Source organism: Vulpes vulpes, chromosome 1 (assembly GCF_048418805.1).
Source record: "Vulpes vulpes isolate BD-2025 chromosome 1, VulVul3, whole genome shotgun sequence".
In the NCBI taxonomy this organism is placed as follows: Eukaryota; Metazoa; Chordata; class Mammalia; order Carnivora; family Canidae; genus Vulpes; species Vulpes vulpes.
Window position 1 is genome coordinate 48,587,256 of NC_132780.1, and position 144,179 is coordinate 48,731,434.

Consider the following 144,179-nt stretch of genomic DNA (forward strand, 5'->3'; position numbering starts at 1 on the left):
GGGCACCAGGTGCCAAAGAGCTCCTCGGTCCCTGCCTGCCCTGTTCTCTAACGATATCTGCCCCTGATCCGGAGGGGTTCAGGGTATGCAGTCAAGGATGAATAGCTGTGTCTTTTCTCTTTTATTTTGACTTTTGAAGGGCAAGGGGCCAGCTTGATCTTTCTGCAACTAGGTGAGCTGAAGTGGCTGCAGGCAAACAACTGGCATTTGTCAGCAAGCTGCATCAGCAAGCTGCAGAAGAGAGGGCCCAAGCTGAGGAGGCTAGCTCAGCAGTGCACGGTGCCAAGCCCCCTCCAGCAACGCCTTGAAAACTCGAGGGTAACCAGTGCCACCCCAGGGCACCCGATGAGCCTGTAGAAACCTCTCACACTTTGGCTGACTGTGGCTGTAGACTAGCATTTGGAGAGAGTGTCTTGTTTCTAGGCAGGCCAGACCGCTGAATACAAAAGTGATTCTTTTGATATTGATAACTAATGTGACTCATGATTCCCCCCATAGAAATTGTGCAAACCCTTAATTATCAGGGCACTTTCTCAGAGGCATATTAGAACATACACTGAATTGAGTTATCTTCACCTTTGCCAACACTTTTGTAACACTGTGCGGTTAAGCTGCCCCTCAGAAGTTTTGGCTTTTGTTTGTAAACCATCAGTTCAAGCTGCACGAAGGTTTCCAGGGATTAAAAAGACAAACAGCCCAGAAAAAATTACATAGAGTAGGATTCCTAAAGTAGGTTTCTTCCCCCCTTCTAGTGAATGGGTCACAAGATTGCAATTCTAAACAATCTCACAATTAATTCTTGAGCTATGCAGTCCAATTAGAACAAATGCTTTCTTTCTGGTTTAATTAGAGATGAGTGGGCGCCTGTGAGTTTATTTGTATAAAGTAAGTGCTCATTGAACAAGGTTTGGATCAGGCTCAGCTTGTTAGAAATGCCCTGAAAAGGCTGCTTTCTCCCACTGTCTCTAGCCCCTTTAGCCCCTTCAAAGCTGAGAATGAACCTCTTAGATGTGGAGAATATAAAGAGTATCTTTTGTGGCAACCTGGTGAACTTGAAAGAGGCAATGTGTTGGCTGGAATTGTTGGGAAAGAAGCCGGCTCTTTCAGCTCTGCACACCTAGCATCTTCTTGACCTTGCCCCCACCCCCACCATACACAGGTGGGGAATCTGACTGCATGTCTGATAAAGGCTGCCCTGTTGTAGCAAGAACAGGCTTTTGTGTGACATGTGCTCTTGAATGGCTCACTACTCAAGAGTGTGAGCCATGGGCCAGCAGCAGCCCCCTAGGTCCCTGCCCCCAGACTTGTGAGGATCTGCATTTTAACAAAATCCTCAGGTGATTTGTGTCCGCATTACAATTTGAGGAGCACAATGGACTAAAGGCAGCAAATGATGAAGATTTTATTTTAAAAGACATAGGACCCTTGGGAGCCCCCCAGAATGCCACTTCCATTGAAGAGAACCAGCCCCAGGCCCTCTCTCTATGGGGGGATGCCACTATGACTCCCTCCTACCACCGCCACCACACTCTCCACTAAAGACTCAAATATGTCTCCTCCTGCCATCCTCTAGCGAGGTCACCTGGCTGAAGGGCCCCAGGGGCCCCTCCCCGGATCTGTGCCTTAGCCTCTTACCCACCTCTTTAGTTCTGCTGGTCTCTGGCTACAGGGGGAGAGAGGATTCCTGCCCTTGAGGGGCTTCTGCTCTCCTGGATGGATTCTAGAGGGAGAGGATGAGTGGGAACAGTCATGGGACCCCCAATCCTGAGATGAGATACATTGATCACTAGATCCAATGTTGGAAAGGCTACACAGCCCAGAAGGAGGGAGCTCCCGTCTCCATGGGGAAGGGTCCATTATGTAGTGTCACAACATGTGCTGAGAAGCAACTTCCAAGACTGTCACGAGTTAAGAAGAACTTGCCAAACATGTAAATGTCACCTTGCTTTAGTTTTCTGCTCAGAAAACATTTGTCCATTTTTATTCTCATTTATTTCACCTGAAGTAAAATTTGGGTATAATAAGATGGCAGCATGAGGAAAGTCACCAACAAGGCTTCAGACCTCTCTCCTCCCTCCTATTGTTCAGCACTGGCACTTTTCTCAAAGAACCTGGGCTGAGGAGATAATGATAGGCTCTTGCTTTGCCTCCTGGTGCCTGGAACAGGGTTGAGCAGGTTGTAAACTGCAACCTGTCTTTCCATCTGTCTTTCCATCCTCAACATAGACTCATGTCACTGTTAATGAGGGGATATTGAAGGAGCCCAGACTGGCAGGTGAGTCATCACCAATGAGTCTCATAGCTAGCTCCTCCTCCTCATTGAATGGAGTGGGATGATGGAAGATGTGAGGGAGGCAGGATCAGCCGGGGTGTGAGTGGATCTAGAAAGGCCAAGAGTGAGGAGTTAGGATCAGGTAACCATGTAGTCTGGTTTTGGGAGCTGGGATCATGTAACCATGTAGTTTGCTGGAAACCTTGAACATGATACTGAAAAGTTCAACTGGAGTTTTAAAATGATTTTGCTAATTAAAAAAAATCACATAAGCAAAATACGTTCAATGTTTAAGAAAATAAAGTTTGAAATGATCAACCATTGCTTGTCACTCTACCACTTTTAAACACCTTGGTATATTTATCCTTCCATATTTTATGCAGATAGAGATATAAACATATAGAGAGATTTATAGATTTAAATGTAATATAAAATGGAATCACACTACACATACAAATGATCTTCTTCAATATCATTTTCAATGACTGTATGGTTTTATATCAGGACCTACATTACAGTTTTTTGAAGCTAATTTGCTACAAAGTATTATTGATCATTTGGGTTATTTCCTTATCTATCTATCTATTCATGTGCCTACCTATCTATATCTATCAGCTTTTTATGTTTTACCATCTTAGACAATATTAAACTACATTTTTATAGCTAAATCTTTATACATATCCTTAATAACTCCCTCAGAATAAACACCTAAATATATCGTGGCTTGGTTAAAGGGAATCTGTATTTCATGAATTTTGAATCTTCTTGCCAAATTGTCTTCCGTGAAGCTTATACCAATTTTTACTCTCTTGTGAGAAATACCTTTCTTGGTCTAGCTAATGGTTTTGGGGGAAAAATCCCTTTGGGTGTTCAGACCAATGATCAAAGTTAACTTCTACCACAATTCTCCCAGAACTGTTCTTGGACTCTCCTTCAGTGGTGGATAAGGTAACATAGGAATATCCAAGACCCTGGATTCCAGATAATGGCATTTGGAAGCTTTGTTTTCATTGCCAGTCTTCCTAACTACTAGGGAGGCCCAATTAGCAATGGAAACCTGGGGCGTTGGAGGGGATCTGGGATGGGTCTTCAGTTGTGTGATGTCTGGGTACCAACTGGGGGCCCGGCAAAGTTAGAAGAAATGGCTGCAGGTTCCAGAATGGCCCGATAGGCCACTGCAGCAGGTGCCAGAACGAAGGTTGCCCATGTCCCCCAAGAGCTTGATGGTACTGCTGAGCGAGCCACAGCCACAGGAAGCAAGGAAAAGCACAAAAGTATGATAGATTCAGAAAGGAAATCAAGAGGGAAAGACCAGCCTGATTGAGCAGCTGAAACACTATGGCTCCAGAGTGGAAGAAATGAACACAAGTGTAACTTAAAAGAAAAAAAAAAAAGGATTCAAGGAGACGCATTTACAGAGCCCCCCAAAAGAAATTTTTAGCAAAAATATACATTTTGCAGAATAAGACATTTAATGGAAGAATTGATAAAGGGAATAGTCATTGCTAATCACTAAGTTAAAGATCTCATTAAGGAAACATGCAGGGAGAAAGGAGAATGAATGAAATTATGAGATTTAGAGAATTAAGACATTATATGCAGTGTTAAGGAATTTCAATAGGAAAAAGAATAGATGGAAAAGTCATAAATAAATAGAAGGAAGCATTTTGAATTGAAGCAAGCTTCAATTTTGAAGTTGAAAGGATTCGGTAAATGTCATGCAATGTTAGTAATACTATTAATAATAATAATAGTAATACAGACCAGACCAGCACTGGTCAACAGAGCTTCCTGCAATGATGGAAGTGCTCTGTGCTATGCGACATGGTGGCTGCTAGCCCCACAGAGCTCTGGAGCATGTGAAATGTACATGGTATGGCCAAGGAACTGACTTTCAAATCTTACTTATTTTTATTTAACTAACACTTTCACTTAAATAGTCATATATTAGTGACTCTCCTTTGGACAGCTCAGATCTAGACATTTCCTGGTGAAAGTTCTGAAACACAAGCCCAGTATAAAAGCTATAAACTTCTAGACAAATACAAAAGTTTGCCTTCAAAGTCTAGTGAATCAGATTTGTATCTGACTTCTCATCTGCAACACCAGAAGTTAAAATAGAAGCATATCTTCAAACTATTTATAGAAAAATATATGATTAAAAAAATCTCCTATTCTTCCAGGATAACATTCTTTATAAGGAGAAACAAACTTGACATTTGTAGATTTGTAACTCTTCAGAAGTACTCGAGAAATTTACTCTGTAACATGCAAATAAAAGCAGAGCAAATGTTTACATGCACAAAAGATAACATGTCCCAGAAACTTTGGTGTGTGATGTGTAACAGAAAGGATGAGGATGTCACTGGAAACAGATTTATTTATTTATTTATTTATTTATTTATTTATTTATTTATTTATTTATTTTTAAAGATTTTATGTATTTATTCACAAAAGACACAGAGAGAGAGGCAGAGACAGGCAGAGGGAGAAGCAGGCTCCACGCAGGGAGCCCGACGTGGACTCGATCCTGGGACTCCAGGATCACACCCTGGGCCAAAGGCAGTCTCTAAACTGCTGAGCCACCCAGGGATCCCTGGAAGCTGATTTAAATGTTAAATAGTTTTGTCAAAAATGAGAAATTAGGAAAATCTAGAGACCAGGAAAAATCAATAATAATCCAGTAGAATAACCGCAAAACGCTGTTATGTTTACACACAGAGAATGTATCATCTTCTTTTGTAATTCATAGAATAAGAACAAAACTAAATTTTGTCTTTGGTTAGAATAAAACCCTAACACATTTCAAATAATCCTTTGAAATCCTTTGACCATAATCCTTTACCTTCAAATCCTCGAACCTAGAAAAACATTAATGAAAAAATGACACCCAAAAGTTTGATATGTTGAAATTTTAGAAACATTTATCTAAAAAAACTTCTCAAACGAAAGAGTAAATATAGATCGGAATTACAAATTATACAGAAATGTTAAAATGAAAAATTCAGGGGATGAAGCCAAACCTGTGCAGGGAGGAAAATTTATAACACATCATTTTTATTATATTCAAGTAAATAAACTTTTAAAAGATGAAACAGACAAAACCATAGGATGGCCTGGAAAATTGACAGGAAACAAAAGATACAACATTAAAAGTGGAGTATGAAGTGTAAGAATAGATACAAAAAAGAAAAACGCTTCAAGTGGGTACTTTATGCAACTCTACAGTAATATGTTTAAAACATACTGGAAATTGGTGATTTTTAAAATGAAATATAATTAGCCCAATGATGGTAGAAAAAGAAACATACCAAAAATTTACCCAGGTCTGTTGATATTCACAGCTAACAGCCCTTTTATATTCAAAAAATACTTCCTATGCTATCAAAATTTTCTGGTATATAGAAAATTATGGAAACATCCTAATTCATTTCAAATCTAGTATATTCTTAATATCAAAGATTATAGAACAATAAACAAATGAATAGGTGCTTTATATAAGTAGCAAGTAAAATCCTGCAGTATATTGAAAGAATGCTTGTTATAGCATAACCCAGGAAGGTTTGTAATTGAAGGAATGATTCACCATCAGGAAAGCTAAAAACAGGGACCCCCGGGTGGCTCAGCAGTTGGGCACCTGCCTTCGGCCCAGGGCGTGATCCTGGAGACCCGGAATCGAGTACCACACCGGGCTCCCTGCATGGAGCCTGCTTCTCCCTCTGCCTGTGTCTCTGCCTCTCTCTCTCTGTCTCTCATGAATAAATAAATAAAATCTTAAAAAAAAAGGAAGGCTAAAAACATAATTCTTAATTCAGTCATAGAAGAAAGATGAAAAAATATCAATAGATTCTAAAGGGGTATATTATAAAATTTGGACAATAGATAAAAATTCAAACTCCACTTGGGGGTGCCTGGGTGTCTCAGTCAGTTGGGCGTCCAACTCTTGGTTTCAGCTCAGGTCCTGGAGTCCTGGGGTCCAGCCCCCAGGTATTTGTTTTCAGAAAAAAATATATTCCTAGAAAACTTGAAAGATTATTTAAAAAATATAGAATTCATAAGAGATTTTGATAAAAGTATATGTAGGTGTGTATATATGAAATATATACAATATACATAAATATATATCATATAAGTTTTATATTTATTATATTTTGTATTATTATAAATATTTATATATTTCTATCTGTATAAAAATCAGTAGCCCTTTTCTTGGATATAGCAATAAAGGATTGGGGGAAATTCCATTTAAAATAGATACAAAAAACAAACAAACAAACAAACAAACAAAAAACCCAAAAATAAAATAAAATAGAAAAACCATTAAAAAAAAAAGGAATGAACTTAATCAGAACAAAGAACACTATCAAACCTTATTGAAGGACTTAAGGTAGAAACATAACATTTTCTGGAGGAAGGTCTTAACATCTGAAGTGTCAGCTGTCATGAAATCAGTGGCTACACGAAGGCACTCTCCTCGCTTCCTGGAGAACATTAGGAAATTGAAAGTACAAATGCATAAAAATTTCTAATAAAAATTTGAAAAAGGACAATACTCAAGGGCGACAGAGAGAATTTGCCTAGTCACATGTGGAAACCTACTATAAAATTTCCAGAATCAGAATCACATGGCATTGAAATTAGGGCAGGGACATGCTAAGTGAGCTCTCAGCCCCCTGAGAAGAGGTGGCTCTGGAAGAAAGACCTCAACGACACGAGAAAGACACATGCATGGAGAACTGTTCCAGTTGGTGTCTGTGGCTATCGGTAGGGATTGGACAATTCTCTCTGCAAAGTGAAAATGTAATTTTATAATTTAAAATAATAATGGCAAAAAAGTAAACATAATCCAATCCTGGGTCATCTGATGGCCACCCACAACTAAGGATCGTCACAAAATCTGTGTCATGCTTGCATTTACAATTAATTACATGCCTTTATGGTTGTACTGGTGGTTAAGGAGACCTGATTTAATAATCCTGTGTGAATAAGAACAGACGTAGATTTAAAACCCTGATGATGTGCTCATGTTGAGTGCCAAACACCAGTGTGGCTCAGTGGCAACACAAGTTAACATCCGTAGGAACAACAAGGAAGCCTTAGGTCTCCATATAACAAAGTTCTTGGCACACCTACCTCGAGAGGACCCCCGTGCCCTGAGTACCCTGTTTGCTTCCGACCAGCAGCTTTGTTATGACAGCACACTGTGTTTGTGTAAACCTTTTTGGTCTGGTAATTGCACTTGTATTTATTTTGCAAAGCAGATTTAGCTTGATAGAGTACAGCTATAAGAATAAGGAGGTGATATCTAGGAAGGTATCTGCCTATTTTAATGAAAAATAACTATAACATTGATAAGAGTAGGACAAAGAATCAGTGGAAAGATCAGACGAATGAAGAGGGAGGTCAGAAAGAAAGATATTTGTAAATTAAGCATGAGATTACATAGCAGTTTATTCCAGTGAGACAAGAAGGATGGACAAATAACAGATATGGACAAAATGAACAACCCATACAAATGAAAACAAAGATAGATCTCCATTTTACCCTATTTATAACATTGCATTTTCACCAGTTCCCCCCCTTTGGCACTCTCGACATTTGGGGTTGGCTAATGCTCTCCTTGGGGGGCCTTCCTGGGCTCTGTAGGGTGCTCTGCAGCATCTGTGCCCTCCATCCACCAGATGCCTGCATGCTACTCCCCACGGTTGTGACAAACACGGAAGTGTCCAGGCATTATGAGAGGGTTGGGGGAAGAAATCGTCCCCCTGACATGTTACCAAAGACCTAAATGTAGGAAAATCTTCATCAGCATCATCAGAAGTACCCCAGCCACATTCATAAGAGAATGTCTATGACTCTGAGTTTGGGGATAAATACAGTTAAATAAGGTCTGTGTAGCCACAGGGTTCCATGGATTCTACTGTGGCTTCCCTGCAAGGGAGTGGTTTAAAAGGCTCAGGCGGATCTCACTGACAGGCAAGTCCTCCACACATTCTGAAGTAGCAAAAGAGGTTTGCTAATATTTTTTTTAAGGGAAAACAACGGGCACGTGGGTGGCTCAGTTGGTTAAGATTCTGCCTTTGGGTGGGTCGCCATCCCGGGGTCCTGGGATCCAGCCTGGCATCGGGTTCCTTGCTCAGTGGGGAGTTGGCTTCTCCTTCTCTCTCTGCCCCTCCTCTCACTCTCTTTCTCTCTCGAATAAATAAAATCTTTAAAAAAAAAGGAAGGACAAAATGCCTTATATATGTGAATGGGTGAATGTGTCTAAATATAAATTATTTTGCTTGTTTGCCTAAGTGTTGAGAACGTTGAGGGGGTTGGGGAACACAAACCAAACCACTAGTCCTGGTCACCTTGAGGGAGCAGAGGCATCACCGTGAGGGAGGGTTTGGATGGGCCAGAGAGACTCTCAGCTTTATTTTTCTTACTAGTCCACTGTAATAAGCACATGATGATCCTATAATCCAAAAAGTAAAGCCTGTAGAGTTCAAAGGCCTAACTATCAAGTGAGGGGAGAGTGTACTTTATGGCTCTGTGTGCTAAGGGATAGAACACAGTGATGATTATCTCTTTGGGAGGTAGTATGCCGTGGGGTGGTTGAGCATGTTTATGGTTGGGCCAAGATAGTGGGCGAAAAGTGGCTGCCAAAAATATCTGTCTGTGTCCAAGTCCCTGAAACCAACAGATGTTACCTTACTTGGAATAAAAGGTCTGTGCTGATGTCATCTAGTTAAGGATATTGGGAAGGCCTCACGATTCCCCAGGTGGGCCCTAAACCCAGTGACAAATGTCCTATAAGAAAAAGGCTGAGAGGGATTTGAGACACACAGAGAAGATCCTGTGAAGAGGGAGGCAGAGGCTGGTATGATGAAGGCCACAGCCACCAGCTAAGCTGGAAGAAGCAGGAAGCAGATTCTGCCCCAGAGTCTCTGCTGGGAGCACTGCCCGGCCCACACCTTGACTACAGAGTTCCGGCTTCCAGAGCGGTGAGAGAATTCGGTTTCTCTTGTTCAAGCCATCCGGTCTGCGGCAACTTGTTACAGCAGCCACAGGAAACCAGTATAAGGAGGATAATGTATGTTTTCTGGGATGGTTGAGGGAAGCTTCATTGGAAGTGGTGTTGTTGTCTTGCACTTTAAAGGGAAGTAGAAGAGGGAGGAAGGCCCCCCGAGGCAGATGGACAGCATGAGCAAAGGCCCGGTGGCCGATCTGGGCTGGGCTAGGTGAGCACAGCTGGGATGTGGGGTGTATTTAACCGAGGGGGTGAGGTGGGAGGTGAAACATCGTGTTTTCTCCTGCTCTTTTTACCTGAAGAACTGAGTTCACAGACAATCGAGGACCATTTTCTAACAGGATTGGGCCAATCCATGTCAGAGACAGAGCTCTAGTAAAATCCACCCTCAGGATGGAAGTCCCGAGCGGGGAAGTCGGCAGCCCTGCAAAGTCCCAAGAGAAAGAGAACGCGAGACGTGACTCCGGTGTTCAAGACGTGGCAGCTTGCTGGATCTCGAGGGCCCCATTCCCAGCCAGTTCGCTCACATTCCTAGCAGACGGCTGGCTTTGGCATCCGTAGAATCCCTGCCAGAATGGGAAGCCCCCAAGCTAGGTGCAAAGCAAAATATTTCCATCATTTGACATGATAAAGCGTGTGGCTCTTGAGTAAGAAGCGCTGGCCCACCCCCGGCGTGCTCTGTCTCATCCCATCCACTGCAGCCCCCGGGAGCTGGCCCCGCAGAGGGGGCCTTGAGCTGGCCTGCAAGGGGACAGAAGCCGTGCCCTTTCTTCGTGTCCCATAGCGGCCTCGACTTTTCCCCCAGCCTGGCTCCTGCCGCTGCCGAGTGCGGTTTTTGTTGCAGGTGGTGGTGCTTCTCCTTGGCGCCCTTAAAAATACCCAGGAAAGCTTCTGGTGGTGCATACTGAGACTAGAAAGGAATGAGCTAACATGCCAGAACGCTTGCAGATGTATGGTTGAGAACATTTGTTTCACAGGACTGACCTATAAATAGACGTGGATAAGCAGGAAGGCAACAGTTTGCATGGGTGGCCTTGTCTTCGTGGCGGAGATAGTTCCCAGAAGCACGCACCACTCAGGCTGGCTCCGGATCCGGCGAGGCTGCCAAGTCATCACTGTGACGTGGCTCACAGCTGCCCTTGTGCCAGGCCCTTGCCCTCACTGTTCAAAATCCATCTGCAGTCATCTCTGGAAGCTTCCATGAGAGGCTGGGGACTGTCGTCTATGGGTGGCACACCATATACGTGAGATCCCCTCCTCTGTGACAAGTAGAGGGTGTGTGTGTGTGCATGAGTATCTGCCCATGTCTATGAGTGTGTGAGTGCGCGTGTGTATGTGTGTTTGCATGTTAGAGCGTATGTGTGTGTATGAGTGTGGTTTTGTGCACATGCGTGTGTGTCCCAGCCCATGGGAGCCCTGAAAGGCAGGAGCCTGGCCACATCCCAAGTGAGCACATCCCTCGCTAGTCCCCCAAACAGGGAGGAAGGGCCTCTTGTTCTTGGGAAAGATCAGAAGCTTGGGGGAGGGGGCAGGAGGGACGCAGAGGGGGCTGCAGGCTGGGGTGTGTGTGGTGGCGCCGGGGACACAGTGGGACAAGCGGTGTCTGGGGAGCAGGGGGAGAAGTAGTTGAGGAAGGAGCAGGGGCAGTGTCCCGTGTCCCGCTGGTCGCCTGGAGAGCCACCCAAGGTAGGGAGAGTGAGCGAGTGGGAGAAGGGGAGGCACAAAGCCACAGTGACTATCCCGCCCAGCCACCCACAAACTGGCGAGAAGAAACAAAATTAGGAGGAAAACACTTCTCTGTGACACACTGGCTTACTGACAGTCTGAAGGCCTTTATCTGGAAGCTGGTTACAATAAAGCTTTCATGTGGTTGGGAAGAAACCAGGGGCCCCGTGTGCTGTGCTCCCCAAACATTTGTTTTGCAGCCCAATCTAGAAATAAATGAAGGCACTGTGTGGGGTCGCTGGTGTCCATCATCTCCGTCAAGGCTCACAATCCTTAGGCCCCTTCTCTAAAGGGGAGGACTGGGGCTCAGAAAGGAGGGCTAACTTGTTCAAGATCAGAGTAGGATCCCAGACTCAGGACTCTGGGGACATGCCTGGTTCTGCTCCGTTTGGGGGTGGGGCGCCTGCAGTTATTGTTGGTGGCAAAGGGGGCTTCCCTCCTCTCAGAGCAAGAATGCAGAGCACTTGTCTGGGACCTACCGTGGCCCCTAAAATACACGGTCTCGTTTGTTCTTCACAATCACGGGCCAGAGCAAATGGAGGAAACTCCTCCAAGGGCACAGAGCAAGGTCACGCCGGGGCCAGGATTCAAGCACCAGCCTACCTGATCCCAGGCCATGCTCTGCGCTCCACGGCTTCCCTAATGGAAAGAGGGCCCCGCCAACTGCCTGCCCCTGCGTCCCGGTTGCAGCTGGCTCTGCCCAGCAGAGGAGGTGCGTTGCACCCATGTGACAATGCCCGTTACTCATTACTCACGGGCCTGCCAGGCCTCCCAGTGATTAAGCCCTTAGAATTTCCCTCGGCTCTGGGTGACATCATTGCATAATTAAGGTGACAGCGATGCCCAACTGCATGCACCAAACAAAGGTCCCTTGTTTTAATTTATCATCCGAGCTCTCCCCGTGAAAGACTGAGCTCCTACTTGGTAATTAAGGAAGACGGTTTAACCTGCCTGAATGAGAGCAGAGCTTGGGGCAGAGCGGCAAAGTGGCAGAAGGGGAGATCCTATGTCAGCTCTTAATTTAACATGGTAATGAGGGCGCCAGTAAAAGAAGAGAAAGGGGATGCTTACCCTGGAAAGACGAGATGCCAACACAATCTGAAGCCTTCCTTTTATATGATTTTCCTGCCAAGTAGCTAAAGAGATTTTTTTTTTTTTTTGGTCTCCTTTTACGTCTCATCTGACCCTTGGATGGAGCTGCTACTGAAGTGCCCACAGGTCCTGAGGTTGATCACTGTCTACCCCGAGCATCGTGCTAATGCAGACAGCTTCTGCAGCCCAAAGCACAAAGGTTCAACACCCCGCCTGTGCCAATTACTGCTCTTGTGACCTGGGACCTTGTGTGTGTGTGGTGAGAACATTGAGCGAGTACCTCAGTTGCTGTATTCCATAAAAAAGGACAAGAATGTCACTAGTACCAATTTTTTTAAGGCTGCTGGGAGGATTCAAGTAAGTTACTATGTGTTGTGCTGAGAACCCTGCTTACTGCATCAGCACTGAATGAGTGTGTGTAATTATTACCTCAACAACTTTCTTGATTATCTTTGTACAACGGTGTAGTGTCTTGCACAGAGCAGGTGTTCAAAAAATGTCCCTTCTGTCTGATTAAATTTCAATGTACTCACTACACACACACAAGGGAAAGAATAAGAAAAAGAAAGAAATGGTAATTATGTGATGGGCTGGAGAGGTTAGAGAACGCTGTGGTGGTAAACGATTTGCCACCTATGAATGTATCAAATCAACCTGTTGTAGGCTTAAACCTAGATGGTGTTAATGTGTCAATGACATCTCCATAGAGCTGGAAACAAAATATGAAATGTCCCTTCATCATATTTTCTCTCTCCTCCTCTTTCCTTTGTCCTTGCCTCTCCACAGACTTATCTCTCTGGTCATGCACAAGGTAAAAAAAATAAAATGTAGTAAAGATCCCTTGGCATGTGATTGCTCTGAGCTGGAAGGCAGTATGGCAGTGGTTAAAATGTTTCTGTGTTTCCTCCTTCCTTCCACACCCTCAGTATTTATATTTATCTTTCCCATAACACTTAAAATTCTTATGAATTTCAGCTATTCATTTGTCAATATTTCAGTTTATGTGAGCTCTTCTGAAGTCCTTTGAAAGCCATTTTACCATTTGCCAAAATTCTAGCGATTTTAGAAAACTGACTAATTTCTCCAGTGGTACATTAATGTTTATTTCTTTACAGATTTCAATTATGTATATTCATACACTGTCTGGGAATTCATGTGAGATGATATTGTTTTAATAGCTTTCAGAGAAATCTGTCAAATTATATTTGCCTGATTTTTAATTCTCTTCAGAGAAGAAATTAAAGAATTGTTAAAGAATATAATAGGCTCTGTGCTGCTTAACAACGAATTTACTCCTCGGAAAAGTATATTTTAAAAATCACATGTAAAAAAAAAAATCCCATGTAAAGTTAACACCCTATTCATCATGAATATAATACAAATCTGAGGAAGGATCTGACCCTGCATAGCAATTAAAAATGTTAAAATTTGGCTACTGTAAAAACAGCAAATTTTTGAAGAGACCTTTGGGGCGAGGAGAATCCAAATAGGGAATAAGGCAGTATTTAAAAAGATAAGCAAAAACTACAAAGAAAAAGAAGGATCTCCTCAAAGCAAAGGCTGACTCACTCATGAATGCATTCAGCAGTGTATATTCGTATTTATCATTCTGTTCAAGAGTACATTTATAAAATTATGGACAAATTCAGAAAGTCCAGCAAATTGGGCATTTGGTGACATGATCTTTAAAGAATTCACATTATCTCCTTATTCTTTTATGAAAGAATTCTCCACTTGCCTTTCTGTTTATTGAGAGGAGTTTGAGCGGGAACAGAGTGCATGACCAATTGCTAAGAGAAATGTGAAGGGGCCTCCTTGGTAAATTAAAAGGACAGCAGGCCAGGGGTCTCTTCCTAGTAAACACCTATGGGAAGTGTAAGATATGTGCAGAAGAGTGTCCTAGTCATGGATATACAGCAGAAACTAACTTGCACCCAAACCAGGACACAACACATTGCCAGCCTTCCAGGAAAGCTTCTTGTTCCCCCTCTTGGGCACCAGGCTATCTCCTCAAATTAACCATTGTCCTGGCTTTCATCACCACCGATCGGCTCTGCCTTTACATGCCTGTTTTGCACTTGATGTAAATAGAACCACATCTACGCAGTCTCTAGCGTTGGCTTCTTTGGCTCAGCATAAGGTTTGCATAATCTCCTGACGCTGGGTGTAGAGCTCTATTGTTCCTGTTGTGTAGTATGTCTCAGGAACATCTTGCACCTCATCCACTCGATTGTTGATGAATGTTTGGATTGTTTTCAATTTGGGGCTGTTACAAAAAGCCTAGCTATGTACATCCTAGTACCCATGTTTGGGTGAGAATATGTACACATTTGTTTAGAAGACTTGGAAGATTTCTGCAAAATTTTAACTGATTAACTTAAAAAAAAAGATTTTATTTATTTATTGGAGAGAGAGGGAGAGAGCATGAGGGAGGGGAGGGACAGAAGGAGAAACAATCTCCAGATTGTGCGGGGCTCCATCCCAGGGCCCAGGGATCATGATCAAAGCCAAGGCAGATGTTTAACCGACTGAGCCACCTTGAACCCCTAACTGATTAATTTTTTCATTTGACTTTACGTCAACTTGTTGGCTACACTTGGGAGTAGATTTTCTGGGTTCAATGTAGGCAACTGTTCAGCTTTATTCCAGGTCACAAGCTAGTTTTCCAGAGTGATTGTATCCATTTCCACTCCCATGAGCACATTAAGAGTCCCGGCTCTGCTATATCCTTGCCAAATGTAGATATTATCACATATCCAGAATTTTTTTCATATGCTTATTTACCATTTTTTGACATTCTCTCGTGTGATGGGTCCATTCAATTCTTTAGCACATTTTAAAAATTACAAAAAAAATAAAATAAATAAAAATAAATAAAAATTATATAGTCTGTCTTTCCCTATGGATTGTAGGAATGGGTTATGTATTCTGGATACAAATGTTTTGGTAGTATATGTATTATGAGCATATTCTCCCTCCCTGTGGCTTGCCTTTTACCTATCTTCATGGTATTTTTTGATGAATAGGTGTTCTTAAGTTAATGTAAACCAATGTGTCTATCTTTTCCTTGACAGAAGGTACTTCTTGTGTCCCTGGGCTAGAAGACTTTCTTCAATGTTTCTCCCAATACCAACATTATGGGACTCAGTGACTGTCCGTGGGCTCTTCCCCATGTTCCTTGGGCTCAGGCTCATCTGGTTATGCTCCTTCTGCTGCACGAGCAAGGAGACACACTCAGGCTGCACACTCATAGGTTTACGTGCCGGGACATGGGGGCACCAAAGAAAGGCAACCAACGGATGCAGCCATCTTGCAGCCTGGCGTCGGGGAGCTTGGAACTCTGTCTGGCCATTCTCTCTCTGTTCCTGTGGCTCACAATGGTGTCCCTTCTCTGTATCTTCTTCCTCTCCTTGCCTCCTGGCTGCTTCTTGCTGCCTTCACTCTGTGAATCTCTGGTTTAGAAGACAGCACAGGAATAGGATAACGAAGGCATAGTGAGGCCAAAAGAATAGTTTGTTACCCATGGAACCCAAAGGGAAGGGGCAGGCCATGCAGCAAGCGGGCCACATGGGGATGGCATCGGGTGGTCAGGGGGTCAAGGGAGGAGCAAGAACTGTGGGCAAGAGCCTTTCTTGTGCTTTCCATGAAAAGGGAAGGGTAAACTAGGATTGGCTGGTTTGGATAATCTCAGCAGGCTCTGGGCAGACGGGCTGTCCCTAGCTGTCTGGTGCCAAGCCCTGGGGTGACAAGGCAGGTGGATAGTAGCCCATGGTAAGTTGTATTTGAAAAGTGCTTGGGGCAAATTGTTCTCTAGCTCTAGACCTGGCTAACTTGGGAAGGGCAGGCCCTCCAGGGTAAGCTAAGCCCTGGATGTCAAAGCATCAAAATACAGAACCTAAAAGGCATTGTATCCTGTGGTCTCTTGACTGTCTCCCCTCCTGAGAACTGTTGGTCCCCTAACATAACTTATATTCATGACACTTCCCACAGGGGGCTGACTTGTCCAGTGAAGCCTGTTTGCTTCTGAGCAGAGTTTCTGGACAGCCCCCTAAGCCTCCGGCTGACTGGCCAGTAAGGATGGGCACCTCAGCAGGATCTGCCAGTCGAGGGGCCAAGGGGTGCCTGCATGCAGTCAGCTGTCCTTGGAGGGAGGGGATATCCTCTCTCTGGATCTACCTGCCCACAAACTTCCCGAGCCTTCAGGTGTGCTCCATCTGCCTCACTCCTTCCTCGTTTCCCTTCTAAGCTCCTCCCCAACCCACTTATGGGTTTCCTCCCCAAATTTCCAGAATGTTTTTTTTCTTTTTTTCTATTCTTCTCTCATAGAACATTTCCCTTTCTGCCGTTTGATACACGTTGTTTGTGTATCTGCGTTTATCTCCTTTAAAACCATACAATAACCCAGGACTAACTCAGTCTGGCCTCCCTCCCTTCCTCTCTGCACTCCTAGCATCTAGAACCATGAGGGGCACATTAGTGGGCAGTGAGTGCGTATTGAATGACCTTAACAATGAATACTTATTGAATATTTTCTGTTGGGTCCCCAGAGAAGGAGGCCTTAAAACAAGGATCCAAAAACAACTCATTTACTTTGGCACCAAGCCCCAGAAGCCGTGGTGCAGTGGATGGGAAGAGAGCACAGCTGCTGGCAGAGTGGGCTCGTGAGCAGTTGACCCCCAAGGGCAAGTGGGCCTCAACGCTGCTCTCTACCCTGTGTAGAACACAGCTGGGCAGGGGTCCAAATGGGTTATTTGTCCACAAGCCACTGGGTGTGGGCTGTCCCCGGGCCCGGTTCACCCTCTGACGCATAGAGTATGTTCATGTAACCAGGGAAGACCCTCCACAGGCTCCAACACTGGGAAACCAGGCCCCTGACCTGTGAACAACAATGGGCTATGGGTGAGGCGACCCAGGCATCCCCTACCCTTAAGTTGCAAAACAAATGTTGAATAGCCACAGGTCTTAAAATCCAGGTGTCTACACCTACTGGCCAAGAAACAGAGAAGCAGAAAAGACATTTCCTCAGGGGTTGGCCAGCTGACTCCTGGGGGAGGTGGTTGCTGTTCCCATGGTCCTCTCACATTTTCCCACCCTAGGCAGGGCCCTCACAGCTGGGAACAGCTGGGCTGCATGCTGGGCTAAGCTGTTGGGAAAACTGTGGCATGGTCCTGGGTGGTGCAGATTGGGGGCCTTCTAGCTCTCACGATTTTACATGAGCCCTCCCTGACCCCACGCAGCAGTATAACTCTGGGGCTGCTGCCTTCATGTTTCTCCCCATCACTCAAAGGAAGGCCACGTCTCTTCTTTGCGGACCAAGGTGAGGTCCATTTCCTCCCTGGGAAACATCTGTGCATCCTGTCTCCAGGCAAGGTCAGCCTTTTCTTATTTTCCCCTGAGTTCTGTCACAGGGAGGTAGGGGCTTCAAGAAGCCTCCATCCACAGCGCCCTTTGAAGTGGAGTAAATTTAACCGAAGTGAATAGGAATCAAGATAACCTGGAACCCTCACCCCATCCCCCAACTCAATTTAGGAAACCCACATTAGAGAAGCAGATGAAGATGGGTGGCAAGTGGAAACTGTGACTTAGAACTCTCTGGAGTTTGGCATGAAAGCAATTGTCATCACTCTGCTCATGAGCATCTCAGCAAAGTTCCATGTTTCAGACATTCTTGAATTTGCCAATTTAGATTTTATATTTTTGGACACTCTCCTGGAATAATCTGTCGATTAACATATGCCAGATTCCCCTTTTATTTTCTGTTAGCAAAACCCTACAAAAATGTTTCCCAAACCCATCCGTTCCCCTGAGTTCTCTGGTAATCACAAGCAGGCCTCCCCATGTGTCAGCTGACTGCGGTGTTCCGGAACATTCCACCAGCACCACAAGTTTGAGTACTCCCCGAAGGCAGTGCTTCATCATGCTCTGGCTTTGGTCCTAGGCTGGGAGGGCCAGGTACAACTGTCGAGTTGACACGGGTATTTTTTTTTCTTTAAAGAGCAAATTGATTCTGAATAATATTTTAAGTCTGTCACAGGGTTATAAGAAAGAAGGAAGAGAAGAAAAAGCAAAAAAGGTATTGCAGATTGGAAACTGGAATGACATGGAAAGGATACTGGCCTGGGGACTCATCCCAAAATGTTAATAAATAACATTGTGACCTTGGACAAGTCCTTGAACATTGTTGACTTCAATTTCTTCTCATCTACAAAACTAGACCACACTCCAGCTCTGAAATTCTTAAGAATGCATGCATTTTCAAAATACACACAGATGGATACCCTCATACACTTTGCATAAGCAAGACAGTGCCTTATGTAATAAACAGGTACTTGTTAGTAGACTGGAAACCAAGTAGTATATATGAGGCAACCAAACGGGGAAGGCATGAGTCTGGTCAATGAAAAATTTCATAATTTTATATTTTTATAAAATGTGTTAGGAAGTGTATTAGCAAAAGCTTGAAGCTGAAAATGTTGCTCCTGTGAATTAATATTTAAATATTTTTCTCTCCATTCTTTCAGTTGTCAGAATCACTTCAATTTATATGAACCTCTTGTGTGATAGTATCACTAATTCGTACCTCAACCCTTTGGAGTGGCATTCTTACATTCCTTCTACTGATGAGGAAATTGAGCTGTAGAGAAGTGAAAGACCTTGCCTAAGGCCACGCAGCTGGTAGGTAGCAGTGCTGGGACCTGAAACCAGCACCTGTCTCTGTCCATTCATCACCAGCACCAACCCGGTGATGCTGAGTGAGATGTTCTGAAAACAACACTTTTATATTCGGATTCACTTGGCTTCTCTCCCAGGTACCTGACACCGTGAAAAGGGCTTTTGGAAACACCAAGGCATGATCAAGAAGCTGTCTTTGTTTTCAGGAGGATTCTAGGAGGACAGGCTTATATGGGTTATGGGTGAGCTCAGCACAGCATCCACAAAAAGGAGTGGTTGGAGTGTGGGGACACCTGTTAGAGAAAGTGGGAGGCAGATTGTCTGAACACCTATGACTGCATCTTCCCCAAAGGGGTCGTTTTCTCAGGGGTCTTTCACACCAAGTTTTGAGCATCATCAAATCTCAAAAACTGGTACCTTGATTTGCCTTCTACCTTTTGCATGTGGTTTTCCAAGATTCCAGGAATGGGTTTCACAATATCACCAGATGAGGAAAGAGTTTCCCACTGAAATCAAATGTTCATGGTTTCTTCTGAGCTAGAACCAGAATGAAACAATTCCAAAATGACTGTCAGACACCAATTCCATTCTCAGCCCCTCCTGTGGCAAGGAAAGAATGGTGCACTCTGCCAAGTCTCAAATCCATCCCACACGGCCAGCCTAAAACTGGGTCCCAATTCAGTAATTTTCTTGTTTTAATTTGTTTATTTGTGATGGGGACTTACTGCTCCTAGGAGGGTCCCATTAAAAAAAAAATCTCAGAAGACATCAAAAAGTTCTGACAAAACAACATCTTGATGATTTAAGTGTAAATATGTCAGAGACATATGGTTTCCATTATTCTGAAATAACACATGGGTTTAAAAAATCAAGGGGAAAAGTGTTTTTGGTAAAAGACATTGAGAACTTGGCTAAGTATTTTTAAAGACCATCCTGAAGCCTGAAGGTGGAAGCAACCTTAGGGGGACAAATCCAAGCAGCTCCTCCCTTCCTTATTTGTTTCTTTCCTTGACCGGAGTGACATCTATGTTGTCACCAGAGCACTGATGTATCTGCCACCACACGAAATCCATCTGGAGAGTTGCACTTTGGTGGACAAGTCTAGGTCCTGAATGTATGCTTACTGTTTATTAGCAATGCTAGTTTTAGGCAGGTTAATGCAGCCAGAAAATGCAAAAATAATATATCTCATATGATTATTATGAGCATTTGGGCTAGTATATGTCAACTGCCTGGCACATAGTAGATGCTTAGCATGAGGAAGCTTTAAAAATGGTCATCATTCACTTAAAAAGTGGTGATGGAAGGATGGATAAGATATTTCAGGATGAAAATTGGTTCCAGAGTAGGAGAAACCCATGGGATCAAAAGAGATCCTCTACCTACTTCCCCAACCACAGAAACAACTGGTGGGAGGGTAGGGCAACTGAACCGAATGCTACTAAATACAGGGAAGCAGGAAGAAGTCCCAAACTGGAGGTCAGAATAAAATCAGCCTGTGTTGACTAACTCACCAAGGTGCTTGTTCCTGAAGACGTGCTTTTAAATGGCTTTTAAACTTAAGGAGACGTTTGGGTGCCTGGGTGGCTCAGTCAGTTAGGCATCCAACTCTTGATTTCAGTTCAGGTCATGATCCTGAGGGTCCTGAGATTGAGCCCCGCACTGAGCCCCAAAATGAGCCCTACACATAGCAGGGAGTTTGCTTGAGCATCTCTCTTATCTCCCTCTGTCCTTCCGCCTGTGCTGTCTCTCTTTCTAAAATAAATAAATCTTTAAAAAATACATTTAAGGATGTTCATTTTAATCTGACAGTAGTTGGATTAATTTTTCAATTAACTGAATTTTTTTAAAAAATTATTTATTTATTTATTTATTCATGAGGGACACAGAGAGAGAGAGAGGCAGAGACATAGGCAGAGGGAGAAGCAGGCTCCCTGTGGGGAGCCCAATGCAGGACTCATCCAAGGATCTTGGGATCACAACCTGAGCCGAAAGCAGACACTCAACCACTGAGCCACCCAGGCATCCCTAATTAATTGAAATTCTAAAGCTTTATTGAATTGTAACTGACTTACAAAAAATCACATGTATTTAAAGTGTGAGTTGGTAAGGTTTATATAACTGCGGAACCATCACCCAAACCAACAAAGTCAACATATCCAACACTCCTAAAGGTTTTCTTGTTTCCCTTTGTAATTCGCTCTACCTCTCTTCTTCAACCCCCAGGCCCAGGCAACCAGGGGAGGGCTTTCTGTCACCATAGATACATTTGCATTTGCTTGAATTTTCTATGAATGGAATTATAAAACACTTATGCTTTTGTGTCTGGCTTCCTTTACTCAGCATTACAGTTTGAGATTTATTTTGTTATCACGTGTATCAATAGCTAATTTCTTTTTAATGGTGAATAATATTCCATTATACAGAAGCCTGGCAATTGGTATACCCATTTGCTATTGGTGGCCATTGGGATTGTTTCTAGTTTTTTGTTTGTTGGTTGGTTTTCACTATTATACAAACAAAGCTGGAATAAACATTTGTATAAACTTTTGTACCTTCCATTCACATGGTAAGTACCTGGGAATGGAATAGATGGATATTAACATTTTAGGAAACTGCCAACCTATTTCCTAAGTGGTTGTATCATTTTGCATTTCCAGGTGCAGCATATTAGTGTTCCAGTTGCTACCCAACCTTTTTAGTTTTAGACATTTTAATAGGTATATTGTGGTTTCTTGTTGTGATTTTCATATGCATTTCCCTAGCAACTAATGGTGTTGGCTATCTTTTTTGTGTGTTTACTTACAATCCTTGTGTCTTCTTTGGAGAAATGTGTGCTCAAACCTTGTATTCATTTTTAAAAACTTGGGTTTTTGTTTTCTTATTATTTTCAATGTTCTTTTTATATTGTAGGTATAATTCCTTTATCAGATGTATTATTTGCAAATATTTCCTTCAAGTCTGTAACTTATCTCTTTATTCTCTTCATCATGTCTCTCAAAGATCTGAAGCTCTTTGTTTTGATGAAACTCATTGTATCAGTTTTTTCTTTTTAAAATTGATTGCACTTTTGGTATTGTATCTGATCTCTAGCCTAATCCAAAGTCACAAAGATTTTTCTCCTATGTTTCCCTCTAGAAATTTTATAGTTTTTATTTTTCCATTTAGGTCTATGATCTCTTTTGAGTTAATTTTTGTATATGGTGGGGATTGGGATGAAGGTTAATTTAATTAGTTTATTTCTGCACATGGCTATCTAATTGTACTGCATCATTTGTTAAAAAGATTATCCTTTCTCAACTGAATTGCTTTGTACCTGTATCATGGATGTATGGTCTATTTCTGGACATTTTATTCTAATATATTTGTCTTTTTGACACCAATACCAATAGTCCCAATTACTAGATTTATAATAAGCCTTGAAGACAGGTGTGTTATTACTCCAACTTTGTTCTTACTTTTCAAAATTGTTCTGGTGTTTTGAGATTCTTGCAACTCCATATGAATTTTTGACTCAGTCTGCCACTTTCTATAAAGAGCTTGCTAAGGTATTGGTTGAGATTTCTCTGAATCTATAGACCAATTGAGAGAACTGACATTTTAAAAGTATTCAGTCTTCTGACCCAGGAGCAAAATAGATCTCTCCATTTATTTAGATCTTCTTTAATGTCTCTCAACAATATTTTATGGTTTTCAGTCTAAATGTCTTTCATATCTTTTGTCAGATTTATCTCTTAATATTTCATGTTTTGTGCTATGAATGGTATTTTTTAAAACTTCAATTTTGGATTGTTTATGTTAGTATTTAGAAATGATTTTTATGCATTGGTCTTATATCTTATAATCTTGGTGAACTCACTTATTAATTTTAATAGTATTTTAGTAGATTCCATAAAATTATCTATGCAGATGTTTATGTCATCTGTGCATAAAGACAGTTGTATTGATGTCTTTTTTTCATTTTCTGGTCTTGTTGCACCGGCTAGAACCTCTAGGATAATGTTGAATAAAAGTGGTGAAAGTGGATATCTTTGCCTTGTTCCTGGCCTTGGGGGAAAGCATACGATCTTTCACCATTAAATGTGGTGTTAACTTTGGGTTTTAAGGATGTCTTTTGTCAGATTAAGGATGTTCCTTTATATTTCTAGTTTTTTTGAGAGTTTTTAAGAGTTTGTTGTAGGATTTTGTAGAATATATTTTCTGCATTAATTGAGGTGATTGTATGATTATATTGATTAATTTTCTAGTGTTAAACCAATCTTGTGTTTCTGTCATGATGTATTACCTTTTAATACATTTAATTGGATTCAGTTTGCCAAAACTTAAGAATGTTTGCATCTGTACTCATGAGGGATATTAATCTCTAGTTTTCATTCCTCCTAACATCTTTGTTTGGTTTTGATGTCATAATGCTCACCTCATAGAATGAGTTGCTAAGTAGGCTTTCCTCTTTAATCCTCTGGGATAATTTGTCATGAATTGGTATTCTTTCTTAAACGTTTACTGGAATTTGCTAATATAATCATCTGGGCCTAGAATTTTATTTGTTGGAAGGCTTTTATTTACATATTCAGTTTCCTTGAAAGATACACTATATGGTTCTCAGGATATCCATTTAATCTTGAATGAACTTTGGTAATTGTATCTTAAAATGAATTTGTCCATTTCATACAGTTCCTAAATTTATTAGCATAAAAATGTTCATAATAGTTTATTATTATCATTTTAGTGTCTTCAGAATTTGTCATGAGGCCACCTCCCTCATTTTTGATATCAGCAATTTGTGTCTTTTCTCACTTTTTTCCTGATCAGGCTAGTTAGAACTTTAACAGTTTATTGATATTCTCAAAAATCAGTATTTGCTTTCATTGATTTTTCTTAATTGTTTTTCTGCTTTCTATTTCATTGATTTCTACTTTCAGTATTTCCTTTCTTCTACTTATTTTAGGTTTAATTTGTTCTTCTTTTTCTAGAGACATAAGGAGAAAATTCAAATTATTTATTTGAGAACTTTCTCCTTTTCTAATAAATTCATTTTAGTGCTATTCGTTTCCCTCTATGTACTGCTTTATCTGATTCCCACAAATTTGATACGTTGCATTTTCATTTTTATTCAGTTCAAAATATTTTCTAACTTTCCTTTTACTTTTATCTTTGACCCATGAGTTATTTATAAGTTTGGGTTAAAATGTGAAGTTTAATGTAAGGAGAAGAAAGGCAGGAAAGGGAATATTATTTATTGGGTCCCTGTTGAAATTAAAACACACTGCTAAGTGCTTTTACGACATTGACTCAACCACTTCAAAAACCTCATTTCTAAGATGTGAAACACTGGTGCTAAAGATTTGTATTAATGAGCTCAGGTTATAACAAGTGTCAGATCTGGAATCAGACCCCATGTCTACTAGGCTCTCAAACTCACACATTTTATCTTCTTCCCCACATTTGGGGTGAAAGATGCCAAACCAGAAGTTTGAGAGAGCAGGCAAATCAAGCATTCTTACCTGGTAATTTTTCCATGGAGTGAATCTTGACACTGATTCCTAAGTAGAGCACTGACACTCTGCCCTTTTTATGGATTCACAAAGCATGAAGCCAAAGCAGATAGAAATCCTAATTAATTTAGAGTTCTTTTAAATCACTGTAGTGGAATACAGCATCAAAAACAAAATCCCCAACCCCATCCACTGTCTCGTATAGAACTGGTCGTGAAGAGTGAACCACATCTGAGCTACATTTTGTGTGATGGGGGGGATAGTGGGGACGTAAAATGGAAGTTGGAAGACAGTTTCTTTTATTTAAGGCTCTGCTATTTCTGCTGTCTGTGTACTGAGGAGCTGATTGAGTCTTTCCAGCCCCCCTCTGTTTTGATGTCCCTGGTTGAAATATTCCTGGTCACATGGAAATGTTATTCCAATATGGGGTAGGGTGAAAATGCTATATTGAATTAAATCTAGTGGAACAGAGGTGTGGAGGAGTTTATCAGGATAAGAGAACAAATCGGTATCTCAGTTGTCCCTCTGGAGAAAACATAATGGCTTCAGTGAGAAAACCAGGGGTAAAGAAACTGTCATTAAACAATATATACCAAAGAATCTGGCAAAGATCCTGAAAATACCAGGAACTTTCCGCATTGTGCTTTTTTCACCTGACTTGGAGAATTTCTGAGCTGACGATGTGTCAGTGGCCCTCATACCAGCACGCTGTGACCCTCTTTGTATGCTGTGGTGTTTGCCCTTGGACATTCAGTTCTGATTAAGAAGGGGAGACAGGAGGCTGCACACTGCCAGCTTGGTCCTATAAATATTTGTACAGTGTTTATGACAGATGTTTTCCTGTTATGAAGGAATCTGACCTTCATTAAAAATCTAGAACTTTTTTAATGTGATGCCAAGACATCAGAAACAACAGCAAGGATTGCCGGTGATTTTCATATATTTGAAGATGCGAATTCTTACTTGAATAAACCAGTAATTATCACAACTCTGACTATTTGTTGGGGAAGTGGTCAGAGGGTAGGAAACAGTCACAGATTCTCATTTCTCCTTTCTTGCTCTACTCACCACCCTATTCCAGTATTTTGCAAGATGGGCAATTTAATACTCTCACTTCATAAGATAACAATGTGGCTTTTCCTTATGTCCCACGAATGGTTCCTCCTGATGTTTGGAATACTAGTTAAACCACATACACATGACCTGAAATATCAAGCTTATGCTATTTGTCATATTCACTTTTCATCATTAAGATAGTATAAATGTGGGCAGCCCCGGTGGCTCAGCGGTTTGGAGCTACCTTCAGCCCAGGATGTGATCCTGGAGACCCGGATCGAATCCCACGTCGGGCTCCCTGCATGGAGCCTGCTTCTCCCTCTGCCTGTGTCTCTGCCTCTCTCTCTCCTGCTCTGTATCTCTCATGATTAAATAAAATAAAATCTTAAAAAAAAAAAATCTGTGCTTTGAAAAAAAAAAAAAGAAATCTGTGCTTTTGGCTTCCCTTCCTTTGTACAATGACTGTGCTCCCCAGAAGTCAGTACTCTTTTTGAAATCCTGCCTGGCTGCCCAGTCCTTTTCTCAAGGGATTGTGAATATCCCTGTTGTGTGTTTGGATGTGACAGTTTTAATCTCAGGGAGTGATACTGTCTTCTCACTTCCAATTTCTTGGAAAAGGAAGTTCATTAAAACCCTTAATGTTTGCAAAGAAACCAACATAATCAATTTATAGAGATATAATGTTCTCTTTGACTACACATATCTGCATATCACTTCTTCAATAAAATTAGCCATTCACTAATATTCCAAGTTAATGTAAGTTCTGAAGAGTCCTACAAGTGATGGGCATGTGTCCAAAGGACACCTAGAGATACTCACACATCTACTCAAAGGGGGCATGTACTATGTTTGTTGCAGAAGTTTTATTTTTATTCATTTTTTCATTACAGAAGTTTTAAAACAACTTAAATACCCCCCCCCATGGATAAAGTAATCATCATAAATTTGGACAATGAAACACAAGACTGAAAAATAAGTTAAATAGCTCTCGTGTATCAATATAGATATTTGTAGAAAATTAATAGAGAGCAAGAAAAGTAAGTCACAGAAAGGTATTACGGTATGAGACCATTTCTGAGTTTTTAAAGTTCTCAGAAAAATACCATAACTAGTTTATGGAAACATACATTGTGGTTAAAGAGGAAGCAAGACCAACTTGTATCAAAAGTATATCCAACAATTTCTCAGGATTGTAGCATCTTCTGGGGAACAGGGGAAGGGAACAGGTTTGGGACAGGCTTGGAAAAAAGAAAGGAATTTAACTCTATCTACAAAGTTTCATTTCTTAAAAATTCTGGTGAAATCAAGAACTAATAGTTCTATAAAGCTGGGTGGCAAACATAGAGGTTGTTGTCCCATCAGGTTCTTCATTGTCTCTATTTTTAAAATACTCCAAATCAAAACGTTTAAAAACTTAAATAAATTTATATTCCCTGGTATTGAAGGTGCTCCAAGAGATCTGGTTAAAGAAAGAACCAACCACAGAGAAATATGTATTATTTCTTACAATTTATAAAAAACTATGAATACAGAAATGTATATTTGTATTAAAAGTATACAGAACTATAAATAAGAGAATAGGTCTGAATGAGGAATCACCAAGTTGTTATTGGTACTTGTCTACTATGAGCGGTGTGGGCAACAGGAACCTTTTTCTTCCCCCTCTATATATTTGTCTTATTCTGTAAAACATGGGAAGCATATATTCAGGTATTCAGAATTTAAAAATGAAAATGCAAGCCCATGTTCCTTCTATGGAAACAAGAACTGCAACAGTGACATGTACCTATTCCGTGGCCCCTAGCCGCAGCCTCTCTGGAGAGTTCCAGGAATTCCACCCAAACCCAGTTCTCTCCAGATCATGGAAACCTGGATTTCTCACTCTCAAGACTCCCACGTGAAGGCCAAGGTGACAGTCCTACCGGCCATTCCAATAGGTAGGGCAAGGAAGGAACAGACCATGAACCAAACCAGGTACAAAACAACTGGAGCACAGGAGAACAGTGGAGGAGACACTAGTTTAGGGTCACTTAGTGTCCTGGAGGCCACCTGAAGTCACTAGGTCCATGACTGGGTGCAACATCCTGAAAGAATTTCAGATTCTTGCAAAGCCCAGGAGGTTGCAAGACAATAAATATTCTTATAACCTGGGCTGCCCTCTGACTTCCCTTCCCTTCATAATTTCGAAATCCCTAGGGTTGTTTATGTCACTCACCTACCTGCTAAGATCCCAACCTCAAGTCCCCAGGTTTCTGGCCCCACTCAGAGGGCTGCCAGAAGACAGCAGGCAGCAGGGCTGCAGGTTGTATTGTCTCCCCGACGGAGTGAGTAAGGACCTCAGCCTTGCTCGTACAGACTCCGGGTCACTCATGTCACGGTGCTTGGCCACTCTCTGGAGAGGTGATTTCCAACTTTCTGCAACACTCTTTAAATCCTAGCCCTTAACAGATGACCTTTCTCTTCATTGAGAAAAGAAAACTCCAGCCAAGCACCCTGCATTTTCCCAACAGTTTCAAATCCACCTGCACTGTGTCTGCAGGACTGTCTCCCACTGTCATCTCCCCACATACGTCCTGCCTCATCCTACCCACCTCCCCAAGGGCCCTACACTCCCAGCTGTCCCTCACCTGCACTTTTGACATTTCCCTCACTGTTCCCTGTAGCATCCACACACTCAAATCTCTCCTCTTTGGCAAGGAGGTCCTCCTTCACCCTCACTCACCTCCATCTGGAACTTTCTTTGCCTTCACAGCCAGACTTTTGGAGGCACACAGAGTTCTCTGCCCACATTAATTGGTGCTGCTTTTCTTATAGCTACCTCAGAACCAAGCGCACTTGACAAAACTGACTTAATTTCCCACAGAAGACTAATAGCTTTGTGTCGTACAGAGAAAGCCTGTTCCAGCTGTGGAATGATCAAGTTGTGGGGATAAAAGGCACAACACAGGGAATATAGTCAATGGCACTGTAATAGTGCTGTGTGGTGACAGATGGGAGCTACACTTGTGAGCATCGCATATGGAATAGAATTGTCGAGTCACCATGTTGTACACCTGAAACTAATGTGACAGTCTGTGTCAACTACTTCAATTAAAAAAAAAAAAAAAAAAAAAAAGGAAGCCAGAATTCCATCTTCAAACATGACATTGACCTTTCTTCTGAAATAAAAACCTTGGCATTATGGTTCGTAAGAATGCTATTTTTCATCTAAGTCCATACCAACTGATCCTCAGATGTAAACCCTGATGGAAGGCCTCTCTGAGGTGACAACTGCATCGTGTCTGCCATAGCATTGTAGCCCTCCTCTGAATGTGCCCTACCTCTAACTGAAAAGTCTAGCTCCCCTGTCAGATTGTGAGAGGGACCATCTCTTTATTGCATTGTCTCTTTATGCTTTAGCAATGGGTCAGGACCTTCAGGTGGTGGGGTTTCACTCCAAATTGCCCCATGAGTAGGGCTTGTAATCAGACAGACCTGGATTTGGACCCCACCTCCATTTCTGACTACTTGTGTAATGTGAACAAGGAAATAATTCATCCCTTTCAGCTTTCTCTGTAAATTGAAGAATAATTCCTACATTAGAGGTTGGCATAAGTGTGTTTGGTCCACAGTAAATGCCTCAAGGCCAATAGCTATGATTAGCCACTATGCCTATTATGACTAGGAGGTACACAGGAGGGTTAGGGCCAATATATGACCTTGTGCTACTCCCTTAGTTTTTCTGTGGGGGACAAATGACTGTTTCTTAAAAGGTTTCAGTTGAGATATCCCATAAATGTCCCTCAGATGGAGATCCTGTCATACATCAACTTAATCTTTGTTATCTGATCATGTACTGAAGCTTTAGCATGACCAATCTCTCTACCCTCCAACTGCAAACAATTTTTCTTTTTTTTTGAAGAGAAAAAAGGATCCTGGTCAACAGTTGTATGGTCATGTAACAAGAGACCGTAATTCAGCTCCAGTGGGAGGCAGGGGGAGAGTGGCTTGGGATATGGGGGCTTAAAGGATCCCAGGATGAACAGAAATACCATCTGTAGAACAAATTTTCTGTCCACCCACTGATTTTCTTACCTTTCTTTTTCTTTTCTTTTCTTTTTTTTATTGTGGGAGAAAATAAAAAGAATAAAAGAAAAAAGAGAAAAAAGAAAGTTAGGCTTTCTTTGAAGGTCCCCAGAAGCAAATCCCCTAATTTTTAGGTTGGGGTAGTATCACATTCCACCCCTCCATGGGCCAGTGGTACTCCGGAGACAACCACCACTCACACAGGAAGGGTGGGCAGGATTGGGTGAGGGTCTGTGCAAACAAAACAGTGATTCAGCTGCTGTAGCCTGGCCCATGCCTCTCAGATGGCAGACATGCCAGGAAGTAGCTCTCAGATTCTTCAATTTTACAGATTAGGAAAATTTTAAGAAAGGAAAAAAAAATACAAGAACTATGGAAGCTGGGAAAACCTTGGACTTTTATTACAGTTTAGAACAATTAACTAACACTTGTCACCACTGTTTAACAAAAAAAAAGGAGCTCTTAAGCACCAAAAATGAAGAAAAGCTATACTCTTGGATAAAAGAAAAGTTCTTTTCAGAAAATGGAAATTGTAGTTTCAACCTTACAGTTCCCTTTCTCCCTTCTCTCCCCACCCATCCATCCGTCCATCCAACCACCATCTAGGTAGTATCTAGTTATTGTATAGAGTCTTCCTAAATATTTATCTGTGGAATATTATGCTAGCTTCCTCATTTCTTTGTGGATCTTTCATTATGAACTAGTGTCAGTCCCCACAGCAGGATTTTAGAACCATGCCTTGGAAGTGATCTATTACAAGCTTTAGTTTCAAGATGAATATTTTGAAACACAGAAATTAAGTGGTGAGTCTCTTATGGTCATGCAGCTCATATCAGATCAGAGCTGGGGCCAGTCCTCAATCCCTAGTCTTACAACCAAGTCCTACTGCCTGTCTCATCACTAAGTTGTCAGCAAAGGGACAGTCAGTGTGTGGGTATGGATTGCAGTGGGGCTCTAGTCAGGGTAGCTGTTTCAGGCACTCTTCTATGTTACATCCCCAATCCTGTCTTCATTGGTCTCATTCCTCTTCCTCCCCCGACCTCCCCTGACTTTGGCTTTGCTGGTGAAGGGTGCTGCCACATTTCCAGGGCCCAGTCCGTGATGTGGCAGGCACACATTCCTTGCTGCTCCCTGTCCCCCATCTCTCAGAGATGTTATGTTTTCTCAGTTCTACCTTTGCATTATCTCTTAGATCTTGTTATTTTTCCCTGGCTCCACACATCTTATTCAATTTTTGACATTTCTCTTCCTGGACCAACCACCATTGACAGTTTACTCATTGGTCATCCTAACTCCAGATGCTCTTTTCCTATCCCTTAAAACAGAACATCAAAAATAATAGCAACAAGAAAAAAATAATAGCAGCACAGAAAACTAATGACTTCCCACTGCTTCCACTAACAGAATCACTCCCGCCCTCCCCCTTGAACACCATGTCTGTTACTGGCCATTCCAGGCAATGTGCTTCTGAGTGTTTGGTCATGCCATTCCTTCTGCCTTGGATGCCTTTCCTCTCATTCTGTGCTTTAAAATCTCCCATTGTACCTTAATGCCCACTGCAAATGCTACTCCTCATGCCATTTCATTTCCTTCCTCTCTAGCAGAATTAATTTATCTCTCCCTTATGTCCCTGTAGCATTTAGCACATTACCATCATTGAGTGATATCATGACAAGCTGTGTACTCCTTCCTTATAATAAATTGTGAGCTCATGGAGGGTGATTTGGGGCCCTCGGCATCACTGCATCTCTCTCCCAGCACCTTGTTCTGTGTTGGCTCCAAATGGGCACTTTGACTACAATTTGTTGAAAGAATGAATGAAAGGCCTAGCAGTATCTTTTTTAAGGAAGTACAAAAGCAGGACTGGGAAGATCAACGGGGTAGATTCAATGTCTGGGTATTTAAGAATTGAGGAGGAACAGATTTGAAATGAGAAATTTGGTTGGGCATGTGGAGAAATGCTCCCAGGCTGCTGATTTTCTTCTGGCAGATAACATACAAAAATTCAGCCTCCTGCTAATGAAGCAGCTTCTTGTCCAATGGGCCCAAATATTCAACTAGATTTATTAGAGGTTGAAAGACTCTGAGATAACCAATCTTAATCCTATACCAGTCTGTGTTTTTCTAAAATGAAAATTAATAACCAACAACAAACTAGATTTTGGTATTAAAAGCCTCTTGTTTTTCTTTTCAAACAAATGTGAATGAATAACAAAGAGTAAGACATTTTGATGCCATCTAAGAGAGGTCACCATGTGCATGGGCAGAGAGAGCAAGAGGACTCTGCACAGTTTGGGGAGGCAGGGTGGGAGAGTCAGTCCACTTCTGGAAATTACTATCTTGGTAATCTGATCAGTTACATCACAAACAGCTTTTTAGTATAATGCTCTTAAGGATCAAACTCAAACACACCAGTGGAAAGTGGTAGAAGACCATGACTCCAGTCTGAGCTCTTGTACCTAGTATCTCAGTACGGTCAGATCACTTAAATTCCATTGGCTTCACTGTCCTCTGTAAAAAGGAAATAATAACAGCACATCCTTTACAGGATTATTTTGATAACATAATGAGATAACATATATTGCATCACTAGCCAGTGCCTGCAACTTAGTGGGCACTCAATAAATTTTATGTTAATCCCCATTCAGAATGGGTAAGACAACTTGGGTATAAGTCACAGGGAAACTTCCAAAGGTCATAACTGACCTTGAGTTGAATTAAACAGTTCCATAGGAAAAAAAGATATGCAACTCTCCAGGCCTGGCTGGTAAAATCCTCCTTCCTAAGGTGGCATTCTCTGCTAGACGTATTTTCCTCGTCTTCCTGCCAGCTAGCAAGGATCCAGTGAAAGATTCAGTGGCTGTAGGGGATGGAGAAGCCATGAAGTGCGGAGATCCTGGGTCCCTAAGTCACTGCATGGAAGGCTGCCTGCCGAACTGTAATGAGAGCCAGAAACAAACTTCGATCACGTAAAGCTGCGGAGATGTGGGGTGGTTTGTTAAAGCAGGTAGACGTCCCTGACCAAGGCAGCCCTGAAAATAGTTCTGCACTTATCAGACTTAACAGGGCATTTATTTCCTGTATTGTTGTTTGTGTTCCAAAAAGGCAAGAAACTGGAGAGGGATGAGAGAAAATTAGTAAACATATTGGGAAAAAACGTCTTGTACCTATAGAGGTTCAATTGTGAAAAAGAGTGCTGAGGGCATTTTTTTAAATAATAAATTTATTTTTTATTGGTGTTCAATTTGCCAACATACAGAATAACACCCAGTGCTCATCCCGTCAAGTGCCCCCCTCAGTGCCCATCACCCAGTCACCCCCACCCCCTCCCTACTCCCCTTCCACCACCCCCAGTTCATTTCCCAGAGTTAGGAGTCTTCCATGTTCTGTCTCCCTTTCTGATATTTCCTACCCATTTCTTCTCCCTTTCACTATTATTTATATTCCCCAAATGAATGAGACCATATAATGTTTGTCCTTCTCTGACTGACTTATTTCACTCAGCATAGTACCCTCCAGTTCCATCCACGTTGAAGCAAATGGTGGGTATTTGTCGTTTCTAATGGCTGAGGAATATTCCATTGTATACATAAACCACATCTTCTTTATCCATTCATCTTTCGATGGGCACCAAGGCTCCTTCCACCATTGGGCTATTGTGGACATTGCTGCTAGAAACATCGGGGTGCAGGTGTCCCAGTGTTTCATTGCATCTGTATCTTTGGGGTAAATCCCCAACAGTGCAATTGCTGGGTCGTAGGGCAGGTCTATTTTTAACTCTTTGAGGAACCTCCACACAGTTTTCCAGAGTGGCTGCACCAGTTCACATTCCCAACAGTGCAGGAGGGTTCCCCTCTCCAACATTTGTGGTTCCCTGCCTTGTTAATTTTCCCCATTCTCACTGGTGTGAGGTGGTATCTCATTGTGGTTTGGATTTGTATTTCCCTGATGGCAAGTGATGCAGAGCATTTTCTCATGTGCATGTTGGCCATGTCCATGTCTTCCTCTGTGAGATTTCTGTTCATGTCTTTTGCCCATTTCATGATTGGACTGTTTGTTTCTTTGCTGTTGAGTTTAATATGTTCTTTTTTTTTTTTTTATGATAGTCACAGAGAGAGAGAGAGAGAGGCAGAGACACAGGCAGAGGGAGAAGCAGGCTCCATGCACCGGGAGCCCGATGTGGGATTCGATCCCGGGTCTCCAGGATCGCCCCTGGGCCAAAGGCACGCGCCGAACCGCTGCACCACCCAGGGATCCCTAATATGTTCTTTATAGATCTTGGAAACTAGCCCTTTATCTGATATGTCATTTGCAAATATCTTCTCCCATTCTGTAGGTTGTCTTTTAGTTTTGTTGACTGTATCCTTTGCTGTGCAAAAGCTTCTTATCTTGATGAAGTCCCAATAGTTCATTTTTGCTTCTGTTTCTTTTGCCTTCGTGGATGTATCTTGCAAGAAGTTACTGTGGCCGAGTTCAAAAAGGGTGTTGCCTGTGTTCTCCTCTAGGATTTTGATGGAATCTTGTCTCACATTTAGATCTTTCATCCATTTTGAGTTTATCTTTGTGTCTGGTGCAAGAGAGTGGTCCAGTTTCATTCTTCTGCATGTGGATGTCCAATTTTCCCAGGGCATTTTTATTATACAAGCCACTTCCCATTCTGGTCTGTGTGGACCTGCATCTGGCCACCTATTCTGAATCTATGCTGGTGGTTCTCAAACCTGGATTGGCATCACCATCATCTGGAAGCTTCTAGAAGTGTGTGATGCCCAAGCTCCACTCTCAGACCAATTCAGCTATATTCACTGATGGTTCTCATACACATTTGAGAAGCATTGATTTATGCAAACCAGGAGCACAACTTTTTATGAGTTCGATGTTCAGAGTCATAATATCAAATAGACATTTGCTTGGAGAATCAAACACTAGAAATTGCTTGGCTGTAGTTGATAGTTGAGGGTTTCAGTTTGGATGTCAGATGAACCTGGTTTGAAACCAGACTTGCTTTATTGCTGACTCACTGATGACCTTGAAGAAGTTGTTTTATTGCTTTTTACCCTCTATCTGCTCAGCCATAAAAAAAAAAAAAAAAAGGGACTCTGCAGAGTTGAAAAGGAAAAAAGAAAACTGGCTAAAGAGTATCCAGCTGGAGATAAAGTAGATACTCAACAAATGGTAGTTATTATGCTCATTGTTTGTAAACAAAGAATGCCAACTTTATAAGCATCCCATTAAAACTGCTGAAGAAAGATATCCTGAAGAGATTCTGGATAACAAGCAATGGTAAATTGTAATTAACTGAACAGTGTTCATTGTGATTATTTTAGGATATATAAAGTACTGTTGACATTATCTTTACTGTGTGTATTATCTTTATTGCTTTAATTTAATGCATATAAAATATTTATAAGGATCACCAATGACTGGTCTGCAAACCCTAATTTTCCACATGCTCTTGACTTCTTCAATCTGAAAGTTCCTTTCAAGTACATTGCTTTCTAGTTGAGAAGCAAATATTGCATTTTTCTTTTCTTTCTTTCTTTCCTTCTTTCTGTTGTTTTTTCAGAGAGAGAAAGAGTAAGAGAGCAAAAGAGTGTGCAGAAGGAGGGGGAGAGAGAGAGAGAAGGGGAGAGAAGTTTAAGCAGGCTTCATGCTGGGTGTGGAGCCTGACATGGGGCTCAATCTCAGGATCCTGATCATGACCTGAGCTGAAATCAAAAGTCCAACGATTAACTGACTGAGCCACCCAGGTGCCCCTGCACTTTCTGTTCATAAAGGAATGGTTAAGATAAGAGTTAATCAAATCAGTCAGCTCTTATTAAGCAGGTCTTTGAAATATTTGGTAATAGATGATGATGAGGATCCTGAAAAGGACGGAGACACTGACCCTGTGCTCCAGGAGCTAACAAGCTCTGAGTACTGGTCCTGCTGTTAATGTTCTGGTGGTTCCTTTATTTTATGTTTTTACAAAATGGCAGCCAATGATGTAAGTCAGTATGTGATCAGGGCCAAGGAGAGGAACAGAATATAGTTGTGACAGATGCCAGAGTAAGAGGTATTCATTTTGGCTTTGATAATCAAGGAGACTCCTGAAGGAAAGAGGCCAGGGTTCATATAGATGCAGCTTAGTTCTGGGGCTTAGGGAGATTCCACGCTGCAAAAGGAGTCTGTGAAGGAATAGCCCATGCATGTCTAGAGGAGAGCAATCAGACCAGTTTATCGGCCGTCAACAGAGGATTAGCATGGAGGACACAGTAGGAAGTGAGGCTGGTCAGGCCACAGGGGCCAGTTTGTCGGGGTCCCCAAACCCTAGAACTTCTCTTTTGCTACACACCACATCTTCACAGTCCATGTAAGGCCCTGTCTTGCTTTATTTCTTCCTTTGTCTCCCATTCCATACTCCCATCCTGCTGCTCCACTCCCACCACATGCAGTCACTCTAAACTAATTAAGATGTGGGCGCCTGGGGTGGCTCAGCAGTTGAGCGTCTGCCTTCGGCTCAGGGCATGATCCCAGGGTCCTGGGATCAAGTCCCACATTGGGCTCCCTGTGGAGAGTCTACTTCTCCGTCTGCCTGTGTCTCTGCCTCTCTCTGTGTGTCTCTCATGAATAAATACATACAATCTTTTTTTAAAAAGTAATTAAGATGTATTCTTAAAAATTTATATGTGTTTTTCAAACAAGACTTGTGATTATGAGGAAAGTATATTAATTTCTGAACATGGTATAATATTATACATCTCATTCTGATTCATAGGTTTTTTTCATTCAGCGCTATTATCTTTAAGATCCATCCATACTGCTGCATGCACATTATTGCTTCCAAATGCTAGATGGTGTCCTATACTGTGGACCCACCACATTTTACCATCCACTCTCTTCGTGATGGATGCCTGGCTTGGCTCCACTTTCCCATCACAGCCTTCTATATCTGAAGAAGTTCAGTGTAGAATGAAATCCATGTAGAATGAGATGAAATGCAGGGATCTTGGCCTTTCAAAGGGTCAGCAGCTGGCAAGTTCCTTTTATAGCACTTCTTTCAAAGATGGGGTATTTTGTCATAATGTGGACTTGCCATTCTAGAAGTCCGTGGTGTTTCCACCAGAACAATCAACATGGTAATGTGACTCTCCCTTGGTCCCAGAACATGGCATCTTTGAAAGCAGATGTTGTAAATTATGCCACCACATAATGAAGACCGGGGGGAAAACTCTGAATCTTTATTTTTTTAAGTTCCTATGGGGCGTGATACCATGTGAAGCTTGTCCTAAAGGCTGAGTGCAAATCTCTAGGAAGGCTCAATTCCTACCAGCAAGGCTTTAGCCACAAGACAGAAAAGGTGCAGAAACCAAGAACCATGTGAAAGTGAAGTGGAGAACTTGCCAAATAGGAAGGAACCACTTGCTAGATGAGAGCTCTTTGGTACAAATTTGCCAAAGAGGAGAACGATTGAAGGGGCTAATGAAGAACATCAAAATGTAATTATTGAAAGAAAATCATTTCTTATGCAAGCCTTTACTTTTGAATCCATGTTGGTCCCAGGTTCAGAGGTACATGTTCAACAAGGTCTCTGTGTCCTAAGAGAGTATAGGGGAGAGTTGATCAATGGAATCCAGTATTATCTCAATTCCACCTTCCCACTCTTGTCATCATATAGTCCTGTTTTGTAATATTTACATCACAGTCTCACGAAAGTCTCATTTACACTAATGTGTAAATGTCTAGCAAAATGCCAATACCTTGGCATAGTTTATATTAGGAACAGGGATCAAAGCCTGAACTGAATCTGAGGTAGTACTGGACTTGATTTTGTATGAGTATTTATTATATGCAAACTTTGAGCTAGAGTTTAGAGAGAGGATGCTAAAATGGATAAATTGAGCTCCCATTTCTTAGGTTTTCACAAAGTATAAAGGGTGGTGGTGGTAGAAAAGTACAGATTACTCCAGCAAGATGGAACATGTAAGGCCAGAACCAAATGTTGTGAATGATTGGTGGGACAAATTAATTCTAATTGGGAGGCTGGGAAGGGTAATCTGAGCACCTTAAAGGAAACTCAGGGTTTAAATAGGCATAATTTAAGCATGTGTACAGGGTTAAAACAATTCCAGGCAAAGGGCATAATTTGAAAAATATTTAGTAAAAAGAAAGGGGCTAGTATGTGTGAAATGGGAAAGAGGAATAATCCAAATTACCACAAAAAGGATATGAAATCCTGCAGAGAAACTGTGGCACAAAGGGTAGGTGGGGAATCATGCAGTTGAGGGCCATGAATATCAAGTCAAAGCTTTGTTCTGTGTGCTCCAGGGAGTCACAAAGAGTATTTGAGCTGGGAGAGGGGGATTCTGTCTAGAAGAATTTCAAGTCTAAGAGTCAGTAAGTCAGGAGGATTTTTTAAGGCTTTAAACATTATATTAGGTACCTGCTCTGCTAAATACATTCTAGGATATACAAAGAGTGGAGTAAATATAAGGATGTCATGGGGAGGGATATGTCAATTGCAGAGCACTAGGTAAGGGTATTTCATGAATTTAGACAGGAGAAGGTGGTTGGTTAGTTAGATGAGGGGCCAACATGTCTATATGGGAGAAGGTTACTCTTTCTTACTCTCTGGATCCCTACTCATTCCCCATAGAGTCCAAATATGTATTCTCAGAAGTCTATTTCTCTTCTCCTAAGAGAATAATTGAAGACAAGATGCAAGCGAATGGGGAGGTAGGGAGTGGGGAGGAGCCAAATGGTTGTATCTGGAATGTGTTGGTTATGCCAGGGCATTAGACAGTTCTTCCTCCTGCTCAAGTAGAGCTAGGGGGTCAGTGTTCACTAGTGTCCAGCTGTCAGGTAGCTGAGTGGTCTCTAAATCTGGCTGCCTATTGAAATACCCACTAGCTTTTGGAACTGCCAGAAGCCAAGCCACATCCCAGACCAGTGACATCTGAAAGCTCCTCAGGTAACTCTAGTGAGAGTAGTCAGTGTATTCCTTGACCAATAGCACTAACGTCACCTGGAAACATATTAAAAATGGAAATGATGAGCCCCACTCTAGCCCTAGTGAATCAGAAGCTCTGGACAGTAGGGGCAGCAGTCTGTTCTTTTGCAAGCCTTTCTCTAGGATTATCATGGCCTCTGTCTTTGGTTTTTCAAGGTTGGATTACATCTTTCCAAAATGGTGGAGCTTAGAGCTGCTCCATAGGCCATGATTCCCACCTTCATTCCTATCTTAGTTATTCTGGTCTAGGAGCATGTTATGGATTGAATTGTTTCCTTGTCAAAAGATATGTTGAAACTCTACCCCCTCCTACCTGTAAATGTGACCTCATTTGGAAATAGAATCTTTGTAGATATACTCAAGTCAGATGAGGTCATTATGGTGTGCCCTAACCCACCATGACTGGTATCCCTGCAAGAAGGCGACATGTGGACACAGAAGCAGATACACACAGAGGGCAGATGATGCCGAGGCATGTGGCATGAAGGTGGCTGTATGAGAAGAGATTAGAGTTATGCTACCACAGGCCACGGAGCCCAGGCCTAGAAGAGGCAAGGAAGGATCCTCCTCTGGAGGCTCCTGGAGGGAACATAGTCCTGCTTATACTCTGAGTTCAGACTCCTGGACTCCAGAACTGTGAGATAACTAATTCTTGTTTCCTTAAGCCATCCAGTTTGTGGCACGTTGCTATGGCAGTCTTAGGAAACCAATAAAGAGCACCTGTTAGCTATTTTTTGAAAAAGTCTTCTCTTAGAACTAAGTTGGAAATGTAACACATAGGTGGAAATACAACACACATACATTGAATTATGTTTTCCTCCTAAGAGCATCCAAACAGCAAAATTGACCTCTAGAAACTGCTGTAGCTAACACCAATCTTTGAATATAGGAAAGCACTGTCATGACATAATTTGAAGGGTACCAGAGGCTCCTAGGCCCTCACAATTTTCTTTTTCCATGTCCTATCATGAGAGATTCAACCCTTTCAGTGAAGCATAGTCTAAGCCCTCAATTCCCTTTTAAAAGGCAAAAGATTTATGAGAGGAGCCACTCACTGAAGAATTCATATCTTGTTTTTTGATGGGGGAAGGAGGTAGAGAAAGAACCCCTGAAAATAAAAAGAGAGGCCAGGAACTTGAGAGGGCACCTGGAAGTAAAACTCTACCTTATTCTACCTTCTTGTTCTGGGCTGGTCTTGAAGATTTTACTAAGGACATCAGCTGTGTTTTAAGAATCTAACTGCTGTAGAAGTTCAAGAAATTTCGATTGCATATTTGGCGCAGTAAAGAAAGCAAGCGGTCACTGTAGACCATCACAAGACTATTAACCTTGCCTTGTTGGTGTGCTTCTTTCTTTTCTGTGTGTGTGAAAAGTAATTATTTCTTTCCCAGTCCCAAAAGAGACCTGACCAAATACTGCTTCATTGCTAACGAGCTTGTGTTTAAAGCTTAGAAAGGAATCCTAAGAGCTCTTGAAGGTGGAGGAGTGCAGACATTTGCTGTGGAGTTGGCTTAGGATTATATTTGTTGAGATTCGTTTAAGGGTCAAGATAAATTTGTGTGAAGATGAAAGCAACCCAGTTGGCAGAGATGAGAAGATGCTTGTTTCTCAAAGGGATTTCAAGGCTGTTGACCAAAAAACTGGGAGTTTCTGACAGCAGTCCTCAAGTCAAGTGTTTGCAAATATTTACTGAGTCCAGGTTTTACTCAGAAAATATTTCTAATCAGGAAATACAACTAGACATCACCCAAGTTTAGTTTTAGAAATAAATTCCATGCAGTTGGGTTCACATCTCAACTCTTGTCTTGTTCCACTAGAGTAAAAAAGAAAAAAGAAACACTATGAAGTTATATCTACTTTTTGAATTAGGACCTTTTGTACAAACATCTCACGATCAGGTCATCAGGCTCTACAGAGTTAAGTTATTCATACAAATGAATCAGGGTGTAGGGTCATAGCAGAGATAAGGAAGGGATGTTTCAGAAAAAAAAAAAAAAACCCTCAAGATACAGTCCAGCATTAAAAAGGAGAAAAAAAATACAGCATGAAATTGAAGGAGAACCTGACTATGATCCCATTTCCCCATCTGAGCCCAGAAGATAAAAACTGTAATAAATTCATTCATCTACACCCACTTTAAATATCGGAGCGGATCAGCAGTCTCAGTGATGTACAGCCAGACTTTGAAGTCTGCCTTAGCTCCCTGGAATTCGACCAGCCACTTTCCAGACCGTGTAATGTACTGCAGATCTTTCCACATTATGCATTCCAGATGGCCACAGTAATTCTTTGTGCGTTTTCTCCTTTCTTATTTGGGTTACTGGGGTAATTTGGGAAGAAAGCGAGCATGCTGCAAAGTGAAAACTGACATGCAGTCACTGCCCTGCACTGCGCAGATGATGATGGACAGTGAAGAAACACAAGGAGTTAAAAATATCTGCAGTGGGGGGCAGGGGTGCAGATCAAGGATGGGGGCAGACTTCACAAACTGCTGTTTTTACTGCCTGGGAAGCGAGGGTTCCTGGCTATTGCAGCTCTGGTTACTGCTTCAGGACCCTTTGCGGGAGTCGGGAACCATTCCTCCCTTAGCTCACTGTGCTGTTGACCTTGACGTAGGTGTCCACGTGTTGTACGCACCCACCAGGCTTGTCTAGGCCAGATGGCGCTGTTCATTGGTACCCCCGGGGAGTGGGCTCCATGTACCAATCAGGACAGGTGCTCAGCCAACTTGGAAGAGTAACTTCTAGGAGGATGCTGGGCCGGTTTTATTGAATTCAGCCCTTGCTCGCTGCAAAGAAGCTGCCAAGGGGCTGTTGACCCTTGGGTTTGTGGTGACTGGATGACTCTCCTGGTCCCCACACAAAGTCAACACGTGCAGCTAATAGGCAAAAAGCGCTCGGTCACCAGACGGGCTGCTGTGGCCCCTCGCCTGGGCCAGCTCGCCCCGGGCTGATTTATGTGGCATCCCACGACTGGGACTGAGTGTGTGCCTCTGGGTTGTTTTATTGTTTCTATTCAGACTGTGAGAGGAATCTGTGAATGAGGTAAAATAATTGCATGGAAACTTTCCAGCAAAGGAGACAGTTTTTAAAAGAAAAAATAATAATTTCTAAGGCCTCATCTCAATACCTCTGCTTCAGAGGCTTGCATGTCTGTAACCGCCGCTGACCTTCTACAGGAGTCCTCCTTGGTGGATCACTACAAATGCTCTCAGATTTTGCTCTACATCTGAATCGTCTGTAAATCTTTTTTTTTTTTTTTTTAATTTATGATAGTCATACAGAGAGAGAGACAGAGAGGCAGAGACACAGGCAGAGGGAGAAGCAGGCTCCATGCACCGGGAGCCTGATGTGGGATTCGATCCCGGGTCTCCAGGATCGCGCCCTGGGCCAAAGGCAGGCGCCAAACCGCTGTGCCACCCAGGGATCCCCTCATCTGTAAATCTTAATAAAATATGGGTGCCAGAGCCACCTGCCCGGATCTTCTAATTACATAGATCTCCCCAACATCCGGGCAAATCTACAGGAGGCAAAAATCTACAGCCTCTTATGATGGCAATTTCTCATGCCCTCCCTACAATTTTCCATCGTGTCCATGAACACATAGTTCTGGAAACCTGGCCAGCGTTCCGGTTTCAGCGAAGGGAGTGATTTCCCCTCCAAATCATCTGCAAGCAATGAGTCTCATCTGGTGAAGAAAGATGGATTTTATTTTCTGAGACACCAAACAAACTATGGCAAGCATCTTGCTGTTTTTCCAAGCGGTTCTCATTTTCTGCCCTCGTGGTAAGGCCTGTGCACACAGGGCAGTTTTGTTTGCGATGAGGCAGGAAGCTGAGGAGTGTCTCCTCCCGGGGGAACAGCAGCTTACGTTTCACGGACGCAGGAGGTTCCAGATTTGGAGGAGGCGACTGGAATTCTGGACTTGGAGCCAAACTCCCAAATATTCTAGGGCAGCACAACAGAAACAGCATATGTATTTGTGTCTGTGTTTTCTTGTTCAGGGAAAGACATGGGCAGATAATCTCACAGAAATATCTACTTTTTCTGGAACACTCAGGAAAATCAGACCTTTGTTTATTTGTGCAGACGGCCATGTGATTTAGATGCACACCCTGTCAGGGATATGCTTTGCCATGTAAAACACAGGCTCATATGAGTATTTTTCCTCTTTTTTTTCTGATTGTAACAGTATTAAATTTTTTAAAAACTCTTGGAAAAGACCAGAAAAAGGATGGCAAGAAAAGCAAAACTCCCAAAGCCATAGCTTTCAGAGAAAATGAATGTTAGTATTTTACAGTATTGCCTTCCAAGTTTTATATCTTCAGAGTATGAGTAGCAGAAATGGAAATCATGATTAGAATATTGTTGATAATCAGCTTTTCACATGATAATTGCTCCCTATTGTTAAACATTATTCAAGCACAAGGTTCTCAGTTTTTCATTTTGGGGCTACACTAGAAAGATTGATTTTTATTTTATTTTTTATTTATTTATTTATTTATTTTTAAAATAAATTTATTTTTTATTGGTGTTCAATTTACCAACATACAGAATAACACCCAGTGCTCATCCCGTCAAGTGTCCCCCTCAGTGCCCGGTACCCATTCACCCCAACCCCCCGCCCCCCTCCCCTTCCACCACCCCTAGTTCGTTTCCCAGAGTTAGGAGTCTTTATGTTCTGTCTACCTTTCTGATACTTCTCACACATTTCTTCTCCCTTCCCTTCTATTCCCTTTCACTATTATTTATATTCCCCAAATGAATGAGACCATATAATGTTTGTCCTTCTCCAACTGACTTACTTCACTCAGCATAGTACCCTCCAGTTCCATCCACGTTGAAGCAAATGGTGGGTATTTGTCGTTTCTAATGGCTGAGTAATATTCCATTGTATACATAGACCACATCTTCTTTATCCATTCATCTTTCGATGGACACCGAGGCTCCTTCCACCATTGGGCTATTGTGGACATTGCTGCTAGAAACATCGGGGTGCAGGTGTCCCAGTGTTTCATTGCATCTGTATCTTTGGGGTAAATCCCCAACAGTGCAATTGCTGGGTCGTAGGTCAGGTCTATTTTCAACTCTTTGAGGAACCTCCACACAGTTTTCCAGAGTGGCTGCACCAGTTCACATTCCCACCAACAGTGTAAGAGGGTTCCCATTTCTCCGCATCCTCTCCAACATTTGTGGTTTCCTGCCTTGTTAATTTTCCCCATTCTCACTGGTGTGAGGTGGTATCTCATTGTGGTTTGGATTTGTATTTCCCTGATGGCAAGTGATGCAGAGCATTTTCTCATGTGCTTGTTGGCCATGTCTATGTCTTCCTCTGTGAGATTTCTGTTCATGTCTTTTGCCCATTGCATGATTGGATTGTTTGTTTCTTTGGTGTTGCATTTAATAAGTTCTTTATAGATCTTGGAAACTAGCCCTTTATCTGATACGTCATTTGCAAATATCTTCTCCCATTCTGTAGGTTGTCTTTTAGTTTTGTTGACTGTATCCTTTGCTGTGCAAAAGCTTCTTATCTTGATGAAGTCCCAATAGTTCATTTTTGCTTCTGTTTCTTTTGCCTTCGTGGATGTATCTTGCAAGAAGTTACTGTGGCCGAGTTCAAAAAGGGTGTTGCCTGTGTTCTCCTCTAGGATTTTGATGGAATCTTGTCTCACATTTAGATCTTTCATCCATTTTGAGTTTATCTTTGTGTATGGTAAAAGAGAGTGGTCTAGTTTCATTCTTTTCACATCATAATTGCTCCCTATTGTTAAATATTATTCAAGCACAGGGTTCTCAGTTTTTCATTTTGGGGCTACACTAGAAAGATTGATTTTTAAAAACTATTCTGCTTTCTGACATTTAGATTGTTTCTTTTGAAAAAGTTTATATATTGCTGCAATGAATTCTTTTATTTTTAAAGACATTTTATTTATTTATTTATTTATTTATTTATTTATTTATTTATTTAAGAGAGAGAACGCACGTGCGCTCGAGAGCCAGCATGAGTAGGGGGAGGAGCAGAGGGAAAGGGAGAAGCAGACTCCCCAGGGAGTAGTGGGCCCAACTCTGAGCTCCACCCCAGGACCCTGGGAGATACCTGAGCTGAAGGCAGCCACTTAACCAACTGAGCCACACAGTTGCCCCAAATTCCTTTAAATAAAAATTTCTATTTGACATAGTTGATTAATGCATCAATAGTCTTGATGCATACTATAGAAATCCAAGAAATGTTTGGATTTCTGGATACTGCCAACATAGCCCTGGGCATTCTGACTCTGTCAATGACCAAATCCAGTTAGACCTCAATGAGGACAAGCGTTTGGAGCAAAAAGACTGTGTTTTGTAGTGGAAAACCACAAAACCCTACAAATTCCCCTAGGAAGGTTGAGAAGTCCCTACTCCATGCCAGCCTTTCTAACTCTGATTGCTTTTCTAGAGTTGCTATAATGGAAGGAACTGTGAATCCTAGGATTTAAGGAGTAGGTTTATAGCTCTCATCATCGTTATCTATATTCCCCTTTGGGGGAATAACAGAGCAAGAAAGGCCCCATGTGAGTTAACATGGGGACAGTAGGAGAGCATTTGCCCACTGGCTTCTTCTTGCACATTCACAGCTTACAGTATAGGAAATAAGTCTGAAGGGGGGAGGTGACAATTTACTGTTTTCTCAGCCTTTGTGGTCTGAACCTACCGCTTGTAGCTTCAGTCTATTCCCTGGTCAGCTTTAGTCAGCGGCCACTCTCCTGCTTCTCCATCGTAACACAGTCTCTGGGCTTCAGCTAGACAGATTTGCTGGCGGGGGTTCTCGCCCACTGCCTGCTTCCTCCCTCCACCTGTGTTCCCCGCCAAGGCCATGCTCCATCCCCTCCTATCCTCCGCTAGGTGACTTCTGCCTGCCTCTGGGGCCTCCCCTTAAACAAGGTTAAAACCAACTAAGCACAGACAACTGGGGAATTTCCCAACATATAGTATAACATCCAGTGCTCATCCCATCCAGTGTCCTCCTCAGTGCCCGTCACCCAGTTACCTCAACCCCCCACCCTCCTCCCCTTCCCCAACCCTTTGTTTGTTTCCCAGAGTTAGGAGTCTCCCATGGTTTGTCTCCCTCTCTAATTTTTCCCACTCAGTTCCCCTCCTTTCACTAATAATCCCTTTCACTAATTCTTATATTCCCTGTATGCGTGAGACCATATGATGATTGTCCTTCTCCAACTGGTTTACTTCACTCAGCATAATACCCTCCAGTTCTATCCAAGTTGAAGCAAATGGTGGGTCTTCGTACTTTCTGATGGCTGAGGAATATTCCATTGTATTTATGTATATACCACATCTTCTGTATCCCTTCAGACTTAGATACTTCTTGAGGACAGATTGTCCTTGTGTTCTGGGAAAATCACTGGGTGGAGGTACTTCGTTGATGTGTGTTGAGCCAGAGTCTGCAGTCTACAAACGCTACAAAGATGTTCTGAGGTACTAACATTGCTTTGTGAGAAGGACAAAGGTATTTCTATGAAGGAGGTAGAGATAATATTTGTATATTAGTTTTATTTTTGGATTGCTTTTGGAGAGGTATCCCGATGAGCAAGACATCCATGTCCTGTCTTGACCTTGAAGCTGGGTCCAGCACTCTGGGTCAGAGAAGAGACTAGAAACTGAAGAACTATTTTCATGGGATGCTTTGTGAGGCTGTAGGCAAAGTCAGCATTCTTTGGAATCCAAAGGGACAACACTCAGCACTTCTATGATACCCCAGAGATCGGGGGACTTCAGTTAGCTGTAACAAGTTCTGACTGGGTTTTACAGCTAGGTAGGGAAACAATGGTCCTTTTGGTATTTCTTGGACAGGAAGCAATACTCCCGAACTTTTCTATTAATGCCAGTGAAGTTTGAGCTATTTTCTTAGGTGTCTAGGTAAATAATCTTACCACTTGAAATACATGATATTTTTCATTTTCTTTTCTTATAGCTATAGTTCAAATGTCTAGGTCATGCGTTTCTACGATAGAAGAAAGCACATTATAGCCAAATTGGGTGGAATGATGAAAATGCTGTAGGGCTTCTGAGAAGCTGTAGGAACACAGGTGTGAGAGTGCAGGGGAGGGGTGGGGGACAGAGTAAATAGCTAACACACCACCATATCACCTCAAGGGTGAAAGAATGATGTCCTAAACTGTGATCATGGATATGGATATGAAAACAAAAAAAATATGTGTACACACACACACACACACAAACACATACATATGTATGTATTTTAGATGCCACATTGAGTGGTTTTGGTGATGTGGTAGGTCAACAAAAATGACTCTCTGGCTCACAGCCTGAAGCTTGGTGGTCTAATTAATTGTTAACAGGAAATAATTTTTAATAGACAATGAAATTGTTCATTTATCTGTAAAGAGGTTGATGGGAAGTATTTTAATTAAAGTAACCAGTTTACGAACACATTTCGAGAGAAATTTGCTGTTAGTTCCATTTTTACTATTCCTTTGTGGTCTGAGACCTAATCCAGCTGTACCCCAAACTCTGTTAATGAGAATGCGCATGATGCTTTTCCAGCCTCCAGAGACACTTTATGGGCATGTGATCTCATCTGGGTCTTACAACAACCCTACAATGCGTGTCATAATAGAAAATAGTGTCTACGGGGCATTTTACAACTCCAAAAACACTGCCCGATGCATCTTTTTAAGGTCATGTACACATACATTGTGGGTGACCTTCCATTCAGCCCAACACTAGCACCACTTGGCTTCTCTGGGCACAGCATGCTGTATTATGCTATCATGACTTTGCAAATCTGTTTCCCACTGGTGAAATGCCCTTCCCTGTCTTGTTCTGCTACTGGGCCCCTGTAACATTCAGGAAGGGCTTCCTTCTGGTCCCCAGGGAGCAGTGGAGGCAGGTTAAGGTGGGTGGGGGTACAGGGAGAAAACACAGGCAAGGTGGTCCTTGGAAGGAATGGGTGCGGCTGGGCTGGTGACCACTATAAAACTGGTGGAGTCACCTCCCAGGCTGCTTAAGATGGCATACATTCAGGCCTGCAGCCACCTCCACCAATCACAGAAGTGCCAGTGGCATCTCAACAATTCAAAATCTCCATACACCCAGGTGGCTCAGTGATTGAGTATCTGCCTTTGGCTCAGGGCATGATCCCGGGGTCCAGGGATCAAGTCCCTCATCAGGCTCCTCCCAGGGAGCCTGCTTCTCCCTCTGCCTGTGTCTCTGCCTCTCTCTCTGTGTCTCTCATGAATGAATAAAAAAAATCTTTAAAAAAAAAATTCAAAAATCTCTATCACCTTGAGCTTTGAAGCTCCTTCTTTACTTCTGTTTCTAGACACTCATCCCATGACCCTGCCCATCCCCCTCTCCACAGTCCCATTGTTTTTTTTCCCCCAAATCTACTTCTTCTGGGAAAAGAAAGGGGGAAAAAGAATGTTTGTTTGTTGTTTGTTTTATAAAGGAGAACCAAACAAGGGAGCAGAGTAGCTTAGAGGCCCAGTTGCCTCCTGTTTAGCTATCACCTCCACCTGGAAGCTTCCTCCTGTCCCAGCCTGGGTTAAGATGTCCCCACTGACCCATGCTCTCTCACATATTTTGGTACATGGAGTAAACAGCTCTCTCTTGGTGACAAGGGACAGAGTCCCAATTCAAATAAGCTTAAGTAAAATGAAATAAAAGCAGAAGGGAAATCCACTGAATTAAATATTCAAACCACAGGAGGGGCAGTGTGAGGCTGGCCCAGGACTCCATGCTGCCAGGAGCCTGAGCCTCTGCCTCGTCTTTGCTCCTCTTGGAGAACTGGCACTGTCCCTTCCTGCCGCAGTGATTTGGACAGCCCGGATGGCGAGCAGAGAGGAGGGACAGTCTTCCCTACCAACTTGGGTTTTCCCAGCTGGACTAGGAGACCTATTCCCAGAAGGTCACTCAGTAAGAGGGGATACCATAAATGCATCCCCAAGGCCAATGGGCTGGAGCCCTTCTGGAAGGTGCAGTGCGGGGCACAGACATCGCTAACGGAGGAGACTGACTTGAACCATCCCCCCTAGTCTTGTCTCCAGGAGCATTCAGTCCTCTGAGCTGTATCTATTGTTTCTTATCTGTCCCTTACTCAGCCACAGCTCCTTAGGGATGAGGACAGTATCTGGTTCCCATTGTGTGTCTGTGCTTGAGCCTGGGGCCTGGAATTCAGTAGCTGCTCAATAACATTGGAAATATGGAAGGAAAAAAACATGAATGAACCCTACGTCATAGTAAGGGCCAGATTCAATCAGGTGTCTGCCCGGGCTGCCCTGCTCAGGCACAAAGGCAACACACATGGGCTCAGGTAGGTTTTCATGTGAAGTGGCACTTAGAGAAGCCAGGCTCTGAGCCTCTGGGTGATGATTTTCATTCTCTGAACTATTGGCTCCACAAAGGAGCAGGATCCGAGCTCAGGAGGTAGAGGTGAGGACTTTCCAAAAGGACCCTGAAGGTTGCCACCTTTCTGACAGTTGGGCAGGCCCAGTCTCCTGCAATAAACCTGGCTCCTCCTCGCACTGTCCCCGCAAAGACAGACTTGTCTAGAAGTCTCCATCTCCCCTAGCTAGTGTCAAAGATTGGACACTATGGTCGGCTTACCTAAGAGAATGCTTTTCCTTCAGAACCTTCCTAAATGCCTGCGTGGTAACATCATTATCAGAGAAGGCTTAAGCACTTTGTTTTCAACCACCCTGTTTGCAAATAAAAAATTAGATTGACATGACTTTCTCCTAGAACGTTGTTTGCATTGCACTTTGCCCGTGAGGAATGTTTTGAATTCGAGCAAATTAAGCACTCTCCAAACGTGGTGTTTAAAATAATAAAGGACTCTCTGGAACATTTAAGCAGGGCTACAGGCTTTCCTGACAGCACCTGGGATTCACCAGCTATTGCCATGGAATGTGGAGCTTGATTGTGCTTTTCCCAACACCCGCTGGCAAATGTCATCACATTTAGTAACACGGCTAGAGTCCCAGGGAGAAGCATCTCTCCTCATGGCTTGCTGGACGGGGAACGAAAATATCTTAGTATCTGATACAGAGACATGTTAGAGTTAAACAAAACTATAATCATCACCCTTAAAATATGGGTGACTGTCCCCAGGCTGCTAAGATGTCCCTATTCGTGGGAGATACTCTTTTGGAGTTCTAGGGAGGACCTGTCCTTGAAAAGGAAAATACAAGAAAAAAAAAAAAAAAAAAAAGAATAGCTCTCACCTGAAAGTTTAGCAGTAGGGCTTTGTTTTGCTGTAGAGCCTTTTACTTCTAAAGTGAATGCAACCATTTAAGATGCTTCGCTGACTTCTGGAAGGCTTTATGAAGAAAGGTGTCACGATGGTAATGGAATGATCATTGCTCTATGCTGGTTATTTCACAGAATACTGGGGTTTCCATACTGAACCTCTATAATAAAGGGTCATTTTAAACACAAGGGAGAGGAGGGTACCAAACAATTGAGTTACTTCTGTGCGCTTTTTAAAAGACACTTTTAAAAGTTACTACTGCCTTTTTAAAAATATTTTTTTTAAGATTTTATTTATTTATTCATGAGAGACAGAGAGAGAGAGAGAGAGAGAGAGAGAATGACAGAAGCACAGGCAGAAGGAGAAGCAGGCTCCATGCAGGGAGCCTGATGTGGGATTCGATCCTGGGGCTCCAGGATCACACCCTGGGCTGAAGGCAGGCACGCTAAACTGCTGAGCCACCCAGGGATCCCATTACTACTGCCTTTTAAAAAGTGAAGGGCAGACTCATTTACTATCTCAGATTTAATGAAATTAAGAATTTATAGTGTAAAAGTCCTAAATTCTGCCCAAATTAGTCTATATATTAAATGCAATTCCTCCCCACTTGCCCCCCCCAAATCCAGAAATTTCTTTTTTTTAACTCAGCAAATTGATTGTAAAGTTAATCTGTTGCATACATTTATGAAACTAGTTAAGACAGTTTTGGGGAGCGCCTGGGTGGCTCAGCTGCTTAAGTGGCTGCCTTCGACCCAGGTCATGATCCCAGGGTCCTGGGATTGAGCCCTGCATCAGATTCCCTGCTTGGTAGGGAGCCTGCTTTGCCCTCTGCCTCTGCTACCCGTCCCCCTTGCTCATGCTTTCTTTCTCTCTCTCTTTCTCTCTCTCTGTCGAATAAATAAATTAAAAATTTTTTTAAAGACAGCTTTGGAAATAAAATAATAAAGGAGCATTTGAGTTATCAGGTATTAACAAATACTACAAAGCTTTGGGGTTTTAGGAAACAGGCACAGAAGAGACCACTTATTTGAAAAGAAAGGGTTCAGAAGCTACCCTGGTGGCTACCGAAAGTTAGTAGGTGGTGAGGCTAGTGTATTGGGTAGGTGAAGCAAGGGTAAACTATTCAGTGAAGGGTCTGTGTTATACTTCTGGAAGCAGAGCAAAGCCACTTAACACCATAAACGAACACAGAACCTAGGGAGGTTGAAGGTTTGAATATGAATATGAAGTAAAGCAAAGGAAGACAAATAGCGAGAGAAAGATACAAGCTTCCATAACATTCCTGATGCAGGTTTCACATGTGTGTAGGTACAGGTGTGTGCGTGTGTGTTCTCCATTTCCACCTTCTCATTACTCAGAAAGTGATCTAGGGCCCAAGTATGGATTTGTCACTCTCTGTTTAAAGCCCTGCTGTGGATCCAGACCGCCTTCCTTACTGTGACCCGGTATTGTGCTCTGCATGATCTCTGCAGTCTTGATGTCCCCTCCAGACTTCAGCTATGCCAAGTTCTCAATTTTTGCACAAGCAACCGCTTCCCTTGCCTCTGTGTTTTGTACATGCAGTTCCCTCTGTCAAAAATACTCTCCTCTCTTCCCTTTCTCCTTCACTTGAATTGCTTTTATTCATTCTTTAAGACTCAACCAAAACATCACCTTCTCTGGGATTCTTTTGGTTATCATCCCAGGTCTATTGGTCAAGGTTCTCCAGAGAGACAAAACTGATAGGATTTTATTTATTCATTTGTTCGTTCTAGGAACTGGCTCACTTGATAATAAAGACCAAGATCTTGAAAGCAAGCTGGAGAACCAGGAAAGCTGGTCGTGTAATTCTGTCCCCATCCAAAGGCCTGAGGAAAAGATGGGTGGGTGTTGCAGCTCAGGCAGAGAGCAAATTCTCCCTTCCTCTGCCTTTGGTTCTATTCAAGTCCTCAACAGATTGGATGATGCTTTCCTGCATTGGTCCGACAATCTTTGCTCAGCCTACAGATTCAAACACTGATATCTTCCAGAACACAGCCAGAAACAATGCTGTACCAGCTACCCGGGCATCCCTTAGCCCAGTTAGGTTGACATATGAAATTAGCCATTACACCAGGCAAGCTTGGATGTGCCTCCATGATGATGCAGCATCAGGGGTCTCTCTAGTGAGCACTTATTCAACTAAATTGTAATTGCTAACTTTTGAAAGTTGTATCTTGATATATGGTAAATTTTTCTCTTTTTTAAAAAAGATTTTATTTATTTATTTATTCATGACAGGCACAGAAAGGGGGGTGGGCAGAGACACAGGCAGAGGGAGAAGCGGGCTCCATGCAAGGAGCCCGATGTGAGGTTCAATCCTGGATCCCAGGATCATACCCTGAGCCAAAGGCAGACACCCAACCGCTGAGCCACTCAGGCATCCCAGCAAATTTTTCTCACAGAAAATAAATAAGATAGGACAGAAATTAGAGTTTCCATCTTCCTCATCTCAACTTTGCTCCAGCTCCACTTCTCAGAGCTGACCTCTGCTCACAGTTTGGTATATACCTTTACAGGCATTATCTAAAAAGACAGACATAGATCTACATGTCTCACTAACCCTTACTTACACAGGTGGGATTATAGAGTACATACTGTCCAACATCTTGCTGTTTATACAATTATTTTTTACTTGGTTGTCTCCCTGAGCTATCACATAGACATTGGCATAAAAAGCAACCCCCAGAGTTGTTCAGCCATTTGTCTGTTCATTGTTACAGTTTGGCAGGCAGTATAGCAGGAATGAGCTGCTGACCTTCTAATGGTTACCCCAATATATTAAATGGCCATTACTTCCACCTAAGTATATTAAAGACTTCATGGATCTGGATGCTGTCCATGATGTCTTGGATCTCTACTTATGGCTAAGCTACCAGTTTATAGATATGTTTCCAGATGCCAGTTTTATTCGAGGTCTTCAGAAAGAACTAGATGGTATTATCCAAGATTGTGTACCCAGCGTCACCAGACTGATTAAAATTTCTGAGACCCATAAACTGTTGAATTTGGAGAGCTTGTCTGCAGAGAACCAGTTGCGACTGTCAGGAGCTTTGAAGAGCCAGGCTAGAAGGATGTGTGGCACCAAAACTTTAGGGAGTAAAGCTACTGAGCCACCTAGCTCTAATGCAGGAAAGAAATCCCTTGCTTCCAGTTTGGTGCAGCAAGGCCTCCTCACTGCAGACATGCTGAAACAGCTAGAAAAAGAGTGGTTGACACAAAAAACTGTGCATGGCAAAGAAAGAACAGAGCCTGGGACTCACTCAAAAGAGACAAGAAGAAAGAAGAAAGAGCCTGCTTCAGATTAGTTTTATTTTATTTTTATTTTTGCAAACAAAAGTATTTTAATCCCCCTCCCCAAAAAAAGAAAACAACATGTCTAACTGTACACAGTAATCCAGCTGTCTTCCTTGCTGAATTGGGAGCCCCTTCAAAACAAAGACTGTGTCTATCTTTTGTTTCTATTCCCTTGCTGCCTGCTGTAATTCCTGGTATACAGAACTTGCTGAATGGCTGAAAATCTTTAAATGAAACGTTTTATCTTCTCTGGACTACTAAACATTTATGGTCACATAAAATCCACAGTTCCATAATAGTAACACGGCAATGAATGTATCTTAGGGAGGCAACCACTTTTCCAAGCTATCTGTTAAACTGGGGTGACTACAAGAACCATACTTAGCTCCATGTGAGGTAGAAAAGGCTTTGAGGACCGTTAGCCCAGCCATTCATATCTGTGGCCTAATTTTACAGATGACATTAGAGGTCAGGGAAGTAAGTAAGTAAGTGAGAATTCCCTTCGGGAATTTGGGCTCTCAGACACACCTTTGTCAACCCCATGACGATGTAACATGGAAGAGTAGAAAGAGAAGTAGATGTTTGGGTCAAGAATTTGGGAAATTCCAGGGATTCCTTCGAGAACACGGTGTTGCATAATAATGCATAATAATGCCAGGATGTGTGCTTTATCTAGGATGCTCTGGGTTGCAAGCCTAACTCATACTGGTTTAAAAGAGAGGGGAATTCACTGACTCTTTTAACTGGAAAAACTGTAAGCTCAGTTTAGGGTTTGCTTCATCCAGAGGCCCTGGCTTACTTCTCTGAGAAGGCCCAGAGGCCTTCATCCAGAGGCCCTGGCTTACTTCTCTGAGATTCCCTTGGCTGTGCCCTGCTCTCTGTGTTGGCTTCATCACCAGGTTGGCCGTCTTTTTGGTAGCAAAATTACCATTGCTGGTTCATCTTTGTATCTCTACCCTGCCACTTCAGGGGGAAAGAAAATGTGCTGCCCCAGCCTTCTCAGCAAGAGTCCTGAAAATCTCCTGGATGGCACCTGTTTAGGTGGCATGCCCACCCCCAAACCAATGACTGTGGCCATAAGAGAATGTAATGATCAGCCTCAATTGGTCATGCCCTCTTCCTGAAGCTTTTCTCCAGATGGAGATCACATGGGCAGAGGTGGTGTGGTTGCAATATGAGGTTCTAGGTACCATTAGGAAATGAAGGATAGAGATGGTTGCCAGGTGGGTGACCAACAGAGCCCATTCATAGTGCTCCATGGTACCCATTACAGGGCCGAACCCAGTGAAGCCTCCTTTACCCTGTGGATTTCCAAGCCTGCCCAGAAGAACACATCTGAAAGTCAGTCCAATCAGCCCAATGAAGATACTTCAGTTTTGTTTTGTTTTTGTTTTTTTCCATTTCCTTCTTTTCCTCTATCTATTCTAGCTCCACAAGATACTGTCTTATTTGGCCAAGCCCTGCTAACATTTAGATTAGAGATCACCAGCCCATTGTCTTCCATCTGACACAATGGCCATCTCCATCAGGGTGTCTACTCCAAAGAGAAGGAGACCATGTGTTTATTTCATAGTCTTCAGAGAGGTCTCAAACCAGAGTTCCTTGTGTACAGTGTCTCAAGGAACTCTTAGGGAATTCATTCCTTCAATTTTTTCTTTATGAAAAGATTTGGGGAACAAATAGTCAGAATGTGACTAGTCAACATCGACTTTCTTCTCTAATGCTTGAGTCTCTGTCACTGAGCCTTGCTTGGATGCCTGGAAATGTCTTCTTTCTGAGGGGCTTCTTAACAGAGCTATCCATGCACTAGAGTGGGGAAAAAAAAATCACATCTATTTTTGACATTTAGCTGAAATTCAGCATTTCCTTCAATTGTGCAGGTAAGGAGCTGAACACAATTATAACTATACTAACTGTGACTTTGTCATCACTGGAAATCTCAGATATCCACGCAGTATCTACCATTGCTGCAAATATCCAGAACTACTATTAATGCTCACCAGCACTTTGGAATCATAGTGGTTGTTGAATCCACCACTTATTATTATTATTATTATTATTATTTCAAGAGCTAACAAAGAAGCACACAGATGACTATGTTAATGATTGTTTTAGAAATATTTTGATACATGCATTTTAATATTGATTGCCTTTGTAATTCTATGTATTTTTGCTTAATTCATTGAAAAATATTATTCTGAGAATTTCTCCGTAAGCTTCAGCAGACTGCCAAAGTCATTTGTGGCTCAAAAAAGAGCCCAGTTATTGGATGACTTGTTTGTCTGGAGACATCACAGAACTGGTGCTTTAGTTGCAGCATTAATTTTTCTTTCCATTGAGCAATATTCACATCTCCAGTGTTACTCCTTTAGGATCTGATTATCCTCCTTCCCTACCCCTACACTTCACTCTCTTGCTATCCGAAAGGAAAAGAGCAGACAAGGGCCCTCCTGGTCTGTCATTTGCCACATTATCAGAGTCCCAGTGGCGAGGGGCTCCTTATTATCAAGGCAGATGAGGTTGGCAGACGGGAACCTTCACCAAAGCATTATATTCTATAGCCGCAAGTAAGCGCTTTCTCCTTCCCAACCAAGGATTAGTAAAAAAAAAAAAAAAAAAAAAAAAATACACAAAAGCCCCAAGTGCCTTGGTTTCCTTCAAATCATTTCAAAAAATGCATTTCTTTACTTCTCTGCAATGTGGACAGTGCCCCCTCCCTACAGCTTCCTTCTAGAACCAAGAGAGGGAAAAACTTATTTATGCTTGAATCTAACACCACTGACGATCTAATTACTTACTGCCCCAGTATTTCTAGGATCTCTACTTTTTAAATATATTTTTCCTCTTACTTACTGTTCTAGTTCAGATTTTCTGGCCCATTTCTGCAACCTCCCCTTGCTTCCCTCCGTCTCTCTCAGCTCTTCCACTGCCTGGTAAAGAGAATTTCAGCGTTTAAATAAGAAAAAAAAAAATCACCACATCAACATGTCCAAATGCTTATCACTGTGGTCAGCAGCACTTTTGTATAACAATTCAAGCTACGTCCTCCGTTTAGACCTTGAATCATTTATAAAGGCAGGTCCCTCCTGACAACGTGGGGAGAGAATAGGCTGCCTGCGTGGGTGGTCTGGGGCTCTGGAGCCCAAACTCTGAGGGAACAGATGACATCATGAATTCACATGGCAAGTTTATGGAGCTGCAGCTCAGCTCTACCGAGCAGTAGGCCCGAGTTGCTTGCATTATCTCCACTAGAGCATTCAGTGCCCGAGAGTCACAGGACAGGGATACTTCGAAATATATTTAAACTTGACATTCGAAAAGATTGGAAGATTTACAAGCATTAGCAGGATATTTCTGAAACTAGACACTCAGGGCAGAGGTGGGTGGGGGGAGGGGGAGAGAATCGTGCACCCGAATGATTTTGCAAACTGGCATACCAGTCCCTTTGCCTGCCTGAATTGCTAATTCAGTTTTTTTTTCCCACTCTCCCCAAAGGACTGTTATTGGTGTTTTCCCAGACTTCTGTTAGGCATTCTGGGCTGGCACAGAGGGACGCGAGACACTGCTTTCTGCATGGACCTTGCAGGAATTTCAGTCTGGGATGAGGTTTATGGGAACTCAAGTTAAATCAGACACACATAGAGTTTTCACCAGATTTTAAGTTTATTGGAGAGCACCTGCACCTCACATGAGTGTTGCTGAATGTGTATCCAGAGACCCGTTGAACTTGCTGTTCAGAGTGAGCTCTGCCCAAGCAGAAGTGTCTGAGGTTAGCTGCCTGGGGCAGTATCTCCACCTCTCTCCATGATGCTCATCAGCTATGAGGGGCAGGTGACATTTCTTCTCTGTGAATATCTGCCTTATTATAAGCAATTGCTCTTCCTTCCCTGGCTATGCATCATCATTTTAATAACCAACATGTTAGTTATGCTTGGATGTTTCCTCAAGTAATAGCTATAATTTTCCCCAGGGTTATAGGTTCAAGCTCTTATTTCTGAATATGATAGCATATAAGTGCTTAGTGGATCCAGCCGATCTGAAATCTTGGATGTCTCTTGAGAGTGTTGTGACCTTGACCTTCTTGCTTCTTGGTTTCCTGATCTGAAAAATGGGATCATAATAATTAGTAACTCATTGTATTATTTGGGGAGCAGATGAGTGAATACATACAAAGTGCTAAGCATAGCAGTGGCCATATAGCAAATACTGAGTGAGTGTTAGCTACTCTCATTGCCTCTCATTGGCATCTTCTTACTTGTGATCAACATTTTCTGAGTCCTGTCCAAGATATTTCTGTGAAAACCATTTTTTCCTTCCTCATAGCACCTTGTTTTTGTTTTTGTTTTGTTTTTGTTGTTGTTGTTTTTGTTTTTTATGATAGTCACAGAGAGAGAGAGAGAGAGAGAGAGAGAGAGAGAGGCAGAGACATAGGCAGAGGGAGAAGCAGGCTCCATGCACCGGGAGCCCGACGTGGGATTCGATCCCGGGTCTCCAGGATCGCGCCCTGGGCCAAAGGCAGGCTCCAAACTGCTGCGCCACCCAGGGATCCCCACCTTCTTTTGATACAGAACACAAGAGATTTGAGTGCAAAGGTCTCAAACACACATGACTTTCATAGCTAACTGAAACTGGACACTGCCCCAGAATTCAAAACAGGAGGGAGAGCCGGGAATGTCTTAAGGAAATCTAGTACTGCTCAGAAGGTAGCATGAAAGCAAAGGAAACCTTGAATCTCTGTTTCTGCCCTACGCTTAGCACCAGAAGGAGCAAAAGCGACTGTTGTCATAATGAGGCCGTGCAAGGACACGCTGCAGACAACTGTTCCCCAGCTGTGCCCCAGGCTCCCTTCTCTTTGAAATAATAGCACTCTGCCATCCAATGAAAGAAGGCTGCTTGCCTCAGGGAAGGTGCCAGGAAAAAATGATCAGCAAATGAATGATGCTAAACCTTGGTACCTGGAATATTTCTCTCTAACAGCATTTGAAACTACTTTTTCATGTTGGGAACTTGAATGAGAATCAGATGGAGGCAGGATAGACCAGGAGTCACGAACATGCACAGCCTTTGAAGACAGACAGCTTTGGCTGTCTATCCCAGCCACCCGCCAACTGGCTGCCGCCTTCTACAAGTCTCTTGCCTTGTCTCATGACCTCAGTTTTACCATCTGAAAAAAAAAATGAGAGGAATCATATCTGCCTCGTAGAGCTGTTTTGAAAGGTTAGATGACATCATACATGAGTAGAAGGCTGTAAGTGTTTACCTGGTGTAAACACAGTGTCAGGTATGGGGTGGAGCTGCTGCGTTCCTTGTTTTGTTACTGCAGAAGTGGGTCATTGCCTCTGCCCTTCTCTTGAGAAAAGTTGAATGAGTTTTTCTGTGGCAATAGACTTGGGATGTGGTCTTACGTTCTAAAATCGAGTGAGAGTACGGAACACAGCATTAGGAGTGGGGATCAAGATGGTGCGGGGGTGGGGTCGTTGAGGGATGGAGGCTGGGGTGGGACAGTGGGGAGAACAACCAAGGGGTTCTGACATGTAGGGTGGCATCCTGGGGAATTGTCTATGGGGTAGGGACAGTGCCAGGTGAGGGCATCGAGGCAGGGATCACGAGAAGGGGCATGACAAACTTCTCACCACCAGCCCCCACTTCCATTCATCTCCTCCTCTAGGGATATTTGCCAAGTGATGATTCTATTTCCCACTGTTGGCAACTGTCTGCCACTGGCCTGAACTGACTCTCCAATGGGCAAAGATGCCCAGTTGGGCCTGCAGATTTGCTCTGCTGCATTCCTGCCAGGCTGGGGTATTTGGGCCCTGGTTCACCTCCAAGGGCCCTTGGATGCTAGGTGAACTGGTGAGATGAGCACCCCCCCCCCCCCCCCCACACACACACACAGTGGGTGAGGCTAAGCCTGGGCTGGGCCAACTGAGGACTGACTTCTGAGCAGGGGCAGTGGTCTATGAACCCACATGACACATGGCCAGCCTTTGGCACACTGCCAGACTCTGAAGGCAGCTGTTACCATTGTTTCCCTAGTTGTTGGGAAAACCTCAGAAATGCAATTAAAAATGCAGCTTGTTTTAAAAATTTTTTAAGTGGCTACAGGAAAACAGCCCTCTGAGGTCAAGCATCACCTAGAGTCTCATCTAAATTTCTTTACAGTTCTATCATCCTCAGGGATTACCATCAGGCAAATATACTTGCTGAATATTTATGGATTTCATTCTGGCTTAATATATTACCACTTTGTCCTTTTTGAAAATTCTGGAGTTTCTTTATTTCATTTCTTTGTTTTTCCCCAGATAGACTCTTGCTGGAAATGGAAGACATTCATAACCTCTTCTGAAAAATGGCCCTTTTTGGTCTGAGGACACCTCCTTTTGGTTTGAGGACACACGCAGAGGTGTCCAGGGAGGGTGGCAGGATAGGATGACCAGATCATATGCACATTTGCTTTACCTTGCTTTTCCAATCACTTATTTTTTGCATTATGTACATCTCTCTCCAGCAAGGCCAACACCTAATTTCTAGAATTAGGTGAGAGATAATTATGTGAAATAGTGTTCTTTATCTATTGCTATGTGACAAATCATGCTAAACTTAGTAATTTAAAACAGCAAATATGTATAATCTCAGTTTCTGAGGGCAGTTTAGCTGGACAGATCTGGCTCAGAGTCTCTGAAGAAGTTGTAGGTAACTCAACTAGGATTTGAGTTGCTTCCAAGCTCACTCAGGGGGTTAGAGTGAGTCTCAGATCCTCACAAGCTAGTTGGCTGGAGATGTCGGGTTCTTACCACATGGGCCTCTCCATAGGCTGCCTGCAGTGAGTATTCTAAGACAGAGAGCCTAAGATGGAAGCCATAACTTTTTATAATCAAATCTCAGAAGTGACATACTATCCCTTTTGCTTCATTCTAATGATTGCACAGACCAGCCCTGGTATGGAAGGGCCTCCATAGGGTATGGATATCAAGACCATTGGGGGCCATCTTGGGGGTTGGTTGCCATCAGTAGGAAGTCTTACACAATTTCAATATTGGTTCTCCTCTACACACACACACACACACACACACACACACACTTCTTACTTATCTGTTACTAAAACTTATTACCTCAGTTTTTTAAAGGGCCATCTAATTCACTTATACTGGCAGCTTGTTTTTCACTGCAAAATTCAAACTCATGTCCCATAAATGTTATTTATTCAACTGTTATCCCAAACATACAATGTTTCAGGCACAAAATAGAAAGCCAGGTTAATAACCTAGACAAGAGCAGGAACGTATATCCACCGGTCTCTGTTTCCTGCCCCCACAGACACGAATATCTATAGCTTCCAGGTGAATCAGCACCATGTCCAATCACACAGCATTCTCTCCCTGCGTGGGAACCCAATGTCTGATGGAGGACACTTGCGACGGGCTCCGGTAAAGTGACATGCAAGAGGAAAGATAGGGCAGCAGCACCAGCACCCTATGCCACTGGGAATCTGGGAAGCTGCATACAGTAGAACACTTGAGGAGTTACTTTGCATATGTTTCCACACAACACCCAAAGTGTGTGATTTTCTCAAAGCACCTCTTCATTTCAAAGAAATTTTTAGATCAAATGATGTTTCCTATGCTTTATTTTATTATTTTTATAGATTTTATTTATTTATTCATGAGAGACAGAGAGAGAGAGAGAGAGAGAGAAAGAGGCAGAGACACAGACAGAGAGAGAACCAGGCTCCCTGTGGGGAGCCCCACGTGGGACTCAATCCTAGGTCTCCAGGATCAGGCCCTGGGCTGAAGGCAGCGCTAAACCACTGAGCCATCTGGGCTGCCCCTGTTTCCTGTGCTTTAAAGTCACATTACGTTGGAGCTCCTTTTGCTTCTTTCTGTTTTTTTTTCCCCCCTCAGCTATCTCTCATAAAACCACACTCTCAGGATGCCTGGGTGGCTCAACCATTGAGCGTCTGCCTTCTGCCCAGGGCGTGATCCCCGGGGTCCTGGGATCGAGTCCCCCATCGGGCTCCCCGCAGGGAGCCTGCTTCTCCTTTTGCCGTGTCTCTTCCTCTCTGTGTCTCATGAATAAATAAATAAAATCTTAAAACAAACAAACAAACAAACAAACAAACAAAAAAGCCCCCACACTCTCAATGCTATATCACAGGAAATAATTTAATCCAGTACTCTCATTTTATGTCACATCCAACATCCTGAACTCATTTTCTTTAAAATCCTGCTTTCTACCACTTCTCCCTGCTTGTCCTGGTTCTTCCTTCTCCCTACTTTAACCGGCTACAGTTAGAGATTCTTTAGGTAAATTTCTGCTCAGAGCTGGCCGGGGAAGTGTAAGAGTGGATCCGTGGATCCATCACCTCAAACCAACTTTTAATCATCAATGAAGGAAATTCAACAAAGTTATTTAGACTTCCTCTCTGGTTCATTTTTTCCCCCTTGATACCCCTCTCTCTTAGAGTAGTCAAAATCATAGAGACCCAGAGCAGAATGGTGGTTGCCAGGGGCTGGAGGGAGAAGGAAATGGGGGAGGGGTCCATGTTTAATGGGAATGGAGTTTCAGCTTGGGAAGATGTAAAGGTTCTGGAGGTGGATGGTTAGTAATGGTCTCACAACAATATGAATGGACTTGATACCACCATACACTTAAAAATGGCTTCAATAATAAATTTTATATTGCAAGTATAATATAGAGAGAACCAAAAAATCAGGAGACTCAATTTAGTTTCAGTGCAAAAGGAGGTGTCACAGCTTAACTGTAAGATTTGAAGTTATGGGTAACTGTTCAAGTTCAGTGGCATTAACCTAGTAGAGAGTAACTATCCTTATATTCTTCCAGTTTCTCCATTAAACAATTAAACGAGAATGGAAATAATTTAATGTCCTGCATTTTGTTATAGGCCAGATACAAACTTTCCAGTATGCTTCTCTCAGTGTCCAGAAATTGTCCTTGAGTTTAGGAGACAGGGGAAGACATGGCTCTCATCCACCTTAAAACCACATTGCCTGAAGTTCAAATCTGTGCTTTGTAACACTCACTCAGTGTGAATTAGCAGGGGAACCGGCAGAACCCACAAATGCCTGAGGCCCCATCCCTAGGGAATCTTATTTAATTGATCTGGGAGACAGACCAGACATTAGTATTTCTGAAAGCTCTGTTAGTGCTTCTAACATGCAGTCAGAGTTAAGAACCACTGTTTACAGGACACATACTCTTGGTCATACCAGCATTGGACATTAGTAATATTGGAAATCTATTGGATAACACTACTGGTTATCTTTTCTTCTGGATTTTAAGAAAAGAGTAAGTTGAGTAAGTTCTATCTTTCTCATCAGGTAAAGCAAATGACAGATCCCTGTCTTTATACTGAAGACATCGTAACCTGGACAGGCTTGGTCCTAGATGGGAAACATACATGTGCATATTTGCCCATGTTGGGACATCAGGAGGATGCCTGGAGGAGAGAAGAAGACGCCAAGAGGGGGTAGAGCTGGGGCGGAGGAAGTTGCAGCTCCTATAGGAGTTCCCTGGGGCCAGCACATCAGAGCAATGGGGAGAAAGCTTGTTGCTACCCCTGGGGACTCAATCACGAAAGGATTCCCATGCACAGGGAATTTACCAAGTCCAAAAGGAGGACTTGTTCTGGATAATACTGTTTGTACCTATTTTATCTGATCAATGGTAAGATGTACCATATTTTGTATATCACTAAGAAAGAAAAAACTACAGTCCCTATTCAAATATAACACAATTATTTCCAGATCACTTAGGTTTACTTTACTGATTGAAAGAGTTTTTTAAGACTTATTTAGAGATGCTCATCTTATATGACTCTTAGGCTTACATAAGAAGAAGAAGAATAGAAACAATTAGTTGACTCCTTAAACTTTATTCACATAGAGAATGTGCTCATCGAAATAATTTTGTTACTCAACACTGTCAATGTCCAAGGTTTCCCACACACAGAATTGTCCCTTGGGCCATCAAGATGAGAGCATTGGTGACGTAGTACTTCATAAAGAGGGCTCCATGGTTGTCATTAGGTCTCTCTTTCAAGGACTTTCCTCATGTCTCCTGAGGGTATGAATGGAAAGGCTTTCAGACTACAGCCAGGACTCTTGTGTTCCTGCCTCAAATGGTCCTCATAGTCCAGCAGCACCCACCAGGAACCACCATCATGTTTCCAGGAACGATAATGCATGTGCTGGCAATAGCAGCCACATCACACCAGTCTCCTGGCCTGCGGTGACTGTGAGCTGTCATCAGCTATAACACACATCCTGTCTTCAGCAATGTTAAAAATGTGAAAGGAAATGTGCATTTCAAATTTACAAAATATGGTATTAATGTCTACCATGAATTGAATGCCTATTGTGGGTCAGGCATAACCTTAAATTTGTAGAAGTAATAGGATTCACTTCTCATAACAATCTCAGAAGTGGAAACTGAAGCTCAGAGGTGCTAGAAAAAAAACCATCAAAGCCACACTGCTAAAAAGCAGCATGATCAAAATTCCATGGAGCCAAGTTGCCCAATGCCTGTTGTCAATGAACATGGACATGGAAAATAGAAACCAACCATCAGGGAGAGGACATTGTAAGGCACCAGGGTGACAGCCAATCAGGTGGTGCTTAAGATGGACTCTACCCCAGCAGGGCACTAGAAGCCAAGTAAAATACCCAAAAAATTAAGGTGCAGGAGAAAGATTGCAGTCCAGGGTCACAGCATCTGACGCTAGGCTCAATTCCGTATCCCATCAAACGCTGGCCAGGAGCAGTCAGGGCTGAGCCCAGCTGAATGGGCCTTATAGGAGTTCAAGGCCAATTCAGGAGGACAGGGAAGAAGGGCTGCTGGTGGAGACACCTCCTTATGTTCTTGATTTCTTATATGGCATGGGACAGTGGGACCATCTCCACTGAATGTGGCTGAAAATTACTTGGAAGAAGCAAAAAAACTTTTAGACTTGCCATTTACTCTTACTGTCCCTTGATCAAAAGAAGTGCCACCAGGTCTGAGAAGACAGAGTGCTGAGTGGGACAAAATGTCTGGTTTTTATTCAGTAGTTTAAGAAATCTGACCAATTCATATGACAGAATTATTAATGACACATTTTTAATGCAGATTGTCATGGAGAAATGAAAAGCTTCCATTTGCATTTGGAAACTGCTGAAAGAGTCCTGATTTGGTTTGAATGCTGGATAAAAAAAGGATCTGCCTTAACTCTACTCTTGGTTCTTAAAGCTCCTGGAGAAGGAGCAAACTTGGTAGATTAGATGGATTCTTAGTTTCTGAGGCTCTTCCCTTATATTCCTACTCACAGGAGGCTGGGTAAAGTCTGGTTGAGAGAAGAAGCAAAACAAAGATTAAACTCCATTAATAATGATAATACTTAATATTTATAAGCACTTACCAAATTCCAGGACACTGTTCTAAACACTTGACATCTGTTAGTTCCCAACACTCTGGGAGATAGGTATCAGGAGGGTCCCCATTTGACAGATTTGAAAACTGAGGATCTGAAAGATTGAATAACTTGCCCAAAGCCCAATGGCTAGGAATGATGAGAGGTGGAATCAGAGTCTCCAGCACCTACATTCTTAATAATACAACATATAAATTCAAACTTTTGCATTGTAAGTATTTGTTTTACAGATTCTCCCCTGACAGTTTTACAGAATTTTAAGGTATTTGTAAAATCAATGTTATTTTTTTTAAAGATTTTATTTATTTATTCATGAGAGACACAGGGAGAGAGAGAGGCAGAGACACAGGCAGAGGGAGAAACAGGCTCCATGCCGGGAGCCCAACGTGCGATTAGATCCCAGGTCTCCAGGATCACGCCCTGGGCTGAAGGCAGTGCTAAACCGCTGAGCCACCCGGGCTGCCCAAAATCAATGTTATTTCATATTTGATGAGTTTTTACAAATATATATCTGTGTAACCACTACCCTAAACCGAGATAGAGAACATCTCCATCACTCTAGAAATTTCCTCTACACAACTTTGCAATCAGCCCCAGGCAACCACTCTTTTCTGTTTCCATAGATGGGTTCAGTATTTTCTAGAATTTCACTACATGTAATCATACAGCAAATATTTTTTTCTGCATCTGGCTTCTTTTGCTAAGCATAACATTTGTGAAATTCATCCATGCTATTGAATGTAAGTGGTTCATTCCTTTTTTTTTTTTTTCTGAATAGTACTCCAATGTGTGGATGCACCATCATTTGTTGATACGTTCACCTGTTGATAGGCATTTGGGTTGGTTTCAGTTTCTAGCTTTTCTGAATAAAGTTGCAATAAACTTTTGGTACAAGCCTAAGGGTGGATGCAGGTTTTCATTTCTCTATGATAAATACCTAAGAGTGAGGTCGCTGAATGGTAGGGTGCATTCATGTTTGACAGACGACTTTCCAAGGTGGTTATCTCATATCCAATGCCACTAGCATTGGGAATTCTACCTTCTCCGTATCTTTGCCAACACTTAGTATTTTGCTAAATATTTTAAAAATATTTATTTATTTATTTATGAAAGACAGAGAGAGAGAGAGAGAGGCAGAGACACAGACAGAGAGAGAAGCAGGCTCCACACAGGGAGCCCTACGTGGGACTCGATCCGGGGGTCTCCAGGATCACACCCTGGGCTGAAGGTAGGCGTTAAAGGCTGAGCCACCCAGACTGCCCAACACTTAGGATTTTAGTTTTTGCTCTTTTTATTGGTGTATAGAAATAATTCATTATGGTTTAAAAATTCTCATTTCCCTAACAACTAGTGATGTTGCATGCATTCTCATGTGCTTATCAACCATTTTATACATCTTCTTTCGTGACATGTCACAATCCCCTTTTGAAAATGGGGTTGTCTCCTTAGTTTTGAGTAGCAAGAGAAGTTTGTATATGCTGAATTCAAGCCCTTTGTCAGGTATATGTGTACTGTGAAGATTTTTTTTTCACCCTGTGGCTTGCCAAATTTTAATTTTCACTTAGAAATCAGAGATTTTAAATTTTCACTTAGAAATCAGAGAATTTAAATTTTGATGAATTTTTCTTTATCATATTTCTCCATTTATGACTATTTTCCCTTTCCCAGTCTAAGGTTGCCAAGCTATTTCCCTATGGTTACTTCTCGACATTTTATAGCTTTTGTATTTAAGTCTATGATCCATTTTGAGTTAATTTATATATATTATATATATTGGAAGTTTTGATTGAGGTTCCTTATTTTGCACATAAATGCACAGTGGTTCTACTGCCATTTGTTAAAAACATAGATCATGATCTTCTCAATGTTGCATTGCCTAGTAGGCACCTTTGTGTGGCCCTATCTTTGGATTCTCTTCTTTGTTCCACTGATCTATTTGTCTTTATGCCAACACTTGGCTGTCTGGATTATTATACTGTTCCATAAATCATAATATTTTATTATTTATAAATATCTGTAAGTAACAGTAGTGCCCAGCCCTTTCATTTCCTCATAAAATGGTGATGACAAATGATTCATCCCAGGTCACACAACTGGGAAATAAATGGGAATCAGAAACTATTTCCTGGGCTAAGACTCCAAGTCCAGGGCTCTTGTCCCCAGAGGACCTGTCTCCTAGAGCCAGAAAGGAATTCTACAGTGAACACAGGGTTAAAGTAAACTCTTGCAGCTGAAAGTCTGGAATTCTGGCTAACAATACCTAAATATCTTTAGTCAGCACCAAAGTGGAAATTGTGCACTAATTGGAGTTCAGTGATGCAGATAATATGGAATGGAGTACACGGGCTGACAGAAAATTCTCTCCAGCAGCTGAGCTACTTTCACTACATTTCAGCCCTAACAACAGAACCCAAAACAAAAAAAGGTAAGAGAGGGAAGCTGTTGGGTACATGGTTTTCCATGTATCCATACATTTCATGTCTACCTGCCATCCTGTTCTCTTTCAAAAGTCCAGACCAGTGCAGAATTCACTGTCAATGGTCTTCATTATAACTAAATGAAATTTAGTTGAATTCACAAAGAATTCTTGTGTGTTCCTGGGTAAAGGAGACAGTTGGACCAACATCCATTGCTAACCAGTGTCCATGGATGCTTCCTTAGCTTTGGGAGGAAAGTCATTGCATTCTTTGTCATTGGCCTAAACATCACATTTGCCTAACTGGTGTGAAAAGTTGATGTTGCTTAATACATAACCATAGCAACTGAAGCAGAATCCATTTTGCCTTCAAGTTTAATCTTGAAAAGAAATGACTAACACAAAACATTCTGTTAAAACGATAGTGTTAAGATTGATCCTAATTTATGAAAAAAATTACTTTATATTATTGTTATTTTTATGCAATTAAAACAAAGAAACTCAACTATTTACAAGTGAATAATTAGGTTTATAAGCATATGAGTATGTAAGCATCTTATCAATGCAAGTAACCACTTCAAAACTAGCTTGATAATTCTATTTAGTTCTGGTTTCAAGTAACTAAGTTTTTGGGAATGCCATGAAAGGAAAATACACAGGAATCAACTCCATATTTTACAAAGAATTTTATATATCCACTATTTATGATTCATAATGCTGCTTAAAATTAAGAGTAAACTATATATTGAATTATGAATTTTAAAGGGTGATTCCAAGTGATTCAATTCGTGAAAGGCTGTTTGAGAAAATTAAACAAAAATGAAATTGCTAAATTAAAGGAAAAATTTCAAAATCTCAAAGGGTGTCTTTTTTTCTGTTTTGAAATATATGCAGTTTTATTTTTTTTTAAGATTTATTTAATTATTCATGATAGAGAGAGAGAGAGAGGTAGAGACACAGGCAGAGGGAGAAGCAGGCTCCATATGCAGTTTTAATTGCTTTATTAGCATAACCCCTGATTGGAGAGGGTGAGATCTGGCTGAGAAGGATGATCTTGAATACTAGGCTGCCAAAAGAGACATCAACAGAGAATATACTATGCACAATGCGAGACCCTAAGGACTAGAAGAACACAGCTCATCCTAACCTTCCTTTCTACCAGGCCCAGACTGGTGAGGTGATGGTGACCCAGGTGATTCTGTGCTGGGTTAGCAGAGGGGAATTTCAGGAAGGGCTGGGGAAGACATTAATAGGAGGAGGAGAAAAACGCCATCCAGTTTGCTAAGTAGATAGAGTGAATTAAATCTGCAAATTTGTACCTCAAAGTGCCCTTGTGGAAAGACAAACAAAACAAGAAAAAAAAGACTGTGGAATGTTATACATTTTTGCAACTAAAAAGTAAAGTAAGCCAAGAACACAGTGGGCATTTGATCAAGTAAGTTTAAGTTTACAGCACTTCTGCTGATTATAACAATGGATTATATTATCGTGAGGGAGTAAAAGCAATGTAAAGGGAAATGAAAGGTCACTGAGATGTAGCAACATTTGGCTAACTTCTGGGATAAATCTGGGAAGGAGTCTCAGAGCGCTTGGTGCCAGGTGCAGACTGAAATCTAAAGGAAGAATTTGTTGTATATATGAAAGAGTGGATCTACAGTCCAAGAATTCTCAGGACCCTGCCCACTTGCAGATAGGTGGGGCCGTGTGGCTTGTTTCAGCCAATGGATTATAAGTACAAGTGCCAAGGTGAGGTGATGAAGATCTCTTGTGACTTCCCCACTGTCTCTTGCCTTTCTGAGGGGATCAGAGAACCAGGAGATGATGAGTCAGGAGACATGGAATTAAAAAGGACTGGATCACTCTGTCTCTAATCAAGGTAAATTATCTTTATGAGTCAGCCCACATACTTTACATGAGTGCAAAATAAACATTAGCTATTAAGTCACTGAGATTTGGGATTGTTTCTTATGGTGGCATATGCCTAGCCTAGAATGACTAACACAATCTTCTCTTCTAGTTGCATAGCAACCCAGTCTTGCCCATTCTACCTAGTGGCATCACTGCCTGAAAGGAATATTGGTCAGAGAATTTTCAGTCCATTTTTCTACTGACTCATGTAAGATTTGGCATTAAGTAGTTGTAGCAGCCAGAGAGGGTCGGTCCCACCAAGAGTGTGGTTGCAGGTATACAGTCATTCTACATTTCGCTTTGTGGGGTCAGAGGTAAAGGTCATGGTTTGCTGAAAACAGAAAACTTCATGATAAACTTGGGTGAAAGTAAAGACATTTTGCGAATATTCAGAAATTCATTGAAATCACAAAGGAAATAGCAGAAGCCCAATGTTTATGCAGTTTATGCGCTAAAGGGAAGCCAGCTGGACAAACTGGGGAGAAGATGCCCAGGGAACCTATGTGGAACCACATCTGGTGGGTCTCTCAGGCTTCTTTCCAAAGTATGCAGTACAGAAAGTAGTAGGAGTCTTATGGTGGAGAAACCTAACAAACATTCCCTCAGCCAGGTGATCAAGGCCAATAGTGACAGTGATAAGTTATGTTCATAGTATATCCTTCATATGACGTGACAAGAATGTGCACTTTACCTCTGTGGTCTTCCTCTTAACATTCCATAATCCCAGATTTATTGGGAGAAAATAATCAGATAAATCCCATATTGGGCAATGCTAAAAAAAATAGTTGACCAGTACTTCTCAATACTGTCAAGGTCATCAAGACCAAGGAAAGTCTGAGAAACTGATACAGTCAAGAAGAACCCAAGTAGACTTGACAACTAAACAGAATGTGGTGTCCTGGGTGGATTCTGGACAGGAAAAGGACATTAAGGGAGAACTGAGGAAATGTGAATAAAGCATGGTCTTTAGTTAATAATAATGTTTTGATACTAATTCATTAATTATCACAGTTGTATCTGTTACAAGATGTTAATAGTAAGATAAACTGGGTGTGAGGTATATGGGAATTCTCTACACTATTGTTTTCATTTCTCTGTAATTCTAAAATGTTTTATTTATTTTTTAAAAGATTTTATTTATTTATTCATGACACACACACACACACACACACACACACACACACACACACACACAGATTGGCAGAGACACAGGCAGAGGGAGAAGCAGGTTCCACACAGGGAGCCCGACATGAGACTTGATCCCGGGTCTCCAGGATCACACCCCGGGCTGAAGACGGCGCCAAACCGCTGAGCCACTCGGGCTGCCCTCTAAAACTGTTTTAAAAAACAGTCTACGAAAAAGAAAAAAAAAGTAAAGGTTACAAAGTAAAAAAGGCAGCTTTGCCTGAAATGATCATTGATGAGCATGGTAAGTAACACCCAATAACACCTGACACTGAGTTTTCCTCTCCTGGATGCATTTTTCTTTTATGAAACCAACTTTGGCAGTGGAGACTCACAGCTCACTGCTGCTCCTAGGTTACCTGCCTTTCTTTGTTTTTTTATTAGATTTATCTTCTCTGCAAAAGCTAAGCAAACACATTTTATTTGATGGGAGCCAAGTGATATAAATAGAAAAGGGGAAAGAAAAAAACATTACTGACTTCACAAGGTAAGCAATTATAGCCCCACTTTTTCACAAAAGAAGCTGAGGATTATACAGATTGGATAAAATATCTCAAAGTTGTAGGCATCATAAATGGAAGAGCCAGGGATCTTGGCCCAGGTGCACCTGCCTCAAAGTTCTTTCTTTCCACTTAGGCTGCTGACCACAAAATGTACTCACACAAACAGCATGTGGATTTTATGGCTAGTTCAGGTAACGCCAGCCAAGGAGGCTGGGAAGTAATGCTGGGAGTGGCCACTATAAATGAGGGAATGGAAGAGACAATATGGAAGTAGAGAGAGCCATGTCCTCCCTTCTTCCGTGGCCCCATCCCTTGGCTGCTGAGTGATCTGTGACTTGCTTCCACTCTTCTTGGCATTCTTTGTAGTCTCTAAGGTGGTTTTTCAAGTTTTACTTCTTAAAATTTGTTTACATGAACTTATGCATCCAACAAGCAAAATTAGAGGAGCCCTGGTAGAGACAAGGCTAGGTGTGGAATCCCCAACTATTGGCCCCATCTCTAGTCCAAAGCCTACTGCCCCTAGATCCCTAATACAGTATCTGTTAAGAACTTTGAGTCTGTTAACATTTATGACCACAGTGTGGAGTTTGGAAGGGGTAAAAGGAAGGACGTGGAGGGTTCTCAATGAGATCAGTCCAGCTCCTGTGCAGGGGAGTTGCCCTCACAACAGCCATTGGGGTGAAAATCCATGTAGGAAAGAGAAAAAAGTTTAAATCCTCAGGAGGGCCATATGGCATTGACCAAGGACCCAGGTTTTATCCAATCTTTTGGAGCAGATTGAGCCTTGTATTGAGCACTTCCCAAAGAAAATGATTCAAGGAACCCAAATAGAGGCTAAAGACTCTTCCACTGATGGGAACCAGAGGGTACCTGCAGCCCACCACCATCTGAGCAGCCCCAGTGCCTTCAGAGTTTTTATTGTCTGTGGTTCTTGCACATTGTGGCTCAAGTGGCAATTTTCATCTTTCAGTAACCTTGGAGATGGTGATGAGTTTGTTCCTGTTTCTGTGCCTTTTGCTTGGGGTCATTGGTGCAATTGCAGCAACCCACAAGCACTGTATAAACCTTGAGATGTGTTAGGGAGCCATGCTTCATGGGGAGGGGATGCAGAAGAAAAAGAAGAAAGGGAAAAAAAGGGGACAAGTATAGAGGGAATATGGGAAAGGAGGATGCTCTGTCCCATATAGGTGGGTCCTTCATGAAACATGGAACTAAATTAAGGAGTTGAGTTGCATCTGTGAAATGGAAAATGGACATCCATGAACGTTGGGTGGGGGATGCCCACACCTAGGAAGGAGCAAGCCTCACCAAGGGTGCAGAAGACACACAGCTCACCCCAATGCCACCCCAGGGCTGGCTCAGTGGGGGACATGGTCAGGGGCAGGAGGGTCTGCGTTCCTTCCATTATTTTCTGTCTTTCCCTTCCTCCTTCTCCACTTCCTTCCTCTCCCTGCCTCCCTTCCTCTCTTTTCCTCCTTCCCCCACCCCTCCACCCTTTCCCTTGCACCAAGTATTGATTCTGAATTGTGAACTTAATGCTGCAACTTAATGCTGATACCTCTAGGTTAGATCTTCTCTTAATATTGGTTTCTACATTTTTCATTTTTAAGAGAATAAAATAAAATAATAAATAATAAACTTAAATTAAAAGTAAAAGCAAAACCAAAAAGGATTATAATGAAAACGACATTAAATGGCAAATGAAAAATCTTAAAACTTAAATAAAATATACAATAAGATGAAGCGTGTCCACATTTCTATAGCTTTCCTTCCCTTCTCCCTGGCCTCCTCATGTCTCTGTGCCCACCACAGCTGACACCCATTTTTGCTTCCATTGCACCCAAGCTGTTCAAGTCTCTGCGAAGCCACGGCCCCTGAGTGCTCGTCGGAAACCTTTCTGTGGAAAGGAGAGGCCTACATCTGGGCCAGAGGCCTGTCCTCAATTGACACTGGTAAAGCCCTGCTCTTCGGGTCACACCCAGGCCTTCCCCCACTGCAGCCAGGGTAGTGTGAGTCTCCCCACCCTCTGGCAGAAAGGCTTAGAAGGTTCCAGCTTGAGGCCCCCTTTTCTATTATCCTCTCCTCCCATCACCCAGAGCCCATGATATCTTCAGCCTGAGACTGGAAGATAATTCCTGTCCTGAAAGCTCTGCCTTCACTTCTGCTTTCATTGACAGAGGGGGCGGGGTGGGGGTATTGCCCTGTGTCAGGTGTTGTTAAAGGAAGGGGAAAAACCACAGAAGAGGGGGAAATTGTGGAAGAAAATCTTCAACCAACAGTGTAACTAATTGAATGGTAATAAATAATAATTTTAGAAATGAGATACTTTGTGGTTGATTTTTATGACTTTTAAAACAATATAAGTGGTGGCAAAAACCTCCAACATCCAGAACCACAAGTCATATTTTGGTTGTGGTTTCTCATTCCCTACAAAATACAAAGTACTTGGAAAAGACCATTTCAACTGTATTTTTCTCACAGAGGTTGAAATCACCCTCCTTTAAACGATCCCTGGACAATTTACAGGTCTTTCTATGTTGGAATAGACATTTTTGCTCAAAGACTTACTTTGGTGATATTAATGTTAATTTATAAAAATACTTTATAGGTAGCAGAATAATTTCATGGATATTATCTCATTTTATCTCACTGGTGGTTGGTGTGCTCTCTGACTTATGTTCTCAGAAGGTGAAAGGCTTGTCCAAAGTCTCTTATCCAGAACATTCCAGGATTTCCCAGACCAGGGCTCAGCAAATGGCAGCCATGGACCAAATCCTACTCACTGTGTATTTTTTTTTAGTGGCACATGAGCAAAAAATGAATTTTATAATTTATTTTTTAAAAGATTTTATTTATTTATTTGAGAGGGTGGGGAGGAAGGGAAGGAGAAACAGACTCCCCACTGAGCAGGAAGCCCAATGCAAGGTTGGATTCCAGGACTCTAGGATCATGACCTGAGCCGAAGGCAGATGCTTAACTGACTGAACCACCTGAGTTTTAGAGTTTTAAATGATTGGGCAGAAAAGGAAGATTTAGTGAAACAGGAAGATTACATACAATTCATATTTCAGCATCCAGCAATGAGGTTTTCTTGGAAATCCACCATGTTTACATATTATCTATGGCTGCTTTTTCGCTACAAGGGCAGAGCTGAGTAGTTGGGACAAAGACCATATGGCCTGCAAAGCCTGCACTATTTACTCCTTGGCCCTTTACAGAAAAAGTTTGCCGACCCCTGTCCTAGATCAAGGGCTTATTCTGTCACACAGAGCTGTCTCTCCAGAATCCCAGCAGACCCCTGGACAAAGGCAAAGCCCACAGGGATCTGGTTTGTAAGCCCAGTAGAAGAGGCTTAAAAATTGGCCTTTGACAAAAGGCTCGTCCTTTCAATCTCGAGAGTCTCCATCCTTCTGATTGGTGAATTGGAGAGTGGAGTCCCCACTTCCAGCCTGGCAGGCAGCTCCCCATCCTTTAGGGGACAAAGCTGCTGTGCTCTCACAAGACCTTGGCCAAAATAAAAGGGTGCTATATTCCCCTTGCCCTCCACCACCTCCTCCACTCCAGGAAAAAGATAGTCCAACTGCCGGGTTGTCTCCACAGCTAGGAATGGCGAACCATCCCAGCTTAGAGGTTGAGGTGGCCAAGAGGAATGGGACAATGTCGCATTCCACATTTGTTTCGTTTTTAATGCAGTTATTTGACACAATGTCCTCCTATTCCTGAACCCCATTTCCACCATTGGCATCCTGTCTGTTGGGGGTGGAGCAAGGGGTTTAGGCTAAGTGGGGAAGGGCAGGTGGGATGGAGAAACCAGGCACAGAAGCCTTGCTCTTCTTTCAGGGGAGCTTCTGATTCATTTTGACTCCCTGCTTTTTCTACCCCACCCACAAAATATAATATTAGCCCCCCTTTTCTGAATGCCTATCATAGGTCATTCAGTACAGGCTGAAACAGATGATCTCATGGAACTGTCTCCATAATCCAGTAGGGTTTAGAGAGGAGGAACTGAAAACCACGTTGTTTAAAATGCTTTCCTGGTGGTGAGCCGGTGCCTGGTCTCTGGAATGCCAACATCCAGGCTTTTCCCACCAAACTTCAAGAGCTCCACAAAGTCAAGTGCGTATTTAGCCATGGGCGTGTTTTTACTCTCCGACCCATGACACTCATGACGTCCCCACTATAGAGAAGCCTCTCCTCAGAGCACCAAATCCTGGGGCCTTACGTAGAACCTAAAAAAAAAAAAAAAAAAAAAAAAAATCTGTTTGGGTAGCAATGGGTTACAAAAAGCTCACTCATTTCTTTACTTCAGGTCTTCTCAGAGAGCTTGCTTCTCAGGCATTTGCTGCTTTTCTCACCTCTGTGTCTTCTCAGCATTTTATTGAACTTCTCAGAGCCTCCGTTTTCTCCTCTGAAAAACAGAAATAATAATATCTGCCTCTTGAAATATTTTATTTCCTTTCTGGTTTTGGCCTGTCCTCTTAGTTTCTATTAAATGAAATTAATTCTAGCAACCAGTGGGAATCTGAATAACTTGAAGAAAAAAATATCATTCCACTAATTAAATAAGTTCACGTATATCCACCTAAGGTGGAACGCAGCACACATTTTTTGTGTATTGCATTGGTTTTCATAAAGGAAGCAATGCATCCAGGGTGGGGTAAATTCATGAACAACCTAGCTGGGGACAAAATTGCATATTAACCTGCCGTGGGTAGGAGAAAAACCACATGTGTGAGTACCCGATGGGGAAAATGCTCTCCTTGTACCAGAAACATGGGAGATTTTGGAGTTGCTAAGCTTTTAAAGCATTCTTTTTGAATCACACTGTGAGAATGACTGTTTTTCCATGCATATTGGTCAGGAGTCAGTAAACTTTCCCTTTAAAGAAACAGAGAGGATACCTGGGTGGCTCAGTGGTTAAGTGTCTGCTTTTGGCTCAGGTCATTCCCAGGGAGCCTGCTTCTCCCTCTGCCTATGTCTCTGCCTCTCTCTGTGTCTCTCATGAATAAATAAATAAAATCTTAAAAAAAAAAAAAGGAATATAGAGTAAACATTTTAGACTTTACAGGTCACACACACTCTGTTCCAACTATTTGGCTCTGTTGTGGTAGCACAAAAGCTGCCATATATAAACAAGTGGGCAGGGCTGTGGACCAATAAAATTTATTTACAAAAACAGGTGGCAGGCTATATCTGGGCCAAGGGCTGTAGTTTGCCAACCGCTGGTCTAGGTTCTGAACATAGGTAGACATGCCTCTCAGCATGACATTTTGCTCAGTTTTTAAAAAGCTTTTTGTTTGTTCATTTTTGTTGCAGAACACTTACCATCTTTTACAACTAGTATTCTAAAGAACAAGAGTTTGGGAACATTTCTGAGCCTTGAGTACTGAAGTCATTTCCTTAGAAGCGTGAACACAGAAGTAGTGAAGATGGAGGGGAACTGGGACTAGGCAAAGGGGACCAGTCTCTCGGGTCTGGGCTATTTGCTGATCATGTAAGTTCAAGTCCTCAGACAACTAAAAGGGGTCCAGGACCCAGATCTCAGGCCGACAGCCTGCCCAGCTGCTCATGGTAGATAGAACTTACAGAATGGTGCAACCATATAGTTTTCTCAAAAAGATTTTTTTGTTGTATTGAATTAGGTACAGAATGTCTGCAAGTAATCAAACACACCTGAAGACCCTTCGAGAGATAGGAAAATATCAAGATCCAGAGCACAGCTTCCGGAGCCATTCTGCCTGGAATCAGGTCATCATTCCACACCTGACCCAGGTAAATTGTCTAAACTACCTATGCCTTAGTCTTCTCAGCTATAAAATAGGAATATCTAACTCAGAGGCAAGAATTCAATGAATTATGTCTAAAGTGCTGTCTTACAGCAATCACCATGTAAATATTGCAGCTAGCATGGATTTCCTGTTGTTATTATTTGCTATTCTTATGTTATTAATATTTCAGGGCTTCTTGATTCACCTAGCTTCACAAGAGCCAAGAGGTAATTATAAAACTTTACTCTCCATATTTTTTCAGCTCTTTCTTTCTGTTTGTTTGCTCTTATTTCTATGGAGACCTGTTTTATCCTACTACACACATGGACACTCATGGCTACCTTCAAAAGAAAGCCCAACTACCCCCATCCTCTGCTAGGCCAGCACCCCACAAACAGTAGACTCACTCTCTGTGCTCAGTTGTATCAGGGCCTGCCACCCCAGCCTCAGGATCCCTGTAAGAAATGGTACCTTCTGTTCCTTAAGGCTACCCCTTCCATGTGTCTGCACAGTTCCTGGTCTCCACAAAGAGAATGTGCTCCACAGGAGGAAATACTGAGCATGTGTGGTGCTGTGTCCTGAGGCTGGGTTCATCCCAGGCACACTGAACACCAGGTCAAGACAGTAGACAGTGGCTAGACTCTGAGTCATCAGTAGAGAGGGAGTTCTCCACTCTACCTGACTAGCTGGGCTTCCATTGACTCAGGACCAGAGCAAGATTCAGCACCCGGGTAATAGGATTTTACAACAGATCTATGGGTCAGCCACGGTGGCTGGTAACTGACATCAGGTACAGAAATAACTAGGAGACATGGAAGGATTTGCTTATTTCCATCCATTTGCTTACTTGTCCAACAAATATTTATTGAGTGACTTCTAAGTGCCATTCTACGGAATATGCAATTTTTTATTAATAGAACAAATACACATTTTTAAATAAGAGATGAGGAATATTTTTGTAATCTCAGAAGTAATGCTCTCAAGCCGTTTGTCTTTGTAAATAATCTATTTATTCTGGAGGTTCCCTGATGGTAAAAATAAATCTTATTGTATGTCTTATCCACATGCTTTATTTTTTAAAATATTTTATTTATTCATGAGAGACACAGACAGAGAGGCAGAGACACAGACAGAGAAGCAGGCTCCCTAAGGGAAGCCTGATGCAGGACTCAATCCCAGGACCCCATGATCATGCCCTGAGCCAAAGCAGATGCTCAACCACTGAGCCACCCAGGTGTCCCTATTTACATGCTTTAAAAGTTAATATTATTCAACTGATTTACTATGATCTTCATACAAAACAAACCCTGGAAAATGGCAGTGGTACTATGAAATATTTTGTACATGCATGAAGAAAAAAAAATATATACTACCTAAGAGATATGAAGAGATATGAAATAACAAAGTGAAAAGCTATATATTTACCACTAAGCTTAAGAAATAGAATTATACCAGTTTCTCTGAAACCCTCTGTCTGTCCTTCCCAGGTTGAGATCTGCAATCCTCCCTTAGGAGTAGATCATTCTTCTGAATTTGGTGTGAATGAATCATTCTCTTACCTTTCTTCATAGGTTTTATTATATGTGATTCTACCCCTAAAAAAAAATATATCATTCTCTTCTAGAATTTCAAATAAATGGAATAGTATCTGTTCTTATAGGTAGCTAGATTATCTATCTATCTATCTATTTATCTATCTATCTATCTATCTATCTATCTATCTATCTATCTATTATCTATCCATTCATTCATTTCCCTGCAACCATTTTTATATTTCTGTTATTAAAAACAATAAATCTGTGAAATTCTTTGACACATTTCCTCAGGTAGAGATGTAGCACCTGAGGGCAAAAGTACTGTGTCATCAGACTTATGCATTATGTGTTATCTTGATATTTATCAGATAATGACATCTTATTTTTAATTGGATATTTGAGTTATTTCTGGGTTTTTGCTTTTAAAAATATTGAATTTATTTAGATGTTCTTTGATATGCCTTTCAGCATAGTTTTATAATTTTCCTCCCAAGTCTTGCACATCTTTTGTTAAATTCTCTCCTAGGCACCTGGCATACATCATATGTGATGACATTTTTAAAAGTTATGGAACAAACGGTTTGAGAGCTTCACTATAACCTATATTCTTACCATTGTTCTTCAAAGACATGGAATTGGGTGGGGTCAGACTTCTAGACAGTTCTGTTTTTCAAATCCTTGGGTTCACTTCTTATGGTCTTTGTCTTCTTTACTGTTATTATGCTGAGAGGCAGAGGATGAATACAATCCCCAGCTTAATACCTAAGTAACCATATGATGTTTATTACAGTTATAGGAAAAATAACCATAAATATGTCCTGTGACATTTAGTTAAACTGCTTATCCTCTTATTTCAAATTCCTTGAAATTTCTCAAATAGTTGAGCTTGCAAAGAAAATGATATCTGGATCAGTAAGCTAATGTTGTACTAGTTAATAGTTATTTGTGTCTACCCTAAATAATTATATTCTTATAGAAAAATAATTATAATTAACTGGAAAAAGGTACATTCTTTGGAATCATAACTCAGCATTGTCCAATGGGTGCAGCTTAAGAGAATTGTAGGTAAAATTCTTCTACAAAAATGAATAATCTCAGAAGTATTACTCTTGCAAACCTAAATCAACAGACCAATGGCTACCCTTATGTACTTGATGCCAGTGCAGGTGCATGTATGGATATGGTATCAGAATTCTGGGACCATTTGGCTAATTTCTATGTTTAAGGAATTCTAAGTTTCTAATACGCTATGTCAAAAATTTAGCTGAAGTGGGTAAAGATTGAGTTTAATTGAGGTATATTAGTTGACTATCTACAGAAGAGCCATCCATATGTCAACATTAGATAACTAATGCAGGATGTGTAAGAGAACAAGACAGGTAGTTATAGAAGCTAAGATGGACTAACCACGAAGAATGGCTGATGTCGCCAGTTTATGAGACCATTTAGATAGGACAGTGATATTGTTTGCTTTTTCATTTTCGTAATGACCGAATGACATTGTGGTAGGATTATTTCTGTCCTTCTCTCGTTCTGGAAATTGTAATTCCTCGCTCCCTTGAAGTTAGGCATGGTCACACGGCTTGCTTAAGCCAATGAAGTGTGAGCAGAAGTGGCCATGTCACTTCTAAGTAGAGCACTTCATTGTACCTCTTTCCTTGACTTGAGGACATGGAGGAGCAATATCAAACCTCACTGGAAAACAGCTGCCAGGATTGTCTGTTACACCTGCAATGGACCTATGTGAGCAAGAAATACACTTTTGTTGATTAAGAGTTTACGTTTTTTGCTGGAGCATAGCACTTGTGTGTGCCACAGGTACCAACACTGATCATTTGAAGTAAGTCATGACTGTGCGAGCTAGCAGCCAGGACCTTGGATACCAGTTTCAGAGATCTTGACTCTCTCTTTTCCTTTTTTTTTTAACTCTCTTTTTTCCTACATGAATCCCACCAAACTTGAGGGAGGTGGGACTTGCTATCCATTCAAGAAACACTCATACTTCTGTGATAAGAATGAGGAAAGTGAAGATTCCATTCTTTAAAACCACCATTTGGTTATCTTTCAAGGATTAAAAAATGTGCACGTATGCACTTATACAACATACCTATATACATTTGGTATGAGTAGATGTGCAATCTTTGCGTCTGCTCTCCTGACTTCTTTAAAGTCTGTTGTCTCTGGAAAATAGAGGCTTCTCAAAGCAGAGCTCAGTTCTTAGCCCATGCTTAGATCTTACAAGCACCAGTGGAACAAAATTTATCAACAAAAAAGCAAAATATAACATTAACTTAGTAGCTTCTCCTTGAAGCTAATAGATCCCGTTCCTCCTCTTCATACCTCATGTCTCTTGCCTTGTGAGAGCTATTGATTCACATGGGATCTTTGAATATCAAGGGGACTTTTACTCTTGGCATTTCTCACCCTCATACTCCTTTCTAATGCTCCACCTCAAAGGGCCTCTGTCTTTGCCTTTCTAGAATCTATAGTTTCCACACTAATAGCTGCCTTTTCCCAAATGTAACACAAGAGGTCTTGTCTGCACCCGGCCCACATTAACAAACAAAACCTTTCAAAACTCACAGGATCACAAGCAAATCCCTTTCTGATCCAACATAGAGGGGAAATTTACTTCCTTTTTCTATCTTCTTTACCTCCATCCATTCCCCTTTCCTCCTCTGCATTCATTCCTCGCCCTTTATCCCTGCAAAGAGGTCCCCAAACTCGTTCTGTAGTACATTCCTGTTCTAGAGCTGTGATATAGGCAATCCCAGAAATGCTGGCTATGACAAGCAAACAAAGAGGAGTGGCAATTCAGGAATCCCATTTTACAGGATGACAGGCAAGCACAGTGATAGTACATTAGGTAGGTTCCCCTTGCCTCTCACAGAGTGTGAGGGAGCCCTCTTGGTGGTCTGTGTCAGGACTCTGATGCCACAAGGGAAACCAGGCTAAAAGGCATGGCAAGCAGGACTCAGGACATATTTTTCAAAGAACTTTAGTGAAGCAAAAGAGAAAAAAACAGAGTCACTTGCAACAGTGAATATAGCTTTGATATTTCCTTTAGATGAGCCTCAAAAGTAAGGGTCCTATGATGACATAGAATTGTTTCTATTTAGTTTCATGTTTCTAAGTAACTAACAGTATTTTAGAAATATAAATTTTGAATCCAATACACCCTGAATGATTTCCCTAATATTACTATTATTAAACTATTATTATTAACTACAATGTCATAATAGGGTATTAGTACACATGAGGGCTTATATGTGCTAATAATTACATTAAAAATTTACTTTGTCATAGAACTTCAATGAATGAGGTGCAATGATCTCCATTTTACCAATGAGGTATTACCTTTAAAGGTAATATGGCAGCCCAAGATTAACATTGGTGAGTGGTAGAATGGAGACTCAGACCTAGCCTGTCCCATCTCGGACCCCAGGTCTAAGACCTCCAGAACATCTGCTCTGACTCTGAGACTTCCCATGCCTCTTGGAAGAACTTAGTATACTTGATTTGGATCATCTTGAATTTTTCCTGAGCACAGCAGATCTCAGGACCTCTGAACCTCATTCTTGTATTTTCCATGGGTCCCTCTGACTGCCCTGTGATGACAAAATGGTGGGCAGGATCACCAGATGGCCAAGGGGAGAAAGGCCAAGCCTGAGAGGCATGTGGCCTTGCGCCATTGCAAACCTGGTTTCTTCATCCATGATTTGAAGAGGTTGTGGTCCTTACAAGAGTCTCTTCCAGATGTGAAATTTGGCGGCTCTACACTCTCAGTGCCTGGCTTTTATGTGGTCTCACATCTGAATTCAGAGTGACTCTGCTTCCCCGCGGGCATTTTTCCTTGGTTCAGAGAACATCGACAACATTCACAGCATTTGTGGGCAGTTCCGGTGAGAAGGCTGGAGTTCATTACTTCAGGAGCCAGAAAGCTTTCCTACTTATATAGCTTTTGTGCCACCTGAAGTCAGTCCATCCCTGGACCCTCTCATCTTCCTTTATGCCCCAGCTTCAGGCCTCCTGGAACTAGGAAATTAAGACCTTTGCCTTTGCTGGTTGGATCGGGGGGAAAGAGTGAAAACTGACCTAATGATAATTAGTTATGGTTTAATATGTGAGATTGGAATATTCTCATTTTTCATCCAGGAGCCTGGTGAGAGAGAGCCAAGGGGAGAGAGATTGATGGGAGAGCATAAACCCCTGAAATGTTCTCACACCGTGTGAAGTAAATGATCCTTGGGCACCTTCTTATATCATGTTAAGAACCCATGCCAGCCCTAAAAGAAATGGAGAAACCCAGTGAAGGTGGGGAATAAAAGAGTTTTCTTTGATTGTTCTCCGAGGCCAGGCACCTTGACACATGAATCTCTGCCTATTCACTGTGTGAAGACTGCAGTCTCACGCCAGCTTGAGACTCCAGGCTCAAGAAAGAGGGTTTGGGTTCAGATAACTGGCTCTGAGTAAATAGCAGCTTGTTTTTGTAACACTAGAGACATATTTACTTTTCACTTCATGAAGGGGAGTGATATCTTGGATAAGACATGACCCGACACAAACTATAAATATTAAGTCCAAACATTGTAGGGCAAACTCTTTCCAGAAATTTCCAATTTGTTACCATGTGAAATTGGGGTTGGTGGTTTTAGTTGCCATGGGGTTATTTCACTCACTTTCTGAAGAGAAAACACTGGAAGAGAGAAGCAGATGTAAAGCCATTCTGTGTGTGTGTGTGTGTGTGTGTGTGTGTATGTGACTTGACATATTCTAGTAAGATCAGCCTGTTTCTCATCAATGGGAAACTCAGTATGGCCCAGAGAGGTGCAGAGGGTGAGGAGGGTATCTATGAATAAGTTAAAAGGAAATGTGTTAAAGAATTCTTTAAGTCTCACTCTGCCCTAAAAAGGAAGGAAGATTAGGAGAGAACCAGGGCTGTTTCCGGGGGAGGAAAAACAGATGGTGCTTTGCGAAGAGCACCTTGATGTTCTTCTTTGTCTCCTGATGGGGCTTAAAGTGTGAACGCTCAGGCTGAGCAGGGAGCAAGCCCAGCACCGGGGCCACATCAGTGATGTCCCATGACCTCGGTGTGTCAGATCCCTGGAGGTTGGGCATCAGGTGCTGCTCCGTGGGGAACGCGCATCAGAGGCCCATGGGGATGGTGAGCCAGGTTTCTGCTCTTATGATCTTGAGTGAGATGGCAAGAATCCAGGGATGGGAATTTTAGCTTAATGGTTAAGTGTAAGGAAATAAGAGGAGGTAGGATAAGACAGGGCAAGGGGGCTTATCACAGATGCCAACAACAGAACATGGAAATTTTCATGAATGGTTTTTAAAGATTTTACTGAGTTTTAAACCTTCTCGGCATGACTCTTTCAGCTTCATCACGCTTTCTGAACCTTTTCCTGTCCCCTTCCCTCATCATGCTGCTGGAGGACCAGAGGTCCTCCTTGGGCAGGCCGTTGCTCCCAGCCAGCGTCTTCAGATGCCTCTCAGTCTCCGGGAGTTTCTGCTGAGTTGAAGGTAGTCTTGGGTCATTTGCCTGGAAGCAAACTGTGGTGACAGCTCTAACACGCACTCCCCTCACACGGGAAGAACAAGGGTTAGTGTCTAAAATGTAGGATTTCATTCACTATTGTGTTTTTGACATAAAGAATAAGAGGTTAAATGATGATATTTAAAAAATAACATTTCCCTAAATACCAAAAAGTCAAAGTCAATGGTACATAAAGGTTACTCAGCCCCCAAAGAGAGGAGGCGTTCTACACGCAGCATTACACATACTACACGAGTGGGACAAGAAGAGCAATTTTTTAATGTTAGCATGATGTTATGGGGATACACAGGTGATAAGAGTCAGTGCAGTGGTTCTCAAACTTGTCCATGTGTCAGAATCACCTAGAAGGCTTGTCAACACAAAGGTGGCTGGGCCCAACACCGGAGTTTTGGATTCAGTAGGTCTAGTGTGGTGCTTCTAGCAAATTCCCAGGTGATACTGCTGCTGCTGGTCCAGGGACTTCACTTTGAGAACCACTGTCCTGGTGCAATTAGGATAACGATACATATATAAAATACATATATATTTACCCCCAACCGCACCTGTTTTCTGTCAGGAAGTGTAATGGGCTGTAATAAAGCCAACACTTACTGAGCTAAGCAGAGACAGTTGCTCTGGGCATTGAGAACCCAGATATTCTGGATTCCTAGGCTGTGCTGGTGGCTGGAATGAGCTTGGGACATAAGTGGCATAAAATATTAGACAAAATGTTAGCAGGTGGACAGAACTGGGGAAAGCATGGTGATGACGTAGCGCGTCGAGTCGGAGAGCTTGAATTGTAATTCCAACTGCAACACTCACAGCTTTCAAAACTTAGCAAGTTACTTAACCCTGATGAGCCTCACTATCCTCCTCTGTAAAACTGGGACTCCTGTGAGGCTTGTGTTTCAGTCACGATTCTTAGCTGCAATCAGCTGAAGTCCACTCTGGCTGATTGAAGCAGGAAAGGAATTTATTATAAGGATATTGACTTCTACAAGAAAAATGAACTATTTGCCAACAAATCAATGGTAAAGGAAAAAAATACTGAATGAAAGATTAATCAGAGTGACATAAAGACCAAAGGCAATTGGTGGGCTTCATTTGAATCCTGATTGAAGGAAATCTGCTGGAAAAAGACAATTGGAAAATTATAATAAGTCTGGGTAATGAACAACATTAAGGAATTACTGTGAATTTTGTTTGGTGTGATATTATCATGATATTGTGATTCCTAAGAGAGGCTTTAACAGAAGCCAATACACTAAGGCATTTACAGGTGAAATAACACAAAGTCTGAGGTTTGCATTAAAAAAAACTTCAGGAAATAATGAGCACTGAGTAATGTATAGAATTGTTCTATCATTATGTTGTACACCCAAAATTAGTACAACACTGTATGTTATTTATACTGGAATTAAAATTTAGAAACTTAATACAAAAACTTTGGGGAAGCAGAGAATGTAGAAGAAGCAGGAATGACAAAATATTGATTATTGCTATGAACACATGAGGGATTCATTTTACTGTTGTGTGTGTGTGAGTGTGTCTGCGGATGTATGTGTGTACACTTGAAATTCTTTATAATAAAATGTTAAAATAAACAGAAATCAGATTCTCTATGAGGGCTGGAGAACAAAGCTCAGACACATCCATGACATAGGAGAGTGGGCTTGATGGGGACCCAGCTGTCATTATCAGCATGCCCTGGATGCTAAAGCTTACACTTCTAGTAAGGGAACCTGGGAGAACTGTTATCTGATGGCTGAGCTTAATTAAAGTATTTGATTTGCATTCAGTTGATGTAAGATAAATTCTTGCAGTCTTTCCAAATTTTATACTGGGATGTGCCTCTGACACACAAGGTAGGAAAGTCTCCAAGCCAAGAAAAGGGATTCAGGTACTGAGTGGCCAAAAAAATCTAATAGTGTCTGCAACAGGCACAGAGTAGGTGTTCAACTCATGTCAGTGCCCAGCTTCCATCCCTGAGATGCAAATTATCCAAACTTCCATTAGCATATATCTAACACTGATGAAAAGCTGCAGAAACTCTAGAGAAGGAGCTGGTGAGAGGAGCCTCCCTAGATATAAATAGGAAGATTTCACGGTGCCTAGCCAGAGGAGTAAGGGATCTGGAACAGAACAAAGATGTCTAGTGAGGCAGCACAGACTATCATGTAGACAACCGTGACATATATAGGGTACTAGTGGTGGGGGCTCTTGTGGGCTGGTGGCAGTGTGTGGGGTGGATAGAATGAAGGAGGGAATATGCAGGGGTACAAAATAACGTATCTGGATGCAGCCTTGCTCTACTATAGCTTCTGCCCTGATTGGCTGACCCAGTGATGATAGATGTTGACCATGTGCCAGGCTGGATCACCCAGTTCATTGGGGATGTTCAGATGCTTGGCTTTCTATCCCTTTGGAAGGGACCAGCAGTGATGTAGGGTAGTGAAGACAGTGGGTAAGAAGCAGGGGAGATGGAACATGTAGGGAACTAATCAGCTCCAAGAGCTTCTTTTTAAGTCTCCATATTTATTTGGAAACTCCCCTAGGAACCAGAACAAAAGCAAGTTTAGCAAGTTTATATTCATTACTTCACCACAAATAACAGGTAACAGATTTCTATCCATGACTTGATAGAGCTCAGTGTCAGAGAAGCATGTCTTTTAAAACAGGGAAGTCTTGATGGCAAAAAGGAGCTCAGAAGTGATTTAAAGCTTTTGGTCTTGGGCAGGCTATCAAAAAGTGGCCACATGGACGGACAAGTGAAGGTACAAACGTCCAGAATGTGTCCACCACAATACATGACTTTGAAGACCGGAGGCCACCATCCTTCTAAATGCCTCGGCTTTATGTGGACCATTGGGATGTAGCAGAATCTCTGAGAAATTTCTGTGGTAACCCTAGATTGATTAAGATAGTTTCCACGACACTGGTGGGAAAAAAAGGCTGGAGATCCGAATTAATTTGAATTTTAGAAAAAAGTCACACTTCTGCATGTGAAGTTATGGACTAAATTTCTTACTTCTTTTGTATATGTTTGGTCTGGGGAAAGGGGACTTGAATAACGCAAGGGGCTAAGGGGTGGTAAACAGGAGGGTCATTATAAGATTTCAAGTATCTGAAAAGTCTTCACCTAGAAGACAGATCTGACACATTCTGCTGGTGCCGCATGTAGAACAGGGGCTGGAAATGCTGGCTTTTATCTTCAGAATACAGTAATCCATTCCATTTGTGGGAATGGCCTCTAATTAAATAATTCTTATCTTATAGTAATGAGTGAACTTCCTGGCATTTGGATGGATCTGATCATTAAAAAGGAGATTGGCAAATTATTCACATTAGAAACCCCACTCTCTAAGGATGCTGAGGAAAAAAAAAAAAAACATGCATTAGCTACACATTCTGACAAGCTGATCCCAGTGGGGACAGGACCTGTGGCTATCTTCCCGTTTCCAGGACCTAGCTCAGGACAGTCAAGACAAGCAACAAATAGTTGTTATTCCATGTTGAAATAATAATATTTTGGACATATTCAGTTAATAAGATATATTACTTTTTAAATTGAGGTAGAGTTGACCCACAGAGGGACATGAGTTTCAGGCGTACAACATGGTGATTCAGCAAGCACGTCTTATGCTTTGCTCACCACAGGTGTAGCTGTCATCTGTCACCATACAATACTATCACAATACAATGGACCGTATTCTCTATGTTGTATCTTTTTAGTCATGATTGAAATGTTATTAAAATATGAATAAATATTTGTATTTTTGGAATGTAGTTAGAATATTTGTAACCACATATGTGGCCCTCACTCAGTCCCTCTTGGGAGGTGCCGCCTCAGAGAGATAGGGCAGGGTGTGGAGAAGTGGCTCTAGGAGCTGTGGGGGACCACAGGCTGGATGTTAGCACTAGGAGTGATGATATAGCCCATCTCAGTTGACCTCCTTTTGCCTGTGAAGAGACCAGTCAGGTGGGCCACTCACACTGCTCACACTGGTCTGCCTGAAGTCCGGGCTGGAAGGCCCAAGCCACAGCTTCTCCATGCTTCTTCGGGGCTCTTCTTGCCTGACTCATCTACTTTGTAGAGGCAATGACTGCATGGGTCTACCTATCAGGAGCATCTGCATTTCTTAAAACATTTTTAATTTCAAAAAACGTATTTGGGATGCCTGGGTGGCTCAGCAGTTGAGCATCTGCCTTTGGTTCAGGGTGTGATCCTGGGGTCCTGAGATCGAGTCCCACATCAGGTTCTGCAGGGAGCCTGCTTCTTCTTCTGCCTGTGTCTCTGCCTCTCTTTGTGTCTCTCATGAATACATAAATAAATAAAATCTTTAAAAGATGTATTCAAGGTAGACAATTTAGAAAACAAGAAAAGATCCAGGAAAAAATAATAAATATCCACAATCCTCTCACCCAGGAAAAATAATAGAAAGACCTTATTTGCAATTGTTATGCACTGGACATCATTTGAACCTCCACTGTGTTTCATCAAAATGAAATCATCAGTAATTGCAGGAGGCAATTCTTGTTTATGGGACACCAGGAAAAGAAAAAATGCTGCCAATTTAACTCCGCCACAATACTTCCTAATCACTTAGGATTTCTCTTTTATACTTAGTAAAGAAGATTCCCTTTTAAATTTAGTTAGGCATGGAGTATACCATGAATTATCTTCATTCCTAGAAGGGGAAATGTGAACAAAATAAAATGATTAAGTTTTTACCAAACTTCACATCCAGAGTCTCAACTGCTTGATTAAGTCATTAATGACTAAGTCATTGTTTCTTTACAATATCTTCTGCGCCAATAAGAATATTGGTGGTTCAGTCTTTTCTGAGGGAGTCCATAAAAGGACCACAAGTCCCCGATCCTGGGCTCTGAAGCTGACTTTGTAAATTATCCAGAACTTGTCTATTTTTGGGTCCTGCTTCTGGAACTTTGCCAAACACCCCTGGCTCCACCCAATCACCAGCTCTTCCCTACAGTCATCTGGTTCCTGGGAATTAAGAGTGCTCCACTATGGTCTTCAGGCTCTTCTTCTAAGTGAGGATGTCTATTCTGCAAATTTTGTTGCTGGAACTTTTTTTGGTATAATTGTGGAAATTTTGATGTTTTTCAAGGTATGTAAATAACTGAATGTCTTATCAACAGTGAACATAAATTGCATTAGTTATGAGATGTATCTGAATTTCAGATATATAAATACATGGAAGATGGTGTGTCTTTGAGTCAATGAAGTGGGAGATAGTACAAACTCATTTTATTTTCATAGGAACACTCTGAGATAGTTTAACTGTGATTACTAGCCCATTTTTACAGATGGGAAAACTTAGGCACAGAGAGATTCAGCCACTTATTTAAGATCACAGTATTTAAAACGAATAATTCTTAGAAGAAGAATGTGTTTATATGTATGCTAACGTTTATCTTAGCATTTCCTTGCCAACTAGAAAAATTATGTTTTTTGAAAGATCTAGAGTAGGGGTATTTTGTATTTAAAATCTTAAGAGGCCATGGGGAAAATAGTTATGAGTATTGACGTTATGAATTAACATTTATGCTCATTAAAATAAAACAATGAAGAAAGAGTATTTTCAAAATCTCCATCCCCATTGGCTTTAAATAAACTTAAAAAATTTTATCTTATTTTGTGGCAAATAAAAAGTCTGCTAAGAAGCACTTTTTCTCAGAGTGTCCCTCCATCCAAATGTTCACAGCCTGCCTGATTTAAGACTCAAAACAGTAGAAGATGCTCACCTTTTGGACCACTCTCTGTGTCTAGAAATTCAGAATAACTAGGATACCTGAAATTTTCAAAAAATATATATTGACTTGAATTTAATCTACCCCATTTATCATAACAGAATTCATGTTTCCCAACCATCTATCCCATCCTCAATATTTTTTATTGAATTTTTAATTTTAATTCCAGCATAGTTAACATGCAGTGTTCTATTGTTTCAGGTATACAATATAGTGATTCAACAATTCTATACATCCTTACTTAACCCTCATTATGATAAATATACTCTTAATCTCCTACACCTATTTGATGACAAAACTTTGAATCAGTTCGGCTTTAAAATATCCCTCTTCTCCTATGAAAACTCTGCTTCTGGAGCTCTTTTTAAGCCTTAGAATATCGCACAGTGTGTTTTAACAACGGACAGTGCTCTTCATCATTTCCAGCCTTCGAATTTTAAGTTGCCATATGCACTCCACATTCTTTTCTGATAGGCAAAGTATGTAGGATATGGAAAGCACATGAAGGCAGGGCACACAGTGGAGAGGAGAAGGTGATGTGAGCACTCCATTCCCACTTCACAGATGAGGAGACAGGGGGGCTAGTGAGGTTGACAGATGTGCCTGAAGTCACATGGCTGGTCTGGTTTCTGGCAGATAGAGGACTCAGGACTGAAATGTTGCAGTCTGGTTCCAGAGACCCTGATAAGAAAATAGTGCTCATTTGAGTGTGGAAATTGAGCCCCTTAGCACTGTTGTTGGATGAGTGGGGTTCGTTGACCAATATGTCTCTCTGGAAGACAATTTATCAGTGTATGACAATGAAAATGCCTTTTGGTCCCAATTCCACTTTCAGTGACTCATACCCACCAAATGATTAGGAATTTTGGCTCAAAGGTATATAAATAAGATTGTTCATTCTCACATTGCTTAAAATATTAAGAAACTTGGAAACCACTTGAATGTTCAATAATCATAATAAAATGTATTAATGGTACAACTAATAAACTCTCATAGAAAAAATACTTAATGGCATGAGCATCTTTTCAACAGATTTTATTAAGAGAGGAAGAAAGTTAATAAGAATAGGTACAGCATGGTCAGTTCTGACTTTAAATTATGTGGCATCTCTATTCTGCCCTTATAAAAATCATCACAGTGTTATTTAAGATGCTTTGTTGCAAGTAACAGACACCCAGTAAGGATTGCTCTTGCTCTCTGCTATTGCCACTGCAGTGTTCAACTTTACTGAAAGACCCTAAGAAAGCCTCTGGATACTAGACTATTGTGCAGGACATAAGCACGATATAGAGTGTTCTCATTCCTTTCCTTTAGTGACAAGTTGAGGCACCATGCACTGGTCTGTCCTTTGCTGTTTCTCACAACTTCCGCTCAATCTGTTGACAAGTACCGAGCACTGTTGTTGGGCCCAGTGAATATGGAGGAAAGGAAATGCATTATTTGGCCTCAAGGAATATACTCTCTTTTTGGGAATACATGGTCTTGAGTCACATGAGTGTCTCAGGCTTTGTGAGGGCAGGCAGGAAGCACGAGACCTAGTCCCTGGATGGTCCCTGGAGTGGAGATATGAATAGAGGGCACCAGAACAATCATGCTAGGGGGGTCTGTGGTTGATGCCACAATGGAGGGTGCAGCCTGGCAGTGCTACAGAAAAAGAGGGTGGTGGGCAGCCTGGGGAGGATGAGGAGAAAGGCTTCCCAAAGGAAGGGAGACAGCTTCGCAGAGAATGAGCAGTGTGCAGTGCAAGGTTTCAAGTGAGGCTAGAATGCGTTTCTAGCAGCCAACTGGGATGATTCAAAGCAGGACAATCTGGAGCAGTCAACTGTCTTAGGACAACCACCTTAAGGTTTAAACATAATGTTATATTTGTTTTTCACAGTCACTGTGTGCAACAGAAATCCATCATGCTACTCTTATAACATGCCTTAGGAATGATATCAATATTTTTTTAATATAAGAGCTCCTAAAAATCAATAAGAAAAAATATAAAAGCCCAGATGATGGATGTTTCACAGAATAATCGACAACACAGGGTAATAGAAACAAAGTAAGGATAGGTGAGTTTCTGAAGGTGACTTCCTAGATCCAATTGATAAAACCCAAAGTTTAACCAAGTGGTGGTTAATTATCCTCTGGCTTTTATTATCCCTCCTAAAAATGGTAACAGCAGCATAATCAATGAAAGTTTGCAACATGAGTCATTCATTATCCCTAAAGTCACATTGATTAAGTTTAAATTTCTCAATCTTGCCAAGATAAATCAAAAAACAAAAATTAAATATGAGCATAGGAAGAAAATTCTTTATACTAAGAGTAATAAGCTTATTTAGATATTTCTTAAACTTCAGTTTTCTAGCAAATTTATTTATTAATAAATAGCAAGGTGTTGTGAGAACTAATCATTAGTTCTAGGCAATGTGTCCATTTTGATAATTTTTCAAGGAAATTTGACTTCTGTCACTTCTCAGATAAGAACACTAATCTTAGTTTCTTCTGGTTTATTTAACCAATTGAGTTGAGTGAATAGGAAAACAAAAACAAAAACACAATTCATTTTCACCATAGGAAGCATATCTTCTTGTTCTCAATGAGGCAGCTACCATATGTTGGTGTCAGGAACAAGTGAAGACTTTACCCGGCTTGTGCAGATCTTGGGCTGGTTCTGGTCCCCTGCCCACACAGAGACACCCACCACCGTCTCACCCCCCTCATACAAACTCACCCACACAGGTGGACCTGCCAGGTGTCCAGGGCTCATGCTCTCTTTCTCCATCCACTGCAGAGGGTTTGCTTGATGTACAGAGTGCATGTGATAGATGGTGTGAGTGGTCATTGACACCCAATTCCCTTCCTTGTGGACACCATTGAAACCAGGCCTAGCACGTGACTTGTGTTGGCCAATAAAAATTGAACAAAAGTAACATCTGTCACATCTGGATGGAAGTTTTATGAGTCATCTTGGGCTTTGTCACAATCTCTTTTCCCTTTGGCCTAGGCTCAGGCAGGAACTGGTATGATTGCCCCAGGTTCTCTTGGAGAATACAAACATGATGATGGGCCAGGGTTCCCAGCCAGTACATAACAGACAAGCACTGTGAACAAGACCTAAAGCTCCAGGGAAGTGAGGGACTACTTGCTATTGCAGCATAACCAAGCCTATTCCAACTAGTATGCTGGGCAGGGAAAAGGACATTTGGAGGCTCAAATGAGCACGATCCCTACAAACTGGTCCCTGGGTAATAGTCAATCAGGTCACTAGGTCTCTGAGTCGCACCCAGTTCTTGGACCCTTGAACCAAGGCTTTCACAGTGGCCTTTTGTTGAGATGGTCCTCGTTCCTTTCCACTCAGCCCTCACAAGTTCCAGCATGTTCTCTCTCAGCCCCACATACCCGTCTAGTCTCATCACCTTCCCTTCATCTCATTCCATGTGCCATCCTCCTTCTTAAACCTGGGAAATATTAGAAGCCTCAGGTGAGGTAGAGAGCTCTGCTCATGTTTTCCCCAAACACTCTCTGCTGGAGCCCTCTGTATTTCTCTAAGGGATCTGGCTTTTGGAAGCAGATGCCAGGCAAGTGACTTTTCTCTGCTTTAGCCCTGTCACATCTCTCCCTCAAGGTAATGAGCATAGACTCATAACTAAGCTATTGGAACAGAGGACAAACACCATATTGCTTAATACTCCACAACTGTTACCCTGCCATGGAGTTTTGAAACCTCTTGTTTGGAATAATACCTATGGTGTGTTATTTAAAGTAACCTTAACTGTGATACACCTTTCTTCTTTGACATTGATTTTTGATAGTAAGTCCAAACCCTGACCTTCTAGGCCAATCCTGATGGGAAAAAAAAGGGAGTGACCATAATGGGACATACATCTACTCATCAAACAATGGGTCAAAATGGGATAAGTCATATTTCCCGAATGCTTTGCAGATTCTTTTTGATGACAAATTTCATTTTAAAAAAACACCGAACTTTATTAAAGAACAGCTAATTTTAGTTGCCTACCTCCTGCCCTTGAGCATTGTAAATATGGAAATATAGAAGCAAACATATCACAGTAAGAGCAAGCATCATTGCTTGCATTTGGCACCAAATGAAGCTCAGAGAAGTATCAGCTCTTTGAGGTAGGATCACACCTACTAGCTCACCATCATCTTCTGTGCACTGTGACCAGTACATAGCACATGCTCAGTAAACTATTGTTGAGTGAGTAAATAGATAAGGACTTCAGAGAGTGAGTAGAGGACAGAGAACAATTCCAGCTGGACCCTTGAGTGAAGTTTTCCTATGAAAGCATGGATTCCAGATAATCTTTCAAGGCAAGGATGAGAAAACAAAATAAAGTCAACTCCATCTTTTCCTCATATTTTAATCAGTTTATTAAACATGGCAACTGTCATACATGTCTGGTGATTTATGTACATGTGTTCGAGGCCTAAATATAAACCCCATTCCGTCAAATTTCTAAGGATGACTCTGTCCCTTACTCCATTAGAAACACCACCAGATAAGTCCATTGGATGATGGTCTGATGAAACTACTGAATTTATTTTGTGTCTTTAATTTTGGGTCGGTTCACTGAGAACAATTTTTATAAGTTTCCTTCATGGCCAAAGAGGTGTTTATTTGACTAAATCACATATATGTAAAAGTTATATGAAATAAACCACTTGGAATCTTCTTGTTATGAAATCCAAGAACTTTTTGGGAATAACAGAAATGCAGTGTGCAAGTATGTGTGCATGTGTTGTGAGTGTATGTGTGTGTGCACCCAGGCACATGCACGTTTACAAGATTAGAAAGCCTAGCTGTTCTAGAGAAAAAATTTTTTTAATTTGCTCTCTGACGTGGTGGGCCAGGCTAGAACCTCATTTGTTTTTTCTATTTTGCAGTGCTTTACAAGAAGAACCACTGGACTGTTTAGTTTTGCTTTTTTTATTCAATATTTTTTGTGCAACCCATTTGAGTTCAATTTTGCTTAAAGTCAAATATTCAAAAATTTTTAGAAAATGCCGTAGTGAATTTTCAGCATGTGGGATTGATTCAAAGCAACTGTGGTTCTATATTTTCTGCAAGGAGTGACAGAGATTTCACCAACTCTTTTAGTGATATTGAAAATTCGGCCTTACATTTGTGGCACTTGTCACATGATACTTTAATCTTCCAAATGTCAGCTGTAATGTTATCTCTCCCTGCTAAGACAATGGATGGGCCTAAAATTAGCTAGAAAAAGACAGCTTGGTTTATCGGAGATTCTTCAAAGAAGATGCCAGAAAATCTTGATTAATACCACCATCCCCTCTGGAATTAATTTTCAGTTTCTGCCATCAGGTGTGTTGATGGAGAGCGGTCATACAGTGCTAGTAATTGCCTTGGATTCCTGTGCTGTCCTTCATCAGGGACCTTTAATGAAGTCTGAGTTGTAGTCCAGTGGATGCCAGACTGGAATGCAGGGAGGCTGAAAGCTGACACCAGTTCAACGGAGCCAAGGGCCAGGCGCTAAGGTTGTCTCCATGACAACCTACGGATTTTCCTGGTGATGCATTTACACAGCAGGTTAAAGTTCTGTGAATCAACAGCTGTTGTAAAAACAGTATATTAAATATGCTCACGGTACCAAAATGTGCATTCTTCTCTGCGGCATTTCATTTGGAGACATTCTGAAAATGCAAAATGTATTTAGAACAAAGGTACTAAAGGCGGGGTATTTCTTTTGACAGATCTACTTATTCTAGCCTTTGAAAGGAAGTATGAGAAAGTTATTGCTGATCCTTTTTTTCCAGGCCTTTATTTCTTTTTAAATTATCTTTTCATATGAAAATATCCAAACTATAGTCCTGATCCATCCGTGCTGACCAGCAAATCTGTAGTAAGTCATTGGCAAATGACTTGGAGGAAGGAAAGCCATATACAAACCCCGTGACAGAAATCGTTTGTTATGCTTCTTACTCGATTTTGTTCTTTTCTACTTGAGGCCTTTAGTTTTTCATGCTAACTAATTATTCTGACAGGTATTTGAAAAAAAGAAACAGAATTTTTCAAGTGGTCAGAAGAATATATTGATATTTTTAATAGAAAAATCTGCTTTTTGCAAACCCTGTGTCCCTAAGGTTGAGGGGACCGACCTGCAAGATGTAAACTGACCTTCATTCAGACTTCTGCAGGTTGGTGAGCAAGTTCATGTCAACTTCTTGCACAGAGGGACCAATCATCCCAGTTTGCTCTGGACAGGGGTTTTTTTCTGAGACACTGGAATTTCACTGCTAAAATCAGGGACATTTTGGGCAAACTAGGACTAGTTGGTCACTCCAGCATTCAGAAACATTGGACAACATTGTTAATACGCCAGACTCTCGAAGGCAATGGGATCCAAAGTCAAATAGTCTTTGGTCTGTTCCTATCTCCCTCAGTAATTTAGTAGAAAAATATAGTAGGTCAATTTTGGCACTCTATCTAAGTGTGCTCATATCTATAAAAAAGAGATGAGGAAGGTGCACCTTCATTTATAGGAGTTGTGAGCCAAGGCACTCTCCAGTAAATATATGGTGGGATCACTTTCTGTCCAAGCTGACATCTTGGTTGGATTGAAGTGAGCATCTGCCCAACCACCTCCTGATTTCCTCTGTCTCTATACCGGTAGAGGCTAGTGTTGACCAGGGAAGCCCATTCACACAGTACTCCTCTTGGAGCCTGGAAGATGAAGACTGCAAGGTCCATCTATCTTGGCCAAATCATGACAACCCAGTAAAACCAATCATGTAGCATTTTACTGTCTCCTTTCCATGTGGAGATTGAGCAGAGGAAAAAGAAATGTTTAGACTCTATAGCCACAGAGAATATTTGCTGGGAATATTTTTCTAAGTCAGATGAACCAAGATGTATTGGTTGCCTGGCTACTTTGTCTAACAGGTCTGGGAAATTCAAGGACACATGACATATTCTCCTTTTCCTTGAAAGCAAGTGCCAAAAAAATGGTTTATTCCTTCTGCTTATGAGTAGGGAAAGGAATCAGCAACGCTTCTAAAGCACATCTCAAAAATTAAAATGGCAGCCAAAGAAATGCACACCATCCATCATACTCTACCCAGTACAATTTTAAGAAGAAAATCTCCCAGCCTGGCCGAATTCCCCAGCACGATGTTCCAATGGTTAGAATGGAATTCCTTGGTTAACCACATGAAATAGAAACTCCATACTGGAGCATTCATTCATTCATTCATTCACCAGGTATTTATTGAGTACTCACTGCGTGTCAGGCATTGATCTAGAGCAGTGGCGGGGGTAGGGGGCGGGCGGGTAGGGCAGTGGGAGCAAGACAAAGATCCTTGCCATTGCGCAGCATATATCCTAGGGAGGGAGAATAAATTAAACCTCTATCAACACACACGCATAAATATTTTCTCATAAATAAACTCTTTAGAATAGTATTGTTACAACCTCCTCATTTCAAACAACTTCTTCAGATGAGTTCACAGATGAGTTTCCCCCCCAAATTCTAAATTATGATATCTTGACTAATACTCTAAATAGGCATTTATTTTCCAGGATATTATAATATGCATAGTATGAGGATAAAACTAGCAAGCAGGTATTAAGAACTGACCTATTAAAACCTCTCTCAAGTTATTATGCATATGATCCCAATGTGGAGTTTATTACAGTAGAGCTTCTTATAGATTAAAACTCACCGTTTGCTTTGCTAAATGAGCTAATGTTAACAAGGTGACAAACTTAGCTACTCAAATGCATTTTAGAATTCTGGAAGAGAGATTTTACAGGGCATTTAGGCCTGATGTGATCATTTCACTTAGTCTTGAAGTCAGTTGAGATGGACTGCTTTTTGGAAACAGGTTCTAGCTAATCTATGACTAGATTCAGCATATGCCACCTGAGGATCACAGAATTGGATAGTTTTGAAGACTCATGGTTCTTAATGGACATAATAACCCCAATGAAGAAGTGCTCTTCACTTTTCATTCACTTGAATCTCATGGTTGTGCTGAGCACAAACTTACAAAAGTGCATTTTTCTTTAAGGCTTCCATATCTTTAACCCAGATTTCACAAGTTGACCCATAATATCTCATTATTTTTCCATTTTTCTTGGTAGTTTTCCAAAAGATCGACCAGAAACTGGAGCATGTGGAAAGGATTCGTTAATATGAATAAACTAATGGATCTTGAGGATAAGTAACTGTATTTAGTACCAGGTCCTCTGAATAAAAACCACTACAATGCTTTGTTTATGACAAATGCTGTCTTTTGTAATATGCATATGAAGAAAGATAAGGTATAATTTGAATAAACACCATATTCCACATTCAACATTGTCAATTTTTTTTGTCGAATATTTTTTAAGAATCTCTTCCACTGGTAGCATGAGTAGGTGATAAGCGTTTTCTTACTTTAAAACAAAGCTCCATTGCCAAGAGACTTCTATTTTGTTTTTCTCAGAAAAAAAAATAGTTAAGTATTTATCCTTTATGAAACAGAATAAGCTATTTTGAGAAAAGAAGAGCTACAACTCCTATATTCTTAGAAAGACTATGATTTAAAATTTGACTCCTTAAAAAGAAAATCATTTTGGGAAGAGAGCCATAAAATCGAACCAAATGTGCACCTGCCAAAATGTCTTCTAGGCTACCTCCTCCCAAGAACGCAATAGGGTTTAAGCTTCTGAAAAGTCTAAATGATTTCCACATATAGCTAATGTTACTAGAGGTCTAGTGCAAATAAAGAGGACTTGGCCTGTGGCTTCTTTTGGAGGTTTGGTTTGGATTTAAAATCCACTCTTAGAAGATAGGAATGAATATTTCTTAAGACCAGTTGCTGGATTCGGGAGCACAGGGATGCAACATGAAACCTTGGACTGAGAAGCCCGTGTGTGTCCTAAAACTACCCTGCTGGACCAGTTTCAGTATGCAAAGGGGCCTCCAGAGTTGGCATCTACAACTGTACCCCTCGGGAAGATGTTGACAGAGTCTGCCTCACAACAGAATTGACATGGTTGTGGGCCTGAGAGCAGGAGATGGAGCTTCTCGAGCTGGCTTTCTCATTAGTTCACTGGCTTGGTTTCCTTTGGAAAATTATTTAACTTATCTAGGATCTGATTTCTCATTCGGCAAAGTGAGAGCCTGAGCCCTGTTCCCTTCTAATGGCAAGATAGGGCCACCCCCGTAGGACTGTGCCCGGCCTCTGGGGTACCCCTGCTGCCTGCACTTGAGACAGAGAACATTCTGCCAGCGTCGAAGAGAGAAGCTTCTCCACTCTCAGTGAATCCTTTCAAAATGTTAAAACAGGAGCAAATGGGAGTGTTATCGGATACCTTTCTGATGATAGATTTAGTACCTTTCTTACTGGGGGATTCCAATGAGCCTTTAAAAGTAGGCCTGAGAAACAAGCTTGGAAAGAACATATGCTGTTTTCTCAAAAGCTAATTTTTCCTAAACTATAAACCTTTTCTAGATGGATTAATTCCACCTATGTAGCAGCTTGTTGATTTGAAAATATACAATTGGCCCCTTAATGTCTAATTTGCTCAAGAATTTTTGGATGTAAGTTTTCGTAAGCTTCCAGGAAGCTACCTTGTAGTATAGCCAGTTTCCCAGAACCTAAAACAAATTAGATTAATCATGCTAGAAACTAAATAAAAGTGCCTTGTTGGGGCCTGTTTGGGCAAGCCCTAATACTGTCTCCGGTTGGCCAAGAGGAAAAGATCATCTGGGAGGGCTCAGCTGCCACCCACCCTGCGCCAGGGCAGCGATGGGAGTCTGCGAGCCTCGGGGCGGCTGCATTTCGCGTCGCTCTCCAAGTGGCCAACCAGGTGCCAGAGTCTTGTTCCCTTGCACGAGAGGGCAACGCGCAAGATTTCCAAGGATGTTTATGTACAGGTAAGGGTAGTTTTTGAGCACTTGGGCTCAGGACAGCTGAGGTTTCCTTGCCTTTAATGATCATCCCGCGGAAGCATGTGCCCTTCTTCCTGGATGGCGGGGTGTCTTTCCCGCGCATCCTCCCGCTCCCCACTTCTGGGATCCCGGGCTTCGCTGTGTGTCTGGGGTATTTACATGCCCCGGAGAAGGCGTGGACCCGGCAGCTGGGGACACTTGATTTGTTGTTGCTGTGGCTTTCTCCTTAAGCTGCACAAACTCTTCCCGCGCTGTGGCCGAGCTGCCGGAGGAACTCCGCCCTCCGCATGTGTTCCCCATCCAGGGCTCCCAGCCCGCTGCTGCGCGAGGCCGAGGGGATCCCCAGGCACTGCCATTTGATCTCTCCTCTGCCCTCACCAGCATTCGGGAACTCAAAATATTTACTTTGTGTTGGCTCGACAAAACCCAGTATAAGTAGCAAACTTTGCAGCCCCGGAACACGCGCCAAAGGAGTAGAGGGAGGGTCCAAAGAGCCCCAGTTGTGCTTACGTGATGGGAGTTGCTGAGCTGGGAATGCAAAACCCAGAGGCAGTCCAGCCTCAGCTTTGTTTTGCCTCCGAAGTCAGTGTTTACTGACCAGGGCTTTGGAACCAAATAAAAGTATGACTGGTGCTCCCATTTTCATTGCTCAATCTCCTCCTGGGAAATGTAGCTGAAAAGTGTTTTCTGATGATTTTCTCTGTTTCAGTTACAGGATCACTCATTCACTCAAGGAGTCATTTGATAACTTTTTACTGAACTACCACCATTTTCTGAGTCCTGGAGATTCAGCAACAAACAGGAAGAATCTCTAAACCAAGAAAATAAGTCAATAGGATCACTCCAAATTGAGACAGCTGAAGGAAACAAGCCAGAGGATTTGATAGAATATAATTGCAGAGCCTTGGCGATAGGTGATAACAGCAGGCTTTTCTGAGATGCCAATGTTTGATTCAAGATGGAAAGGGGAAGAGGCAGGCATGCAAAAACTGGTAGGTTCAGACTTCAAGGCAGAGGGTAGAGTAAATGCCTATTGGGGCAAGAGTGAGCTGGGTGAGGTGTTAGATTCCAGGGCCAAGCAGATGAAAAGAATGAAATGGAAGATAACCAGGTCGCTGTCTCTCCCCCTTATCTTTCAAGCTACCGATCCTTACTACCATTACACCATTTTTTTATTCTTGCATGTGCTGATGAACCCATTTAATCACCAGGAACATGTAACTGGTGCTCGATATAAGCACATAAATTTCCTGAAGTTACAGAGAAGCCAAGCTGCTAACATCCTCCAAAGACCAAATGAAATGGAACAGTTCAGGAGGCTTGGCAACCCTACGGCACATGGCCAGACAGCCACCTGCTCTGAATTCTAAGTAATTGCCTCGAATATTTCTTAGGAATCCCAGTCTTACAGAACTCCAGGCCAGCAATATACTGCGACTCTCCAAGAAAGCGGAGCGTCAATGTAAATTGAGTGGACAGCTGGCACCACACAAGATGGCAAGCAGAGGGCTAGAGTCTGCTAGACCTGGACGGGAGTTCCGCCTCTACCCTCTCTCCCTGTGTCCCTGGGAAAGTGACTTGCCTTCCTGAGCGTCTGCTTAATGGCAGCTAACGGAGATTGTAACACCTAGTTCCTTGTATAGATGCCATGAGGTCATTAAAAAAAATCCCCAGGGTATCTTATTTTATTTTTTTTAATTTTTATTTATTTATGATATTCATACAGTGAGAGAGAGAGAGGCAGAGACACAGGCAGAGGGAGAAACAGGCTCCATGCACCGGGAGCCCGATGTGGGATTCGATCCTGGGATCGCGCCCTGGGCCAAAGGCAGGTGCTAAACCGCTACGCCACCCAGGGATCTCCCCAGGGTATTTTAAAAACCCCTGGCAACTCTGACATCTCAGTAAGTGAACAGAATCTGATTAAATTATAATCGCAAGCAAATGAAGGCCCAAACGATGGCTTCTGATTCAAGCACTTGTCATTTGTGTTAACTGATTTTAAAAAGCGCAATGTAGTAAATGGGGAAAGTGAGCAAAAATGCTCCAAGACTGTTCCAAGGAGAATCCCAGTTTGAAGAGAACAGCTTCTGCCCCGCAAGGGTGGAGTTGGCTGGGGAAACGAGGCCACAGGCAGATACAGCTGGCTCAGGTAGGGGAGCCAGGCACCCTGCAATTCTCATGAATTTTGTCTCCCGGTCTCCACCTGTCTCCAGCAGCGTTTGCCTGCTGTGATTTCATCCTGGGGGCTTCTTAAAGATTCCTTCTGGCTGCTGGTATTATCCATCACAAGAGGACCACACTGACAAGGGCTGGTAATTTTGTCACTGTGGGGTTTGGCGGGTCAGTTTAACTTTGGTTTCCTCAAATTCTAACATAAAACACTTCAGTGAGCGTAATGTGTTCATGTACAACTTGCTGTTGTACGGAAGGAGAGAAGGTGGCAAAGAGAAGCTAGTTGGTTTCTCCTGCGTTTCTTGAGTCAGCCAGCAGGAAATGGTTTCTCTTTGGATGAAGACATCAGGGGATCTTCTTCTCTTAGAGGCTTTAAAGCATCAGGCAGATCATTATGCTTGTTTTCCCTCTTAAAATAGAATTTGTTATTTAAAATTAAAAATTGAAAGGTTAAAAATTATCTGACGAAGGAAATAACAATAGAGAAATATTTTTTATAACAGAAATTTGTCTAGCTACAATAAAAAACTTTTCATAACTATGTATGGTGACAGATGTTAACTAAGCTTATTGTGGTGATCATTTCACAGTATATGCAAATGTCCAATCATTGTGTTGTATACCTGAAGCATCGATATTGTATGTGTCAATTATACCTCAATTTTTAAAAAAAGACAGTGAGGAACAATGACTACTTGTGTATTTCTGTGCCAGTGCACATGGTTACCATTCATGCAATTTTTAAATAATTTTTGTCACCTTGTAGGACACACTCATTGCCCTAATTGTTCTTGAATATTTTTGATCCGATATGTGGATTTTGTGTCAAGTTCCATAAAAAATGTTGCTAGGATTTTTAATAGAATTATGTTAATTTATTAGGTTAATTTAGGAAGGATTTACGTCTTTATGATGTTAGTTTATTCTCCAGGGACTTGAAAAGTGTTTTCATTAATTTCGGTACATAATAGCATTTTAACATTTCTTTATATCTTTCAATAAAGATATTGCTAAGTATTTTGTGTGCTTATGTAACCTTGTAAATTAGGCTATTAGTATATTTTCCAACTAATTAATTTCTAAAATTAAGGTATATTAATTTTGTGGTTGCTCATCTTACTGAATATATATTAGTATATATATCAGTTATGTGCTTATATATATATATACAGATGTATATATTTATGTGCACATATATCAGAATCTACAACATATAGTTTCCAGAAACCAATAAGGAGAAATGTAAAACTCAGTAGAAAATCCAACAAAGGATAAAAGTAATGAGTTTACAAAATAGGAAAACAAAAGAGTCAATAAACATATGAAAAATTATTTTGCTTCACTAGTGATCAAAGAAATAATATTTTATATGCCAATGTGAAAAATGAGATATCATTTGGTAACAATATGGTCGACTATACCAGATACTGGCAAGAATGGGGAAAGTCACACATAGATTTTTCACATATATATTGTCACACTCTTTATGTGACTCTAAGTGTGTACGACCACTTTGGAAAGCAATTTGACAATATCTGGAATACTCAGTGCATAGACACCTCCTTCTCATCCCTACCTAGAATCTTACTTCTAGTTATATTTCTTTAAAAAAACACTTTTGCATCAAGGAGACATGGTATAAAAATATTTAGTGAAACATGGCATGTGATAATAAAATCTCTCAAAAGTCCAAATGTCTGTCGATACAGTCGTGGGTGAATAAATTAGGATATATGATGAGCTACTTACTGTATGGCCACCAAAATGTATGAATTCAATTTATAAATATTGCCCCTCAAAAAACAATGTTGAATAAAAGCAAATAACAGAATATCATACAGAAGATACAGAATGATACAGTTTGTATACATTGAAGAAACTCCTGGACCTGTAGATGCAGAGTAAAAATGTAACAAGGGTGGCTGGAGGAACAGCACAGAAGTCCCGATAGGGACCGCCCCAGGAGGCAGGAAGGGATGAAGGAAGAGAATTGGAATAGAGAGGCAGATAGAAAAAGAGAGAGACTTCAGTCTCGTGTCTTCCATTAAAAAGAAATAAAAGCCCAAACGACAATAGGCTAGCATGTGTTAACTGTGAATTCGAGGTATGCAGGTGTTTATTTATTGTAGCCTGAACCTCTCTGTCTTTTTAAAACTGAAAAGAAAAAAAGCTGCATGGGCTTGTTGCTAAGTAGCAGGCTGCCCTGTACGGTATCCCCTTGCCATATCATGTGCAGGTCACCTGCCTGTACACCTCTGACCTTTTCCTCTCCCCGCCCTATCCCACTGCCCTGTTTACCGCCTACTTAGCACCTATCACTGTCAGGAAACATCCCTTTGGCTTACCTTCTAATTACCTGTCCCCCAGCCTTTCCATTAGAACAGAGGTGTAGGAAGGTGAGGTCCTAGCCTGCCTTCCTCCATGCACTCTGTTACTCCGGAGAGCAGTGCCAGGCGCCCAGGAAGGACGGGTCTGGTGAATGGATGAACCCTGGGATGCCAGGCAAAGAGCTATGTGCTTCCTTAGCCCTTCTATTGGCCCTTGGATACAGCCACTTGCAGCACTTCTAGGCTTCCTTGCAGGGTCAAAATGAAAAAGTTTTCTGTTTTCAGAAAGGAACAAAGATGAGGTTATACACTCTTCTTTAACTTTCGTATTACTGCAATTTTCCTACTCAGGAAAAAGGTCTTGGAAAATTATGCTAGGACATGGCTCCAACTTACTTTCATTGGGCTCTTTTCCTTAGCCAGGGTCTCCTTCACACGAGGGAGGCTTGCTCTGCCCTGCAGGTCCCAGAATCTGGAAGTCACTCGAGGAGTCTATTTCTTAAAACTCTCCGGTAACCCTGCTTTTCTTGGAATATTTAAAAACGTATTTAAAAAGTATTAAAATAAAATAGCAGATGGAGTGGGTGAAACAAGTAAAGGGGGTAAAAAGGTACAAACTTTCAGTTATAAAATGAATAAGTCCTGGGGGTATTACGTACAGCAGGCTAATGATAGCTAATACTACTGTAATTGCATATTTGAAAGTTAAGAGAGTAGATCTTAAAATTTCTCTCAATGAGAAAAAAAAATGTAACTCTTTGTAGTGATAGATATTAACTGGACATTGTGGTGATCATTTCACAATATAGGCAAAGATCCAATGATTATCTTGTACATTTGAAACGGATATAATATCATATGTCAATTGTGTCTCAATTTAAGAAATAAAATGAAATAGGAAACATTTTTAAAAGCCTAATACTATGGTTTTTATCACATTAAAATAGAAACCATATATTTGGTCAAAATTAGTTTTATTAATCTGTTTGCCCTTATATCATTTTTGTTATTCCTTATTACCTTAGGTAGACATTCCTCAGTTTTTCCACTTATATTTGCATTTTTAAAGTCATACTTAAAACAAACCATCTGTATAAAACATTGGACCGTTTTTAAGAATAACATCCTTAAAAATATGAGCAGTGTCATTATAATAATGCTGTCATAATAACCCATTTATTGAGTCCTCTAAGATTTGTCTCAAAACAGGGGAGCCTTGATGGCTCTATGGGTCCTTTGGCTCAGGTCATGATCCTGGAGTCCCGGGATCGAGCCCTGCATCAGGCTCCTGCTCAGTGAGGAGTCTGCTTCTCCCTCTGCCCCTCATCCCACTCCTGTTCTTCCTATCCCTCACACTCTCTGTCTCTCAAATTAATAAATAAAATCTTAAAAAAACAAACAAACCATACACTGACTAGAGCTGTATCTTTACAGATGCCAATGTTAAGGTGCTTTGCATAAGATGTAGAATTGTTCTGGCATCATCCTTTGTTTTCAGTACAATGTTATAAAGCTGCAAGTAGAAAAAATTTGCATGTGGCTCTTTAAAACTTTCAGGTGTACAACTATCTCGTTTCCATTATTGGGACCATGGGGATGCATGTTTCTGACAGATTTTGTCTAGAAATCTTCTTTAGTAGGAGGGAGAGCAGACCAGCGTCCACTTGCAACATGGCTTGAGCCCCTGAGCATGAGGAAGAGGCCAGAGCAGAAGGGCCATTTGTCTTTGTTATTAGGAAATAAATCAACCTTTGTTTTCCTGGCCAAACTCAAGGAATGTCATTATTACCAAATAAATTGTGTCGTTACAAATCAATCAAGCCACCTTTCATTTAAATGTGAATCACTTTAATTGTCTGGGCTTCAAACTTGATTCCACCCCATGGAAACAAATGATGAGAGATATAGATCATTCAAACTCTACCTTTGGTACAAAATTTTCTACAAAAGCAAGTTTTTAAAAACTGTGTAGATTAGTCAATAAACTAACTCATCATTCAATATTCTCTCTTCGTGAAAGGATTATCGCAGAGTTTTCTTTGTGAATGCTAAGATCAGTTTGGCAAAAAGTTAAAAGTCTTTCTCAGAAGGTGGCAAAAATGACATACTAGAGATACTGTGAATGAGCTATTTATATTTGATTATGCTTTGCATATTTTAAGATCTTCTCTCCTCTGCTGATAAAAACAAAACAGTTCCTATTTGGAGAAATTTTCGTAAAGACTTGGAGACAGAGTGGATTGATTGCTTACTTATAACTAAGTTTCAGTCTACCTTTTGCTGAACAGACTTTCTAACTAAAACAACCCTAGGTTTTGAGTTCTTCTATGGGCATTTTTCATATGGCTATAATTTCATTAGTGTACAGTTACAAGGGATGTAATTCTGAACTAATGACGCTACTCAGCCCAAAGATTTCCCCATTTCCCCTCTGGTTCTCACACTGTCCTTTCTCTGTGACCTCTCTCCCACCTCTGACCTCCTCCCCAGTCTTCACCCTTGCTTTAACAATTGATTTATGATGGGCCCATGGAAGGGTCAAGCCCACTTTTATGGTTTGCTTAAAATATTTCTTTTAGAATGAGCATCAGAAGTGGTCTTCAATCCCAGCTAACCAGTTTCCCCAAGACCTCAAAAGAGCTTCCTTTACTGCCTGCCCATCACTGCACCTTATTTATATCTTTTGTCCTTGTGAAGAGAAACTCATTAAATAAGGCAATTTTGAAACTTTTACCAAACTGAATAATATATAAAAGATGTGGAGTTGAACTCTCCCATCCCCCTCCTCCCCAAAGAGAATGTCTATGAATACATATGTAAGTCAGGGCTAGGGAGGTGGGAGGAAGAGAGGAAAAAAAAACCACTAAGAATAATTCAAAGACTGGGATTATTTCTTTTCCGGGATCTAGTTTTCTTTGGGTGTGACAGTTGGATCTCTGCTAGCAGTGAAGCCTGTCCATCTGTTGGGTACACTCTTATATTCATTGTCTCCACAGTAAATTCCACCCTTTTGTTTAATTTGACTTCCCGTTGTTGCTTCAGTATACTAAATAATTGCCAAATTTAAGAATGCTTTTTATGATTACTGGAATGGTCCTTTGTTTTGTTTTGTTTTGTTTTTTAACATTTTGAAGGTTCTAAAGATAAAAAACAATCGGAAAGGTGGGAGACCATTTATTTTTAAACACATACACAATCTGAAGGACAAAATAGCACCTAAAATTAGGAGAATTTGAGCCAAGATTTCTGGCCTGAAAGTGAATACAACCTTAATGCTCTCATTTGGATCTTACAATTGAACCTCGGATGGCTGTGACATATATGCCACCTTGGTGAGCTTGCCTTAAATAACACCATATGATGCTTCTAAAGATGCCTTCCCCAGACTTATGGATCACTCCCCTCCCCGGTCATTAAAAATGTGATTTATTAGTCTGACATTTTTAATAGGGCAAAGCTCAGAGGTTTATTGCGATGCCTTTCCCACTTCCACATTGCCTTTGGCTGCTACCAGGGTGCACAAGCTGTCCAGATAACTCCACTACCTTCTAATGAGAAGCAGCTCTTTTCTTTTTTTTTTCTTTTTAACGAAATGGCAACCTCTGCACATTTAAAGTGTTTTACACCTATTACATAGCAATGAATTAATTTTTCCCATTTCACCCCTCTCTTTCATGTATGGCGAGGTGCTCCCCCCTAATTAAATGCCGTCATTTCCTTAGTGTGAGGCTTGGCAGGACTCCAGAAGTGAGCAAGCTTGAACTCCAGGGTCTGCTGCCAGGAGTCTGTGCGAGCGGAGACAAAAGGGTAGGTCTCTGACCCACCGCCTCCCTCAACCCGGGAAGGAGACACAAGCGCGAACCAGCAGCCTCTCATGCATGAAATCGCAAATCCAGCCATCGGAGGGTCACTGACCCAGTGTATGAAAATAGGACACATGATGGGGGCTGTGCTCTAGATCCTAACTTCCTAGTCTTTGCAGTCATGAATCTTTATGAATGGGAACAAATCTGTGTCTCTACTGTCAAATTTCGATTCATACTTCTGGATTCTGGCTGGTGCCCAGCAGAACTTTGGGGAGCAGGGGTGAGTGGAGTGTCAGCAGCAGCCGGGGGTACTCAGATGAACCGACGGTGAGGGGCTGGATTCCTGCCCTGGATTTGAACCTTCGATCCCCCTAGAGCCATGTGGCTCGGCTCCCCTTACCCCCAGTTCCTTCCAGTAACGCATGTCCAATTTGCATGTATTTTGTTCGGAGGAGGAGGAGGGAGGATGGTTTTTTGAAAGAAAGAGCTAAGATTCTGTGGATGAAGTTCGTCACCATACCACAACTGTGGCACAAACCCAGAATATCAGCTTCACGTCTTTCAGAGGCCGTTTGAATCAGAATCTTTTCTTACACACTCACTTCAATTGTGGGCACGCATACAAAGCCAGAAACAGGGATCCCTGGGTGGCGCAGCGGTTTGGCGCCTGCCTTTGGCCCAGGGCGCGATCCTGGAGACCCGGGATCGAATCCCACATCGGGCTCCCGGTGCATGGAGCCTGCTTCTCCCTCTGCCTGTGTCTCTGCCTCTCTCTCTCTCTCTGTGACTATCATAAGTAAATAAAAATTAAAAAAAAAAAAAAAAAAAGATTTAAAAAAAAAAAAAAAAAAAAAAACAAAGCCAGAAACATGGGAGGTGAGGGGAACCGGGCACAGGGCTGTACGAAGACTCTCCTGCCAGCAAGAAATGGTTGCATTGGATGCCCACTGAGAAGGTGGATGTTCTAGGATACCAGGGCTGCTCCTGAGGTTTTTTGGTGTTTTTGTTTTTGTTTTTGTTTTTGTTTTGACTAATGCTTTTGAAGTGAAAAATATGGTACCTGTACTTATTTTATGGTGGATTATAAAATGCCTCATGTGCTTTTAACCTTCCACGCTTCACTTTCTGTTTTCACTTCCTTCTGGCAAGTCAAAGTAGTCAGCCGTCACCCTGGGGAAGCAGGTGCTGACCAGGTGCTGACCTTCTGCTGCCACGGCCCCCCCCCCCCCTCCATGTGGTTCCTCCAGGAGCTGACCGACCACTGAGGTCCCCACACTTTAGGAGCTGTGCTGGTGAACACCAGTGGACCTGCACATTGATTAGCAACCCCTCTTCCATTCTCCAAGGTGTGCAGGGTTACATGGGCCACGTGGCCCATATGTCAAAGGGGTGCATCACCCTTGCATGGTGGGGACGGAGTTCCACTTGGAGTTCACATTCTCGCCCTTCGTGGCCAAGTGTGGCACAGGGAGAACCAGTTCCTGAATTTCAGTCCTGTGGACCTGCCTTTGATTTTTGGCTCGGTCAGAATTCTTTAGATACATTAACCTGGAGAAGTTAGCTCATCTCACTGAGCCTCAGGGAGCTCACCTGAGAAATGGGATGAATGCTAACCATTTATAACAAACGTTTAAATATAGAGTGCCAGTATCAGTGCCCGTAAGTCAGAAACAAAGTTAGGATTTCCTTTCCCTCATTCCTGCCTCGTAAGTGTAGTGGCGGGATCTTCTGATTCTAGGTCATGGCTCTCTGTCCACACTGGTTCTGGGGGGAGTCATGAGCGCGCAGTGCAGTAAAGGTCTGTCTTCACTATCTCCAGTTCTTCCCCTCACTCCATCCCTGCCAGCTGTTTGCAAGCTGTCCAGGCTGTTTAAGAGGTCTGTATCCTGAGGATCGTGAGAGCAACAGAACAGATAGAAACATCACTCTTTTTTTTTCCTTTTTAACAGAGCAAGTATTCATCACTCGCTTTTTATTAAATTTCACCACTTGTGCCAGAAAGTGTACTAAGTGAATTAGAAAGAGAAGAGATGGTTTTGGCCCTAAAGAGGTTTGACATCTAGTTGGAGGAGTCATAAATGGATCCAAATGCCTCAGGGTTTCTCGGCCTCGGCACTATTGGCATTTTGGGCCAGATAATTCTCGGTCAGAGAGGGCTCTCCTGAGCCTTGCAGGGAGCTCAACAGTATCCCTGTCTTCGACCCACCAGATGCCAGTAGCACCTCCCCAGTTCAGTTGTGATCATCAAAAATGTCTCTGTTAAACCCTGTTAAGGAATTTGAAAGGTCAAGCACAAAATGAAAATGTGGGTCCCTTATTCAAGGAGCAGGGAAAACGTAGCATCAAAGGTACTACATAAAATAAGCCGCTGTTTCTTTTCTTCCAGTCTGTCTCCTCCGGATTTGCCATGACACTCTTTTTTTAAAAAGATTTTATTTATTTTTATTTATTTATTTATTTATTTATTTGGGAGAATGGGGGTAGGAGCAGAGGAAGAAGTAGACTCCTCAGTGAGCAGGGGGCCTGATGTGGGGCTTGATCCCAGGACCCCGAGAACATAACTCAGCCAAAGGCAGATGTGTGACCAACTGAGCCACCCACGTGTTCCTGCCATGATGCTTTTAAAACATTGCTATTTAAAGCCATTCTAACAAGAAAAATTAAAACTTTAAATTATTAGCATGAATTTTACTGTTTATATTGCAGAATATCAGTTTTAATGCAAATATAGGAACATTTATATCATATGCAGTATCATTGAAATTAAACAACTCTTATTTCACTCTGCCTAGAATAGTGAATATGTCGAACAAAATACACATACTTTCTACCCTCAGCTCCTTGCTGAGGAAGCAAGGTCAGAAAGGAAAGCAGCGAGGGGCCGTTCTAGCTTTTCCCTTCCTTCTACATCATCATTCGCAGTGTTCGTGGTGGGCTAACATGGAAACAGCACGAACAAGAAAAGATATGGGGTCATGATCCCGTGATCCCGGGATCTAGCCCTGCATTGGGTTGTCTGCTAAGTGGGGAGTTTGTGTCTCCCTTTGCCCTTCTTCCTGCTCATGCTCACTCTCTCCCTCTCAAATAAGTAAGTAAAATCCTAAAAAAAAAAAAAAAAAAGAAAAGAAAAAGAAAGAAAGAAAGAAGAAAGAAAGAAAGAAAGAAAGAAAGAAAGAAAAGAAAGAAAGAAAGAAAGAAAAAAAGAAGAAAGAAAGAAAGAAAGAAAGAAAGAAAGAAAGAAAGAAAGAAAGAAAGAAAGGCTATGATGGGGTTTCTTCGTCATTTGTGTTTCTTAGAATGCCATTGCCTTCTTTCTGCAAGACTCAAAGTAAGTTCTGGTTCAAACAGAAAGTGTGGCCTTCTGGAGCTATGCGTGCCTCTGCTCACTCAGTCATATGGGATGCATGCAGACCTTGTACTGCCTTTGAGTCCAGCTGAACTTGGTACTCAAAGTAGGTTCACCGGAAACCTGCATTCAGGGAGCATCTAGAATGCAATACGCAAACGAGGCACCAGGGAAAGGCATACTCATATATTGCATGTAACCCCTCTGCTCATGCGCATGCTCCATTATCCCATCAGACTTAATGCATAAAATAGAAGCTCAAAGATAAAATTCTTAGCAATTGGCAAGGGCAGTCGCAGACCATTAAACCCAGGATCGGGGCTCTTCTGAACATGCAGCACCATGCAATTGCATAGGTCACACATTTATTAAGCAGATCCTGGTCATTAGACTGTTGCCAACAGTTTCCTAGGGAGCAAAATAACCCCCAGTTGAGAACCGCCGGGGTGTAGTGCACAGTAGGGTATGCTTAAGACCATGGTGAGTAAAACATAATCATATAGATTTTAAATGTGTTATTTCAGAATGAGAGGAGCAAGGAATGCTTTGCTTTAAGTGAGACCTTTGAAGATAAGTTTGGAAGTTGCCTGAGGTCATTCATTTCTGATAGCTCATTTGTTGTCGTTGGAGAAACACTGTTTTGAGAGTGTTTTAACTTTGTTGGTTTGTTTGTTTGTTTGTTTGTTTCTTTCTTTCTTCTTTCTTCTTTCTTTTTAGCATATCATACTCTTGGAATATTCTTAATTTATGCCTTAATAAAAGTTTCTGTCAGTACAACACCAATTGAGAAAGAGGTTATAACAAAACTTGGCTAAATGTACTTATAATTATACACTATGTATTTTACTTATGGATAAAAAATTTTGAGCAATTCTGTATTTTCCTGGGAGGTAGCATTGCACTGGGAAGTTCCAGGTTTCTCTATGTCATTAATCGTAGTATGGAGTCAACAAGGTTGTACAACTCCTTTCTGTTTTTAAAGAAATCTAACTAAAGGAACAATAATTAACATTAGTCCAAGAATCTAGACTATGCTGAAAGCTTTGGCATGAAGATTGGGTGTAAATATTAAGTTGAAATATGAAAAGAATCAGATAACAAAGTTAAGCATCATTTCTACCTCTTTGAGAATTGTCTGCTAAACACAAAACAGTGGTAGATGGGCAGAGGATAAAATGAGGATTCAAGATGGTCTTGTTTAAATCTCAGCTCTTTTGATCTATCTGTCTGCACTTCTGTTTCTTAATCTGCCAAGGATAACAAGCCCCATTCTGTATCCTCAGTGGTTGCATTGAGAGCATTAAAGAAAACAGTGTGAAGGAGTTTTGCTAACTTCAAAAAGCACATGATTATTTAATAATCTGCTGTTACTCATTACATCAGAAGGATCTGAACGCCAACAAGTGCAATCGATTGTCCTCTTGATCATCTCTGAAAAGTTGTGTGTATTAGTTAGGATCCATAATGCTGGTTGCTGTAACAAACGACCATCAAATCTCAGTGGGTTTACACAAATGTTTATTTCTTATGTGTGTTCATGTCTTTTGCAGGTCAGATGGGCCTTCTGTCTGACTCTCCTCCAAGCTATGAGTCAGGGACTCGGGCTCCTTCTTTGTTACGATGACTCCAACTTCAACATAGAACTTCCACAAATGCTGTAGGGTGGATATAGAGGAAAGTTGGAAGTTCATGCAGGGGCTTTCAATGCCAGTCCTAGAAATAGTGTGCATACCATTTGCTTACATTCTATTGCCAGGAATGCAGTCTAATGGCTTTAAACTAGCTGTAGAAGAAACTGGGAAGTACAGCCTTTATGGCTGCCCTGAAAAAAGGAAGAATATGTGGCAAGAATCTATCTAGTCTCTACCACATTTCTGGAATTATGTGATGGCCCAATACAGGGCAACAATCTTATTCTTACTTCCCTATAGAGTAGGTCTCACCAAGGAAAATCTGAGGAGTCATTGTTTATCCCTATAGAAATGTCAAGTTAGACTCGAGCTTAAGTCCACTCTCTGTATTACTAGATGGGTGAAGTACTATGCATATTTGAGCTACCTTCAAGGAAACATTTATTTGGATAACCATACGATTATATTAATGAAATCAACAATAGTGACTATGCATTGGTGACATATACTGGGCACAGAGCTAGGCATTGTGTGATGGCCAGTACACACACACACACACACACACACATACACACACAAACACATTATATATATATATATATATATATATATATATATATATATATATATATGTCAGGCCCCAACTTCGTATCCCAACTCCTAGTGCCAGAAACTATATAAAAGCTGGAAAGTCAAAATTAGCCCCCGTAAAATAACAGTGAACAAAACTGGGAAATCCACAATTAAGCGCTGAATCCTAAGGTTCTGACCATAAAGCAGAGGTTTCAAACTCTCAGTCCAGCTATTGAATTGATCTCATTTGGTCTGGACCACACAGTGTTTGTTTTAAAAGTCTGAACAGTCATTTAAAAAAACTCAGATTTTATTATTATAAAGTTCTCTTGGACAAATAGAAAATCTGACAACATTGGGCAGGCACTCCCCATGGTATCAACCAAGAGAGCTGCAGGGTGGGGGGCCCCTTGAGGTGAGGCATGTCTCTCTTGGTCACTGCTGGTCCTTGCACCCTGATGGAGGTCCCATGGTAGGAAATCATTGATTTTCACTTGTTATGTGATCACAGTGTTGTTTCCCTCTTTGTTAAATATTTCTCTGTATCAAAATTAGGAAATAAATACGAGAACAAGAAAATCTTGAGTTTCACAAAATATGGGAGACTGCTATTTCTTTGTGGGATTGAAAGATGCTCTTAAATACTTACTAGCCAAAAAGAGCGGGTTTGCAACCAAATACTAAAGCCTGCACCTGCTTCCTACTATAAGCTTGGCCTGGTCGACACTGCTGGGTTATTGGTTTTTTTTTATTATTATTTTTAACAGCTTTCCAGAGGTATAATGTATATATTAGGAATTTCACCCATAACAAGTATACAATTCAGTGATTTTATTAAACTTTTTGAGATGTGCAACCATAAGCACAATCTAAATTTTAGAGCCCCTCCATCACTGCACAAGTTCCCTTGTGCCCATTTGCAGGCATTCCCTGGCCCCACTCTCAGCCCCAGGCCACCACTGCTCTGCTTCCCTTCTCTATCCATCGCACAGCGGAATTCTCCAAGCATGCTCGGAGTGCCGTAAGGTATTCAGAAGACAGGACCCCGTTCCGGTGTGATACAAGAAGGACTATGTCAGGAAGGAGACAGGATTTGGACAGTTTGCATAAAGGTGACAAAGGAGAAAGGTACTCTGGGGCTACTATCACTTTTTGCTGAAGATTCCCTTCAGATTGGCTGGGTAACTTTTCTTTAAATTTGTGATACAATAACTTGCAATTTTAGGAAAAAGTACAAATTACATGATACAACTACATTTCTGCTTCCCATTGGTCACTATAGATCAAGCAATAAAAATGGGTAATATACAAATTGAATCTCCAAGCGGCCTTTTCTTCTCCTGTCCACCCAGTGGGATCCTTGAAGACCCAAAGCAAGTCATCCATCATCATAGACCTATGAGAGATTATACTAACTGCCAAGAGTTCTCTCCATAGCCTCAAAGCACATGCTCTGTATCCCGCATTAGGCAAGTTTTCGAGTCTTCTGCCTGGGATGTTTCCTGTATTTTTTCTTGTGCTAGTCAGTTCTTGTCTTTATCAAATTCCATTTGACATGTGTTTATCATGTCATCCCAACTATCTATTTCCTCAGGGTTTAGGGACAATTATAGTTTCTTCACCATCTTTGTGTTCTTTGCCCAAAGCTTTGGGAATTCTTATAGTAGATGTTTAATAAAACTTGCTGAAGAGTGAATGTCATTATTGAAGTATATTTAAGGATTATAATTCAGTGACCCTGTAGTTTTAAATGCAGTAGAAATAAAATGAGTTGGTAGAGTCAATATACACATGATTTAACCAGGGGTAAGACCACTGAAAGAGCCCCTAAGAGAGGTGCATCTGCTCGTTATACTATCTTAACAACTGAAGGAGATCAACTGGTCAACTTATCCATTGCTCACAGGTCCCATTTAATCAATGAAACAAGGAAGTCTGGGCCAGTCACTTTTCTATTGCTTCTGGGTACTTTGTTTTTTTTCTTTTGTTTTGCTTCGCTTTTTTCCTCTTCCTATGCTGGTGTCCCTCTGTGGCTTTATTTGTGCCTGTCTACTTCTCCCATCTCCACGAGTCTCTCCATCTCTCGCTCCCTCTCCCTCCCTCCTTGCCTCCCTCTCTCTCGTTTGCACACACTTTCTCTGTCTCTATCACTCTTCTCTCTCTTCCTTCCCCTGCCCTTTTCTGTCCATTGGCATCTCTGTTGTGGCCTCTGTTTGGTCCTTGGTCTCTCGCCGTTACAGTGTGAGCGTCCTCCAAGTTCAAGGACATTTTCAGAGTGCCAGCACTGGCTTGCCTCATGTCACAAGCTCCAGAAGTCATTTGTGGATTCAAGAATGGTTCATCTGAGACATTCAGACAGCCTATAACTTCCCATAGAGATATTTGTGCCAATAAAGTAGGGGAGAAAGGCAAAGAAAAAAAATAAATTTTCCATTCAGAAAGACTGAAATGTTTAAGAACACATGGAAATGCCACATTATAAAATCCTAATCTTTGCTTTGACTCCATGGAATTTATTTAGCAAAGGCCATTCTCGAGGAAAGAGTCTATATATTTGAATACGCTATTTGGTATGAGAACATGTGATTCATCCTCTTTTTTTTGATGTTTCTCTCTCAAAATACAAAGACAACACTTCTTAAAAATTCTGCAAACTCATTCTTTCAGGCTCAGATTACAACCTGATTGGAGAAAACACAATCTAAACAGGATTTATCTTTAAAAAATATTTTTTTTTCACTCACATCTGCAACGCTCACCAACATACTTGGAGATCTTGGGGAGAAAGAAAAGGATTTCTGAAATAAGTAAGCGTTATCTTCCTGCGGGAAAATAATTCTACAGATGTCGCATCCTCACCTCACAAGACTGTCCCCCCAAAACCCTCCAGCTTTCCCACTGCTTCATATTCATTAATTAGTCTGAGGTTTCTTCCGTGTTTCGTTTACAAAGCCACTTAAACCCACGCACCCATTTAACATATTTATGACCCCAGTTTTCTTTCTGTTCTCCTAGACTGTACCGTAATTGTTCTCTGGACCCAGGGACTGCAGAGAGCCTCCCTGCTGAAAAGACACAACATAAAGAAGGAAATGAATGTGTGCGGGTTGAATACCTTCAACAAAACGACTGGGTGCAGTTTGGCCCCTGCCCCCCCTCCTCCCAGGGTCACTTTAATTGAGTGGAGCCTCACCCTCTATTGAGTGTATGGGAGACTATTAACTCTTAACAACGCTTCTCTCAGGTTATTTATTTATTGCTTAAATGATTTGTTATTGCTACTTGAATTTAATACACCCTCTGGGAACCAAGATGGCAGCATCATGTTACAGAAAAACTACAAGTTATTTTAAAACTGTAATTGACATTTTATGAGAGCCATAAAATCTTTCTGAACAAATAACTTACCATTAGTCAGAAACTTCAGCAGGAGATCTGTAAAATCAAGGCGATGGTGGAACAGTACTGTACTTGTGTGTGTCTGTCTGCACAGGCGCTGGGGACCACGGGGCGGGAAGCAACCAGGGAAACTCCTGGTGATTCTTCTGCATGGCTTCCATGTGACTTGGTTTAAATCATCACGCTTTGGAGTCGGAGGGATTTGGGAACTAGTGCCCAGGATTCCCAGGAAAGATGAACTGTATCACAGGAGCACATTTCAAGTGACCACCTGGGGTCTTTCCCTTTTCATGGCTGAGGCTGCTTCCCAGCCAGACACCAGCAAAGTACCCTGTGGTCATGCTGCTGGCTTAGCTGGGCCGGCAGTCACCTGTTAGAATCACATCTTCCGGTCCCCACCACATGTAGATTTTCCAGACGGTCGTGCGAGCTGTGAGAACCCATCACTGATGGGTTTGGACTATCTCATTTCCTGGGCCAGCAGAGCTTAATGTTTGTGACATCACTTTGAGACAATAGGAAAGGCTTTGGGTGAAAATTGGCAATTCCCAAAACAGCATGTGTGGATCATCTCTTTCATGGGATCCCCCTGCAGGATTGAGCGGCCCCAGGAGTCCTGAGGGTTGGCTACTGGTGTCCATAGCTGCACCCCCAGGAACTGCCTGTGGCAAGAGTGAGGTTGCCTGCCAAAGTAGCCCAAATCCATTGAGAAGGTACCAAAGCTCAATTTCCTTGCCTTCATTCAGGATGACTCAGAACAACCTCCCCAGTTCTGTAACTACCTGAGGGATTGGCTTCATATTTGCTTGTAACCACATCCATGACAGTTCGACTTCTTCTGCCCTATCCTGCTTCCCTTGCCCCTTCGTTCACTTTGCCTTCGTTGACCCTTTGAGCCAACCACAGACCTATCCACCAGCCCAGGAAGCCCCAAGGTCATTTCATAAACTGCACAGGAATATAATTGTCTGGCTTCTAACCTATTTGTGTTCTGAGCTCCTCTTTGTTCTGCTTAGCTCTGAAACCCCCACCAAATCCTACTCCTGGCTCCCACACTCCACTCACATTTTTCTCTTGTTTGTACTTTGGCTTTTCCAACTGGCTTTGACTCAGAGCCCCCATATTGTAGCTTGAAGGTGACTTATGTAGCCAACTAGAAGCTCCTCACAACAGTTCCAGATGGGAGAGGAATCCAATCCCGGATGCCAGTTAACTTAACACTAGTTATGTTAACCTGCTCAGTTAATGCTGACCTCCCTTCCCTGCGGAGACCCCCACCTCATCTGCCCCACCAATAGTTGGAGGCAAGCCGCCAGACAAAGGACATCAGGAGCATTCACAAAGTGATGCACTACGTGCTTCTCATGACAAGAAAGCGTGATGTTCAGGTCTTGTTGGGGCTGATTCTTACAAGTACTGATTCTTCCAAGCAGTATACTGGGCATCACACGGAGCGCACCCTACGTAACTAAATACGAGCACACAAGGCACAGAAATAAGTAGGACCATCCAGGACTTAGATGAGTTGTGCCTGGTCATGTAGAATAACACATGCTAGAAGAATCTTAAAAATTAACCAAGACACTGACTTCCTGCCCTTCCCTAACTTATATACACACAACCTGCCAAGCCGTGTTCTCTGGACTGCTCTGTGCTGATCACTCTTCTTCAGGAAGGAGGACTGTTATATCCACCAAGGTCCCTTTCCTTTCTCAAGACGTCTTTTTATTTGAAAGTTCTTGGGCAGCCCAGGTGGCTCAGCAGTTTGGCGCTGCCTTCAACCCAGGACCTGATCCTGGAGACCTGGGATCGAGTCCCACGTCAGGCTTCCTGCATGGAGCCTGCTTCTCCCTCTGCCTGTGTCTCTGCCTCTCTCTCTCTCTCTGTCTCTCATGCATGAATGAATAAAATCTTAAAAAAAGAAAAGAAAGGGATCCCTGGGTGGCGCAGCGGTTTGGCGCCTGCCTTTGGCCCAGGGCGCGATCCTGGAGACCTGGGATCGAATCCCACGTCGGGCTCCCGGTGCATGGAGCCTGCTTCTCCCTCTGCCTGTGTCTCTGCCTCTCTCTCACTCTCTGTGACTATCATAAATAAATAAAAATTAAAAAAAAATTTAAAAAAAAAAAAAAAAAAAAAAAAAAGAAAAGAAAAAGTTCTTTACTGGCGTGTTTTGAAATGGACCTGAGATTTGTTTGAATCAGGTCTGGTAAGACACGCAGACACAGAAATGACTGACATGGAAGAAGTTTTTATACTCAGTAATCCTTAAAAACAGGAGGCATGACACGCCACACAGGAAAGCACCTGGGTTGGCCAGGAGTCAGAGGCAGTGAGGGTACCATGTGGGCAAAGCCCCTATTGTGGTTTCTGCAGGAAGGATCCGGCAGGGTGAGCAGGTTTAGGTTGGCTTGTTTGAATACTTGCAGCAGGCTCTGGGGCATAGGTGATGTCCCTAGTTGTCTGGTGCCTGGCTCTGGGATATAGGGGGGTGGAGCATGGTCCAGAGTATGTGAGCCCCATAAAGCGGATGATTCAGTTGCAGCCTCTGGATTGGTTGGTTTGCATCTAAAAGACACACGCACAGGCAAATCATTTGCTGTGTCTAGGAATTGGTTCGCCCTGGGAAGGGCAGTCCTTCCAGTGCCCCAGATGTCAAAGCACCAAATACATATATCAAGGGAAAATATGGATGATAAGACACACTTCCTTTGAGGTAGAAACTACTGAACTATTGCAAAGATACTTGCCGTGTTGGAAGAAGAAGCATTCCTGACTTTCTCATTTGGCCTGCTGGCCCCAACGACAGTCAACTGTTGAAATCCCATGATCTTGGGGAATTTCCAGCATGGACAAAGGGTTCAACCTTGGAACTTGATGGTTCCTTTGCAGGAGGACCAATAAATGGGTACAATTTTTATTTTCTTTTTTTTTTTTTTTTTTTCAATTTTTATTTTCTAAAGATTAACTCTTTGGGCATCTTGAGGGCTAATTTTGAACTCCTTTGGCTTAGTTTTGTTTTATTTCAGCTTATATCTTAACATTTCTTTTTCTACCATGGTGCAATAAGAGAAAAGCCCATGCTCTTCACATTTCAGCTAACAGGTATGTGAGCTATAAACAAAAGCATCTTTTTGTAGCCAGGGCACCATGGCTAAATGATGCACTGTCCATATCGTGGATGCGCTCCCAGGGAGATAGCTGAGTACAGGAACTCCTCCAGCATCTTCCAGTCTCACTGCACCCAACTCCCACCAGCCCTCCCTGGAACCTGGTCTGACTTTCCTTACCCAGCAGCACTTGGTGAGGTGTTAGGGATCTCTCTGGAAAGATCTCTCCAGCCCTCTCCAAGCCTTCTTTCTTGGAATGAAAACCTGAAGGAAAGGAGGGAGAGTCCCCTGGAGTCATTGCAGTCAGGGCTTGTTTCTTGGTTGGTTTTGATTTGCAGAGGGCAAAGGAAGAGGAATCTTTCCCCATTTCAAATCATTTTTCTCACAAGGTCATCCTCCAAACAAAAATTGGTTCCAAATTCATTAAACAAAGTAAAGGACCTCACATCAGGTTTTGTGAGATTTACCTGAGATGATTTACTGTAAGTGAATTTAGGAATTTTTGTCTTCATAAGTATGCCAGCAGTTGCTGGCTAGCAGAAGATTTATACTCATCTAACTCTGCAAGCATCTCCAAATTTACCTACACAAGGACCTAGCTTTAGAAAAAACATAATATTAAGATGCAGATGACAAGTTATGCAAACTGGAGCATGAGAAATAGTATGGACGTTCCTTAAAAAATTAAAAACAGGAATACCATAAGATCCAGTAATTCATTATTGTGCATTTACCCAAAGAAAACAAAAACACTAAATCAAAAAGATATATGCACCTCTATGTTTACTGTAGCATCATTTACAATAGCCAAGATATGGAAGAAACCTAAGTGTCCTTTGATAGGTGAATGGATAAAGATGAGGTCTAGATATACAGTGGAATATAATGTAGCTGTAAAAGAGAATGAGATCTTGTCATTTGCAATAACATGGATGTACCAAGACAGGGTACACTAACGCTAAGTGAAAAAAAGTCAGTCAGAGAAAGACCAATACTGTATGATTTCACTCATTTGTGTAATTTAAGAAACAAAACAAATGAATAAATGACAAAAGAGATAAACAAGAAAACAGACTCCTAACTATGGAGAATAAACTGGTTGCCAGAGGGAAGGTGGGTGAGGGGATGGGGGAAACAGGTGAAAGGGATCAAGAGTACAAAATTGTTGAATCACTACACTGTACACCTGAAACAAATATAGCACTATATGTTGACTATACTTCAATTTAAGAAAGAAAAAGGGAGGAAGGAAAGTAGGAAGGGAAGGAGGGAGGGAGGGAGGGAGGAAGGAAGGAAGGAAGGAAGGAAGGAAGGAAGGAAGGAAGGAAGGAAGGAAGGAAGAAAGGAAAGAAGGAAGGAAGGAAGGAAGACACCTATTACCTGTGAAAGATCAAGCACTGCTTTCACACTGGAATTCAACTGTTTTGTTGATAACTTTCAGTCACTATTATCTGACTATCTCACTAAAGACCCTATTTGACCTAATTTACAAGACTTGAAGAATTGCAATAGGTGACATTTATAAGCAAAGCACAGAAAAAAAACATTATCTTTCCATGTTTAGGATATAATACATTTATGTATTTAAGATATATATTATAGGGCTCCCTGGGTGGTGCAGCGGTTTAGCGCCTGCCTTTGACCCAGGGCGAGATCCTGGAGACCCGGGATCGAGTCCCACATCAGGCTCCTGGTGCAAGGAGCCTGCTTCTCCCTCTGCCTGTGTCTCTGCCTCTCTCTCTCTCTGTGACTATCATAAATGAATAAAAAATTAAAAAAAATAGATTTAAAAAAAAGATATATATTATATGTGAAATGTGATATATATATCCCTAAAAATCTTGTTTATTTTTCAAAAATATCTTTTTTTAAAAGATTTTACTTATTTATTCATGAGACAGAGAGAGAGAGGCAGAGACACAGGCAGAGGGAGAAGCAGGCTCCTCACAGGGAGCCCAATGTGGGACTCGATCCTGGAACCCCAGGATCACGCCCTGCACCAAAGGCAGATGCTCAACCACTGAGCCAGCCAGGTGTCCCCAAAAATATCTTTAAATAATTCTTTCCATATTACTTTCAATAAACTATTTTACAGAGAAAAAATACAGACTATAAGTTAAACTAGAGAAAGACTATACCATACAATTCATAGTTGAATAATATGAGCATCAAAGTATCTGATCAAAGATAAATAGCCACTTGGATGAGAATCTGTGGGACACAGTCAATGGGAAAGAAATATATAATGAAGGGAAAGTGCCTTAGAAATATTTTCTATACAGCATTACACATAAGTATAATTCTGTTGACAATCGATTAGTGTAAAAACATGATGTTGGCCCACATTGAGATGATATGCATCTTTCTGTGCACACTGGAAAGTATAAGATGAGATTATCTTGACCGTTTCTAGTTCAACACCCCTCCCCCATGTGGGCTGGTGCAAAATTCAGTTTGAGTCACATGAGGGTGTGGCAGACTGTGTTTTCTGAAAACAGTCAAAGACTACCTCTCATCCTCCATGCTATACTTACAGGGTAACTTTGACAATCTCTCATCAAGTGACAAGATTGATTGATGTCCCTCCTCTGAGCCTGAGGAGGTAGAAGCGACACCATGTACTTCTGAGGCTAAGTCTCCTTGGGTTTCTTGGGATCCTGTTCTTGGATACTAGCCACCATACATGAGAGGAAGTCCAAACAGCCTTTGAACAGGCCTTAGTGGAGAGGATCTAAAGATCAGAGATCTTAGTCTACAGCTGCATGAGTTCCCAGTCAACCGCAGAACCAACTCATCAGTCATGGAAGTGAATCATCTTGAAATAGATTCTCCAGGCCTAAGCAAGCTGCTCCAGGTGAACTTGGAAGGAACAGAAGGGAAACCAACCTAAATTGCAGATTCATGAACAAAATAAAAGACTTTTTTTTTTTTTTTTTTAATTTCAAGCCAGTAAGTCATGGAGTGGTTTATCACACAGCAATAGATAATTAATACAAGGCCCTTCCCCAGATACCCTGCAGAGTTATGCAAACATCTCAGGCATCTCAAGCAGAGCTTAACCCTTGGAGGAAGGAGTTCTGGTATTTGGGCTTCTGGTTACAACAGAAGTACCATTGGCCAAGCCAATAAGAGATCTTGAAGTCGAGCATCCTTGGTTCCTCCTTAGGTAGCAAATGAGCCGGGTATCTGTCTATCCTCAAAGGACCACAGGCATCCTTCCACTGTCTGTGCCACCTCCCCACAGGGCCCATGGACCAAGGAGCTCCATCACCTCCATCTCTTTCCCTCTTGGGGAACCTCTCTCTCCCATCTTCTTGACTCCTCTTCTTCATCTTCTCCCGTGGGCAAAGGAGTCAGAAGACCTTCTTGAAAAGGAGATTGAAAGGATATTGAGATAGGAACACACATACACACTAATATATAGCTCAGTAATTGACCAGTCATATTCACATTTTGTTAGGGAGGTCACTGAGGGAACAAGAAAGTGAGAATACTATTGATAATTATAGGAATAAAAAAACCCATTGTGGCCAGGTGACATGAAAGTATCATTCAGGGATTAAATATTTCTCAAAAGCCATGCAAACACACATACTGCCCACACATTAGTAGAAATAATATAGAGACTAACTAACTCTAGGAGAATAAAAGTAGCCAAAGCAACAAGATGGTTAATTAGCTTTTTAAAAAGAAAAGATACTGAACTAGGCATCAGAAAGTTGATCTCATCTTAGCATTTTTCCACATCCTGGGAAAATAATTTGTTCCATGGTTCAGTTTTCTCATCAGTGAGAGGAAAATATGAACAGGATCATTTTGAAGCCTCCTTAGGCCCCACCACCCTACAACTCCCATACAAGTTATGCTAATCCAGACTGGACCAACTAATGACCAATATGCTGAGACTATGAGAAAATGAGTTGGAATTTGGGTACAAATATCAGAATTTTCTGCTCTGTGGAACATTGCCAGAAGTTAAATTAGACTCACATAACTTTATATGTCCCCAAAGTTGCCAAGAGTAAACAAGGTATATGAAATAGTAGTGAACACATGGAAGTGTGCTATGAAAACTTGCACGAGTGATAATAGTCTATGACTTGATATCATTTATTCTAATTATCTTCCAGACCACAGTCCAGTGGGCAAATGCTCACTTACATGTCTTCATGTGTGTTTGCATGTACATGTGTTGTTAGGTCCTAATCAAGCAGATAATTCATGAATGATTTTGATGATCATAATTTTTATATATTCCATTTAGAGAGTATGAAGAAAATCCCAATTGCCTATATTCAATGTTAGTTATGAAGGCAAATAATATTCTTAACTTTCTGCTGATGATGGTTTCTGAGTATTTTAGGATGAAAAGTCATCTTTAAATAAGAATTCCTGGTTTGAAGAACTTAATAACAAAACATAATTTTGGAAGGACTGAATTTACCAGGGATCCAATGCAATACTCATATTTTACACACTTCCTAAAAATTAAAATAGCTTGCTGAAATGATGTGTCTAAATGATATTTATAGTAGCATCATTTGTAATAGGAAAACATTGGAAACAATATAATTATTCATCAGAAGAGGTTACATGGAGGGGCCTGGGTAGCTCAGTTGGTTAACTGCCTTCAGCTCAGGTCATGATCCCAAGGTCCTGGGATCAAGCCCCATATCAGGCTCCCCACTCAGTAAAGAGCCTGCTTTTCCCTCTTCCTCTGACCTTCAACCCCCACTCGTGCTCTCTCTCTCTCACTTGCTCTACTCTCTCTCAAATAAATAAATAAAATCTTTAAGAAAACAAAGAGGATTCATGAAATCAATTATGATCCATCTACGTACTAGAATACTATGCAGCGATTAAGAATAAGGATATTTTCTACATAAGTTGTCAAAAAAAAGTGAAAAAAAGCATAGTACAGAATAGTGTGGTTATGATTTTGAGTATTTACTACATGCCAGGAGATGGGAAGATATAGTAACTGTGGCCAGCAGCTGCTTCTAGCCAGGGGAGAATGAGTCTTGATTTGCACTGTGCTATCTTTCCCACCTTTTGGATTTACATACCATGTGGAGAAAAAAATTAAACTATAAGAGTGTACTAAATAAGGATGACATCAGTGCCATTTTACACATGGGGAATCATAATGGTAAGACACACCAAAATGTCATATGTTATTAACCTTCTCTTCCTATTTTACCTTCTCCTTCTCCTATCTTCTTTTCTCCCATTTGTCAGATTTCTTTATTTCATTGTGTTGAATGGGATTAATTCAAAACATGCAGTATAAAAATAATAAATAAAAATACTTCTCTCAAACCCCTCAAAATGCAACAAAACCCCAAAAGAACAAATCTTCAAAGTTAAAAAAAGCTGTATGAAGGCAATCCACATACACTAGATTTTAGGAAAAGATTCAATAGTGAGGGAAGGATTATTGTCTTGTCTCCACTGATACAGCTTTTCCCCCCTGTGATTTTGCATTGAATGCTTACACAGAGGTAGCAGTAGAGGCGAGGCTGGATGCAGGATACCAAAATTGTCCTCACTGAATAGCTATTCTCAGGAACAGTGGAGAAGAAACTGCCATATAAATATGATTTCTCTAAAACTAGTGACCTCATATAAGGATGCTGGGGACATGCTTGTCTTGGGAGAGATTTCTTTACTTTTAATAGAGAGGCAGTGTATTTGATGACTGTCTTAGTCCAACCATTCAGGTTGCTATAACACAGGTACAATACAACAGAAATTTGTTTCTCACAGTTTTAGAAGGTGGCATGTCCAAGACTGCAGGCAAATCTGGTAAAAATCTGGTGAAGGCCTACTTCCTGGTTTATAGACACTGCCTTTTTACTGTAACCTCACATGGCAGAAGAGGCTAGGGAGCTCTCTTAGACCAATTTTACTCTAAGAGCACTAATCTCATTCATGAAAGTGGAGCTTCCCAGAAGGTCCTAATATAACTACAACTGGGGTTAGGATTTCAACACATGAACTTTGACAGGGGTGGGCACAATCATTCACACCACATCAATAACCTTGGAATGAAAAATTAGACAAGAGATAACCATAGCTATGAGGACTTTATTATATTGACTATGTCTTATTTCTTGGTGGTTTAATATATTTACATATACAAATAAAGATGTATCTAAGGTGATGTTGAAGCTAGATGAAATAAGACAGACTAAAGGGCAGCAACTCTTCAAAAAATGTTGTTTTCTGAATGACAATGTTGATAATAATGGAGATGATAGCGATGATGATGGGAGTAGTGCTGATGGTGATGGCGATGGTCATGATGGTGATAGTGATGATGGTGGTGGTGATGTTGATGGTGATGGTGATGATGATGATGGTGGTGATGATGGTGATAATGATGAGGTGGTGGTGGTGGTGATGATGAATTATAGTTCTAATTTTTTCTTTAATATATGCCAGGAATCCTGCAAGGTACTTTACTGACATTATTTCATTCAGTCCTCACAACAGTCTTATAAGACAGGAATTATCTCTGTTCTCTAGACTAGAAAAAAAGGGCTCATAGAGGTCAGGAAACTTAAGAAGATCACATTTTCTCTGTGATTTTATACCAGAGATAAGTTACTACTGATGTAAATCATGTAGCATATATGAACTCAAACACATACCACACATGGTACCCTTGTCCTTTTAACTTAAAATCTCTTCACCAGCCCTGAGAATTCTTCTTTACAACCATAAATGTGAGGACATCAGATGATTTCTTGTCAGCAGTTTCCATAATCAGAAAAAAAAATGTGCTTCCTTCATTTTGTTTATCCTCAGGAGGTCTGGTTAAAAACCAATGCCATATGGCTCTCTAAAATAGTGGTTTCAATAAGCTGAAATTTTAGCTAACACTGGGAACTTCAATAACCCACAAACTATCCCATCCTTGTCACAGGGCATAAAACAACTGGGTATGTCTAAGTTATACATGCAGACATCACCAGGTCAATATATGTTGGCCCAGAAAGACTGGGAACCATTTCTCTAATCTCAAATCCACCTAGGAGCACTCTCTTTGGCACTGGTCAGTGTAGTGATGCCTCATGGTTCCATTCATTCTGTGGCTTTTATATGACACAGAGCCTTTGACCTCAATTATGGTGTCAGTAACTCAACTCTTAAGTTCCCAGGCAGGTCTTCTTATAAATTTGGGCAAGGATTAAAAGCAGACAGCAGCAGCCAGAATACTTTGTTAGCTTCATCATTATCTCGAAAGAAGTAGACTTAAGGCATCAACTCATGAGTAATTTCACAAGGCAAACCATTTCTGATCAACATCTAGAGAATAATAGGAAATCTGTCCAGTTTGGAGGATAGTTTCCATCAACGATTCACTCCAGGATGTTTTAGCATCTTTTAGGCCCCCCTTTTTGGGAAATAATAGTGTTTTCGGATGCCCATTCAGGCGAATTACCTATTCTTAAACCCACCTAAGCAAATCTGGATTAAGAGGCAGTAAGTTTTACATTGTAAATAACAATTGCTAGCTGTGATTTTCATGAAAGACCCCAGAGCATATTGAGTCATTTTGCAATAGAACCCAACCATCAATTCTTCTGCAACAGCATGTGGACGTCATATCCTGATTAGATGTGCATCTCACAAGAAGGTTGGAGTTTCTATTAGTTTCCTACTGCTGCATATTGGTTACCACAAACTTAATGACTTAAAACAGCACCCATTTATTATTTCACATTTCTTAGGTCAAAAATCCAGGCACAGTTAATGGGTGTTCTGCTTGGGGTCTCACAAGGCTAAAATCATGGTGTCAACCAGGCTGTATTCTCCTCTGGAGCTTGGTGCCCTCTCCCACGTTCACATCCAGTTCTTTGCAACAATAGAGCTGACTTCCCAGTTTCACTGCTGTGAGCTAGGATCTGCTCTCAACTCCTACAGGCTGCTCACAATCTTTGCCATGTGATCCCCTCTTCTCCCAAGCCAGCAGTGGAGACCCATTCTTATGTCAAAACCCTCTCATGCTTTAATACTATTTCACTGGGAGGAGCCCAGTTCCTCCTGTGGGCTCACCTGATCATATCAGGCCCAATGAGGGTAGTATCCCACTCTTATGGCCAACTGTGCCATATGATGCCACCTGATCATGGGGTGCCCATCTCATCATCGTCACAAGTCCCAAGATTATGGACATCAGGAGGCCAGAAGTTTGGAGGGTCATCTTAGAATTCCGAGTTTTGTCGTTACTGAGACACATTTGTTCTACTGAGACTCGTAGGGGTGAGGCAAAATCTCTGTGGGTGAAGAATCTTAAGAGTGAGGTCATTGACCCAAATAAAGCCTGGATTCCCTCAACAAGAAACAGGAATTGGGAGACTAGGATTGAGATAGATGGAAGAGGCAACATAGGCTCCTTTCTTGGTCTTTATTTCAAGAAGCTTGAACATCTAAGAGTTCATTTCTGAGTAGTATTAGTCAGTGATGATTATTGTCATTGACCATGACGTGGGTTTTAGACAGAAGAGGATCCCTTAGGTGCATCATAGGCAAAGTGAATGATCTTCATTTTATAAGCTAAGATATTGCCGGGGTTTGTTTTGTTTTGTTTTGTCTTTTGCTCTGTCCTTGTCTCAAGAAGTCTTTTTGAACACCACAGCGGTGCAGCCAACTATAAGGGGAAGCATGCAGGAACTCAAGATAGAAGAGCCACTCTGAAGGTAACAGGGCAATACGAGAAGTTTCTGTCAAAAACACCAACGGGAATGTGATTGCAAGAGGGAGAACCAGAATTGGCCCAGGCTCTTTGCTGACCAGCACAATCTCTTCCCATATTTGACAAAGGAATTCTGGGTTCCATACTATCAAAAAAAAATAGAGTTTTCTGACATAGTCATGCACACTAATATGCACTTGTGAAAAAGATAGAGCAATTGGTGGGTCGGGCTAAGGACTGGAGATGTGCCACATTCAGGGACCTGCCTCTACCTGTCCACTTTGTGTGTCTCCATGGTCAATTCCAAGCCACCAGATTTGCTGTTTGCTCAGTGGCTTTAACGTGACCACTTGTATTAGTTGTGCCTTTTTTGTGTTCTGCATTTCTGAAGCTTTGATGTCCTTGCTGATCCCGGAGGGACTGCCCCTTCCAGATCAGCCAATTCAGAGAGTCAGCAAAGGACTCTGCAGTGAGTGTGTCTTTCATATGCAGACCAGCCCATCCAGAGCCCATGACCCGCCCCGCCCTCACCCCCCACCTCCATTGGGCTCTGGGTCCAGGCCACCATCCTGCTGCCCCAATCACAACAGGGCCAGGTTCCAGACACATTATCCCAGCAAGCCAGTCCTAAGCCTGCCTATTTTGCCTTGCCCAGTCCTTCCTGCAGAAACCACAACAGAGGCCCTGCCCCCAGCTGCTTCTGGCTCCCTCTGCCTCCTGGCTGACCCTGATGCTTCCCGCGTGACCTTGGGTGATAGAGTATTGTCGTGTCTTGGGAGCTGTAACTATTTTTTCATTGATATTCAAATCCTGATCTGTTGGCCTCACCATGCCTGAACCCATTTTATTTCATTTATTTATTTTTAAAGATTTTATTTATTAATTTGAGAGAGCGGGAGAGTAAGAGAGAGCAGGGGGAGGGGCAGAGGGAGAAGCAGGCTCCCCACTGAACAGGGAGCACTATGAGGGCTCCATCTCAGGACCCTAGGATCCTGGCCTGAGCTGAAGGCAGACGCTTAACCGACTGAGTCACCCAGGCAGCCCTGAACCCACATTTTGAAACACCAACTTCCACAATTGCTGCATTCTCTTCACCCAGATAATGCAGTGATTTCCTTCTGCTGATACCATTGCAATTTCCCCCCAATAAGCGACATCCTTTGTGGGACATTAACCCCTGTGGTGTATGTGAACAGCATGAATTCCAGAAGCTTTCTTCACTGGTCACTTCTTTGACCCAGAGAGTAGGACAAAAGTCAGTTGGATACTTTGTGTATATAATTGTGTAACTTCAATCCATTTCAAAGCAGGAGGTCAGGGCTATTTTCTAATATGAAACCTCCTCCAGTAAATGTTGTACCCTATGCCGGGGAATCTGCCTTCGAACAGAGCTGAGGGCATGAGCATCAGACGGGGACCCTGTTGCTTCCTGGGGCAAGTCCTTCTCTTGTTTGAAATGTCCTTTGGCTTCCCATCAACCTCATCAACTTTTGCCGTTTGTGGACACTTTTCATTATAATATAAAATCAAATGGAGCCCCTTAAGAATCCTTTTAACCATTTGTCAACTTTTTATACAATGTGATGAAAATTATCTCAAGTACCTCAAGGAAAATATTCTATTTTCTATATAAGTATATTTGCAAAGATTGCAAATTTTTTTCTAATGTAAAAATGCAATATCAGCAGTATTAAAAGGCAAGTTTGCTCTTTTGCTGGTGAATATGACTCATGCCCTCAGGGGACTATAAATTAATTATGTAAGGAAACACATTATTTGTGGATGAGTATGTTACTAAATGATGTATTATATTTTGTTTGGTTTGGCTGAAAAAATATATTGCAGCTTGAAATTGAACTACTTGTCACAGTTTCGCTATCAACATTAAAATCTTTCAGTGACCTGATGTTTGGAGCACTTACATTTTGCCTTAAAAATTACAATGTTTATTATATTAAAAAATAATTTTTCCTTTTTGCTTCTGAGAGATGAGAGAAGAAAAGGTTTCAGACCATTACACAAATGAAGTATCGTGTCAGGGGTCTTTATTATTCGGTGTAAAGCTACATTGGATGTGAAAAGCTACATTGGATGTTTATCTTTCCACGTTGTGTTTTGAAGGTCTTGATGTGCTGTAGAAGGATTTTTATCAGAGTAGTGCTGTTTACTGACATGGTGGTGATCATCTGACGGTAATTTTTTAGGATTTTTTTCACTTTTATGCTCCTCACTGATCTGCTGTGTTTGACACCTTCGTTCCTTATGATTCTCCTTCAAACTAATAATCTATGTATTTTTTATGACTAAAAGCCCAAATAATTTAAAAGCCAATTGATAACATTAAGCATGGTCATTGACCTCCACCACCTGCCATGCATTTTTACTGCCATTTTTTTTCTAGGGGAATTAAAGCAATGCCTCATTTGTTGGTTGTTTTTATCAAACTTTAAATAGATACCACAATACCTTCAATGACTTGATCTCTTGGAACACTTTCCTGATCCCCCGGAAGGGGTCTAGAATCCTCCAATCAGAAAAGGCTAACCAGTAGGCTACAGTTTCTGCTACTTAACAAGGCATATGAGACCCTCCTGCTTTGGACCTTGGTAATCTCACCTGTCTGCCCATATATTTGCTCTAAAATCACCTCTTTGCCTACCCCCTCCTCTCCAAAATTAGTTGAGCACGTGCCCCTTTGTGTTTGCTAGACTGGGAGCTCCTGGATGTCAGGGACTGTATCTTGTTTATTTTGTTAATGATAGTGGTGAGCTCAGCCTGCACTGGTAGAAAGTAGACACTTGTTAGATTTTGGATGAGTGAATGAATGATTGAGTGAATAAGTGAATGAGTTGAAGGCAACGTAAATCAATATATACTTGAATGCTGAAGTGGGATGACTGCCCAGGGCATCCATGCTGCTTTTTTGGAAGTGCTAAAGAGGTGGGCTTCAGTGGCCATGTTTATGCCATGTGACTCTGTCTCACAGCCAGACCTGATTAGAACAGAGTGACATGTAGCCATATGGAACTAGGCACCAAATCTCTGTCTCAAGAGTTCAAATTAACAGACCCAGAAGCTGAAGTCAGGAAGCTACTGGACACTGGCATAACGAGGTCTCACAGAATCATGGCCTCATTTACTTCCATTGGAAACCAGTGCTATCAGCAAGCCAAGGTGGTGGAGAAGAGAAATCAAGAGGTCTCAAGAAGTCCTCATGCAGAGACAAAAACAAAACAAAACAAAACAAAACAAAGGCTCAGAGGGTGAGGACAACATAACAGACTCAAGAACTCCTAAAAATGAGTTGATATTCAGCCTCTTGATCCAGAAAATCTGTGAAATACACTCCATACCTCAAAGTTCAGAATCTTCATGAAGTGGTAGAAAATTCTAGAAATTCTAAACAAAAGAGGATCAACTTTGAATACTTTTGATAAGTATCTCTTCATAACTGGCAAGCCATGCTGAAGTGCAACCAACACCCCCAGAGAGAACAGGACTGAGGACAATCACCAACCAAACGGCTTTGAATAAATGCCTTAAGGGATATCTTAAGTCTACACAAAATTCTCCTTTACCCCAATTTAGCCCTGACCGATTTGCAATTAGAACTAATTCACCTCTCCCGTTTGTCCCTAAGCAAATTGAATTCTATACTAACAAAAGCTCTGGTGCAATAAATGGATTCAGGTTAAAGGTGACGTTAAAATTTCCATCCTTGTAAGAATAAGTGTCTCAGAAAACATCTAGGTTGTTTACTGGTTGTTTGCATTTCACATCTGGTTGTTTAATGGTACACCTGAGATGGTCTGCATTCCTGATGGTCTTAATCTTCTCCTTCATAAGTAAATTTCTTCTGTGGATAATGAAAAAGTATCTTTTAAAAAAATGTAACATTACTACTGTTGAACTGTCAGATAAAACTCCATTCAATATCAACTCTGTGTTCTTTGATGATGTTCAGTGGGTTTAACGATGTTATAAAGTGACCTCGCACGCTCTGACTGTGGGAGCATCTTTATTCCCAGCTATTGAGGAGAGGGTCCTGCGACCTGGCTGCCAGGTGGCATATGAGTGTGAATACTTCTAGGCACCTTTGTAATGGGTATTGAACCACAAGCTCTGCTGAGGCACATCATCCTCTCAGAAAAATCTCCTCTCTCCTTTCCTGAATCTGATGGGGGGGGGGGGGAAGGGAGTAGGGAATAGGGTGGGGGTCATTGTAAAATCTTTGCAAGCACGGAGGACCAGAGCCCATTGTGGACCATGCAGCACCCAGCAGTCTCTGCCCCTGTGTGTTATGCACTTTGATATGAGAAACTGTTCTGTTCTGAATATGTGACATGATGAAGCTGACACAGAAGACTGAGGTCTTTATTCCACAGTGTCAAGTATTCTTTGATTAAGTGCTGTGATTGGAACATACATTAATTACTTCATTAATGAGGAAAAAATGTTTTTTCCACCAGTGCTTTTGACTCAGTGATGCTATTTCTGGGATTCTATCATAAGGACACAGCAGTAATATAAATATCCAAGCAATTTCACAAATGGAGATGTTTGGAATGGCAATACAGAAAACCAGGGAAAAAAATAACGTGTTTGGGAAATTAAAGTATATTATCACAGTGATAGATTATGCAGCCTAAATAGGTAAATAAATATAAATATGAGCACACATAGAAGTATAGAGAAGACAATAATATCTGGGAGTACAGAAACATATTTATTTTATCATTACAATAAAATTAAATGTATATAAGGGAATAAAAATTGAGAGACCACAAACAATTTAAATTGTTGCTTTAAGATAGATTGTAAAGTAAAAGGAATGATTGGCTTTTTTTGTGGTTGGTGTTGTTGATAATCAAAGTTGACAGCTTTTCAAAAAAAAAAAAAAAGAGAGAGAGAGAGAGAGAGAGAGAGCCAAATCTGCCCTCAGAAGGACCTAAGGGACTGTGACTCCCCCAGCTACAACACATCTCTTAAAATTACACTTGCTTGAGTTGGACACAAAAAATTACATATTGTATGATTCCACTTATATGAACTATTCAAAATAGGTAAGTGCACAGAGACAGAACGTCGATTGATGATTTTCAGGGACTAGAAGTAGGTGGAAATAAAGAGAAACTATTTAATAAGGTCGGGGTTTCATTTTATTTGGAAGTGATGAAAATGTTTTGAAACTACAAGGAGATGGAAGGTGCACAACACTGTGAATGTACTAAATGCTGCTGAATGGTTTACTATAAAATGGTTAATTTGGTGTGATTTGAATTTCACCACAATATATTTTAAAAAAATGTTTTTAAATGATGCATGCCTGGCCCCACTCTAGAAGTCCTGACCTAATGTATCTGGGGCTGGGCAAGGCTCTGTATTTTATAAAGCTCCCCAGCTAATGCTGATGCTCAGTCAGGATTGAAAACCTGGCATCAAAGATATCCCCCACCTTGCCTGCCTGAAGTGCAAAGAGAGTGGAATAATTCTATAAAATTTGTATTAAACACTTGAACTGTATAAAGCAGTGTGTTGGTCCTGAGGCTTGAATTAGAGAAATTCAGATCATCTGCTCTGTCATGGTGGGCCCAAGAGGTGCATCTCCCATGACATCCGGTAGGTAGGAGCCCAGTCACCTCGCTGATGTGCCTGGAAGGGTTAGGGTGCATCACAGGGTGGGGTGATGTGGAGGGATCACATTCAGCTTCCCACCGGGCCAAGAGCATGGCTACTGATGCTGCTTTGTTCTCTTTACTCTTCTGCAAGAATCCTTACAAGTCTGTTGGCTGCTACCAAGCTTCAAAATACGGGTCATCTTTTAAGAAGGCAGTTTTTTATGATCACCACCTGGACACAAGAGAGGTGATGTTTTACCAGAAATAGGAAAGACAAGACTTACTTTGCTCTTCTTGACATTTCTTTTATCTGCATCCCGTTTCCACCACTGGCCATGGTTTTATGAGCAGATCTTTTCAGAGCTGAGTAGCCTTCCATACATCTGAAGCTGTTCAAAGACTAGCCACTGGGTAACACCATGGAAATGCAAAAGGATCCAAAACAGGTTTAGACACAGCATCTCCTGGCCTACAGAATAGGTACAAAGGGACCCCCAAAAGGACTGAAGGGCAAGTCCTGGGCACAGAACTCCTTACTACAGACTCATCTGAATTCGGCAGAGGTTATTAAATTGCCTGGGGGAAAAGCTCCGAGGCTTGCAAAGGTGTTTCCAAGGTAAATGCATCCCTCTGTGGGTTTTATTAAGTTAAGGAATACTTCCTCCGGCGTCTGGATTCTTTGCTTGGACGTTATGGCTCACGATTTCGGGATGGTCAGGTCTCCAAATCGTCCCTTTTGGGGAAAGATATCTCTGCCAACATTTAAACAGTGAGCATATGCACCTTAGGATGAGGTTTTTGTTCCCAGAAATACGGAAAACGAAGGAGGATGCAGTGGGCCTGGTAAGAGCCCACTTTCCCTTTGAGCGGTTTAATCACACGGGAGGTCTCGCATTTCATCAGGGTGTGAAATGCCTTATATTTCTCCTGGTTTCTTTTTTCTTCTCGCACAATGAATGCAAGTCCAAGAACGTGAATGCGGCCCGTCCCCACCGCACACTCGCCCTCCTCCCGCCCCCGCCAGCCAGCCCGGCGCTGACCTCCCGGCCTCCCGGGGACTCCGCGCCCCTCCCTCGCGAGGTCCGCTCCCGCCGCCCGGCCTCGGGGTGGGGGTGGGGGTGGGGGTGGGGGAGGGGGGGCCCTGGGCTCCGGACGGCGACCCCACGGGACACCCTCCCCTGCACCGCGGTCACCTCCGCCTCGGCCGCCCCCGCCCCGGCTCCCCGGACCCGGGCTCCCGGCCCTCCCGGCCGGGGTGAGGTGCAGCGCGGAGCCCCGGATTTCTATGCACCCTGGAAAGGGTGATTAATTTAAAGTGAGTGGAGTCTGTTTCTTTAAGACAAGCTCATAAATCGTGAAAGATCACCACTTCTTTTCAAAAGCCTCTCCACGGTCTGAGTTTCCCTTCTGGGTCAGTAAAGTCATTGAAGCTTTAACGGCATGCCATGGCAGATTACACGATACAGCTGTCCCAGCACCGTGAAAATTAAGTTATGCCCCGTGTCAGCAAGGGGGTTTTCCCCTTTCTCTTCCCTCCCCTCCCCCACCGCTTTCTCTTTTCTCTCGATTCCTTCCCACCCCCTCCCGTCCCCCTCCCCCTCCAGCGTCTCCCTCTCCTTGCCCCCCCCCCCCTCTACGGGTCCTCCCGGGCCTTCTCCCTCTCCCCACCTCGCTCCCTCTCTCCCCCTCCTCCTCCTCCCTCCTCCCGCCTCTCCCACTATTTCCCCTTTGCTCTCACACTCCCCTCCTGGGAAGTGCGCATCCCAGGTTGGCCCCCACGGGGCTGTGCTTTGCGCCCCAGCTATTGAGACACAGTAAATGGAGGTGATGGGCCTTTCAGAGAAGAGCTATCAAAATAGTGCCTTTTGTCCCTCACCCCACCCCCACATCCTTGGCTTCCTCTTCCTCTTCCTCCTCCTCCTCCTTCTCTCCTTCCAGCCTAGGACCTGGGCTGAACCCTCAACTTGAGGCAGCCGCCCAGAACAGGAGCAGCATGCCTCTCGGAGTGTGCACTTGCCCCTTCTCTCCCACCTCCCACTCCTAGCTCACCCCTTCCTCTGGACGCCCAGTGTGTGCCGGGCTGACCCAGGCCAGGAGAGTGGCCTGAGTGTCCTTCCAACGTGAAGCTCTGGTGTGTCTGTGGCTACTGCTCTTTTTCCGGGAACAGGGCCATAAGGGGAGTCTGAGCCAACGGAGAATATCCCTGCCCCATCCCATCCCAGGCAACATCATACAGGACCTCTCCATACTGGCTCCTGGCTCCTCAACACGTAGTGAGTATTCACATCCGGAGAGACAGAAACACAAAACTCAACCTTCACTTCATTCAAATACAGGCCTCTCTACTTAAAAAAAAAATTTAAAAGGCAGTCTAAATAAAGAAACCCACATTCTTCTACTTGCATTTACTCTGCATCTCCCAGGAGATGAGAGAAATGTTTACAATGTGACAAATTAAACCCTTCTATCCTGTTTCTCCAAGGAGGTGACAGGGAGAGATGAAGTTGTTTCTCTGAGAGTCTGGATAGCATTTTGTACTGGTTAGGAGATCCCCTTCTTTAGAGGGACCCTTCTGCCCACACACCACTCTGCTCTCTCACCGTTTACCACCTAGGTCATATCTTCACATCAGAGGCAACTCTTTCCTGTTAAAGATCCGTAAATTAAATAAAATTGCCTTAAGAAGTTGAGAGCAGTTGTCAAAGGGGAAGATGTGATCACTGTGCAATGGAAGACATCTTGGTTATTTGCATACTCATCTGTAACGCTAACATTTAAAGTTGCTATATATTTAATTAAATATATATACATGATTGGGTGTTTTTGAGGGAACACCTAAAGCTAGAGCAAAGTTTTGATGTCCTTAGTCTATGACTCAAAAGTAAAACAATTCTTATGTCAATAATTAGGAGCCTTGAATGAAGGGATATTACACAGTGACTCCTTATTTCTTTGGGGGCAGTGGATGTCCTGGGATGCACCGGGGAGTGCTCTGGAGCTTGGCCATTTGGTGGAGAAATGAGAAGTGTGCATAAGGGACCCTTCCCCTTTTCCAAGTCCCAGGAAGGCAGGGACTGTACACAGACTGCCCTGCACAGGCCCTCTCCTTTCCTTAAAGAGCTAGCTAGCCTCTGAGGTCCTCATGCAGATCTTAAACTGGGTCTGAAGACTTTCCAAAGAGAAAATGAGAGGGTGGGGGAAGCTACCCAGGAGCACCAACAGACCACAGGCTTCTCAGCTTCTTGGGATGCCCATCACAGTATGCTTTCGTTTGAAGCAATCTATTCTCAAAGGATTTTATTGATGCTTGTTTATGGCATAACGCTATCTCACATAGGATGTTACCTTAATAAAAAAAAAAATGATACCTTCTAACCCATGTGTTGTAGCATGGATTCCCCCCAAAAGCAGACCTTAGAGAAGGACAGGGGAGGGATCATGCAGTTAATTTGGGGTGTGATCCCAGGAGGGGGCAGGAAGTGGCACAAGAAAGGAAGAAGGGCCTTACATAAAAGAGTGAATTGTCAAGGTAGCTGCTGTGGGTCATGCTGTTCAATTCCACCTACATGTCCTGAGAAGTATCCCCAGTGCGTTTGAAGACATGGACATTGATCTATGGGCTCCATCCTTCCCACTGATCAAAGGTGGTCCTGAATCCCTCTGCTCTTCTGAGCCTGGCATTTCTCATGAAAGCCCCACAGACCAGGCGGAGTTCAGAGCAAAAGTGAAGATGTGTGAGGTGAGCTCAAGAAGGAACATCATCTGTTGTGTGCCTGCTTGGCACTGAGCCTCGGTGTCAATGTGTCCTTCCCATGGCTCCCAAGACGACTCTCTACACCTCAGAGATGAGGCTCAGTGACCAGCTTGCTTTGCCCCTGGCACCTACCCAGTGACAGATGAAAGTGAAGTTTGGCTCAGAAAAGTTTCCCTTCTCTATACCTGATAACTTCACAAATTACCTTATGCTGTCATCTGAATCTGGGAATGTGAAATGATCTCCTGGTTGTCTGGCCAGTGCCAGCAGAAGAAAAAGGAAATAACTTTGCGGAGGAAGTGACAGGTACAAGAAAGGTAATCATTCTTCAAAGTGCCGTTTATAAGGAAATAAAATGAAAGGTAGATTGTATTACAAAACAGATATGTCATAATTTCATTATGATGAAAACAAACACAAGATAACTTTAGACAATGATTTTTTTATTTGAAAATTTCAAAATCTGTAGTTGGTGAAACTTGCCATTTCAATTTGCTCATTCTCCACATAAATGTTACAAATTTATTACAAAAATGCCTCCCTGGCACAATCTCAGTCACTTCCTTCATTTTGCTACCCCTTACTGAAAAGGCTTAGCTTCAAGCTTATTTTCCATTAGTCCCTTTTTTCATTTCTATTTGCTGATCCTTGCAGAGAGAGGCAGAATTTTGTCACTAAAGTATACCAGGGATTACAGCAAGGCTGGTTTATAAAGAACATTTTTCCCCTGATTTTGTTCAAATGCACGTACAGATACAAGTTGATGAAAGTAGCGGTAAAATATGCTGGGTATGCGGGAGGTAGGAGTACGGAAGGGGTTTGAGAAATTCTAATCCTGTGGCTCTCAAGACTGTGAGAGTTAGACCCCATCTGGTGTAAATGGATTAAAAATCTTTTCTCATTTCAAAGGTTTGATCTCAACAAGGGCTTGATTTGATGAAATCAAAGTGGCAGCTTGGATTTGAAAACTATTTAGAGTGGAACTTCCTAAAGTTTACATGTAAGGGAAGAATTGGCAGAGGTATAAATGTGGGGTGACCATATATTTATATGTGTGTTTCACTGGAGGTCTGTTTGCAGAGAGGAGAAGGATGGGAGAAAAAAAGTTGAGAATGAGGATAAGTATCAATTACTTGTGAAACAGAAAGAGGTTTTATTAAGTCTTCAATCGGAAAGTGGAAGAGGACAATCTCTTTCTGCAAAAGCCATTCTATATCGTGTCTTCCCTTCCTCCTCCTTATTCTACACCAACATATGCTCCCAGACCTCTTGCACTTCAAGTTACCTTCCCCTTACTTATGCGCTATCACTAGTAACAAATACCCCACATGGGCACAGGATAGAAAACAAAAACAAGAGTATGGACCATTGCTAGATGGTAGATCAATTATGGAATGAAAGGAAGACTATATATATGGCCCCTAAATTCTTAAATGTTTCAAACAGTGTTTTGTTAGAGGAACTCACTTTCTTTCAGCTGAGCTGCGGCCATCATTTATCTCACTGAGAATTTGCAGCTCTGTTGTCTCTGGGGTGATCTAGGAGTAATTTGGCATGGTTTCCCACCACCAGACCACACCTGCATACTGTGGTTGACAGAAACTCTGGCAATTTCTGTCTTTGCCAATAGATATGATCTACACAACATTTGGAATAGTAAAGCTGTCAGAAAAAAATCTGGTTGAATAATCTGCACAAATTCTGAGAGAATTTGCTAGAGGCTAGAAGCATGGTAGTGATAGATATGACACTTGAGGAAACAGAAAGTAGTGACCTAAATTGGCCAGGCTGCTCAAAGCTGGCAAACTCCGTGTAAAAATCACTGAGCATTGTTTTATATGCATAAGAAACCCCCAAGATGGAAGTTAAGCATCTCTGGACATATTATAAATTGTCTTAGGCTTTAAATTCACACTCAATTCTATATGTTGGACATAAGAAATTTATTGAACGCATTAAGTTGGCTACCAAAAAAAAAAAAAAATGCAATTTAAATTCCACAACACACTTTCATCCTGGCTTTGCTCTCCCTTCTATATTTGCTTCCCCTACAGTTATTTTGTCACCTATATATGGGGCTCTAACTATGGTATAGCAAATAAATTTAGAATTCCTTGCATAAAGTAAAGGTATATAAAGGTACTGGGTTTGTTTTCTATTGACACTGAAACAAACTACCATAAATTTAATGCTTAAAACAATGCAAATTTATTATCTTACAATTCTATAGGTCAGAGACTTGAAATTAATCTCTCCAGACTAAAAACAAGGTTGTTTCTTAGAGTTCTATGGGAGCTTCCATTTCCTTGTCTTCTTTAGCTTCTAGAGACTGCAGAAATTCCTTGGCTCATGATCCCCTTCCATCTTCAAAGCCAGCAATCGCATCATTCTTACATCCTTCTAGAACTCTCTTTATCCTGCCTCCTCTTCCACTCATGAGGACCCTTGCCCTTACATTGGATCCACCTAGATAATCCAGGATAATCTCCCCATCTCAAAATCCTTACCCTAATGACATTTGCAAAGTCCCTTTTGCCATGTGAAGTAACAGAGTCACAGGTTCTGGAGATTAGGACGTGAATATTTGGAGGGGGCATAATTCTGCCTATGACAGGTACATAAAATAAAACACCCCCCCCCCAAAAAAAACACTACTTTATCAGTCAGGTTTTAGTATGCTAAATTTTTCTTTACCCTCTTACCTAAATGTAACCAGTCCTACTACCTAACTTAGCTTTAACTGAAGAAAGCTAGACATGTATTAGCTTTCTAGATTGTTTAATAAGTACCTGAGTGGCTCAAAATAATATAATACTATGCTTTCACACTTTTAGCATAGATATTTTTTCATTTTAGTTCACAGCAATAAGTGAACTAAAGGTGATATCCCCTATGATTATTTATTATTATTTCTGATTGTGGTATATGACAACAAAATGAACAATCTAACTCTACTAGGTAATTCTGTTTATGGAGATTATCAGGATAAGGAGAATGCAACTGCCAGGATACCAGTTGGTTTTTATAGATATTTGGCCCTGGCTCATCTAATCCCATTTCAGATGTGAAAAATCAGCTATCTGAAGTTAAGTAAATGGTAGATTCACAGAATGGTGGCGTGGGGACTTCTATGAATCTGATCTACCATAAAGGCAATAAAAACATTGGCAAAACTTGTCAAGGTCAACATTTTCATGACTCTGAAAATTAACTATCAGCCTACAACAATATGAAGACTGTTTATTAAAGAAAAACTGCTGAACTTTATTAAGAACAGCAGGGTTCATGGTATTTTAAATTTGACCTACTCTCATTCCCTCTCCCCAGCTCCACAGTAACCTTGAAAAACAGCCTCACACTTATAGTAGCAGCTACTAGGGAGGGAAGCCCAGGTTAAATCCCACACCTAGAGCATTGTCACTCTTTGGCCTGTCTTGCCCCTCTACGGAAAAACACAATCTGCAGGAATATTTTCATCTGGCCTGACCTAGAGCTCACTCCACAGGAAAAATTCAATCCTGAGGGCATTTGTCAAAAACAATCAGAGGCAGCTGTTTACCATTGAAGCTGCCTGAGGGTACCATACCTGTTAAACAAGAGACTTGCCAAAACCTAAAAGGAAGATCTAGGAAGTGACATGACATTAAGGGGCTTTGAAAACCTCAGACATTTCTGAGGATCTACAAGGCTGTGTGCATGTGTAGTGCTGTGCTCTTGATCGGGAAAGACCTAAGAGGGTCCCAAACTATAACCTCTGTCTGACCTTGAGACACTGCACAAGGTGGAAGTGAAGACTAAGGTAGAGTTGTAAGATGTTGGAGCATCAAGGGTTTATCTCAACTCATACTCAGAACCCATCAACAAAGGATGGAAGACTTCCTAGTTTAATGTATGTAATAAAATCTCTAACCAGTCATTACCTGATCACTAAGGAAAGATTTCAGTGATTGTACACTAGAAGGGATAAAAAAATTTAAGGATTTCAGGAAAGTCACTAAATAAGCACTCAGCAGCAACAATAAGACTGTGGGTTGGAGTGCAGATAATCTGATTTCCACAGTTGCCACAATATATCACCTAAAATGTTCAGGTTTCAATAAAACATCATGACATACAAAAAAAAAAATAGGAAAGTATGTTCCATACAGGGCAAAGAAGGGGAAGAAACAGTCCATAAACTATGCCTCTGAGGGGTTCCAAATATTGAGTTTACTAGACAAAAACCTAAAAGAAACCATGTCTAAAGGATTAAAGGAATATATGATAGCAATGTCTCACAAAATAGAAAGTATCAATAAAGAGATAGAAATTACCACAGAAAAGAACCAAGTAGAATTTTTTGCTTTGAAAACATAATAACAAAAATGAAAAATGTACTAGATAAACTGAAAAGCAAATATGACCTGGAAGAAGGAAGATTAGAGAATTTTAGACAAGTCACTTGAGACGATCTCATCTGATAAATAGCAAGCAAAAAATTAAAATTAAAATTAATAGAGCCATAAGAAATCATTGAACATGGCAATACATGCACAAAGGGAGACCCAAAAGGAGAAAGAAGAGAAAGAAAAGAACAGAAAGAATATCTGAAGTTGATGGCCAAAAACATTTCAAATTTGATGAAAGAGATTAATTTTCAAGACACTCAAAAACTCCTAATAAGATAAACACAAAGATTCATTCATACCTAAACACATAATCAAACTGCCAAAAGTGAAAAACAGAGAAAGACACAAGTAACTCTTTCTGTTAGGCCAATATTAACCTGATGCTAAAAACTGACAAAGACATCACAAGAAGAAAAAAACAAAAAAACAAAAACAAAAACACAAACACAATATTCCTTCTGAATATAAATGCTAAAATCCTCAACAAAAACCAGCAAACTTAATCTACCAACATATAAAAAGGATTATACATCATGGATAAGTAAGATTTATTTCAGGAATGCAAGGTTTGTTTAACATATGAAAAATCAATTACGTTAATAGAATAAAGGACAAATGCCATATAATCATCTAAAAGATGGAAGACAGTGCTTGACAAAATTTAGCAGACTTTCATGATAAAAACACTAAAAAAACTAGGACCAGGGACGCCTGGGTGGCTCAGCGGTTGAGCATCTGCCTCTGGCTCAGGTCATGATCCCTGGGTTGTAGGTAGGATGAGTTCCAGATCAGCCTCCCCGCAGGGAGCCTGCTTCTCCGTCTGCCTATGTCTCTGCCTCTCTCTCTGTGTCTCTCATGAATAAATAAATAAAATCTTAAAAGAAAAACTAGGACCATAAGGGAACTTTTTTTCTTTTTAAGATTTTATTTATTCGACAGAGGGATAGAGAACACAAGCAGAAGGAGTGGCAGGCAGAGGGAGGAGGAGAATCAGGCTCACCACTGAGCAAGGAGCCTGATTCAGGGCTTGATCCCAGGACCCTGGGGTCATGACCTGAGCAGAAGGCAGATGCTTAACCCACTGAGCCACCTAGGACCCCAGAAGGCAACTTCAACCAATAAAGGCCCTCTGTGAAAACTGCAGAGCTAATGTGCTTCCTGTTTATGATCTGAATGTTTTCCCCTATCTAAGATCAGGAACAAGACAAGATTGTCTGTTCTTGCCACATCTAGTTAACATTGTATTGAGGTTCCAGTCAGGGAAGTTAGGGAAAAGATATGAAAGCCATTCAGATCAGAAAGGAAGAAGCATTATGCTATGTTATTAAGGCATTATATTATATTATGCTGGAGACAATGTTATTTCTATTGGCAGATGACATAAGCTTTAATATAAAAATTGCTAAAGAATCCACAAAAAGAGTACTAGAAGTAACAAGTGAGATTGCAAGGGATAAGATCGATGTAAAAAAGAAATCTATTTTGCTTCACTAACAGTGAACATTCCAAAAATAATGAAATTAAGGAAACAATTCCAATTTTATATATTAAACATAAAACACTTAGGAACAAATTTAACAAAGGAAATTTCATCCCAAATCTATAGATTTTGTTGAAAGAAATTAAGAGACCTAAATACATGAAAAAAAATTCATGTTTATGGATATTAACATTATTATGGTTATTAATATCCATAATATTGTCAAGATGTAAATTCTCCCCAAATTATCTACCCATGCAATGCAATCCCTATTGAAATACCAACTGACTTTTTTTCTGTTTATGGGTATTTACAGAATGATTTCAAAATCTTATGGAAATGCACGGGACCCAAAGAACTGAAACAATCCTGAAAAATTGCCAATTTGAGAAACTCTTCTTTCCCAGTTGCAGAACTTACTACAAACTATAAAAACAATAGACATATAGATTAATGGAATGAAATGAACTCTCACATTTATGATCAACTGATTGCCTATGAGGGTTCCAAGGCAATTCAGCAGAGGAAATAATCTCTCAACAGATAGTTTGGAGACAACTGAATATTTTAAGTGAAAGATTGAAGTTGGATCCCTATCTCACACCATAACAAAAATTAAATCAAATGGACTGTATGCAAATACCTAAATGTAATAGCTAAAACTATAAAACTCTTAGAAGAACACATCAAAACAAACCTAATAAACTTAGGTTAGGAAATGGTTTCTTAGTTATGATGCCAAAAACACAAATGACAAAATAAAACATAGATAAATTGGACTTAATTAAAAAAAAAAACTTTGAACCATAAATGTTAGCATCAAGAATGTGAAAAGACAAGTCACAGATTGGAGAAAGTATCTACAAATCTGAGTACAAGGGACTTGTGTCCAGAATATATAAAAAAAAACTCAATAAACCCATTTTAAAATAGAGGATTTGAATAAATATTTCACCAAATAAA